Source organism: Delphinapterus leucas, chromosome 18 (assembly GCF_059928025.1).
Source record: "Delphinapterus leucas isolate spDelLeu-1000000601 "Yukka" chromosome 18, BTC_Dleu_Yukka2, whole genome shotgun sequence".
Classification (NCBI taxonomy): Eukaryota; Metazoa; Chordata; class Mammalia; order Artiodactyla; family Monodontidae; genus Delphinapterus; species Delphinapterus leucas.
The window spans coordinates 63,948,785-64,092,963 of record NC_143146.1 but is presented as its reverse complement, the minus strand read 5'-3'; the positions used below and the strand labels follow the sequence as shown (position 1 = coordinate 64,092,963).

At 43.2% G+C, this 144,179-nt stretch overlaps 1 protein-coding gene across 1 annotated transcript; it reads right to left on the bottom strand.

Annotated features, from left to right (window-relative positions):
* Window positions 1–35,134: 35,134 nt before the first annotated feature.
* Window positions 35,135–127,107, bottom strand: FOXO1 (forkhead box O1). Its single transcript, XM_022574721.3, has 3 exons — window positions 125,991–127,107; window positions 38,965–40,320; window positions 35,135–38,491 (listed from the first exon to the last, which is right to left on the bottom strand). Exons 1-2 carry the CDS (start codon window positions 126,636–126,638, stop codon window positions 38,983–38,985), a joined length of 1,986 nt encoding a protein of 661 aa, XP_022430429.2. The 5' UTR covers window positions 126,639–127,107; the 3' UTR covers window positions 35,135–38,491; window positions 38,965–38,982.
* Window positions 127,108–144,179: the final 17,072 nt, after the last annotated feature.

Sequence of the window (144,179 nt, the reverse complement as noted above, 5' to 3'; positions counted from 1 at the left end):
CGAAATTAATTCTTGTTGGTTGAATTAAATGCTACTGCACAGCGATTGTTAGTTACACAAGCCCAATTTCTGTGCGTCAATGCTATTTCCTTGGTTTACGAAGCAGGAGAGATATATATTAGACCCTGGACCTGGATGTCTAACTGGTTATTCTCCGGGCCATTATTCTTTATATGCACATTCCTATTGCTTCACAGGAGTCTCCTGTGAAAACACATCAAGGCATTTCATTCTTCTAGGTCAGAGTCTGTGGCAGACTGTATTTTCCAAAGATGACCGCATTATTATGTTCCATCCTTACAATGTGATGTCGACGCTTCCCCATTAAAAGGTGGGGTCTATGTTCCATCTCCTTGAACCTGAGTGGACCTTTGTAACTCTTCTACCAGTGGAGTACAGCTAATGGACTTCTAAGGCTAGGTTGTAAAAGGCAATGCAGCTTCCCTCTGGCTCTCCTTCTCTTGGGATGCACACGTTGGGAATCATGAGCCGCCCTATAAGAAGTTTAGCCCTCGGAAGCTGCAGAGGGTGCTGCCCAAGGAGCCCCAGCTGTTCTAACCTTCAACTGTCTCAGTCTTTCCAGCCCAGGTACCAGAGTGTGAACGAGTGAGTCTCCGGACGATTCCAGCCCCCAGGCTTCAAATCGCCCCGCTGAACACAGAGTGGAACAGAAATGAGCTATCCCTGCCCAGACTGAAGATTTGTGAGCAAAATTAATGTTGTTGTCGTTTTTAAACCAGCAAGTTCTCTTTACGGAGCTTCCTGGCACAGAATGTACTATGGTGCCTGCCCCTCAGTTACCACCAGGCAGAAGCTGCTCTGCAGGGCAGGGATAGAACAGAGAGAAGGTTAAGCTAGCTCCTCAGAAATGCCTTCCAGGGGCGGGGCGGGGGGGCGTCCAAGGAATTAGACTTCTCCCTTCCTGGAAGTCTCCAGTCGGAAGTGCCTTCTGCGCACAATATGGAAATGTCCAAATAGCACCCATATTGGGATTGACACATATACACGACCAATACTATGTATAAAATAGATAACAACTAATGAGAACATAACTGTAGAGCACAGGGAACTCTACTCCGTGCTCTGTGGTGACCTGAACGGGAAGGAAGGCCAAAAGGGAGGGGATATATGTATATGTATGGCTGAATCATTTTGCTGTACAGTAGAAACTGACCCAACATTGTAAAGCAACTCTACTCCAATAAAAAAGTAATTTAAAAAAAACAAATAGCACTCATCACCTTTCCCATTTCTTTTAAAGGCATAATCTATTATATAATCTATTATATATGCTATTATATGTATTATATATTATATAATCTATGATGTAATCTACTATATAAAAATATAATAGAGAGAAACAGTACATAAGTATGATACCACTTTTATAAAGCTCAAAACCAACAAAACAAAATAACATTTTAGAGATACAAACAGATAAGGTAAAATTATAAGAAAAATGCAAGAAAATGGTCAAACACAAAATTAATGGTAGAACCAGGGATGAGATCAGGCACACAGGTGTGATTGTGAGTGGTAGGTAAGTGGTAGGTTCAAGGGTACTTATTTGAATGTTACACTTTATAACTTACATATACATTACCTATATTCCGCTCTGTATGATATACTGCATAATTTAAAAAATGATTAAAAAATGAATGTTAGGGCTTCCCTGGTGGTGCAGTGGTTGAGAATCTGCCTGCCAATGCGGGGGACACGGGTTCGAGCCCTGGTCTGGGAGGATCCCACATGCCACGGAGCAGCTGGGCCCATGCACCACAACTACTGAGCCTGTGTGTCTAGAGCCTGTGCTCCGCAACGGGAGAGGCCACGACAATGAGAGGCCCAAGCAAAAAAAAAAAAAAAAGAATGTCAGGTTAATAAATGTTTCCAACTTATAAAAGCAAAGCACAACACTTGGTATCGTGCCCAATGAGTGGCCCAGTCCTGGCCTCACTACATATTCTGTCTCATGTTGATTTACCCATGTTCTTGCCCCGTTCACATGGACTCTGTCCAGTTCCCAGCCCCGGTCCCCTCTCCGCAGGACCCTTGCTGAGTCCTCACAACTGGATCCCAGTCCACGTCTCCCTCCCTCAAACCCACTGCAGTCCAGTGAGCCTTCTTGAAGCAGAACTAAACCTGCCTTTCACAGCTCAGTAACCCTCAGTGACCCCTCGTGGCCCTGGCATTAAAATCTAGAGCCTGACTTTCTTAGCCTGCCATTCAAGGCCTCCACAATCCAGCTGCTTCATGCTCTTTAAGCTCCAGCCAAACCAGGCCATTTCCCACTCATGCCTCAGACCTCCCACCTCGGTGCCTTCGTCCTATGGCTCCCCTCGCCTCTCTCCTACTTCTCCACGTTTCTGTCCCTGAAATCCCACTTCAAACACCTCCACTGACATGAGGCGTTTCCCGACCCACCACCCGGGTTAACACGCACAGGTGTTCCCACCTCTCAACTCGGGTAAGACTCTCTGTTATCGAGTGGGACTGTTACCCCTTTCAGAGCCTCGCTATTGGGTAAGTCAGGTCTGTTCACCTCCCCTGTGAGACCACAGGTTCCTTTAGGGTGGAGGTCATATCTGATTCATTTTTTTGTCCTCACACTTCCTTACACATACCAACTATTCAATCTTTTTAGAATGAATGTATCACACAATGAATGGATTCCACACCAAGATCTACCCTCAGCAAAACTACAAAGTGAAGAAAACTTGTCCTTGGTATCTCCAATTGCCCTTCCCTGTGAGGAGCTTAAGCCCTCCCTACCCAGCTACCCAGTACTTCAGACCTATGCCCAGACAGAACCTGCTTTGGGGAAAAGATCTGATAAATTCATTCATACCACTGTATAAACTACTGAGAAGGCTTCTGATGGAACTGCCCTTTCCTGAGAAGTACTTATTTTGTTAGCGGAAGCCAAAGTCAAAGAATATATCTGTACTGGGTTGAATAGTATCCCCCTGAAATTCATGTCCCCCCCCGCCCCCGCTCACAGAACCTCAAATTGTGACCTTATTTGGAAAAAAGGTCTTTCTAGATGTAATTGTTAAATTAAGGTGAGGTAATACTGGATTAGGGTGGGCCCTAAATCCAACAACCAGTGTCCTTATTAGAAGCCCATGAAAGACACAGACACAGAGGGAAGATAGTCACGTGAAGAAGCAGAAATTGGAGTGAAGCAGCTACAAGCCAAGGAATACCAGGGATTTCCAGAAACCACCAGAAGCTAGAAAGAGGCAAGGAAGGATTCTTCCCTAGAGCCTTCAGAGGGATCATGGTCCTGCCAACACCTTGATTTTGGAACTCTGGACTCCAGAACTATGAGAGAACACATTTCTGTTGATTTAATTCACTGAGATTGTGTAGGTGTTTGGTTACAGCAGCCCAGAAAACCATCTGAAATGCTGGATTACCAGGCACCAGTGAACCTGTGGGAGAGATATATTGGGAGAAGATCCTAAGTGCCCTAGGAGAGACCTACCCCACCTGTTCTACCCGCCCCCAACCACGGGGCTTGGCAGGTGAGAGGAAAAAGTAAGACTGAGACTTGGGTGAACTCTCAATCATCACTACTGACACCTTGCAAAATGTCAATGGATGAACAGTCACCTCTTTTTGCGGTGGGTTTGTTCAGCTGCCTGCTGGGCAGGCTGAGACCAAAGTCAGGATCAGGGCTAGGAATACACGGACTAATACAGTGGCTACTAAACTCTTGGTGTCATTAATCCCTCTGAGAACACGGTATGAACTAAGGACACTCCCAAGAAATACGTGCACATATCCCCTCAAATTTGCATAGATTTCCAGCAGTTTCACAGGCCCCCTGAAGCCCCTCCATGGGGTAAGAGGATTTGATTGTCTAATACAACAATGATATGGCTAAACTGAAACTTATGGAAGATGTACACTTCCTGCAATGATGAGTAGCTTTGTTTCTGTATATGAGCACTAAGTACAGGCGAGGAGGACACCAAGTCCTTGGCATTAGATAGATCTGGAGTCAAATCCCGGCACTCCTTTTCACTAATAAATTTATTTAAACTCTCTCAGCATCAGCTGTCTTGTCTGAAAAAGGAGGAATAGCAATACCTACCTCCTACAGCTATGTGAGAATAAAACAGAAGTAAAGTCACTTACACACTCCCGACGTGCCCTGGCCTCCCCCTGCATAGGGCTTTGCTCTCTTGTAATCATTCAAATAGCAGTTGTTCAGTGGCTGTCGTCCCCAGTGGATCATAAGCTTCTGGAGAGCTTTATTCACAACTATATTCCCGGGGGCTCTATAATTGTTGACAGAATGTTTTGCTCAGCACCGTGCCTGGTGCACGGTATGGGCTTGATAAATGATAGCTCTTATTAACATCCAGCTCAAACTGATAAAAACAGGGACACATTGCTAGTCAGCAAAAGGCTATCTGCTGAGACCTTTGACCTCAGTATTGAGAAAGTAAGTGGACTCCATGAAAAAGGAACGAGTATTGTATCCTCTGTTGCCACCTCCAAGCAGAGAAGCAGGGGATTCAGAGGCGCAAAGTCTACCACCCACACAGTTCACCGGGAAATGAACTTCTGCCCCCAGTTCTGGTCCACACAGCAGCTCTTGAACCTCAGCCTGATCTGTGTGTCCAAATGAACAAGACACCTACCGATGAGTGGGAGGCTGTATCATCTCCTGCAAGAGACCGAGCCCTTTCCCAACTAGGTGTTACTTTTGATTTCCTTCAAGTACGATCAAGGTGGGTGAAGTGGGGGGGGCTGCTAGAAGGCTGTGAGGTGTGGGCTGGCTGAGTCAGTACTGGTCACATTCCCCTTGGGAAATTCCCAGGGGGAGGGGAGCAGAGGGCAGTTGTCAGCTGGGAAATTAACCAGGCATGACTTCCAGAGCAATGGGTGGGTTATAATCCGGGTCTAATGAATGGATAGAATCCTGGGGTGGAAGTGAGATCTGTGTTTGGAATGAAGTCCTTCACCTTGACCCTCTCTGTCTCCAAATGATAGTATTTCCCAACTCTCTAGTTCCCAGGAATGTCATTAGTATAAATAAGATGGAATGATCAATACATATTTTTAAAAACGGAAAAAGTACTTATGAAGTAGACAAATGAAATATAAGAGAACTGGGTGGATTTTCACGTTGTGTTACTTTTATAAGCAAAAAGAAATTGTAAAAAAAATACTATTGAAAAATCTTTATGCATGGTATTACGAATATTATTATACTAGCCTCCACTTTGCACCAAGGAACAGGTTCCCTCATTCTAGGAGATGGAGCCCCAGCCAAGGAATTAAGGTCCTTGGGTACTTTTTATTTGATTAGCTGCCCAAAGGAGCAAAAATATACATGGCCAACCAAACAATTAAAAAAATGTGTTAGAGACATTTTAAGCTTCCTCCCATATCCTCATGTTTTAAATAAACATGTATTTCAAATTCTTAAAGACAGACTGGTAAATAAACTTTCATAAAAGGATTACAGGGTAGAAGTTCAGGGCGCTGAGGGGCTTCATGAAAGAACTCTAGTGATAAGGACCCTTTCCTCCCAAAGATAAGCTCCCAGGGAAAACTTCTCCCACAACATGGATCTGGCTTTCTTGGGTGAGTGACTTCTGTGACACAAGACAAAGGACTATTCCCTAGGACAGGAGAACGAACAGGCTTTTCATTAATAATGATTTTCATTTTATCAGACATCAACTATGCGTTACATACTTTCTGTGCATTACTGCCGACCCTCAAAACAACCCTCAAAACAAGCCACTTTCTGTGCATTACTGCCAACCCTCAAAACAAGTCTCAGTTTATAAATGAGGTTGAGAGGGCACAAGAGACATATGAGAGCATTATATTTATGTTTATTATACTAGCCTTAGGAAAGATCATTGTACTATGGAAGGTGGCCCAGGTTTTGAACCCAGGCCCCTGTGCTCTGTCAGCTCAACCTTCCTTCTGCCACGCTTAAGGTCGTTCCCAGTGAAACCCACAGCGGGTGGCACTGCTCGCCTTGGAGGGTGAACATAATCACATGGGGTCCAGCTGGGCATTTCTGCGGGCTGGGCTATGCCTCTTCTCTAAACTAGGACACATACTGCCAGAAATCCAACACTGAGCTAGACAACCCCTTATTTTAGCTTCTACCCAGTAAAATGAAAATTTAAAAACCAGACATGAAAAAATATTTTTAACATTTTATTACAGAAAATTTCAAACACACACAAAAGTGAAGAAAGTGGTAAAAATTAACCCCCCTGTACCCTGACCCGGCTCCAACTACCATCAACAGTTTACCATTCTTACTTCATCTATTCCTCTTATTTTCTGGAATATTTTAAGCCAGTCCCAGGCCTCATATTATATGACCTGGAAATTTCAGTACTGATCATCATCCATAAAGACTTAAATTTAACATGACGACAGATCCATTATAGCTCCCAAGAAAAGTAGTAATAATTACTTAATATTATTTCTTTTCTTAATTTTTATTGGGGTATAGTTGTTTTACAATGTTGTGTTAGCTTCTACTGTACAGCGAAGTGGAGCTCCCTGTGCTATACAACAGGTTCTCATTAGTTATCTATTTTATACATATTAGTTAGTGTATATATTTCCTAATGTATTCGATTTTCCCCCAATTGTCTCCGAAATGTCTTCTTACAGTCGTGGTTTTTTTGTTTTGTTTTGTTTCCAGCCTCCCTGCGCAGCTTGCAGGATCTTAGTTCCCCGACCGGGGATTGAACTCGGGCCCGCGGCAGTGAACGCTCGGAGTCCTAACCACTGGACCACCAGGGAATTCCCCATAGTTGGTTTATTGAATTCAGTCCACACCTTACAAAATATGGTTGTTTTGGTCCTATCCGATTTCTTTTTTTAGGGAAAAATACTTCACAAACAAGGGAATCTTACTGCTGGGTGGTCAAAGATGTTCCTTTCACAGTGAGCTCAGGAAGACAGAACCACCCAAGCAAACGACATTATCTGAGCAGTGTCCTTCCCGTTGGTTGAAATTATCTCAATGTTATGAATCGATTCCTGTCACAGCTGTGGGCACAGACTGTATTTTTATTGTAATGAATAATGTGTGGACCAATGAAGGAAACAGAATGTGTATAGCACGGGTGAGAAGTGAACTTGGTGATCGCCTGAATAACCAATGCGGTTGTCCGGAAGTAAAAGAACTTTTTCTTCAAAATAAATAAATATATAAATGCAGCACTAACAATCATTGCAAACTATCCTTTGAAATACAGAAATACTTTTTAAAATTAAGAATAAGTTTTACACTCTCCCTCCTTTAGAAACTAAGGCCTCGCTGTTGAAGTCATGTTTGCGTTTTCTAATTCACATAAAAGAAAATGAGGAACGGATAAACGACATGAGCACTCCCTTTGGGCCTCAGCTTCTTTAGCTTCACAACGGCGGCGTCTAGGAGGGAGATGATGATCTTCAAAAGGTGCTTCCAGGGGCTTCCCTGGTGGCGCAGTGGTTGAGAGTCCGCCTGCCAATGCAGGGGACAACGGGTTCGTGCCCCGGTCCGGGAAGATCCCACATGCCGCGGAGCGGCTGGGCCCGTGAGCCATGGCCGCTGAGCCTGCGCGTGGGAGAGGCCACAGCAGTGAGACGCCCGCGTACCGCAAAAAAAAAAAAAAGTGCTTCCAGTTAACCAGCTGGGGTGGAGACCGGCCCCCCCTTCAACACTGGGACACTCGATCCCCAGGTTGCCTGGCATCTTGGCTGCCGGGGGCTCACAGATGAGTCCCTCCACAGAAACTATTTTTGGCCCAAGTTCACATTCCCTTTCTAGGCGCTACGCACGGCCATGGATGTGGAAGGTATGAAGACCCAGGACCAAGCCTCAACTGAGAAGACTCTGAAGGGCCTTCCTCTTTTAAGGAAGGCCAAGAGTTCTGTGGCAAATGCTTCACAATCCAGCATCTCTTTCTGCCCAGTTCGGCTCCCCTACCCCTAACAGGTAATGTCCTCAAGAACACTCCCCAATAAACATTCCCCGCACCAGCCTGAGCATCAGGGTCCGTGTCCTGGGCACCAACCTACAAGAGTATCTGTGATTCCACGAGCTGCAGGTCATCAGCTAGGACCCTAGTGAGCTTCTCTGCCTCTCAAATCCCAACATTTATGGTTCAAGTACAATGGTGTGGCAGCCAGAAAGGAGGTGGCTCCCTTTTGAATACAAGTGTTCCAAGGCCACAGGGCTGAGAAAGCCACACTCAGAGCGAGCTGGCAGCCCAAACTCCTCCAAGGTCAGCTTATTTGCACAGTCACACGCAATTACAACTGTCATCCTCAGTTGTGAACGCAGAAAGAGTTGTAAACAAAACTGCCCAGAAATGACAAAGACAACAATATTTCTATGTAATAATTGACACAGCAGCCAGGTTGGGCCTTTTAAAACAAAAATCAGGTCATGTCACCCCCAAGCTCAAAACCCTCCAAAGGAGAGCCACTCTTCCCATCTTACTCAGAATAGAATCCCACATTCCTACCTTGGACTCTAAGGTCTAACATGATGCAGATTGCCTCTCTGGCCTCATATCCTACCACCCTCTCCCTTATTCACTCTGCAACAATGAACACTGGCCTTCTTGCTATTTCCAGAACATTCCAAGACCACTCCTACCTCAAGGCCTTTGCCTGTGTGGTTCCTTCCGAAGTGCTCTTCCCCTGGATGGCTACATGGTTCCACCCTCACTTCCTTCAGGTCTCTTATCAAATGCCACATTATTAAGGATGCCTTCCTGCCTTTTCCATAGGAGGATCCTCAAAATAGGGTACGTGCCTCCAGATATACAAAATCTTCCCAAGGAACACCTAGGCACTCATATAGTTTTAAGAGAAATACCTTTTGGAGCCTCAAGTTCTACCTTCATTCTTTCCTAAACTGTTTGACTTGACTAGGGTCAAGTATCTTACAAGTTCCCTCTTCTTACTTCCTCTTTCAAAACAGATCCTTCTCTCACTTTACAAAAGAAATATTTACCTCTTCCTCATCCCAGATCTTACAATGATGGCTTGTCCATGTAAAACCTCCAGGTTGCCAGGCAAAGTTTTACTTGGAAGGTTGAGGTTGCATCTGAGAAAGTGTACAACACTAACGAGTAAATAAAATATTTTCTTGCAGCTCAAGTAGTTTCTAATTCATTGTTTTTAACAAAATGCAAGAAGTTCCTAATAGATTTATTCACCATATTCATCTAAAAATAATTTTTGATGAAAGATCCCCAAGTGATTTGGGCATTTAAATCAGAAGGAGTTCAGAGAATTGGATGACACTGCTCTAAGAGAATCTTTCCACTCCTATCTACTTACGTATGCAGACAAGATTTCTTAGCACTTACATCTCTAAAAGTCAAAAATAGTTACAGAATTGATATCAAATCTTGTATCATTCAAACAACATTATATTCAGCCAAGGATATTTGAATTTAAGTTATATTCTTTACAACTACTAATGATAAAATTTAGAAGTTCATTTAAAAATGGGGAGAATCAACACTACTGATCCCATAGACATTAAAAGGAATAAAGGAATATTATATAAAATTCTATGGCCACAAGTTTGATAACTTAGATGAAAAGGACCAATTCCTTGGAACACACAAAATAACAAAATTCACACAAGGAGAAATAGATAATCTAAATAGACCTATATCTATAAGAGAAATTGAATAAGTAATTAGTAACTTTCCTAAAAAGAAAGCACCAGGCCCAAATGGTGTCACTGATGAGCATTAACCAAACTTTTGTGGAACAAATTATACCAATTTTCTACAATCTCTTCCAGAAAATAGAAGCAGAAGAAATACTTCCTAACTCATTCTATGCAGCCAGGATTACCCTAATACCAAGACCAGATAAAGATATTACAAGAAAAGAAAACTACAGACCAATGCCTCTCATGAACATAGTCACAAAAATCCCAACAAAATATTAGCGAGTCAAATCAAACAATGTATAAAAAGAATTACCACAACCAAGTGGGATTTCTGAACTGAAAATTTGTGCTCTTTTACCAGCCTCTCCCTATTTCCCCCATCCCCAGCTGCTGGCAACCACTTTTCTACTTTGTTTCTGTGATTTTGACTTTTCTCCCCCTAGACTCCACATGTACGTGACACCATTGTTTTTCTGTGTCTGGCTTATTTCACCCAGCTTGATCCATATTGTCACAAATGGCAGAATTTCCTTCTTTTTTTATTTTTTATTTATTTTTTGCGGTACACGGGCCTCTCACTGTTGTGGCCTCTCCCGTTGCGGAACACAGGCTCCGGACGCGCAGGCTCAGCGGCCACGGCTCACAGGGCCCAGCTGCTCCGCGGCATGTGGGATCTTCCCAGACCGGGGCACGAACCCGTGTCCCCTGCATCGGCAGGCGGACTCTCAACCACTGTGCCACCAGGGAAGCCTCCTTCTTTTTTAAGGCTGAATAACATTCCAGTGTGTATACATATCTATATCACTTTTCCTTTATCCATTTAGCAATTGACAGACACTTAAGTTGTTTCCATACATTGGCTAATGTGAATAGTGCTGCAATTAGTATGGGAATACAGATAGCTCTTCAAGATAATGAATTCATTGCCCTTGGATATATAGCCAGAAGTGGGATTGCTGGATCATATGGTAGGTCCACTTCTAATTTCTTGAGGAGCCTCTATAATGTTTTCCCTAGTGGCTATAATTCCAGTTTTCATTCTCACCAACAGAACACAAGAGTTCCTTTTTCTCCACATCCTCACCAGCATTTGTTATATCTCATCTTTTTGATAATAGATATCCTAACAGGTATGAGGCAATATCTCATTATAATTTTTATTTGCATTTCCCTGATGATTAGCAATGTTGAGCACATTTTCATGTATGTGTTGGCCATTTGCATATCTTTTTTTGGGGGGGAAAATGTCTATTTAGGTAGCTTGCCCATTTTTTACTTAGGTTATTATTATTATTATGCTCTTGAGTTGTATGAATTTCTTGTATATTTTGGATATTAACCCCTAATCAGATATGTGGTTTATAAATATTTTCTCCTATTCCCTGGGTTGCCTTTTCATTTTGTTGATAGTCTCCTTTGCTGTGTAGCAGCTTTTTATTGTCATAGTCCCATTTGTTTACTTTTCCTTTTGTTGCCTTTGTTTTTGATGTCAAATCTAAAAAAATCATTGCTAAGATCAATATCAAGGAGCTTACCCTCTATATTTTCTTCTAGGAGTTTTATGGTTTCAGGTCTTATGTTCAAGTTTTGAATCTATTTTGAGTCCATTTTTCTCTATGGTGTAAGGGAGTGGTACAGTTTCATTCTTTTGCATGTGGCTATCCAATTTTCCCAATACCATTTATTGAAGAAACTACCTTTTCCCCATTGTGTATTCCTGGTTCCTTTGTCATAATTAATTAACTGTATATGCATGGGTTTATTTCTGGGATCTCTATTCTGTTCCATTGATCTCTGTGCCTCTTTTTATGCCAATACCATACTGTTTTGATTACTCTAGCTTGTTAATATAGTTTGAAATCAGGAAGTGTGATGCCTCCAGCTTTGTTCTTTCTCAAGATTGTTTCAGCTATTCAGAGTCTTTTTTAGTTCCATACAAATTTTAGGACTGTTCTATTTCTGTGAAAAATGCCATTGGAATTTTGACAGGGATTGCATTGAATCTGTAGATCACTTTTGGTAGTATGAGCATTTTAACAATTAATTCTTCCAACTCATGAACACAGAATATCTTTCCATTTATTTGTGTCTTCTTGACTTTCATCAACATCTTATAGTTTTCAGTGAACAGATCTTTCACCTCCTCAGTTAAAATTATTCCAAAGTATTTTATTATTTTTTTGGTAATAATTGTAAATGGGATATATTCTTCATTTCTCTTTCTGATAGTTCCTTGTTGGTGTACAGAAATGCAACTGATTTTTGTATATTGATTCTGTTTCCTACAACCTTAGTGAATTCATTGTTAGTTCTAACAGTTTTTCGGTGGAATATTTAGGGTTTTCTACATATAAAATTATGTCGTCTACAAATAAAGACAACTTTATTTCTTGCTTTCCAATTTGGATGCCTTCTATTTCTTTTTCTTGTCTAATTTTGCTCTGGCTAGGACTTCAAATACTATGCTGAATAAAAATGGTGAGAGTGGGAATCCTTGTCTTGCTTCTGATCTTAGAGGAAAAGCTTTCAGCTTTCCACCATTGAGTATGATGTTGCCTTGGGTTTGTCTCATATAGCTTTTATTCTGTTGAGGTACATTCCCTCTATACCCAGTTTGTTGAGAGTCTCAATCATGAAACATGTTGAATTTTGTCAAATGCTTTTTCTGCACCTATTGAGACGATGATGATGATTTTGATCCTTCATTTTGTTAACGTGGCATATCACATTTATTGATTTGTGGATGTTGAACCATCCTTGCATCCCTGAAATAAATGCCACTTGATTATGGTGTACAATCCTTTTAATGAAATGTTTAATTCAATTTGTTAATATTTTGTAGAGGAATTTGTATCTGTGTTCATCAGGGATATTGGCCTATAATTTTTTTTTCTTGTGGTGTCTTTCTCTGGCTTTGGTATCAGAGTAATGCAGGCCTCATAAAATGAGTTTGAAAATGCTCCCACCTCTCCTGTTTTTTGGAAGAATTTGAGATGCATTGGTATTAATTATTCTTTAAATGTTTGGTAGAATTCGCCATTGATGCCATCTGGTCCTGGACCTTTCTTTGTTGAAAAGTTTTTGATTACTGATTCCATCCCCTTACCAGTAATTGGTCTGTTCAAGCATTCTATTTCTTCATGATTCAGTCTTGGTAGGTTATATGTTTCTAGGAATTTATCCATTTCTTCTAGCTTGTCCAGTTTGTTAGTGTATAATGTTCATAGTAGTCTCTTATGATCCTTTGTATTTCTGTGGTATCGGTTGTAATGTCTCCTCTTTCACTTCTAATTATATTTATTTAAGTCTTCTCCCTTTTTTTCTTGGCAAGTCTACCTAAAGGTTTGTTTCTTTTGTTTATTTTTTCAAAAAAACAGCTCTTAGTTTCATTGATCTTTTCTATTTTCATTTTATTTTCTATTTCATTTATTTGCTCTCTGATCTTTATTTCCTTCTAACCTCGTTTAGTTTGTTGGGCTTTGTTAGGGCTTAATTTGTTCTTCTTTCTCTAGTTCCTTGAGGTGTGAAGGTGGGTTGTTTCTTTGAGTTCTTTCTTTTTTCTTAATGAAAGTATTTACCACTATAAACTGCCCTCTCAGAAGTGCTTTTGCTGCATCCCATACATTTTGGCATCTTGTGTTTCCATCTTCATTTGTCTCAAGATTTCTTAAATTTCCTTTGATCTTTCATTGACCAATTGGTTGTTCAGGGGCATGTTGTTTAATTTCAACATATTTGTGAATTTTCCACATTTATCCTTGTAATTGCTTTTGAGTTTCATATCTTTGTGACCAGAAAAGATGATTGATATGATTTTAATCTTCTTCAATTTATTAAGACTAGTTTTGTGGCCCAACATATGATCTATTCCAGAGGATGTTCCATGTGCACTTGAGAAGAATGATTTAATGCAAACCCAAGCAAAAAAATCCCAGCAGATGATTTTGCAGAAAACAATGAGCTGATCCTAAAATTTATATGGAAATGTGAAATGCCTAGAGTAGCCAAAACAATATATAAAAAGAAGAACAAAATTGAAGACTTGCATCTCCTCATCTCAATACTTACTATAATATAGCTATATAGCTAAGTGTGGCTCTACTGCAAACAGTGTGGTACTATTGTAAAGACAGGCATATAGATGAATGAAGGAGAATTAAGAGTCAAGGATAAATCCTTATTTTTACAGTCAATTGATTTTCAACAAAAATTCCAAGACAATTCAACTGGGAAAAGATAAGTTTTTTCAACAAATGATGCTGGGACAACTGGATACTGACAAGTAAAAAAGATTAATTTAGACCCTTACCACACACCATACACAAAAATCAACTCAAAAATGGATCTAAGGGACTTCCCTGGCAGTCCAGTGGTTAAGACTCTGCGCTTCCACTGCAGAGGACAAGGGTTCGATCCCTGGTCAGGAAACTAAGATCCCGCATGCTGCGTAGTGCAGCCAAAATAAATAAATAAATATCAATCAATCAGTCAATAAATGCTTTTAAAAAATGCCTCTAAGACCTAACTATAAGTGCCAAAACTTAAAAAAAAAAAAAAAAAAAAAGAGCTAAAACCTTAAAACTTCTGGAAAAAAATATGAAAGAAAATCTACATGATCCTGGGGTGGGCAAAGACTTAAAAATCACACCAAAAGTATGGTCCATAAAGTAATTATTATATTTGACTTTAAACCTTTAAAACCTTTTGTTCTTCGAAAGACACCATTAAGAAAACAAAAAGCCAAACCCCAACCTGGGAGAAAACATTTGCAAATCCTATATCTGACAGAGGATTTGCATCCAGAATATATAAAGAACTTATGCAACTCAATAATAAGACAAAAACAATTTCTAAAATTAGGCAAATGATTTAAATAGACATTTCACCAAAGAAAATATGCAAATGGCCAATAAGAACTTGAAAAGATGTTCAACATTAGAGAAATGCAAATTAAAACCAAAATGAGAAAGCACTTTACGCCCACTAAAATGGTTATAATCAGAAAGATAGGCTGGGAACAGGGCAAAGCAAGCATTGGCAAGGATGTGGAGAAACTGGAACCTGCATACATTGCTGGTGGGAGTGTGAAATGGTACAACCATTTTGGAAAACAGTTTCCACACCTAGGTATCTGCCTAAGATAAATTAAAACATATGTTTGGATGAAACTATTTTCATAGCAGCATTATTTATAACGGCCAAAATCTGAAAACAATCCAAATGTCTATCAGCTGGTAAATGGATACACGAAATGTGTTATATTGTACAATGAAATACCGTTCAGAAATTAAAAGGAACAAACGACTGATAGAGAGGAGGAAGGAAATATAATTGTACAATGAATTAGGTTAAAAAACTTTATGCTCTTGAGTTTGAATTGGAAGTAACAGCATGAATTAAGATGTATTTTATCTTAAACAGTATGAATTAAGATGTATTTTACCTTAAACACTTTTTTCTAGCTTTGCCCACTAAAAATCCTAGTGAAAAATAACCTACCCAGTATTAATGAGCCTCCTAGCGCCCAGACTATGGTCTCTGAATACAGTTTTCCACCAAAAAGAACAAGTACTCCTTGAAGAAACGATTGACTCCAGATCTGTGGCACAAAATGTACCAGATGAGCCTGGAAATTTCTGTCATACCACCAAAAAAAAAAAAGAAGAAGCTACCAACAACTACAAGGGTCATGTCCAAAAGAATGGAGATGCCAAGTTGATCAGATTCCAATCTGCACAAAATGGAACAACCAAGCATCAAAGAGGACAATTACCACAATAAATCGAAACACTTCCAGTAAGTCTGAATCTCTGACTTTATAATGACAGTAAAAATCAAAACAAAATTCAATGGTTGTCTTTGGACGATGCTAGGGAATCAACTCATTATTTTGAAAAATAATAAAGCAAAAGAATTAAGCATCTATCTTGCCGTTCATATTCAAATTCATCCTTAGGAGACCAAATGGTTTAAGAGGACAAGTTTATCTTACAGAAGTAATAAAGGCAGAAGTAGAAAACCACCATTTTGCAATCCTAATGAAATAATAGACTTAGGCAATAATTATCGAAGGTTGCTAACATCAAGAAAAGAGATAAATCACACACCATGACACTCTGTTGGAAGTACACTACACCATTCATGATGTAATCATGCCAAATAAAAGAACTGAACTTGAATGAGTCTCTAAACCCAACTTACAGGAAATACAGGGGGAGAGAAACATGTTAAATAATATCTCAACGATGCAGTTGACAAAATCTAGACTTCAGGAAATTCTAAAGGCAAAGACCTATTTCTTCACTTAAAAAAAAAAAAAAAACTGTTATAGAGGGCAAACCTATACATTAAAAGAGACTTAGAAGACATCACCCAATCACAGTATAAGGGCCCTAATAAAATCATGATGTAAACAAACCATTAAAAATGTTTAAGTGTTTTAGGACTGGATTGTGGTGATGTTTACACAACTGTATAAATTTACTAAAAATCAAGCTGTACATTTACAATGGGTGAAGTTTATAGTTTGTAAATTATACCTCAATAAAACTGAAAAAAAAGTGTGTCAGACTATCAGGGAAATGTGAACACCAATGGATAATAAAGAATTATTATTAATTGTTGATTTTTTAAGGCATGATAATCATATTGTGGTTTTAAATAAAGAGTCCTTATCTTTTAAAGATTAATGTTGAAGTATTTGCAGATACAGAGAATTTGAAGCATTTGAATTCAAAGCTCTCTGGTGTGGGGTGAATGAGGGCTAGAGGTGTCAAATCTGGATAACAATACTATTCTACATTTGTGTTCTATAATAAAAAGAGTGAGGTATAAAAAGATGATTGAGAAACAAAAAGGAAAAAAGAAAAAGTGAGGAAGAGAAAGTCTTTTAATAAATTAGTTCTCTCTTCCTTAATTATTTAGTTCTTATCTTTCCACCTTTGATGTTAATGCAAATGCCTTGTGGGAATGAATGGCATATAAATAATAACACTGTAAACCAGATGCTGTATCTTCATAACTATACAATGCATGGAACTACTGCCTCTCACCCCAGGGATGTTGCAAGGAAACTGGAAACCAACCACGTACGTGGACTTGACCCACAAATGATGGGCAATGATCAGAGTATGTTTTAGTCATGGTTTACACACGTCCCAATGCCGCATACAGACTTCATATGATTTACTATAGTCAGGCTGATGAAGTAAGATCCCCAGATCCATTCAACAGCTTTTTATAAAGTAAAATACTTCACACTTCAAGGAAGTCAGAGCTTACATATACATGAGTAACGTTATAGCAGGAAGATTCTGAGTAAGAGGTGAGCTTTCCCCACAAAATTTGGTAAAATAGCCCTGCAGAGTATAAAGGCCTCACAATAGCTTTGCGTAATGGTTCATATTGGTTTACACAGTTTATTTCATTCTAACTCCACCACCTCTTTTTTTCCCTTGAATCCTAGATTATTTGTTCCAGAATCATCAGTTCCAGGAGCTGGTTTGGGGGATGTCATTCAACCCATAACAGTGTTAGTATGTTAAACCATCTTTACCTCCCAGGGGCTGCTTGAAGTGTGGCCTGTGTTGGGTCACACCTGTCAGGTGTGTAACGTGGTTTTCCATATTTGAACATCACTTGCCCTGGACACTCAGCTACAGAAAACGACTGACATTTCTTCTGGATTCATCTGAGTTAGGTGGTAAAGAACACGGCCTTCGGAGTTAGACAGATGGGCTCTTTTTCAACAGGATGGAGCTAATTCTTCCATTTTCTAATCCTCACACTCTTCATCAGGGAAATGGGAATAAAAACACCTTCCTCTCAAGGTCGATGCAGGGGATAAAATGAGACAATGCAGGGAACGCTTTTAGCGCCACGCCTGACACGTAAGACATGTTAACCAAAAGCAGTTGCTGTGATGGTTCCTAACACCCAGACTTGCGGAAGATGAAGCCGGAGGTGGACCTTGCAGCCTGTTTCACTGGCAAAAAATAAAAATAAAAAAATAAAGCGCCTGGTCTGCTGGACGACCTGGCAGGGCACATGTCTGATGAACAGATTTTTCCAGGCATGATTCGGCAAATGGCAAAGACGCTTGAAAGAGCTTCAAAGGTCGGCGCCGGCCTCTCGGGGCCCACACACCCTGTTGACCTCCGGAGGGAGCCTGGTGTGACGGAAAGAGCGTGGACTGGGGCGTCTGCATCCTTGGCCAAGCTGCTTCACCTCGGCCTCCTCCCTTGAAAATGAAGCTGGGAACATCTACCTCGTTAAGGAGGTTAAAAGAAGGAAGGGTGGGAGCTCACGCTGCCCGGGACTAGACTCTGTACAAGGAGTTCACGGTCACTGTTATTTATTGAAGCCTCACAACAACCCGGAAAAGAACGCATCGTTATCTCATTTTATCAGGGAGGAAAGAAAGGCCCGGCTGGGAGAAGGCACGGGCCCAAGGTTACATACCTGTGTGTGGAGGCGCCGGGACTCGACACTGAGTCTGAGAACAGATCCCAACCCTCCAACCGCTCCTCCCTACCGCCTGCCACTCAGCTTCCCGCTCTGGACACAGAAAGGCCCGGGACTGCACTCGTGCCGGGACTGCACTCGTGCCGGGACGCGGTGTTTTTAGGTCTACACTAATCCCCGTGATTTCGTGACTCCTTATCACAGTGACACGAAGGAAGGGGTGGCAGAGGCCCGTCTAATCTCCCTCCCTAGTTTTGCTACCAACTCTCCATGAAGGAGTTAGTTCTAGTGTCTACAGTGGGCCCAAGTCAAAACACTAGGTTCCCGGAAGGTAAAGGGATATTTATTTGGCATCTAGAGGTCAGCTCCTGGAAGGAGACAAATGGTAATTCATCTCTTCAGAAAATTAATTAATGGAAGGGCTGCTGTCAACAGAGCCTCCAGAACTGAATATGCAGAGAGCTTAAGAGTTTGCTTTTCTCAGTACGTGCTGTCTCATTGCTTGAATTCTTCAAAGCTGCAGCTCTAGTCTCAAGACCCCAGGGTTAACCTAAGTCCAAAAGTCCTGCAGTACCTGATCAACCTCACAGCTGCTAAGCTTTATAGCTGTCGTCAGACCGTTCAAACACAAGCAGAGCCAAACATCCTCCCAGCCAGCACGGCCCTGCTCCAGAGAGCCGTGTGTTATGGTTTCCATCACGCCCAGCCATAAAGTCCCACTTGAGCTTGTCATCCCTGGGAGCCAAGTGACTGCTGGCACCTACCTGGGTGACCCCTGCCTCTTCCCTTGAGACAGGGCTTCTCAGCAGAATGGCCACAGTCACTGGCTATGATGAGTCACAAGTTCCCCAAATCTCCTGACACCGTCGGGAGCAAAAGGAAAGGGACAGCAAACAGGCCCAGCGGGGGGCTGTCTAGCCATGACATAAGAATCCAGCACATTTCTTCAGAGGAACATTCATGCCCAAATCCACCCCCACTTTGCGGGGAAAGGTGTAGGGGGAAGCTCCAGAGACAGCGTTTCCACTGGGAGTGAGAGGAACGAGGCCAAGCCCCACACATCCCCTCTAGACATTCAGCGTACCCACAGAACCTTCCCGACACCCCTGGACCCAGTGACCCTGTCAGGCCAACGAGCTGACTCCCAGAACGTGAAAGAGCCTGACAAGGAGATGATTCTCTCTCTGAGCGGGCAAGGTTCCACGTCACAGCAGCAATCCCTGGTACTATGAGAGAGTCACGGAGCAGACAGTAGCCAAGGACAAAGACCTGGGGCCAGACCTGCTTCCCAAGTGACCCAGCGTTCACGGAACAGACCCCCCTGTGCAATGGGAATCTCACCCGCCTCTCTGCACACACTGGTCTCCTGGTCATTCCCCCACTGCGGCCTCAACCTCCACAAAGGCCTTTAAAATACACCATCCGTTCCCTCATCACACCTTTAGTTGCTCTCAAGGCAATGGGGACAGGTTCAGACTGTGTCCCTGATCCCTTCAGTGGGTGAAGTCTCCCCATGCTCGGCCAAGGAGTGCTCTCAACAGCCTCGGCCTGGCTTCTGGCCCTCCACCTGCTGCCACGAGGGGCCTGGCCTCCGCCATTCCTCTTCGAGGCTGTTGACCTCCAGCCAAAGCTACCCACTCACCCTTTTCCTGCCCTCTCCCACCCTGTGCTTTGGCCCAGACTTTTAAAACACCATCCACCTTAGAAGCCTCACCTGCCCAGCCCAAACATGCATATCGAAATTCTCCCAGCCTTTAAGGACCAGCCAAACACTCCCTGCCCAGGAAGGCAGCCTGATTCCCCATCCACGTCCTCCACCCAGGTCCATACCTCCCACCTGACGGCAGGTAATTCCATCCCTCCACCCCAGGGGGGATGAACTGTTTCTCCTTAAACGCTGGCCCTCTAATTTACTATTCATCAGTGGATCTTCCTACAATAATGACTAGGACAATATTCTTCTTTTTTTTTTTTTTTTTTTTTTTGCGGTACGCGGGCCTCTCACTGTTGTGGCCTCTCCCACTGCGGAGCACAGGCTCCGGACGCTCAGGCTCAGCGGCCATGCCTCACGGGCCCAGCCGCTCCGCGGCATGTGGGATCTTCCCGGACCGGGGCACGAACCCGTGTCCCCTGCATCGGCAGGCGGACTCTCAACCACTGCGCCACCAGGGAAGCCCCACTGTGACGATATTCTATCAGTAATCTTTATTTCCCTCATTCCTTCCACATTTATTCACTAGGATTTTTCTGTAAAGAAGAGTTGTCCCTCCTCCTCACATATTTATTTATTTCAGTCACTTATATTTTACTTATCAGTATCAACTCAAGGATGCTTACTTTATATAAAGTTAATATTAAATATAATTGTGCTATATATTACATTATGGAATATATGATTATATTAAATTACAGTCATTATAGATTATGTATAATGTATTGTCTATAGATTATATTAAATTATATTAAATATAAATACTATCATGATTTATTTTGTTGCTCAAATTGTTCTAGCTTTGGTCAGGGCGAGCTCGTCTGGATTGCTATAATTTGCTTTACTAGATTATAAGCTTTTTGAAGATAAGAATCATGTCTTACTGGTCTTTTTGTTCCCACAGTCCCAAACACATCATGAATATAGTTGATTCTCAATAATAATACTTAATATTTATATACATTTCAGTTTTTCAAATGTTTTCAGGTCAATTATCTTGATTCTTACATTGTTGGAAGAATGTATAAATGAATAAGGACCAGACTAATTCATGAATGATTTTTGTGTACATCCCAAAAAGTTACCTAAATTGAACTCACTTAGGAGCTCAACTTTTATCTGTCTTTCTTTGTTTGAGTCTAGAGCCGCTATTAGGCAAAACACTTGATTATTTTAGCTGTGTCCAGCTGTGTCCACTTCTGACTCAGACCAACTCTGTATAGGGCTCTTATGAGTAGATCTTAGGTTGTTTTTGCTTGCATGCTTGTGTTTCAAATCAAGCTGAATTTCCCCTGCCTCTCTGCTCATCTGGACGATGCTAATTTGCTATGGTACACAGGTAGAGAGTACTGAGATACCCGTCTGAAGTGGACAGCATCCCCAGCCATCACACCCTCTTAATATTGTTCTCGATTGTTGGGCAAAAGCTTCTGGAGTGTTATACCCAGCCGTGAACATCTGGCCTCATTTTGTAAGACGGCAACTCAGATCCATGTGGACAGCCTTACGTGGAGCATGTTCGTTGCTATCTTCTTGCTAAACTGGCTTGAAATATGCTGCCTCATGGTTGACTTGAAGTGGCTTCAGATGAAAAACATGTTTCCTAGTTACCAAAAGTAACAAGTCTAAAGAAGAATAAGGTGGCATTCTCAGTCTCATTGACCGTATCAGAGGAACAGTCATGAAACACTAGTGATTCTTTTATTCAAGAAGAGCCAGGAGGTCTTTTGTTCAACCTGTTGACTCTAATCTTCATTCCCCCAGGGCTCACTTCCACCATTTCATGGCTGGGCCTAAAGAAAAGTAATGGGTGACTAGCGAGTACAGGTAACGTGCCCACATGATGTTCATCTACACCAAGACACTTTTTGAAAGGGAAAGAGGATACTATCAATAATCACAACTGGGTGACAATCATAAGTTGAGGCTATCTTGGAGGAACTGGGGTGTATCCTCATTCTATGTAAAACAGAATCCCACCCTTAAAGCAACGGAGACTGGTAAACTTTTACTAAACATATCTGTATCTTCAGGAAAGCCAACAGCAATCCTCAGTGAAGTTTTCAGGGAGAACAGATTGTCTTATAATGGAGTTAAATGTGCAAAGGGATAGAAACTGCTGGGTATGTGGAGGATATTTTTGTGGAAGGGACTCAAAGGCAAGGAAACAGAAGGAGGCACAAGCAGCTGAACACACAAGACATAATCCTGTTCCTCAGATCAAGAAAGAGAATGCAAACCTCTCTGCCTATGAACCAGCTGAAAGGTACATCCCAGCAGAACGGACTGCTATGTAGCATAAACTCATTAGTCTTTCAAACCTTAAACACTTTCTTCTTTCAAGTCAAACCCAATTTTAAGTATTCTGTTTAATAATTTCCTTCAAACATCTAGTCACTTAGATCATTTCCTCTTAAAAGACACGAAGCTATAAAGAAGGAAAAATGGGGGCTCTCACCAGGGAAGGTGTGTTCTCTGGAATGTTTTTCTATATTCATTTGGGAGCAGTTACAGACCTCACCACCTACCCAAGCTGTCTCCAGTTGGTCTCTAGTAGGAAACACCTCTTTGGCAGCAAGTCATGACCCAGTATTATTTTTTCCCATTCTACCAAGGAGGAAATGGAGCCTTTGTAAGGGGCAAATGATGTGTTTAAATTTCTGGCTTGAATCAGTAAGCAGCCAGATTTGGGATTACTCATGCTGTAGCCACGGCCCTTCTCTTTCAACTTTAATGGGAATAGTCAACATCCTATTATGTGACTGTTTGTCCCGAGTTCATATTTTTTCACACAGGGAAAGGCATTTAATGATATAAATCTTTTCAAACCTATAAAGTTAAAGGAGGAGGGAAGTCTTCCACATAGCCATAGTGGAGACAGTGGCCTGGAAGATTGGAGATCATTGGATAAGTCTGCTATCATCTTACGGTAGAAGCCATGAGGATCTATGAGTAATAATTTCCAACTCAGAATATCTGGTGAGTGAAATGCACTGAGTGCTTAGGTTAGAACCTGTCCCCAAGGCGCTCAGCATGTAGTCATTATTATTGCTGTTGTTGTAACTATCAATAAGCAACAACTTCAGCCTAATGCCTGGCAGAAAATTTAAATCTAGTGATACAAAGCAGATTGATAACTCTAGAAGCACTGGCATTCCCAGAACTACTCAAGATAAAGTCCACAGGACATCCATATCATTACTTCAGGGGAGTCTCTTCATTGGAAGTTTCAGCTAGTGAATTTAGAAGAAATGATGGAATATCACCATTTTATGACCCTAATGAAATAATCACAATAACAACGATTGTCAATGGCTGCTAACATCATACAAAAGAGAGAGAATCAAACACCATATACTTCCAGCCCTATGTATTCACAGAATACTATGAAGTATTCTTGACAAAAATTGAGCCTAAATATGACCACGCCTTTAGATCTATTAGTTTTCAGGATACACAGGGGATGAGAAATATAATAAACGACCCCATGAAGATGCAATCTGCAAAATCCAAGCTGTGGGACACTCTACAAGTGACCCAGTTTCTTCAACAGAGTGCAAAAAAAGTGTGTGGGGGGGAGATATATATAGCTTAAGAGAGATTCTTAGAAACATATAAAAATAGCAATATATGAATGTTATTTGCATTCTAATGTAAATGTCAAAAACTGTAAGGAAAAATTAGAAAATAATTGAGAAAATGTGAACATCATGCCGACTGGATACTTAACAATATTAAGAACTTTTTTATTCTTTATGTGTAATAATGGTACTGTGGTTATGTTTTTGTTATTGTTTTAGTTCTTGATCCCATATATAAAACAAAGTGATTAGAAGAAAACATAAGAGAATACAGGGGACTTTCCTGGTGGCGCAGTGGTTAAGAATCCGCCTGCTAATGCAGGGGATATGGATTCGAGCCCTGGCCTGGGAAGATCCCACACGCCGCGGAGCAACTAAGCCCGTGCGCCACAACTACTGAGCCTGAGCTCTTGAGCCCGTGAGCCACAACTACTGAGCCCGCATGCCACAACTACTGAAGCCCGTGCGCCTAGAGCCCAAGCTCTGCAACAAGAGAAGCCACCGCAATGCGAAGCCCGCGCACCGCAACGAGAGAAAGCTCACACGCAGCAACGCAGACCCAGTGCAGCCATTAAGTAAATAAATAAATTTATTTAAAAAAAGAAAAAAGAGAATACAGAAGTAGGTAAAGATTTCTTGGTGAACACACAGAAAGCACAAACCATAAAAGAGAAGATGAATATAAACTGAACTTAAAAGTACTATTCATCAAAAGACACTATCAAAAAAATAGGTAGCAGATTGGGAGAAAATACATGCAACACGTATATCTGGATGGATAGATACATACATAGATAGAACATCTATATCTTTTTTTTTAATAAGGTGTCTTTAAACAGTCACACACAAAACAAGGTTATGTAATTGATTGGTTGAAACACCTATATCTTGTATCCACAATACATAAAGACCTCCTATAACACAAAAATAAAAAGACAAACAACCCGATTAAAAAATGGGCAAAATACTTGAATGGACACCTCACAAAAGAAGACACACAAATGGCCAATAAGCACATGAAAAAGGTTTCACCATCACTAATCATCAGGGATATGAAAATTAAAATCGTAATGAGACACCACTACACACGCTAGCATAGCTAAAACTAAAAAGATGAAAAATACTATATGTTGGAAAGGATGTGGACCAATCAGAACTCTTCATATGTTGCTGGTGAGAATGTAAAATGGAGACAGTCACTCTGGAAAACCATTTGGCATTTCTTAAAAAGGAAAATAGAGAATCTGAGAGAGAATACATATATACACTTTGCCACACACCTGAAACTAACACAATATTGTAAATCAACTATACTGGAATAAAAAAAGAAAAAAAAACCCAAAACAACAAAAAAAGGAAAATATACCTATGACCCTGCAATTCCATTTCTAGATATTTACTCAACAGAAATGAAAATATATGTCCACGAAAAAAGCCCTGTACAAGAACATTTAGAGCAGCTTTATTCATGCTCGTCAAAAACTGGAAACAGTCCAGATGCCCATGAACAGAAGAACGGATCAACCAACTGGCGTATCTATACAATGAGACACTCCTCAAAAACAGAAGGGCTCAAGCCACTGATGCAAGCAACAACCTGCATGAATCTCAAAGTAACACACTGAATGCAAGAAGCCAGGAGCAGAAAAGTACAGTATATGAGCCCATTTCTATGAAATTCTAGAATAGGCAAAAAATAACCGGTAGCAACAGAAATCAGATCAATGGTTGCTTCTTCATGCAGGGCACTGACTGGGAAGGGGCACGAAGGGATGGGGTGATAGAAACATGCTGTTCCTTGATTTGCAGCTGTCCGACTGACTGAGCGGTACAGAAGTTCTAAGGATCTGAATGTATGTAAATTATGTGGCCAAACAATTTTTTTTAACTTAGAAGAATTCTTATCTATATAATTATATATCTATTTTTAAACAAGTGAAATTATATGATATATGGGGTTTTCTTCAAAATAATCCAGATTCAAGGGTGAGTATACATGAAACAAGTTTGGCCATGAGTTGATAACTATTCAACCTGGGTGATGAGTATGTGGAGATTCATGATACTTTTTATTCTTCCTACTTTTGTTTATGTTTGGAATTTTCCATAATAAAGAGTGAGTGAGAGAAAGAGAAGGGAAGGGGTGAGGGGATGAGGGAGAGAGATGGAGGGAGGGAACGAAGGAGGAAGGGTCCAACCATGAGATCTACCTCAAAGCACTGAGGATGAAGCCAAGCAGGACCCTGTGGGGCTCCTGGGCATGAAGAAAGCCTTTCTGTGTCCCCCATTTCTTGCTTGTAGGGAATAGACTCCAGCTTCCATGACCTTCCCTGAGTTCCAGAGGGCAGATTCAAACAATTGCTAATCAGGGAAGGGAGGGGATGCAGGGACAAGGGAGGGGCAGTCAAGAAACAATAGTGCAGCCTTGGGGCAGGGTCCTGGTTCCGCCTCAAGGAATACACATAAAAACGATATCTTTGCGCTCTTCTACAGAACTAAAACCCCCAAGAAATGGAAGATGCTAGCGTTCTTCATTCCACAGAAGATCACAATTTGATAACCTTGAGAAGCTCATCAGGACACCACCTGAAGCCAGATTAAAGGACTGCAGGCCCTGCGCCCTGATCCTTATCAGCCACCCTGCCCTTGAACCATTGCTATAAAACTCCTCACCAAATCCTCCCAGGTTGGGACACACAGTTTTGAGGGGCATGGGCCCGCTGTGCCCCGCTTTGCCTGGCAAAGCAATAAAGCTATTCTTTTCTACTTCACCCAAAACTCTTTCTCCAAAATTCAATTCAGCACCGGTGCACGGAGGCCAAGTTTCTGGCATCGAGGACACCTCCAGTCATCAACTTGGCTCAATCATAGACATGCCTGTGAAGACCCTGAACTGGTCAAGCTGAATTGGATATGGTTCTTTTTGCAAGAGAGACTTATGTCCTACTTTGGAGGATATTTTACAAACAAAATAGAAAAAATCCAGGCAACCACAGAGGCGGAGACTTCCAGTGATCTGGAACTATCCCCTTGTCTGGGGCAGAGCTCAGCCTGAGGACACCTCCCAAATGAAGGGTCAAGGTGCTATCATCACGGGGGCAACGGACCCTGCCCCAGGGCCGTGGCTGCTGTTCCTCACCAGGGTTTGGAAGAGAGGCTCTCCACCCTGGAGATCTCCACCCTGGAGCACTCTGCCCTGGAGCTGCGCAGGCTTGGCCCAGGGGCAAGGCAGTGTCGGCCCAGCCTCGCTCTCCAGCTCGGTATTGTAAGCTCATCTCAGCCGGGACATCTGGGTCCAGCTTACATTCCTTCGAAAATCTTGCAAGATGAGCTATTTCTCTCCTGCAGCTATTAAAAAATAAAATTAAATTGTTTTTTTTAAAAAAAAGCTTCATTCCCAATGGAAAACAGACCCTACCCAGACTGGGTTATTTTCCTCAGACCTGGATGCACTTCGCACTGCCCTTTGGTCAGTAGGGATCAAATTGGCTGTGTTTCCAGGTCTGCCTCTTGGCTGAAGCTACTTCAGTGCCACTCCACAGTGTTACTCAGGGATGGATCCTGGTGCTGGCTAGAGACCAGACCGGGCCTGGATTTGTTAGCGCCTCGAGGACAGAAGGCCAGTCTCCTCAACTAGCTTACTCAGTATGCCCTGCAGGTTAGGCAGGTAAAAGCCTTTGATGGATGTTGGAAATTTTAGAGTTTCGGAACCAGTTATCAGGCCAGTACTCTACCTGACCCCAGTAGCCTATTTTTAAAGAACACTTCATGAAGTCTTTCTGGTAAACCTCACTAGACATCTAAAGAGGGCAGGAAACGGAAAGCCTCATGAAGGCAGAGGACGGGTCTGTCCTGTGCACCACACGGGGCATCCCAGCACAGAGGGTCAGGTACACAGGTGCTCAGAAGACATTTAACTGCTGAATGAGTGAACGAATAGCAGTTAATGTCGCAGTATCTCCAGAGACTGGTGGTGGTTCTCAAATTTCAGTGTTCACAAGAATCACCTGGAATGATTAAAATGCAGATTTCTCAGCCATCATACCCCCGCTTCCCCCCATCCCAGATTCCTGAATCCACAGGTCTGAGGAGGAGCCCAGGAATTTGCATTTTTACAAATCTTCCCAAATTATTCTGTTGCCCGCAATTGGTAGTTTACACTTAGAGAAACACCGTGTCTTACTTCAGCCAGTTTCCTCGGGCTCTCTAGACATCTTCCCTAGTCTGTGATCCATACAGAGTGGGTTTCCTCTGCTCATTTTAATTCAAAGGGAGGCTGAGGAACTAACTTCACCAGATGCTAGGTATGGCCCATGCAAAATGCTACTAAGATCACAAAACCTTTGGAAGAAACAAACCTTTCCTAATAATCCACCCACTTTCCTTAATTATAGTTTTTCTTCCATAAGTCTTCGAACTGCCCTGGAAAATAACATTGGCTCATTTCTCAGAGAAGCACTCAATTCCAACACTTTTTTTGTGCTGGTCAGTGACCAGCCCTACAGCTTTCAAACACTCCGTATTTGGAACATTCACTCTCTGGAATCTAGAAGGTGGCAGGAGGCCTTCCCCTTTTCCCCACGTGGGCAGGCTCTCTGCAGTGGAAGCCGGCAGCTCCCTTCCCAGGTGGGGACATTTGAGACAGAGTCAGGCTTCATCTCAAGACGATTAGGTCAAAACAGCATCTTTGGGATCCAAAGCTGATACAAAACTTCTTTTTGCTGTCAAGAATATTAAGAAAGTCTAATCCCAGAGGGAGTATTATTGTCCATAATAAAGACTGAATTTTCATTCATTCAACTGATATCAGTTTCTCTGACACTCAGATCCAGCAGGGGGGACGATGGCTGGGTTTTGAGCCAACTCTTGGAGCAAAGTAAGGTAACTCAGACTCCAAAAGTATTACACAACTGAATGCCCAAGCCTGGAAACATTCCGAAACCTTTTTTTAGTTACCCAGAAATGACAAAGGACATTATTTACTCCAGGAAGGTTTGCAGATTGGTGTGGCTAAGGGATCCAAGAATGCATTTTTTTTTTACATCTTCCTCCCTATTCCTACTCCTGCCAGTAACCAAGTGACAACAGAATTATTGCTAGCCATCTATTTTTTTAATCATGTGATTTTCTTACAAAAGACAAGGACAATTGTTTCCAAAGAAAGGCACGTGATAGTTACATGAGATTCCATACAGCTGTTAAATGCCTCCAGCCAGTCCAATCCAGGCTTTTGAAAATTATTCATGCTTTTAATGCAATATCAATCAAGACAAAGAAAAAAAAGGAGTCAAAAGGGAACTGGAACATTAAAGATAATACTAATCTAAAATACAGCCCATAGGGCTCTAACAACTGTTGAGATCTCATAAGACACTTTCTTAAGAATAAATGAAATGTTCTATTCAGGGTGTGTTTTATCACAACTTCACACGTACTTTCAAACAGAATTGCCTGACTTCAGGAAATGTCTCCTTTTTACCAAGTCATTGTTTTGGTACATGTGGTGAATTGAGGTAGGAAAAACTGTTATCTTGTAAAGGAGAATGATTACGTTCCTTTCAGAATAACATTGTATTTCAAAAAATATTTGAAAATTTCAAATTAATTTCAAAATATTATTTTATAATCAGAATGCAAAACCCACCTATTTTGTCTAATTCCTTTCTGTAGGGGAAAAGTGGAGACAATCCAATGACACAACACCAAGGCAAAAATTACAAATGACAGTGTCTTTCTCCGGCCAGGTTCTGTGAAAACAAGTCAGCAACTATCTCAGGGTGACCAGCTGTGCCTTTTTTTTTAAGTGGAGAGCCTAGGACTGTTCCAGGATTGACACAACCTAGCCATTTCTATAGACGTACAACCCTCCGGAGGGTAAGCAGATAAACTGGCATTTCAGTCTTGTTATTGGCAATTTTGGAGGTGGGAACTAAGCAAAGGGGACTGACCCTGGTCCCTGAGCCCGGAGAAGAGGTATACGGAAAGGGAGGATTCAGCAGCCTATGGGGACGGCTGGCTGGAAGGAAAGCCAATGATCCCATTTCATCATTGGTCACATCCCCTCTCTTGCCTCTGAACTTTCCTTGGTTGAAGAAAGTGAATAGCAGCTCCAGACTTGTCCAAATACCTTGGGCTTCTTGGTCTGCTTTTAACTTGTTGGAATGTAGGCAGACGCAGACTGGCTCACCCCAGAGGAATGCCTTTGGCTGTGTCCAGTGGCAAGCACTGACCAGTTGCTTTAGCCTCACTGGGAGCCTGGTGATGACCCAAGTCAGTCAGGCTGGGCTCTGAATTTCTCAGCAGGGGCTAGAGGGCTGCCTAGGGAGGACTATTGAGGATTATGACGATGGAGCCAGAGCTAAACAAAGACACGTGCCTGCATTTGGAAAAGGAGTCCTGAGAACCATCTAGCCCACCTATGCAAGGAACGACTCTGATATGAGGGCCTTGAAGGGTAGGAGGAAGCTTTGAGCTGTACCTTGTTGACAAGGAAAGGAGGAGAAAGGCATTCCAGACAAAATCTTCCAGCATGTGAAACAGCTGGAAGCATAAAAGGGAATGGCTGTCGGGTGTGACTGGTACATTGGGTGGAAGAGATGAGAATGCGGAAGAAGGTAGGGAAAGACCTTGTACGCCTTAGATTAACCTATGCTATTCATAAGACACCGGGCTAACATTCCTTTAGAAGAAAAGCCCTCCAGCCAGAGACCGCTTCTTCCAGGGGGACTCTTGGTATGTCCACTGTGAAGTGAGGGTTCTAGGAAGTAATTAACTGGAAAACAGTCATTTGCTGATAGGTCAAACATATAACTAACCACCCAAACACTTGACAAGAACAGCTAATAATAATCGTGCTGGGCACAATTAGCCCAAGCCTGTCTTGGCCAAACCAGAATGTCTGGTCACCGCTATTTTGTGAGCCCTTTCTATGTGCCAGGCACTGTGATAGGGTCTTAACTCGGGTCATTTGTTTCCCTCAGTAACTCCGGTTGAGCAGCTGTGATTATTTCCATTTGGCAAACCATCATGAGTCCCCAAAGCAGAACTGACATCCTTTTGTATTCCTTTCCCGGCTCCAGAACCTTCCCCTTCCACCCTCCTGTTTCAAAAACTTCTGTTGGGGAATTCCCTGTCCGTCCAGTGGTTAGGACTCCGCACTTTCACTACCGAGGGCCCGGGTTCGATCCCTGGTCGGAAAACTAAGATCCCGAAAGCCATGCGGCATGGCAAATAACAATAATAAATAATAATAAAAAATTTTAAAAATTAAAAACCTCTGTCGATGCTTAGGGCATTCAGCTACTCCCCCGTGTACCTTTCCTAGCCACTGACATCTACCTGCCACTTGGTTCCTCCCCCAGATTAAAGGCTTGGGCACTTGAAGTTGAGACTTCCTCTCCACCCCGGCCCTGCAGTCTCTTTTGTTGGCTCTGAAGTCTAATTTGCATGCCCCATGCAATCTTCAGGCTTCCTCTTCCCCGACCTCTTCCACTCTAGGGCCCCATCCTCACTGCCTGTCAATCACCGACTGGCGTGACCACACCCTGGACCTTGAGACAACTTCCTGTTCTCTCCCTCTCTCACTGCCATTCCACCTGTTCTCCTGTGTCATCCAAACCGCGAGTCCTTTAATGCCTTCGTTACACCCGTCCGTGGTGCACTGGTCAATGTTTAACCTGCTCTGTGGAGGCAGCACGGAGCTGCATATATAACATATGCCTGCGCATATGTATATGTTTATTATGAATTTACTGATATAAAGAATATGCAACACACACTCTATAAATAACAAAATACACAACAGCCTTTACTGTAAACTCTATCAGGCCAATTGATTTTTGGCGAACTCTTTCATCTGCAGCTAACATATGGCAGTGAAGGCAATTCAGCCAGGATTTGACAAAGGGACTTGCATCCCAATCCACTAACTCTTTTCTTAATAAATTTGTTTTCTCAATAAATTTAACTGACGTGGGGCTTCCCTGGCGGTCCAGTGGTAAGACTCCGTACTCTCACTGCCGAGGGCCCAGGTTCGATCTCTGGTCGGGGAACTAAGATCCCACGAGCTGTGCAGCACGGCCCCCCACCAAAAAAAAAAAAAAAAAAAAAAACAACTGATATGATTTATTGTTAAGCCATTTCCCACCCTCCTTCAAACTATATTCATTAAACTGAAACTTTGCTCAGCTTCAGCACCAGCAGTGGGAGCATCCCCATTCTAAGATATAACCAGGGCAAATATTTACTTCCAGAGCAGACAAGAGCCACATGTAGTTCACGAGGACATGATGAGTTTTGAGTATTTACTGCCTTTGTTTTTAAATGTAACTTCGTAAGTTTGTCTAAGTTAATTGCAAATAATGGTGCTACCTGAAATCGGCTCACAAAATTCCTGCACACTTAAGCATCGGCTCCTGTGAAATGGGCGATCGGGCTCCAGCACACCACAAGGCCCCCTCAACATCAGCCTGGCCCTCCCCTCTCCTCATTCCCTATCTTACAGGTTAGCCTATAAGGGCACATGGAGCTGACGTCCTCCACAGCCTCTGGGTGAACATGAGTAGGGTGACGTCGAGGTCAAATGGTCTACAAACGTCTCTCAATTTTCTTAATATAGGTCCACTTGTTCTTGGGAAACAAGTATCTCGACTAGTTTGTATTGGGCACATAATGGGTTTACAACTTAATAAGTGCTTCTAGAGTTACCAAGGAGAGGTTATGGACTCTCCTGGAGTTTGGGTCTGGTAAAATGTCTACCCACTCCCCTGTGTAAGACATGGAGGCCTGCAAATGGGAATGCGGAAAAACCACGGATATGAGCCAAGCAGCTCTTCCACTTACCCTGCAGGGAAATGCTGACTGTCCAGAAGCCCCACTAAGGAAACGAATCTCCAAGGCCTACCATTACCTATGCTGACACCAACTCCTCAGTTGAGGCTTCTCCCCTGACAGGGGAAGTCATCTGCAGACATTACCTCACCCTCCAATCCTTACATCAAACCGGTGAGGCACGTAGAAGGTATCCTCAACTTACCTCATCTGTGGGGAAATCACTGCCCACGCATCAGGGAAGCTCACTGCTCTGCAAACACTCCGAGTGTCCCTGCCACCAGCACAGACTAAGCAGTGGGCATCTCTGGTTTGTTCTCGAACCAGTTTGCAACCAAAGTGCAAAGCGGACCGTCCTCTACCCCAATTCACCAGAGAGAGAAATCTGCGCTAAAATGGCCCACTGTGAGCTCTGTTCTAAGCAGCTAAGATCACCTCACTGGAGCAGCAATTTTAGTAACGTCACAATCCCCAGAGTGGGTTCAGAGAAACTCCAGCAAGTGGGTTACCATCTTAGGCAATTTTAAGTTTTATGGGAACTCTGAAAGTTGCTTGTCGGGGATTGGAGCTCGCGGAAGGAAATGTAAAGAATGACTAACAAGCCCCCAAAAAGTTGCCCTCTTTCTTCCTGGAGGATGTAAATCTCTACTTTCCACCAGTGGCTGCCAGTGTAAACAAGACTTTCACTTTTCGAAGACATGAACGTGATAAAAGTACTAATGCCAAGAAGTTTCAACTTTGCCTTTGAGTTCATGGGCAGTAGGGTTGAAAACAGTATCCTGCTACCAGTCAAGCAGAGAAAAGATGGCCTAAGAAAGTTGGCCTCCATCTCCTTTTCTCCTTAACAGGTGAATGCCTTCTCAAGTATGCAGCTTCTCCCTCTCACAGCCATGTTGGCGAAGCCTGGGATCTGCATAGAAAGCCTCCTCTCCCAGCCACCTGCAAAACTAGAAGTTCTCTCTTGAACTTCTAGATGCCCATGCCACTCTGCAGCTTCCTCTGGTCAAAGGATCCAAAGGCCTGCCCTTCACCTGCAGCTCATACCTCGGCTGTCTGCATCTCACATCCGGATTACCCACCACCACCCAGGACTACCTGCCTTCCTCATTCTTTTGTTTGTTTGTTTTTGGGGTACGCGGGCCTCTCACTGTTGTGGCCTCTCCTGTTGCGGAGAACAGGCTCTGGACGCGCAGGCTCAGCGGCCATGGCTCACGGGCCCAGCCGCTCCGCGGCATGTGGGATCTTCCCGGACCGGGGCACGAACCCGTGTCCCCTGCATCTGCAGGCTGACTCTCAACCACTGCGCCACCAGGGAAGCCCCTTCCTCATTCTTTCATGCCAGCACAGACCTCCCTTTCCATTCCACACTAACTTCACTCATTTTCCAGTTACTTAAACTGGAAAACATCCTAGAGACCATGTATCCGTGTGATCACCAGGGTAATTTTCTACACGAAATAATAAATGAGAATAAGGAAACCTAACATGAACACACTGTCATTTTAGAGGTCACGGCCCAGCCTGGCTGCAGGCTCATGACCCGTGAGGAACACTAACAGATGATACAAGGTTCAATGTCTACGTGACAGTGACTACTGCCAAGACTGCCACTTAGTGCAATACGTCTCTTGGAACAGCCTGCCACCTGCCTAACCACACCAACGGGTATAAGTTTAACCAGCACCATCACTGTTACAGTAGGTCAGCTCCAACGTGGAGAACAAGAGCCAAGGCAGAGTCCTTCAGTGTGGCAGGTACACAGGTCAAGAGACAATCCGTCAGTCTCTGGTCACAGCAGGGGCCTAGATACTGTCCGAGGAAGGAAGTTTCTCCCTCCATGTTAACCATAGAGCTCCAACCATGGGATCTGTCGCTTCCCACTGTGTTGCTTCCTCTTATCAACTGATGTTAAAACGTGGGAACTGGTCTTAATGAATGACATCAGGTGCGTGATTTTATGTATATGTACAGAGGGTTTTGAAAGGAGCCTGCTGGTTTGAGTTCTGGTGGTGCAATCAAGGCGTTTTTCTGCATTTGGACTAGATCACTTTTCAAAGTGATCTATGCACAAGACCCAGGTCTGGGGGTAGATGCTCTTATCTGTTCCACACTCTGGACTTCTGACTATCGTGTCTTTTAAAGCAAGGGTTCTATTGCTGAAAGGAAGTAAGGAAAAAACGAAAACTCTGAAAGCTGGACTGATCTTCCACTGTCTACACAGACAAACATTAGAATGACCTATTTCCTTTTTCCTACTCCAACTCATTTGGATGTCCCCTTGCCTAGCAAAAGAGTCAGAAGCATGGAGAGACGGGACTTAATCCTGGTTTTAATCCTGGATTTAGTAACATCATTAATCTAATCCCAGCTCATTCCTCGGGCATTTTCTGAAAAAAAAAGCAAACAAAGAAACCTCAACCTGCAGCCACTGAGTGGAAGGCACAACGCCCCCTTCATGTGGCCTTGGGAAGCCACTGCTTCCACCACACCACCCATCCCTGCTCGCTGACCTCCTAGCCAGGGCCCTCCCCAGCCTGCCCTTCAGGTGTTTCTACCTTCAGCCCCACCTATTCCAGCACGAGATCTCATATGCCTGGTCATTTCTGTGCCAGATGTAGTGTCAGGCGCTCCACAGATGAAGTGCTTCAGGGTGGTTTGTTACCAGGGAGTCTACTTGCTCTTCAGTTCCTGGGGATGACAGTTTGGTCCCAGAGGGACTGTTTCCACCACCCCCCCAAAGAAATACCAGATTTGAATAAACCGTGGCACCGTGGCTGACAAGGTTTGCACTCACGTGAGAGCAAAACATGAAAAAAAACCCCATAAACCTAATAAAGAGCTTATTCTGCACAACTAGAAAAGAATGACACCAAACCATTTAAACGTAATTTATGTACATTTATGGCTTTATACAGTAACAGCAAAGATTGTTCTTGTGTCTGTAAGTACGTCAGCATCATCAGGCACTTCTCAGAGAGTATGGGAACGGGAACGGGAACCTGGTACTAAACTCCAGTAGTGAAATGTGGGCGGGAGTGACTGCGTCCCGACGGGATAGACGTGGCCGCACCTGGCCACGCTGCCAGGCTGTCAGCCCCCCGCCCCCGTCAGGGAGGAGGCCAAGAGTAATGCTAGGCTGTTCTGTTTGCATAAACCACACTGCAACTTTTACTGAATGGTTACTCCCAAACTAAAACCACAAGAGAAACTTCTTGTTTAAAAGTCAGTTATAAATTAAGAACTCTTAGGAGCTGAATGTAAGAATTTCCAGTTGGGGGTTGGGGAATGGTGGGTGGGAGGGGAGGACTGATAACATATATCCAGCAGCTGAACGGGTCCGAATCATATATTTGGGGGGAACTGTTTCCATTTTAAGTGTCTCTTCTCCTCTTTTGGGGATGATGTTTCACTGATTTACTGCTCACTGGGGTACAACATTTGCTAATTAATTTAGACTTTGTCAGTTTGTCAAAGCAGAACTTTCCAAGTAACACATCTATGACCTAAATATATTCCATACGTCTATATTACGGAAACAATACTTTATATTTAAAATATCTGAATAGCTCTATAATACAATATGCTTTTAATAACAGTACAAACCAGAGGAAATAAATCAAACAAGGCTGCATAGGTGATATCATTTGCACATTTCACAAAGCAATCATGTACAATAACTGATATACTCATTACTCCAGAAAGTCAGTATTCTTACAGAAAAAGAATTACTAGAGGTCACATAATGTTTTGTTTTCAAAATAGACAAGGTGCCTTTCACTGGACTTCACTGTACCCCGGAGAGCTACCCAGGATTCCTGTTGGAATTTCAACACAAAGAAAAATTTGAAGGGAAAAAAAAAAAAAAGATATTTACACAGACTCAAGAGGAAGCAACATCTTTTTAAAAGTCACCCTACGAAGTAGTAAGATTTTAACAGTGATTTGTAGCTAGGTTGCCTCTTCAATGAACAGGGCGGTGGGGAGTCTCACCGCGTGATGCCTGGGAGGCGGGGAGTGGTGGCAGGTGGGCCCAGAGGGGAACACGAGTACTCTGGCTCCAGCGAGCTCTAGCACATGTGCAGGAGGCACTGCTCAGAAGAACTAGGGTTTCTATGACCAGACTTATTTTGGAGTGGCCAACAATGAAGACGGCTAGAGAGACGGCTGTTTAATGAATTTTCAGAAGCACAGAAGTCACTGTGGGAGCTTACAGTAGAGCCTGTCTCCTGGAGGAGACCGCCATCAGAACACCTGTGTTCCTGTTAAACACGGAGGAAAAACCAAGCCAACAGAGACGCAACTCACAGGCAAGACACAGCAAGTGTGAAGTGGGCTGGGTTCACAGAAATCAGAGCCTTCTCAAGAAGGCCAGAGGAACGTTTTTGTGCACCTGTTCCTTTTATTGTGCGGATTCTCAGCGTTCCACATGACTTGAACACACCGATGGATTAAATGGCACGCAAAGCCAATTAACTTGGTCTATCAGTACAGGTAATTGAAAAATATCAATATTACAACATAATGATCAGAATTATAATTGGCGTTGCTAAAGGCAGAAGAAACTCTCCAATTCTTAACTTACGCTAAGGCTTTTTAAAATAAATTCAAATATACCACTTACAGCTGGTTTGTTGGTTTTCAAATTCATTGCCCCGATTTTTAAGCAAGTTCTATTCCATTTGGTAGCCACCTGCACTCATGAACACAAAACATTCTAAAAATCACTTGAGTGCCACTTAAAAAATTCCCCGCTTCGACTTGGCCTTCCACAGGGTGCCAAGTAGCCCAAGGACAGAGGGAAAGAGGGATGAAGCATGAGTGTGGACCTGATTCTTCAAGGCAGAGCTACAGAACCAACCTCCACCTAGACCAGGAAGAACACAGTATTACAAGGGAAAACTTTTGCTGAAGCTCAACTCAAAACGGTTACGTTGATCAAAACCCCCAGCTTGAGAAAGGAGCACTGTTTTAGAGGTGGATCTCCCCTTCTGATCTACAAATATTACGAGGCCTCCCGCCAGGAGTATTTGCAACAAAGAGCATACAGGCATCCGTCAGCAGAGTCAATGCTGTGTGGTATGCTTAATTCACAGGATAGTAGAAGCGGATGGAATTTTTTAAAAACGCATACATAAAAACATATCAAGTTCTCCTAAACGTGAAACACAAAATGTTCATAACTATACATCACTCTCCTGCCAAGATAGGCCCAGAAATGTTGAGTGTGCAAGTACTAATTACAATGATTGAAAGATTAGTCAGAAACATCACCAAGTAGCATCCCAAAGTGTACAAACCAGTTAAGCACGTATAAAATTAGTACTAATCCAGTTAGAAATACAAAATGAAAATTACGGATGCTGCTTCAAATATCTGGGATTCCACAAATTTACAAGCAGACTATGTAACAAAGTAGACTCTAGTTTTAAGAAAACATTACAGTTCAATATCTATTCCAAAAATGATCTCAAGTCCCAACAATAACATCAAAAATCATTCATCTGGAAATTAGAACCATTTAAGTGTTTGTACAAATTTGCAAATAACAAAACAAACAAAAAAAATAGAAAAGACTTGTACAAGGCTGGCGTTTAACCTATTTTCTATTCTTTTTTTTTTTTCCAAAAGAGTTTTGATAAGTCCATTAATTCAGCAGACGGACAACAGGCTACTGGTTCTCCTGTGAATTATGTGGCAATGTGAACAGGTCCAGAGCTGTTCCATGGAGGTGCAGAATGGAGAGCTTGGTTCTTTGTCATTCATCAGTTCAGCAGAACACAGGTCGTACAAACAAAAGTTTAACTTATCAAGGACATGAGACCATCACAGTATTACAAAAAGAGTAGAAACTTTCCTTGGACCAAATGAATATTTAAAAAAACAAAAATGCACACAAATACAATTCTGTAGCTTCGGCTTATATACAAAACTTGAAAGCACACCAGGATCCAAGTCTTTTCTGCAATTATATGGTGTAGTGAGTTTGGCACTTCATTGTAATGAAATTTCCAATGGCACAGTCCTTATCTACAGCAGCACGTAACCTGCAAACATCGGGCAAACATCCTGTACAGGAAAAGTGTCTTCGCTGCCAAGTCTGACGAAAGGAAAAAAGAAACACTTTCTTTCTTTTTTTTTTTAATCAAGAAAACGAAAAGGTAGGGTGAAGGACATCTTTGGACTGCTTCTCTCAGTTCCTGCTGTCAGACAATCTGAAGTACTTTTAAGTGTAGCCTAGGAAAGAAAACACATACACACACACACTCATTGAATATACAGCCAAATTAAAATCAATTCAACTCAACATATCAGGGTGACAGACATGCTTGCAGGGGGGGCTGGACTTTCTCAAACAGCTCTGAAATCATTCGGTGGGAGAAAATTCCACTTTAAAAAACCCTTCAGCATTTGATTTGTATCAAATGTGTTCACTTATTGAAGAGTTGCTAAAAAGATGCAGCCATCTAGTCTGTCGAAAGAAACTCTCTAAAGCAGTTAGAGGAAAAGCTTCCTTACGTTTAAGCTCCAAAGGAAAATTTATAAGCTGCAAAAGGGGTGGAGAATGAATGATAAAAGGTGCCTCTCGGCAAGGGGCGGCCAGCTGCCATCCAAAAATCCCCAACCATGGAAGATACAAGGCAAGGTACTGGGTTCCTCTCTTCTAAGTCCTGTTTTCAGAAGGTCTTTTGATATCGGGGTGCTCTTACCTGCTCACTCGCTCGCTCTCAGCCTGACACCCAGCTGTGTGTTGTCGTCTTGACACTGTGTGGGAAGCTTTGGTTGGGCAACACATTGTCAAAGTTAAAATCCAACGTATCTCCATCCATGAGGTCATTCCGGATGATGGACTCCATGTCACAGTCCAAGCGCTCGATAAACATGCCGTCCAAGTCACTTGGGAGCTTCTCCTGGTGGAGAATGCCCACCCTGCCATAGCCATTGCAGCTGCTCACAGAGGAGTAGCCCCCCAGGGCATTCATCTGCATGGGGTGGGGCAGAGGCACTTGTAAAGCTGTCTTCACTGGGGCCAAGCGGCTCAGACCCGAGGTGTGGGGCATGGTGTTCACCGCGTGGGGCAAGGCACGCCCGTTAACCGCAGACGTCGACTGAGCATGTCCAGGGTGGCTGTGGGAGCTGGGGTTCATCATTTTGTTATGAGATGCCTGGCTGCCATAGGCTGGCATGACCGAATTAGGGCCCATCAACACATTCTGGCCAAGGACTCGGCTGCTGGGTTGAGCCACCCCAGGATCAACTGGTGTCATAATGTCATTATGGGGAGGAGAGTCGGAAGTAAGTAACTCCTTCAAGAGTCCCGGTGCACAGTTATACTGACTCATGCCTCCGTAACTCGATTTGCTGTCCTGAAGCGTTTGCATAGGCATCTGGGGCAAAGGGCTCATGCTGGACTGGCCGTACGTGTATTTTTGGTAGTTTGGGCTGGGTGAATTCAGACTGGTGTTTGGCGGCGCAAACGAGTAGCATGGCGTCGGCTGCATCATGGTGCCCGGTGAAGACTGGGTTGAAACAGTTAATGACGTTGGTGATGAGAGAAGGTTGAGATTATCCAAAAGGTTTTCCATGTTCTCAGGACTGCTTATCTCAGACAGACTGGGCAGGGTAGAAGCCATCTTTGCAGCAGACGGTGGGTACACCATAGAATGCACATCCCCGTCTCCAAGATCATCCTGTTCAGTCATAATGGGAGAAAGCCTCCCACTAATAGTACTAGCATTCGAGCTAGTTCGAGGGCGAAATGTACTCCAGTTATCAAAGTCATCATTGCTGTGAGAGCCAGGGCTTGCAGGCCACTTAGAAAACTGAGATCCTGGGCTGTCCCCGGCACCCTCTTGGCCAGATTGGAGGGATGCTTTTTTCTTGGCAGCTCGGCCTCGGCTCTTAGCAAATTTACTGTTGTTGTCCATGGAGGCGGCTCTTCTCCTGGGGGATTTCCCACTCTTGCCTCCCTCTGGATTAAGCATCCACCAGGAACTTTTTCCAGTTCCTTCATTCTGCACTCGAATAAACTTGCTGTGTAGGGACAGATTATGACGAATTGAATTCTGTAAAGCAAAACACCATGTTAGAAACACAATACTCCTCCAATTGGAAAACCCACCATTCGATACAGACACGTATCACATGGAAGACAAGTTTTGAAAGAGTTTACGGTATAGATTTCAACCTGTACAGTCACTACGTGAGAGCTCAAATCAGTAAAGGAAAAACAGTATCGTATCTTAAAAACAGTATCTGTGTCTTAATTTAACGACGGGACAAAGTTAAATGAGCATTATTATAAACACCTTCTTTTACATAGCTCTATTTTGCAGGGAAATTACAGGAACTGGTTTTTAAACCACTTGGATTTGCTATGCAAATACCACTCCACAACAAAGTGCTATCAAAACCCCTTTCCACTCTATCACGCCTAGAACTACTGCAAATTCTCTTCGGATGGCACATTTGCCACTTACACAAAGTGAGAAGTTTTATGTTATGGGGCCCACGTGGTCAAGGAAAGGAGAGAAAAGAAGCAGGATATATTCTTAGTCAAGAATTAAAAGCCTGAAAACTAGTAAGATGTAGATTCATTTACATCCTTAAAGTCCATTAGGCAGATATAGGTGAATATAAGGACAACTGGGCTGTTGTTGTTTAAGTTTAGAAAGTTGAACTGCCAAAAAAAACGAGAGAAAGGAAGGAAGAAAAGACAGAAAGAAAGAAAGAAGAAAAGAAAGAAAGAAAGAAAGAGAGAGGGAGAGAGGGAGGGAGGGAGGAAGAAAGAGAAGAAAAGAAAAGAAAAAAGAAAAGAAAAGAAAGTTTAAATTCAAACGTTGTTCACAACCCTCTCCTCCCAGCAATAACCAGTAGCACGCACCACCTAACTCAGCCCCTGACACCCGTCAGAGGTTACACTCTGGCCAAAAAGCCGGTCTGGGAGGGACAGAGTGGTGGAGAGGACAGAGAGCTGGTGGCTTTGATCCACTGAGTACGGCTCCACAACTAAATCGCATGCGCCCTAGGACAGTTAGTAAAGAAAATCAACTGTTTTTGGAGCACTTAGGTGGCTCTGCTGCTCACTGGCTACAAACCTTGGGTAACTGCTTGGCCCCCATGTACCTTATAGCCCCTTTGGGGCTGTTCTATGGATTCCACGAGATAAGGTAGGTCAAATGCTCAGTGGTGTGTGCAACATGGTAAGCGGTCACCAAGAGGAAGGTGTTAGATCCCAACTTGGTTGGGGGATGGGGAGGAGGGGCCCAAGGCACCGCCCATTCTGAGCCCATTTCCCCCCTCCTAGTCACTGGGGTGTCGGTAGGAGCTTACGGGTATCACAAACACAAACCCACCACTCCACTCGGAACACACTGCAACGGGTGCCAGAGACCGTCGCAAGCTCCAGCAGAAGCCGTGGAGCCAGGCGGTAAACAAGGAAGGCCGAATGCAATTCCCCTACTGGACACGCGGCGAGACTAACAGCATCTGGAGAGCCTCTGGGACATGCGGACAAGGAAAGGCGGGCTTCCGAGGAGGAGGGAGCTTCTCTGATAGATTTTTTTGCCCCAGCACAGGACAGGGCACGCAGCAGGCTCCATCATCAGGGCCCTGATCCCAAGTCCAGGGGCGGGGACCTGGGGACCTGGAGCAGGGCTGTGTGCGCTGTGTGCGTGGCCCCCAGACTTCCCTGGCTTCCTCTGCCGACTGAATGCAAGGCTCAGCCGACCGAGCCCCCCGAACCGCTGCGGCCCCCCTCCCTGACCACGGAAAGGCTCTGGCTGGATTTGTGGTCGCCCGGGATGCAGCCACGACACCCACACCCTCACGCCATCGCCGTGGGACGCAGATGCTTGAATGCCAATCACTGCGCCACAACAAAGCCTTGGCACACAGCAGGGTAGGCCGGGACTCAACACAGACTATGAGTTCACAATTTTCCTCATTAAAAGGAGGCAGAAAACAAAGGGAAAAAAATCTCACTTTCTAAAAGGAGATGCAAAAGTCAGAGTGAGGCCGGACAGTCAAGGCTGAGAAATCCACATTTCAAAACGCCCTCTGACCCTCTGTACTACATTCCACCCAAGGATTGCAACACAGCAGCTATGTGATGAGCCCTTCTGCCAGGCCCAGGCGAGTGTGGGTCAGCCCCGGCCCTGAATGGGGACTTCCAGGCTGGACGCTGGGCAGGTGTGTAAGTGCATGGCAGTGAGGGTTTTCTTCTGTTGCCAAGATTCTCCTCTTCCTTCTCACCTACAGATCTATCCCCAACTCAAGACCGGCTTTGAGGACTTTGTGGACATACAAGAACCCTCTACAAGAGGCCCAGCACTGCAATTCCCCAATGTCCTATTTCATCCCCATAAGATTCCCCAAACCCTATGGGAAGGTTTTACTTACGCGCACGCACGCGCACACACACGCACGCACGCATGCACGTACTGTGTGCTCCCAATATTCCATCATGACTATTTTGTTCTTTGAACACAACAGAAACACAGATAAGCGACGATGAAATCTCTGGAGGAAAGGAAGCTTGACTCCTGTCCCTGTCACATTTAGTAACTGATAAAGGGGGGGAGATCTTCCTAGATAGTGGCTTCCTGGCTGTCTGCACTGCCTGGGGGAGGGGGTGGCACAGCTCTATGATTCACATAATTAGATCAGATCATTTGCAATTGGGGGACATTTTTTTTTAATCTTATTTTTGCCTGGAAGCCATTCCTTTCTTTTTGTTTTTTGGGGTTTTTTTGGCTGCGTTGGGTCTTCGTTGCTGCGCACGGGCTTTCTCTAGTTGCGGTGAGCAGGGGCTCCTCTTCGTTGCGGTGCACAGGCCTCTCAATGTGGTGTCTTCTCTTGTTGTGGAGCACGGGCTCTAGGTGCGCGGGCTTCAGTAGTTGTGGCTCGCGGGCTCTAAAGTGCAGGCTCAGTAGTTGTGGCACATGGGCTCAGTAGTTGTGGCTCGTGAGCTCTAGAGCGCAGGCTCAGTAGTTGTGGGATGCAGGCTTCAGTAGTTGTGGCACATGGGCTCAGTAGTTGTGGCTCGCGGGCTCTAGAACACAGGCTCAGCAGTTGTGGCACACGGGCTTAGTTGCTCTGCGGCATGTGGGGTCTTCCCGGACCAGGGCTCGAACACGTGTCCCTGGCATTGGCAGGCGGATTCTTAACCACTGCACCACCAGGGACGTCCCTGGGGGACATTTCTAACAAGACTGCAGAATCTGTCATGATGAAATCTTTAAAAAGTTCAGGAAGCATTCACTAGCTCGGATGGGACATACGCTAACTTACCACTTAGATTTACCAAGAAAAAAGTGGGGGGAGGGCGGGGAGTGGATGTAGAACAATCCCTTACTTATCAAAACATTATGCTACATATTTTCCTAAGAGGACATTTCAGGTCGCTCTTTGAGCAACAGAGCTGTCTCCTAACTTTGCCAACAATTAAAAAATTTTTTTCCGAACAGGAAAAGGTTTGCTGCGCAGGGCTTGTTACATAAATTCCTGTTTTTCACACAGCCGGCAGGACATTAAAGAAGCCATGATTTCCAATGGGGAATATTGGAGTGGAGGGTGTTGAAGAGGTAAAGCTGTAAAAATACGTGTCGCTGTTAATGATGTTATGTCTGCAAATCTCTGCCGGATGCGGTGGACACAGCCGAGGCAGGGAAACTGCGGTTCCCCGTGACCTGTGCGGAGAGCCACACGCGGACAGCAGTGCTCTGACCACGCATAAATACCACGTGAGGAGAGAGGTAGGGTGAGAGGACAGGAGACTCGTGCACTGCAAACCACATACCTAAATCCCGAGGTTCTGCATGAGACCATCAGAGAAAAAGACCACTCAACAACTTTCCCCTCCACTAGCCGTAGTCTCCGCAGTCCGGGCTTGCCGCTCGCTGGTGCCCGGCTGGCTCTCCTCTGCACAAGCCCCTCGGCCGCCTGGCCCTTGACTCTCCCTCGCCTTCTGCGTGCCTGGCCACCCCGAGCAGGGCAGCGAGTTCTTGGGAAGCCTGACCCAATGGAAGTCCGTGGATCGTGTTGGGGGAAGGGGCAGCCTGCACCCGGTGTGCCCTGGCTTGCTCAACCTGCTCTGCCAGCTGTTTCAAATGCCCGGGTGTTCATTTTGTGCACTCTACAGACCAGATTCCAGGCTTCCTAAAGGGCAAGGGGCTGGAGTGTGTTTTTAGCTCCTAATCTCAAAGCCCCTAACGGATGCTCTATACACACGATACATTCAATGAACGTTTGTTGACTGACATCCCAAAAACATCACAGGGAAGGTGTAATGCCTTCCACATCTTTTCTCTATCCGTTCGTGCACCAATTCATGCCAAGTAACTTTTATTGGGACTGATTTATGCTGGGTGCAGTGAAGGACGTCAGAAGGAATTAGTCACAGAGTCTGCCCTCCGGGTGTTTTATGATCTACCTGGGAAAGGAACAAGTCCACCTAAATGGCCACTCAGGACAAAAAATGATGTACAAAGGACTGTCCAGGAGCCTCGACTTCTTCCTGCCAAAGGCCACCACCCCCCCCCCAACTTCTGTCTCAGCCCAAGTGTCCTTTCCTTCCGGAAGCATTTCCTGAGAAGCCCATCCCAGCCTGCAGCTAACACAGGACCTGATTTACTCACCACAAGCATGACTCTGCTATGTCTGGCTCCCCACTACCCTGTGAGCTGCATAAGCTCGGGGACCTGGGCTGTCCTCTTGTGCGCTATATCCTCACAGCTCCATCACCAAGTAGACACTCAAGTATCTGTTGAATGGATTAATAGGTCCTACATGTACGGGGTTGTCGTGAAGATTAAATGAGATAACAGATGTCCTTACCTCAATCGATAGGCCCGCTGTTATTATTAAGATAATGGCACCTATAAGATAACATGTCTGTGTTTTAGAGACTCACCCATATTACAAACATTGGTCTCGTTTCTTTATAATCGTACCTTGTACTGTTCCCACTAAGACGAGGCTTTTACATGTTAGTTACTGGGAAAATAGACCAGTTTTGAGGTAGTAGTTAAGATATTTTCTCTCTGCACTAGACAGTGTCTGCTGTGGGCAGGTGTTAATGAAGGAATTTAGATACTACAGCTGGTCTGTTAACGCGCTTGCCGGGCGCGTTCTCAGAATCCTCAAGGTGGCTGCCGAGCCTTGCGTGCGGGCTCCGCGCTCTGAGTTCAGCTGGCGTGTGACGGGGAAGCAGCGGCAGGTGTTAGGGCAGGGCGACTCCCAAGGCCACAGGCTGGTGTGTCTCCTCGGGGGACCGTTGTGACTGAGCTCTGCGGGCCCACCGCCCTCCTGGCTGCAAGAAGCCACGCTCCAAGGCTGGGCCCCAGAGACGCTGAAGACACAGGGCAGGAACTGCCCCTTCCCTGGACGCCCTTAGCCTGGATGTCTAAAGCAATAATCGGACAGCCATCGACATGCAAGAAGAAATCTTTACACTTTTCACCTATTTTACATTTTTATCTCATTTTTTAAAAAATGAGCATGGAGAAGTTGATTTGAGAGCTAAGTTCCGTTTCTCCATTCTTTAGCCATTGAATAGTTTGTCTGTTCCAGCCTCAAAAAAAATTAAGTAAATAAAAATGAGCAAATGCATTATACAATATATACAATATGTTGGTACAGTATAAATGAATAAATGTACCATCAAAAAGGGTGTGATTTTTACAAAAACATTTAGAGAGCACTAGTCTATTACAGTAAACTTCCAGTCTACTAGAAGCCCCAACAAAGAAAACCAAGGGGGCGGACAGAACTAGGCCTCCGTCAAGTCTAACGAACTCTTTCTTTGGTCCCGCAAGGCCTGGGCTGAAGAAATGGCCTGGGGTCCAACCCTCGGTTTGCTTCCCTCCTCCCCTGCCCTCCTGAATCCCACCTTCAGACCTGAGCTCCCACCCGGCTCCATCCAGCCCACCCACGAGTGTATGTGGAGACCACCACCTCTCAGCCACCACTCTACCCATCACTGCTGCATCCTACTTTCTGCTGGGCATTCTAAGACTACTCTGGTCTTTGTGTTTAACGAAGAATAAAACAAAAACCAGGAACTTAAGCTGAACACATCCTGCTCAGGATCCCCTGGCCTTCCTACTTTACACGTGGATCTTACCTTACAGTTTACAAACAGCTTTCAATACATCATGTCTCGTTCCATCCTTGCGAGAGCCCTATATAAGGCAGGTATTATTGGACCCATTTTAAAAATAGGAAAACTGAGGCTCAGAAAATGAACCTCATGCAAAATAACTCTGCACACAACACCACTGCCAGCTGGAGAAACCACTTTTTGGCTTCACCATCATGAAGAAGAATCAAAGGAACATACTTAAGACTGAGGTTACATGTATGCATCTTGAGGGAGCGGAAATAATTCTGTCTACAAACACTAGTTTAGAAAACTCGTGTTCTGCCTCAACGGGTAATAAATTTACAAAATATGGTTTGCTTTTAATTCTAATTGGTTACTCTTTGTGGAAGGAAAGCAGAGCAGCTCAAGTGTGAATTTCAAATGTGAGCACCGCCCAGGGAAAGCCTGTGCAAAGGGGCTGTGAGGACCCATGAGGGAAATGGAAAGGCCCTCAGAGGTCCCACAGCCTAGAACTGCCCGTCGTCCTGGGAGAGGGTGGGTGTGAGCTACAGTCACCAAGTCAAACAAAAAGAGCTCCAAGCTAAGGCGCTGGAACAAGTGAACTTGTTGTTCTAGAAATTCTAGAAATTCTTTCAAAACGCTAGACACACTAGGTTTTTCCAAAAGCATTTTATCTAATTTCTGTGAACTCTGTCAACGTGCGCTATGGTTTCGTAGGCTCCCAGCATGGACTCACCCCCTCCTCCTGCTTCCTCTGTTTTACACATCCCTTCCTGCAGTTCCAAGAATGAAAACAAACTAAGGAGAAAGCAGGAATAATCTCTGTTCAACAGAGTTCCCGTTAGAGGTGCTAATAAAACAACAACTTCGTAAAATAATGCATTTTGCTTGCAAACAGAAGGAAACATGTGACCTTTTGCCCATGCTTCTTTTATACAGGTGATGTCGAAAGATGTATGTTACCAACCGACAGCATAAAAATTCAACTTGAGAAAGTGCTGCAGTGGAAGATTTGCTGTGAAGAGCTTGATCTACATGCTTACACACTAGGCCCTGGCAGCCAGCTCTTCTGTAAAGCTGATTTCATTTCCCCGAAACCTGTCCTTCTTGCCTGCACATCAGTGACCCCCTAAAGGCCACTCTCACCCCCAGTCTGTACTAGGACTCAGGCTTCCCTGGGAACCCCTGTGGACAGAGGACTCGAAGCCTCATAAAACTTGTGAGCTGGAAAACCCTGGGAAGGTCATCTGGCCTAACACCCTCATTTTATATTAGGGAAAATAGAGTTCAGAAAGATTAAAATGCAGGTGAAAGGCTTATGGGTGTTCATTTACAAAAAAGCAGAATCACATGGGGCTTTAGTCCTAGAAGAACAAGTGTCAAGGACATGCAATGACCCTCCCCCGACCAAACCAATACTCAGCTACAGATTTCTCCAGCGGCTAGACAGACACACATTTGGCTCGAAGCAGCTCTATCTCTGACTCAAATCATTCCAAAGGAAGGAAAAGATGACTACATTAAATCGGCTTCTACTAAAAAAAGCACATCGGAGACTATGCTCTCATGTAAAACAGAACCAGAAAGACACATGTAAGATCTCATGCGAACCTTCGTGTTTTCAGGAGGCAGAGGGGAGGCGGATCCCAAGGTCAGACTGTGGGACCCCTGAGTCAGCTGGTCTCCCCAAGCCCCAGTCTTGATGTCTGTGACACAATACCAACTGTTACTTGGGATCGTTAGGGGCGGAACGGCATCATCTCCATGGAAAGTGCTCAGCGCATCACCTGGCACAAAGTGAGGGAACAGAGGTTGGCTATTTTGTGATGGGAAGTAAAGAGATGTATAAACAGGAATTTTTTAGCCATCATGAATGGTTACAACCTGATTAAAAAACCATTCATCACAAACTTCCTGTTCAACAGGCAGCCAGCCTTCCTGAGGCTGTTTCCATGTCCTCACAACTGAGCTACAAAACCCTTCTTTGACAGAGAAATTGTTCTCGCCCTTTAAGAGGATTTCAAAGGTAAAAGTCTGGATCGTTTGACTCCCGCGTTCCGTCAGCTGTGGGGGCGACCCCTGTCATAACCTGTGTCCACGAGCTTGTTCAAGGAGCGGGACTTACACCAGTCGGCCAGTGAAGAGCTGGTATCCAGGAAGGCAATTACGAGAACAACGCTCTTCGGCGTCTCTTCCCACACAGTGGCCACCCACCGCCGCCTGCTTCACAGACAGCAAACCCTGAAAGAGCCCCCGAGGGGTGGGGGGGATTTAGAGCAGACTGCAGGGCAGAGTGCTGGGTAAAGGGGTGGGTTACAAAGTGAACGGGACCGTGTTATCAGGAAACAAGGCGTGCAGACGGAAGCACCCCTGGCCTAGAAGGACGGCCAAGGAGGAAACCTCGTGATAGAGAAACAGACGATGCTCCACGGCTTGCCTGGTCTTTAATAAGCTCTCCTGTTGGCCAAAAGCCTCCATATTTCAGGGTAAATTTTCAGCCAACAACCTCAGACATTTAGGACTTAAGAAAAAATCTTCAGGGATGGAAGAGAAACTTTACTTAATGATATTAAAAGTATCCCAAGCTTTTGCTTCTCAGAAGGTGGTAATTAAAAAAGAAGCACCATGTTTCCCCACGCTGTGTCCCAAAGGAAAACCCTGTATCAGAGAAAGCTACATTTTATGAGAGGAAGGGGTAAGTCCTTAATTTTCAGATGTGAAAACCTATACCATTTCATGCCCTGTGTTTTACACACTATCAGAAACCAGGAACTCCGAAAGACAAAACCCAGAACAACCCAGGTGAGGCTGAAACCTTAGATGCAAGCATCTTCCCTTCTGTTCCAGATCATGAGGCATCTATCTGAATCACTGTCCTTGTACAATCTCCGTGAAAGTTGCTACTGTGGAGCCCTGCTTAGTAAAGTCTGGAAAACAGAAACTACCTCCCACGGCTATACACTTGGGCCTGATGTTGCCATATACTAGCCACAGAGCTAACTCTCAAGTGAATGTCATCAACCCTGGCTAGGAAGGTCCCCGTAATGGATATACAGAGACTAAATTTCACTTAGCCAAAATTCTTTTAAATGCCTTTTTTTTTTTTTTTTTTTTTTTAATAAAAAGGATGTGTCGGCTACTAAGGATTTCAAAGTGGAGCTTGTTTCTCCTGGGATTTAGTTCCAGCGCGGCAAGCAGGCATCCCTGGCCACCCTTTAACCCAGTCACTCCTTCCCCAGGGAGGCACGGAGACCGGCGGGCACTGCCAAGCCCACAGCAAGGAGCCACCACTCCCCACCCTGCCCATCAGCTGACCTGAAGGAGCCTATCCTTTGCGAAACTTCTTTTTCATTAACTGCCCAGAATACAGACTCTTTTGTGCTCTTGCCTAATGACTGCCTCAGACACAGAAGGCCCCACCAGCGCAGAATATTAAGAGGAAACTCATTTGTTGAAGTGATTCTGCCATTTTCCTAATGAAAATCTTTGTCTATTTTATAGGCCATACCATTTTTCGAATCTTCAGTGGCTTTAGAAACGCACCGCTTTACAATGCAATTAACTACCTTATGTATTTGGCTACCGGAATGAGGCAAAACAAAATAAAAGCCAAAAACAAAGAACACATTAGGATTTACTCTCTTCTGATGAAGAACTTAAATTAGGCATAAAATGAAACATAGCACATATCAATAGTTTGATCCATTTTAAAGTTTTCTAAAGAGAACTAAAGTGAATTTTAAAGTATTTTGTCAGAGTTAGTGATGAGCCCATTAAACCTGTTCGTGTTAAGTAAATGTTTATTCAAGGCTTGCAACCAAACTGCTTACAAGAGCCACAAAAAGCTTTACGAATGTAAAGGCAATAAGGCTGAAACTTGGACAGATTAGAACCTCTAGGATAAGATCCCACCCATAGGACGTACTATCTATAATTGCTTTTTATCCTAAATATGTTCACTGTCTGGAAAATCTAGGGAAAGATGAATCCACTGAATGCATAAGCTATTTACCAAAAACTGCTACTCATGGTCAACAGAATTAAAAAGTACAACGTCTCGGTTTATGTGGGTTTTTTTTTTTTTTTCTGTTTTGGAACCCAAGTATGATAAACCCAGATTACAACAACAAATTGCAATAAAATATAACACTCTGAATTACACATTATTTGCAATGTACGGTTTTCTTGGTTATACAGAATCTTGAAACCAGCCTTCTTGCCCATCATTCTGGCTAAGGAACCTAATGCAACAATGATTTGTCAAGTACACACTGTTTTAGGGCTACCCCCAAAAAAATTCTTCAGAGTTTGTCTCAAGTCAAATAGTTACAAATATTCACTGACTGACCCAATATTAGCAAAACCATTTGGGCCCATTTACTTCATGATAAAGCAAAGCGCCCCCCACCGTGGGAGACTGGGCCAGCCAGAGCTGTCCCCAAGCGTCCTGCAGATGGCAGGGATCCACCTCAGTGAACAGACCACAGACGCAGCAGGTCTGCTGCACAACAGCCCTACTCTCCACACCTTCCTTCCAAACAACAAAGGCTCCGTCAGTACCACCGGGACCCACGCCAGTTCAGGGACTCCAAAAGAACCCCCCAAAATGTTTCAGAAATGCAGCTTTATTAGGTTACCTAAAAGCCTACATATACATGTCTCTCAAGGCCTTTCAGAATGTGTCCACCTTAAAACCACACCTCCTCACCAGCACAGCCCCTGTCCTGCACACGAGGCCTGCACCTAACTTCTCAAGCAGTATTTGTCCACTGCGCTGTCACGACAACATGGTGCTGTGCTTGTTTGTAACCCATGCTATGAACAGCATTTTCACCCCTGAAAACTGCATCAACTGAACAAGGAAGGAGCCTGAGCACGTCCCCCTCACTCCTGCATAGTCACTGACGCTCCACCAGAAGTAACACATTTATAAAGTGATGCCCACAGGACCTGCAGCCTAAATCAGGTCTCAGGTCAAGATTAAGGCCAGCTGTGGGAGAATGTGCTTCGCCACGATCACTCCAGGGCTCAGGGGATGCTGGAAGGCTCCAAACTGAGTTTGCCCTGGAACCAGATTTAGACGACCTGGGGACATCTACTATGACTCCTGTGGGTTCCATTATTTTTGAGCTTAGCCCCAGGGTTAGGCTGGTCCACATTCCAGAGCGAAGAGAGGAAGAAAGCCAAGTAGGACAAAAAGGATCCTCAAATCACCTGAGGATCCCCAACTGAGCGATCAGCAAACCTCCCCATCTGGAAAGTTTTCCTTGTATTAAACTTTTTACTCTAATGCTGCAGTTTGAACCCATAACCTCTTTAGAAATATGAACAACATTGTCAATGCACCGGCTACACACAACACACATTCATTGTTCTGGGTTGAGAAAACGATGAGAGAGTTTTGTTAAGCTCTATTTTAAATACTAGAGGGAAACTAACAAAGAAAGAATGAATAAATAACTATATGAACCATTTCTTAGGATGATTCAAACCCATGGAGAATTAGAACTTCTCACCTGAGCCCACAGTCTGTGATGGTACACGTTAAACTCCTCTTTGCAACTTCACTGCTCACTGTTTTCAGTTTTGTCACTTTGAATTTTGTCCAAAATGGAACTGTGAATAGCAACCATTGTGGCTGGAATCTTGCACATGCTACAAATGTTTTGCATCTCTTCCGAGCTACTGCATTCAAGGATACTCTGAACCACTGCTACAGTTTCCGCCACAATATATTAGTATATACATTTGGGGTGCCTTTTCTCCACTTCCTTAAAATGATGCATTTGCCCAAATGGTTCAGTATTAAGGGTCTTCCCTGAAGAGTAAGGGCTTATTTAGATGACGCCCTGTGCCTCACCATCATATAACCCAAAGGAGCACGGTGAAAGCTAAGTGGGAGTGCGTTTGGAAACCACACAGCATGTTAAAAATGTGAAAGACACTAACAATTTCAATTTCTAGAAATCCTTGATATTCTAAAACAAAAGCAGGATTTTCTGGAAGAAGTTGTTAGCCCTATTACCACAGATACTCAAACAACTATGAGCAGTGAGATCAGTCTAATTTCAACTCCTCTCGCTTTGTTCTAAACAACAGGTAGTCTCTTCAGTATTAATTTATTTTCTTTCTTTTTTATTACTCGGAAAAGTGACTGGGACAAATTCTGACAACCTAAATAAGGTTGTAAGGGAGCATTCAGAATTGTTAGTGGGTGAACAAAGTTTCAAACAATCGTTCTTCACTACAGCTCTACCCCCAAAGGTAAGAAGTTGTACATTTTAACCATTTTTAAAGTCCATGATACAACTCTATCAAACAGCTGATGAAGACAGACACCAATATATTGTATAACTGTTTTAATCCTCAAAGTAACTATAAATTAAACTGGAGTAGCATGCAATTTTAGAACAAAATATTTTCTTTTGAAGCGTCTTCAAGGCTGGGTTATTTAGTTTTTTGTTTATTTAAATTATAAAGACACCCGACTGTTCCAAAAGGACCCCAGGGTCAGTCAGGGCTGGAGCAGAACATGTCCCATCAGCACTGCCCCAGCCAGCACCAGAGCACTGTTCTGTTCTTGGGGGATGGAGGGGGGCGGAGGTACCAAGGATCTCACAGAATCCTGAGTCAGTCATTTTTATTGGAAATACAAACAGAAGGTAAACTTTCACCCTCATTTCTATCATGGAAAAATCCATCCAAAATTAATCAAGAAATCAAGCAAAGCTTAGTTGAAGTGGGTCTAACGTAAACTATTTAAATCCAGACAATCTCAGAAATTAATTTATTTCCATTCACATTTCAATAACATAAATCAGGGTCTTTTAATGGAAAGCAATCAATGTCATTTTCATTCAACAGGTACTTATTGGGCCCCTACTGTATACTGGTACTGTTGAAACAACTAAGTAACATGAGGCTCTTTTCCTGCCTCCCAGGGTCATATACAGATGGCTGACAACACGAAAATGAAAGGTGGCACATGCTCAAAACAAGAAAGGAAAGACCCTAACCTAGAATTGAGGAAAGGCAAGATTCAGATCGCTGGATAAAAGGGAATTGTCGATGTGAGTGCAGAACACGAATAAAAGGTGATGGGTATACTACATAACATGTTCTAAAACCCAAGAGACCTGGATTCAAACCCAAACCTGAGTAATCCTGGGCAAGTGACTTACAATCTAACAGTACTTACCTTACTGAACCACAGTACTAAATGCTCAGTGTGTACAAAGTGACCAACAAATATTAGTATCGGTACATGCAAAAAAGTTTGTTAAAAGCACTAACAAGACGTGTCTGGAGAAGAAAGAAGGGGTAAGAGTGGCTGTATTTGAGTTCAGACGCAGAAAGAGGGGAAAATAAGGTGGGAGAGGACTTTTAAAAATGAGCTAGGAGCTTGTATTTTATCCGACACGCAACACTCAGGAGAGCGAGAAAAGATCAGAATAAAGTTACGACGTGGAACCTAGAGGAAAGGGCCAACCTGTCTTCCCACGAGACAGCAGGGAAAATGGAGAGACTGTGTCCTGCTCGGAAAGCAGATATTTTTGAAAATATTTCCAAAAATTTAAGTATGTGCGACGTCTGTGTTTTCATGTGCATATAAATGTTTGTTGATAAGCAAAAGCACCTCGGGGAGGTGCTGTCTTCAGTATGGTTCTTCCCCACCCTGAAAGGTGCCCTTTGTTCAAATCACTCCCCCAACAGGAGGCTGTCACAGCTCGTGTAGAGAGGCGGATGACAAGGGTCACCTTGAGGATCTCTCTGAAAATGATGGGGTTTTATATTAAAGCTGCTGCCGGGCTTTTGTCTCATGATTCAAATGCTACTTGGTTGTTTTGAAAGTCGTGGTATAATATCTGATTTTTTCATAGTCAGAGGAGGGCAGAAGACTGGGACCCGGACCATTTGTTTTGAAAACAAATTCTAAAATTCGTGAAGTCTGCTGTGTTTTCATACTTTTATCCATCGTTCACAACATTTGGCAAACAAATCCCGTTCTTACTTTTAGAAAGGTTTATTTTTGTTTCTTGAGGTCATTGTCTAGGCTCAACCATAACATCTTTCAGGTTGTTTTGAAAGGCTAAAGGGAAATTAAAGGAAATAATGCCCTACAATGTAACCATGGACTGTTCCACATAAACAAGGATAAAGCTACAACAAATCACTCAGTTATTCAGTACCTTAGTAGATGCGTATGAGATCCAGGGCCGAGACTGGCCCATGGCTGGACAGCAGTGGTATGAGGATAAACTGAGATGGCATTTTCTCCCCAGTAACCACCCACACACACAACACTCCCTCCAACCACATACACACTTCCATCATCCTGAAAGGCACCACACACACACACACACACACACACACACACACACACACACAGGAAAGAGGTCTAAATCTTGGGAACTTAATTTTTAACGGCTACTATCCCATCAGAATTTGATTATAAAAGCATGAGTGTGGGTGTAAACCCTACCCTCAGCAGATCCCATCGACCTTTCCTCTTCCACAGCCCAGGAGCCCTGGCCTCTATCTGCTTCCTTTCCTTTCTGCCCCCAAAATAAGTTAGTGCCGCGCAACTTACAACCAGGTTTAAAAGTCACAAAGTTACCAGTAAACAAACAATAGCAGGCAGTTCAAACATTTTGTAAAAGGAAGATCTCACAGTCCAATACTTGGTCTGATCACTTTTCTGGAGAAGCGCTGAGGAACACTTGCTGAGAGAAATACCACACCACAGGTTATTAACCTCCCATCTATTTCACAGTGCTTTCTCCCAACCATTGCTCCTACTAGGATCCTTCTGTTCTCCCCACCAAAGCAAACAAAACCAAACAAAAGCAGTTCCATTAATTCAGAGTTTGTATCTTCTGGATAGAAAATACTTTATGTGAACTTTTCACATACACTCAACTCCTGGAAAAGCTTAGCTTAGGTATGGAAGGAAGGGAGGGAGGAGAATAGAGAAGAGAAGAGAAGAGAAGAGAAGAGAAGAGAAGAGAAGAGAAGAGAAGAGAAGAGAACATCAAGTGCAATGCCCAAGATCAGTTCTGAGAAGCTGGATTTGCTTGCTGGAACAATTCACCTCAAAATAAAAGAGTTTTGTTAAGAGGTTCTGCTTCCCCCAAAGCAGAGGGCTGACTGATGAGCGGGATGCAGAACCTGCCGCTTGCACCTTCACCCTGCCCCGCTACCATAATCAAGCAATCTAATGAGAGCAACAAAAGCAGCAAAGCTCAATATTAAATATTAAACGAGAGCTGGGGGGAGGGGTGTTGACACAGACGGCCTCACTCGGGGAATGTGCCTGGTCCAACACCTGCCAAGAGGAAGCAGTGTGCTGTTCTGGGTCCAAATTTCTTAAGTCCATCCTTGCCAAACAGTGCAGCTGTCACTCAGGCTATAGTTCATGAATCTTTACCTAACAACTCTGACAACTGTTCCTAGAATGCTGATCCTGTTGATTGAGAACCTTCCTGCGTCCCGGTTAAAATCCTACTCCACAAAGCTCCTGCTGAACTGCCGACAATGACATGATGACAGGATTCCCCATGGCCAGCCTCCCACCCCACCCCCAGGGTAGTCTCTATCTCCAACCACTGCCCATATGGACTCGCCCTCCAGGTCGCCAAAGGTTAGATTTTCCTCTAACCACTGAGGGCTCCTGGAGCACCTCCAAAGTAAATCCAGGACAAGACGGTACATTATGGCCAAGGAGAGCATCTCCAACATGCGCTCCAAAGAATAATGGCTCCTCCTAGGGTGAAAGGAGTTCACTGAGGAAGTATGTTCGGGATATCTGGCCACACCGACTCAAACAGGACTCCCAACTGCAGGATTCTTGGAGCCTCTAATACACTAACTTCATGTTAATGTACAAAAGCAAAGCAAAGCAAAACACAACGCCCTTCACTAACTTAAGATGTTCCGTTCTGTTCTGTGGGTGTGATCCCATGCACCCACCACGTCTCTGACACTTCCTCACAGACCATACTGTGGAACCAACGTTTAGCAGCACACACTTTGGGAAATGCTGGTCTAATGGCAAGACAGTGGTCAAGAGAGTGAAGACCTAGGTCTGGCTCTATCTTTGTATGTACGACTTTGGACAAATTTTATATCCTGTGTATCTCCGCTTTCTTGCCTACAGAGTGGAAAAAATAACGCTTGTCCTAACTCCGCAGAGGAGCTGTAATGGATACGACCTCTTCAAAAAGCATAGAGTACTGTGCACTTGTGAGATTTCACGATTACGCCCAGGGTATAAGGGCAGGCTACCTGAAAGCTGCAGAGCTATCCACACTTCCTACAAAAGAACACACCTGTCCCAGGTACCCTGGAAAGCCCAGGCACTCTGCGAACCATGAACCATGCCCTCTCACTCTCTGAAGGACGAAGGAGACGCAGACTCTCCAAGCAGGTCAGGTTACTCAGGACGAAGCAGGTCGCGCACAGGCCTCTCGCCCGAGATCTCACAGTAAGAGCCAACATCAGTATCTTCAAAAATACGCAAGTCAGAGTTACCAGGGGAGAAGAATGGGCCCACTCTAATTTCATTTCCAAATCTCTCCCACCTCCCTTAATGCTTTTGGAGAGGAAGGAAGGCAAGCAAGGTACAGGAGGAAGAAGAAAAGGGGAGGAGAGAAGGTAGGAGAAGAGTGTGGTAGGTTGATTTGCTCAGACAGCGTAATGAAAAAAATGACTATGATTCCGGAGACAGCTCCCAGGTCAGGAAAATACTCCAGCTCTGGCCGTGACACCACACACTGTAAGAGCTGTGATGTGAGCAGGGAGACAGTTTTCTAGGGTCATGGAAACAGAGCCTGGAGGAGAGGAACCTGCACACAGGCGCTCCTCATTAGTACAACGTGTAGCAGAACTACTGTAGAACCAGATTGGGGAAAAACAGCAGCTAGGACTGGAAAGTTTACTTATAGACAACATTCGACAATGAATGTCAATTATCACATCCCCGAAACCTCTAGTGCATGCTATTTGTCGCTAACATAAACGGTGACCTTTATTACCAGTTACATGGGATCTATATGGTCAATTATTTCTTTTACAAGGCAACCTCAATGAATAATAACGATGATGTCTCTCGGTGGTGAAGGTAATGGGGATTTTTACTTTCTAGTTGTACGTTGTCCTTTTTGCTGTTGTTAAAAGAAAGAGCACGTATAACTTTTAAAATCAGAATAAAGCTACTTCCTTGGCGGGGGGACCCAAAAAGAAAAAAAAAATGATGCCTGTTCCCCTTTCATGTGTTCATTCAAAAAACTGATTTCCTACCAAGTGCCAGGACCTGTATCATATAATACACACACACACACACACACACACACACACACAAATATTTACATAATCAAATAAGATGAAGTTCACAAACTACATCCTGATTTTTTATTTTTTCAGGAAATAGCTCTTTCCTTAATCAGAAGTAGAAAAAACAATAGTTTTATGATAGTTTTACACAAAACCAGTAGAATATGGTGGCTGAGGAACATGAGCCTGTTGTCAGACAAGCCTGGAGTCTAACCCAGTCCTGGCATTTAGTGAATGTGACCTTGGCTGAGGCACTTCAACTCCCCATGCTTTAACTGCCTCATCTGCAAAATGGGGACAACAGTTGCCACTTTAAAGAGTTTTTATAAGGATTAAAATGAGATAATCACACAAGGCACTTAGGAACACAAAATGTCAAGCAAAAGTCTAGCCTCTGACTAAAGGCAAAGCAAACCTCATGTCGCCGCCCTGCACAGATTCAAAGAGAACCGAGTGCTGGTACCTTTTTTAGGCAAAACACATCCCTGGACACTGGGTCTTAATGTTTATCCAACCATTATTAGCAGTAGCAACAAAAGATGCTGTCACTTGAAGATGAAAGTCATCCAGGGCACGATCAAACAAAATAATTTCAGCCAGGAGCTCAAAGACACACCAGTTCAAGACCACGTCCAAAGCACTTCTGAGCCCTCATCTACACACAGACATACACAGGTGATGCAGTTAGGGAGATATGGGCACCAACATTCTAAAACCCAGCAGGAGAGGGTGTCGGAAGAAATAAGAAAAAAATACAGAATAAAATCAAATGCTTGGGCACGTCTTTGGAGAATACAGAAGGGAATTCGGGTTTTTCCAGGGTATAAAAAGGTGTCTGGAGTGGACAGAGCACCACTGATAAATCTCAGCTGTGTTTTGTGACTCCTTCCCTCATCGTGGATAAACCTGAAGAGAAACCGCTTAAAGGCAAAAAAGGTGAACAAAAATAGAGTGCAACAGCCTTCACACTTTGCTGAAACACATTCCTTCACCTCTGAAAGACAATCATAAGAACTTGCGGAGGGCTGTCTTCATACAGTAGTACAAATTGTGTTTAAATTGGGAAACCAGCTGTTCCTTGATCAGTCATCCTTTTATCATCAACAGAACTTTAATTAGCCCCCATCTGCTTCCTGTTTTATGCCACAAATCTTAACTTTCACCTGTCTGGAACCAAACTGCAATAACTACACCCACAGTAAATAAAAACAATGAACTTCTCATACAACGTGCAATTAATTCTTGTTAAGTTGATACTGGGCTATTCAAAACAGTGCCTGATTCAAATTAACGATTTTCCCATAAATGACAAAGTTCTATACTAAAAATTCAACAGAAACTCTCTCCCACCCACATCTTCTTGCACTTTTTCCATTAAGAAGGTTTTCAAGCTGTCTGGCTTCAATTTCCTGACTTTACGGTTAAGTATGGGGCCACATCAGGTCATGTAATAACAATGGCTAAAACTCAAAAACGCCATGCTGACTTTAAAACAGTCGCAGAATGATACCTACACTGACAACACTTACATAATCGTAAAGGGGTGGGGGGTGACTATATAGGACTTATGGACCCGCCTATATCAGCCCAGCTGGGGAGGGGGGGCAGGCTTCTCTAAGGAAAGGAGCCCCCAGCAGCCCACCTCTGAATCAGTGACTGCCTCTGGGGAGACAGGAAGGCTTCAAGCAAGATGGGTGACAATTGTTAAAACCGTGTGGTAGCATGTGCGTACCAACTGTAGTAGCCTCTGTGCACTTCTAGATGTTGGGACTAGTTCATAAAGCTGTAAGAGAAAGACAAGGGGGGGCAGGGCAGCAGCCAAGAGGGAAGGAGAATCAGCGCCCTAGACTTTCTGACCCCCACCCAGGCGCAGGCCCATCTGAGAGCTGGGGCAACACTGCACACAGCTTGGAAAAGCTCCCCCAAGTTGTCATGCCGCACCCCCAAGCTCATCCTTCGGGAAGGCTGAGTAGCAGTGCACACGCCTCGAGGGCAGGGATGCCACACTCACTCATCCCGAAACTGCCAGTGCTCACCTACCCAGTCAGGACCTGAGACATGAATATTCCTTGAGTGAGTCAATAGCTATCAGAAGAGGATTTCTTGCGCTGCTATCTCGTAGCCCAATAACCAAGCACACCCCGTCAATTTCCCTTTCCTGAAGGAGTCTGAAGAGATGGGTGGTTACCACTCCAGACTAATGATCGGCATCTTCTAGGAAGTGTGGTGAAAACTGAAACCCTAAAGCCCTTGGCTTGGAGGTTGGGATTCACAGCACATATGGAGTGTGGCCCAGGGTTCTATATTTTAAAAAGTCATAATACTACTGAGGGTCACCAGGTTTGGGAAACCTGGACTAGCTTCACATCCAACATTCCTTTCAGTTCTAATATTCTAAGAAAATAACTCAACTGTCTTATTCCATATTGAGTCTGACTCAACAGGAGGAGAGTGAAGTCCCAGAATATCCTTAACAAGTTATCTCACCTGACAGGTAAGTTTGAGAAACACTGTTAGTGGTACTTGGATGGGTCATTAACACCAAATAATATAAGGCAACTTGTTAGTATGATGTTACTTAACAAGTAGTTAAGAAAGGCTGTTTAAAAATATAATTATAAGGTTATGGATAAAAGCCAGTTTGTTCTGAGATCAAACTTTAAACCGTCATTGTTTTTCAGAAAGAAAAACAGAAGCATCGTTAGGGAAATGAGGACGTGTCAGCCTCACCTTTCAATTTCCTGGAATTCTCCTCCCCCGTTTTCCTCTTTAATATATAGTATTTCCTTTGGACACACACACAGCCAACTTCACAATGAAGTCTTTACAAGATCACTGCTCCAGATACCAACAGGCCAGCCAGGGACTCAGTGGGAGGAACACTATTGCAGCTTGACTGCACCCGCTTCCACTGCTCCTGCTTTGGCCAAGAAAGGATAATCATTTCTTATCAAACATTGATATCACCTAAAATTCCTTTACATTTCTGACAAGCCATCTGACTCCAGGGTGGAGGGAGACTTCACATCTGCTCTGGAAATTAACAGTGGAAAGTACTTTCATGGGATCAAAGGTTCTGAACACAGCTGACCATAGGTCAGGTGAGCCTGACCCAGGTTAATGCAGAAGGAAAGGAGAGCGAAACCCCAACCAGCAAAGTGGATCCAAGCAGCCGCCAGTTTTCAAGGGTCAAAAGCAGAATCTAAATGACAAAGATGTCCAGAAAAGTGCAAAATTATCCTGGCTAGTATGTCACATAAGGGCTCACATGGCATCAGACATCTTTGAGGGTGTTTAACTTCGTACATAATTTTAACAAGATCATGTTTGAGACAAGACCAATCCAAAAAGGGGCTACTTCCTTCAGTGTGTGCCCAAGGGAAGTGTGAAGCCCCTCCTTCCATTCCATGACTGAAGGCCAGTCTTCCATATATGGAGGCATCCACTTCTCCCCTAACTCCAAGGTTACTGTGACATGAAGCTCTTTTAAGAATAAATGTGGGAAAGAACCTCATGCTAAAAACTCTGGATCACAATCCATAAAGCAGTGAAATCAATCTAGAGGGTGGAGGCCAGCATTTTTTTTATTAACAAAATAGAAAGCTTTTCTATTTTGTAAAGCTCTTGTATCACGTCTGTGCACGTGTACACTGAGTCATACTGGAAAATGGATTTCTTACTGTGCATCAGGCTGGGGACAAAAACGAGAAAGCCACAGAAACAGAAAGAAACGTATTACTTCCTAGAGGACATGCTTTCCCTCTCTAGGAAAGACCTAACAACAAAGCCCAATGAAACGGAGCACAACTCCATCCCCAGGGTTTCCGGAGATACCCCAAAACCTTCAGGGAGCGCCCACTCTGTGCAGGCAACAGGGGGCCTTCTTCTCAGCGTCCTGTGAGGCAGATGTGACTCACTATGTGGGACAGGGAAGAATACAGGCTGGGAAAGGGTGGTGTACTATCCTGTTGGACAATTTTTTTTTAACCAGGTAACTTCTGGCCAAGTTACTTTCTCGTCAAGAGAAGAAACGTGGTATGCGAAACCTTCACATTTTAGAAGTGTGATTTTAAAGAACTATTACTTAAGTCTCCATCTCTCCTTTGGGTGGGTGCAGAGTCAGCACAACGAAACCATGGCTCGGGCAAGTGAGAAAGATGAATTTAGATTATGTTTACAAGCCAAGGGAAGGAGAAAAGAAGACACGCTGAACAAATCCTCTACTGGAAACATTGCTGAAGTGTTTTTAAACTGAAGATTATACCACCACTTAAGATATTTTTTCTCTACTATTTTGCCCAGCATATTACAAAACTGCATCTAGGACTGAAATAGCAGATTGCCTCAAGAGCAAATGACAATATTTGTACCAGAAATGTTGGCAACCAGCAGCACAGATGGGTTTCTGCACAGCAATCTTCAAAATGGGGCTCCAAGAATAACTCCACCTACTGCACCAATGCTAAATTGCTGAATCCAAAGTCAGAAGGGCTCATTACTGCATATTTTTCCCACCTCCTCCTTCCCAAATGCACGTGTACCTGCCTGACCTCCTCTGCCTGGGAAGCAGGGCTCAGAACAAAGAAGAAAAAGAGAGAGAGAGAGCAGACTAGAGTGAAAAGGTCCCCAGGCATCAACTGGTAGCCAATGGTCAATTATCCACAAGAGGCAGGAACACAGAAACAATGGAAAAGTCCAGATAAGCCCAACAGTTATTTACATGAATAGTTTTCATCTTCCCCTTCAAATACAAATTTTAAAGTATTTATCCAAATTTCATCTCTTCTCCAAGGCTGGTACGTACCTTGGTCGTTTTTGTTAAAAGAAAGACTCGAGAACTGAGGGGAAAAACTTGTACTAACCGTAGGAATTACTCTCCTGCACGTACAGCACAGCTCAAATCTCCCTCAAGAACTTGAAGAAAACAGCCACCTTTAAACAAAGGAGTTGGCACCTCCACGGCTGCTCTCACCACCGCCTGCCAACTACAACGTGCTGTTCTCCCTCCGTTCCTCTGCAATTTCTACCAAATGGTCTGGAAAAGCAAATTAAACAGAAGTCTTCACTTAAGGAGACATTAATTATGAAACCCATCCAATTAAAGTGCTGTCTTTGGCATTCACAGTATCCTTTCCCCGTCTTTGAAAATGGCCAGGGGGTTGGGTTGGCAGTGGAAATGGGTCTTTGCCTCTGTGCTATGTAGGCTGACCTCCAAGCAAACCATAGGGTCCTCCATACAAAAGAGAACAAACATACAAACTTTTTCAGGTTAGGACAGTGCTTTTCAAATTATATAATGCAGAGTACAGAATACTGCATCGTGTTCCATACCCCCACATGTCCTAAGGTACAGGTGGTGTAGGAGGCCTGGAATCTCACAAATTAAACTCAATTAACAAAAGGTTAGGAGTTCAGGCAAACCGAGGTCTACATTTAAATAATTGTTAATTTCATCCTAAAGAAACCAAGAATGGAGGATTAAGGGAGTGCTGCATCTCCCACGTTTCCTCCCCGAATGACTTGTGTGTTCCCAAGACAGGCTCTGGTGGTAATTCCCTGAGCTGTGCTTCTCAGCATGAAGGTCAGATGCATCTGGAGAAAGGACCTCTACGTTCATTATCACATCTTGATTCAGCTGAAGCTGGATAAGCCAAGCGATGCCATGGGTGAAACAAAGTTGTCTGCCTTCCTTTTCATTTTCCACTGAGTCATCTAAAATCCTAGTGAAAAAGAGGGTGTTAAACCCTCCACAGTCACCGCTAGCAAGAGCAAGCAATGTTCACAGAATCCCGAAGTCCAGAAAAAAATACTTTTAAGCTTTGGTATATATCTCCATCCTTATATATGAATGAGTGTATCAGGTTTGGAGGGGAATTTATTCCAAGTAGAAAGTCACCTAAAGAAGCACCCCCCCACGCCGACTAAAAAGGAGTCGGGAAGCAATATGCTTGTTTCCCCGTTATCCATCGAACCTCCTTACTGGTAGAAGGCACCAGCCTCATTAGAGCTGTCCTCAACCAAACCTTCTCTAGAGAATTCAGACTAAGCAACGAAGGAGCCTTCCTTGGTACAATAAAGGGCAGGTCCTTCACAGTCAACAAGACAGGGATTTAGAAATGCCGCTGATGCCAGCAGCCCATAGGACCGTCAGTCAGGGTAGATCATCACGAGATGACCGCAAGAGTATCCGACACTAAAAGAACCCTCAAACAGTCCCATCTATTCTCATTAATTCTAAACAAGAAGAGACTGGCATGAAATTTACATTTTCTTCCCAATCAAGACCTTCTCACCAACAACACAGAATTTAAAAAAAAAAAAAAAAAAAAATCACATAAGCACAGTCAGTATTATTTTTAGAAACAACTTTCATTTCCATTTCAATTTACTTAAAATTCAAAACTTGCTAATAATAGAAAGTATTTCAGTTGTCACTAAAACCGGAAGTTGCTGCAAAATAAAATATGGTATTTCAGACTCAAACTCAAGGATCCATGTTGTAAAATATTTGGTCTTTGTTACTCCCTCAGCATTCAATTTGTAAAAAGGAAACATGTTCTAGTCTGGTTAATTAACCAGTAACATAAGTCAAATAATGAACGCTGCTGCTTCCTAAGTAAATCAGAATAGATTAACAGAATCCTTTGAGTTTATTCCGTTTCAGAACACATTTCAAAGCCATCGCGGTGACTCTGCCTGGAAGTTAAGAAAGAAGGCATGTGCTTCTGTATGTCAGCAGCAGAGGTGCTCAGGAGTGCCACCGTTCCCGGGTGCTCAGAACAGCGCGGCTGTTCGGATTTGGCAGGAAGAGCCGCCAGACTTCTGGGGCTGATCACCAGGGCATGACTGGACAAGAGCAGAAGCAGCAGGTGTCTGAGGGGTGCCTGGAAACAACAAGGTGAAGACGCAGAGACCAGTAACTTGGAGAGTGACAGAGGTCTTACTCTCCGCCATAATTTGCAGTCAAGAAGTTTTAGCAAGAGTCTGCAATTTGGTCCTGTGGCAGTCTTCCTCTCCCTACTGCTCGTGGCCCCTGCCCAACTCTTCCCAGTAACAGTGGTGTTATTTTACAAGCCTACAGCAAGTCTGAAAATGTAACAGATTCGAAAGCCATCATTTGTCCCAGAATGACTACTCCAGGACAATGTCAGAGAAGAGGCTCTCTCGGATAAAGAGAAAACCTGTTTTCACAAAACAAGGGACTGGATTAGACTAGTAACATCTAATAACATCTAAGCCAAAGGATGCAAACAAAACACTATGAGAGGAATTTACACCAGAGCGTAAATGCCACAAATGGGGAAATCTGCTCCTTGCTGAGACTCCTGGGTCCCTTCTTACATAATAACTCCTGGCTGCTACTGTTACTAAAAGAGCTTTCTTTCCAAAATGACCATTATCCAAATACCCACCCCTTCCAGAATTAAAGTGACTCAAGTTTGAGAGAAGCACTTGTCTGTCAAGGGTGCAGAATGGAGACAGAGATTGCCTTCAGTCTACATACCTTCATTTAAAAATAATGCTGTTGGGAAAATGGTGCCAGTAGACTTGTTCAACAGAGGGTTGCCACAAACCTTCAACCGGTGAAAACATAGTATCTGTGAAGCTCAGTGTAAAACAAGGCACACCTGCATCCCAAGTAGGACCCTAACCAGAACTAAAATATAGATACTCAAAACCGGAACTAGAGAAATCTAAAGATGAACCCAAAAGAGCACAAACCCAGAAAATTCAGCAGATAAAGCTGAGTTTTCCATCTCCACAGCGTAGGTTAATCCCAACAGTCTAGATTTGTTACGTTGGCTCAGATTTGCTGTGAATGGAATTGCAATGAGAATGAGGAGACATGCTGAAATGCCAACCCTGTTTAAATAACACACCAAGAACTATATTAATGCCTTCCGTGAGGCTTTTTTTTTTTTTTTAAAGAAAATCAAATTACTTTTGAGGAGTGGAGTGGACTTAAATTTAACTAAACATTTTGCCTGGCACATGGCAGTTTTTCATTTAACATTCCACTTCACAAGTTGCCCAGCAAAACGCTCTTTTACTTAATGTCCACTCCCCTCTTCCTTTTATTCCCTTCTGGTTTTCAAGGTGGCAGGTATTGCTAAAAACACCATGCGTAGGTTCTAGAAGACCTCTGGGGGGCTGCAGCATGACTGATGGGTGCAGGATGAGCAGGGAGGCCAAGAGGACTACAGTCCCAGGCAGAGAGGATGGCCACTCAGGGAGTTCATCAGAAGTCCATCATTTCTGCTCTGCAAACCCACTGAGAATCAAAGAGGCCCTTCTGCCGACAAGTGAGGAGGACGGAGGGGGAGCAACGAGAAATCCAAGAGGGAACGCAGACTTTGGAAGAGGGCAAGTTGGCAGCCTGCTGCTGAGGGATGGCACTGATGTAGACAGTTTCCTAGTAGTTCCCACGTTCCGGACACGGAGCATTATGACTGGGTCAAGCCATGGTCCAGCAGACACTGGCTCATATGGAGAAGGCAAGCATCACAAAAAGAAGAAATCATCACCGGCACTGAGCTTCGGCCAAACTGGGCAGAACTACAAACTAGATGGAGGTAAAAGAATTTCGAGCAACTGAGCCAGAGACAGCCAGGAAGTGGAGGGAGTGATGAAGAGGTTAGTACTGCCAGCCAAAGGCCCAGAATAGGAAACCTCATCCTTCCCCAGCAGGCCCACCAGGTAGGGCACCCAGGATGGCTGGGTAGGACAGAGAGCAGAGTGGAGGAGGAGAGAGGAAACCCCCAAAGGGGCGTATAAATGAGAAAGTGTAAAACCATTAAAGGACAGTCACTTTATCGTTTTACTACTACTGTTTCCCTGTGATAAGTGTTATATTTGATTGAAAAACCGGATGAAAAAAAAAAAAACGAAGAAAGAGTTTCTTCTCCTTCCTTAGAGGGCAGAAAGAAAGGTACTTCCATCCAACTGTCCCTCCAGTCTCAAGGCCAGTCTGAAGAGATTCACAGTACCTGAGACCCCCACATGGGAAGGGGTCTCTAAGATGTCACAGGCTCTCCTCCTGATATTCAGGCCCTGTGTCATCTCCTCCCCTACAGGCACCCAGCTACACTGAGCCCAGGATTCCTCACCCACAGAAACTGTGAAATACGGGCTGTGTGTTATTTTAAACCCCCGAGTTTGGGAATACTTTGTTAATCAGCAACTGATAACAAAAACATCCTATCTCATTAAAACCTTCAATATAAAAATTGAGGCGGCTGAAACTAGCATCTCCTTAAGTACAAAGCCAATATTCAGTGACTTTTCCCACCTTTGGGTTCAAAGATTCCATTCGGGCCAGGATCATGAAAGAATGACATAGCATAGCCAAGAGTTGACACCATATATTCTTTTCCTGAGGATTTATTTCTAATATGGAAATATATGTATGCGGTACATATTTATTATGTACATACATATTTAATATATGTAGTATATGTATGCGGTACAAAATATATGTATGCGGTACAAAATTCAAAAGATCTGAAAGAAGACCTCACCATTTCAGGTGTCTGCGTAAGTGTTACCCTAGTAAGTCTACCCTGGAACTCAGGATCTGCCCTCTTCCCTTGCTTGGCTGTTTTCCAGAGCACTTAGCCCCATGACACACTTCTTTTGCTTTACTTATCTAATTACTAGTACCAATTATTGCAGTCTCTCCTGCTGGGGTTGTAAACACTGCATGGGCATGAATTTTGTGAGTATTGTCTACCGGTGGGTCTCCAGTCCCCAGGATGGTACCTGGCACGTATTAGATATTCAGTACACACTGACCAGGTGAATAATAAAGGGGAACAGTAAGAAAAGTCTCTGCATATCCTTGACATGGCTACTGTCATAGGAATTCATATACGAAACTGAATTTACAATACTTTTCCTCCTGGATTGGTTAACTTTTGATCTCTTCAAGATCTCCAAAAGAAACACGACTTGTACAGAAACACTGAATGCGGCCCTGCTGCATCTCAGGGTGAAAACAGCTGACACTGAAGGCTTTTTCATTCAGTGACTTTTGTGAAATTCTATTGATAAGAGGTTTCAATGCATACTTCACCTTAAGTCAGAATCAAGACAGATACATCAAGGTGTGACTGCATCATCTTCCCGATCACTTTATTGTTTAGCCACGTCTTTTAGGAAGAGACTTTAAATCTCCAATTAACAGGAGGCTGTGCACACCGTGGTGTTGCGGGCTGCCGGCTGTTTGTTATTTCCTGGGAGCAGCGCATAACTTAAAACTACAGCAAAGACTATTTGAAATTTTTGGTTGCTGTAGCTCGGTAAATAAGTTAAAACTTTGCAAGTAGATTAAGTGAAATAAATCATTAGGCTGAATTCTCACACATTGGCATCTTCACCCATCAACATTCCATAGCTACGTACGCTTCACTCTTCCCAGCTGAGTATATATCATAGTGTGCGATCCCCATCTCATTTCATCTTCATGCTACTTTCATCTCCGCTTCCAACGGCTCTCAGGTTACTAAGCTACGGACAAACTAATTTAAGAACCTGTGTACCTGCCCTCCATTAAAAAAAAAAAAATTATCAAAACTCAGGACACACGGCCAGTTGCTTCCTGCCCACTGCACAATTTGTTTTGTGAACTAAGCCTACAATGCCTTCCCGGGAATTATCTTAAATTTTTAAAAGCAGCAGATCAATTTGTATTTCAAAGATCCAGAACAAAGAACATTCTGTTTTTGAATAGCAGTGAAAGCAGGGAAGAAGCAAGACTAAAGCAGAAGAGTGCCCTGATTACTACATTCCTCGGGAACATTTTCTGAATAGCTCCAATTCTACAACTGGAAACGCAGCATCAGGTGACCCCTGCCTTGGATGTAAGCTCCCGAGGGACTAAAGCTCTGACTCTGTCTTTCTGCAGTGCTTAGCACAGTCAGGAAACAAGACTTCTAATAACTGAGAAGAATCCAAGTTACTCCCTCCTTCTTTCCAATTTCAATAATCGTAATTCCTATTTTCCAATTCCTTGTATTACTTTACTGCTTAACAGGGATGGCAGGCCCCTACCGTCTTGCCATGAAATATTAAATAAATATACTGGGGGCATTTCTGGGTCTCACATTATTAAACACAATAAAAAGGTACATGGCTTACGATATTACCAATCTAATAAGCAATCATTTCACCACCTACATAGCAGTTATGTTTATAAAACTTAACACTGATAAAATACCAACTATGCCTCAAGAATAGAAGGAGGCATTTTGAATGAGATCATTTAACATCTAAGGCTCGGAGAGGTACTGAACCACACTGTACTGTACTGGATCACACACATAATACAGTCATTAGAAAACAGTTCACTTCCGGGGTCTCAAGCCCCGGTGTACAATCATTCCGGGACGTTACTGTTTTCTACCTAGGTGATATGAAAAAGCTTAGCAAGATAATTATACATGCTGCAAAGAAAAGCTGTTACCACTGTACAGTGTGCTTTAAAAATATTTCAAGTTCAGATTTGAACTCTGGTAATAAATAATACAAACTAAACTACTGGACATCCCAACCTATAAGCTGGTTCTAACTTATACCACAGGTAAAGAAAAGTGAAGATATAGCTTTCTGTTGTTTGCTATTTTTTCAAACAGCAACTTATTATATAAAGAATCCTCTAGTTTCCAGTAAAATCTACCCCAATATAACAAAAATTCAGGACTTTGGATCCTTCTCTGACATCCTTCTTTGCTCCTTAATTAGATGTTTCATAGACTTTCAAGTGAAACCTAACAATTGGCTCTGAGATCATTTACATTTAGCGAGACATCGTAAGCCGCCCTGTCACCATCATAGAGCACTGCCTAATGAGATCCTCTTAGACAAAGGCTCACTTGACAACAACCCACAATTAGTTAATACTAAAGTGATCCAAGATTTCCTAATTCCTCTGAATTTGGAAAGGATTTAGGGAACCCTCTTCGCTAAAAATGGGGGAATAAAGAGATAGTATTTCATACAGGGGTGTCTTCTGTTTGAAGGGCCCCCAAGAGAGCTGCACCATTATCAAGTGAGCAGTAATATACATTCAAATACACTCACAAGTTCACCTCCGAGTCCTTGAGCAGTTAATGGACAGCGCACAAAAAGCCCACGCGGTCACCGCTACGCTCTTCTGGAGTTTAAGGAGGCCCATGAGGGCAGCAGGAGCCAAGCAGAAGGCAAGGCACTCAGCAGAAAGGAGGATGTCAGCAGTGCAGGGGCAGAAGCGGCCCCGGGTCATGAAGAGCTGGCTGCAGGCAGTGGAAATGGGCTGGTGAGGATCTCCGGGGTGTCAGGATCTAACGCCTTCATTTCGGGGCTGAGGAAACTGAGGCTGTGCGCACAAAGCCAGGAAGCGACAGGAATCAGGCCTGGGTTGCTAGTCCCACCGCTGAGAAGGCAGATGCGTGGACAATGAATGAAGAGGTTCAAACGGCTTGGTGTGGACCACCTTTCTACGTGTGTACCTCACACTCTCCCCTCCAAGGAAGAGCACAAGAAGAGGGCGGCAAGGGCTTCCCTGGTGGTGCAGTGGTTGAGAGTCCGCCTGCCGATGCAGGGGACACGGGTTCATGCTCCGGTCCGGGAAGATCCCACATGCCGCGGAGCAGCTGGGCCCGTAAGCCATGGCCGCTGAGCCTGCGGGTCCGGAGCCTGTGCTCCAGACAGCACACAACAGTGAGAGGCCCACGTACCACAAAAAAAAAAAAAGAAGAGGGCAGCAGAAGAGGTGTGCAGCAGGGGGAGGGGCCGTCTGGACCATACGGTTGGTTACGGGCTTCAATCTTCAGTGGTACCTATGTGAGAGATCTGTAACTGGGTTGTGGTTTTTATACTCTTAAGAAGCCAAGGTCAACTCCTCTCCCCAAATAAAGGAACACTAGCAACTCTGCATTACAAATGGAGAAAACTGAGATGGAGTGATTAAGAGGTTTAATAAATGTCAGACTTTGCTAGAAATGGCAAAATGCCCCTTTGGTGCTAAACAGCTATACTCGAGACTTCTGTTCTTTAGGGCCTGGCTCTAAAAATATAAGGTTATATTCTTGAAACAGGCTTTGTAGAAAAGGAAAAAAAAAACCTCTATTCAATAAGCTTAACCGTTAACTTAGGGCAGTGAGTACCATAAAATCCAGTGCTTCTGCTATTAAATTTGCACAGGAATCACCAGGCATCTTATCAAAATGCAGATTCTGATTCCAGATGCCTAGGGTCAGGCCTGAGATTCTAACAAGCTCCTGGGTGATGCTGATGCCACCAGGCCGGTTTATGGACCATACTTCAGGCAGCAAGGCCATAAAACAACATGAGGTATGAAAACCACATTTCAAGGCATGTTTATCTCACAACTTGGATCGCTGGCTATAAAACAGTGACATGTGAGTCTTTTTCCTTCTGGTGAGTGACAGGCTCTGCAGAAATGTCAACATAACTTTTTTTTTCTTGGGGGGCGGGTTCCAAGTCCAACAAGTAAACATAAAAGCATTCAGTACACGGCATTGTGATTATTTAATACAACAGAAGTGGCTCCGGGTTTGGGGGGAAAAAAACCATAGCCTGTATGTTTGTCAGGCAAGAAAGGGAGAGCAAAGGCCAGAGTTAATAGAACCTGATTTAAGTCCTCTTGGGTGGCCAAATGGACCATGTGTTCTTTTGCATGAAAGCTAATCTTCCCCATTTGCACTCAGAATGGGTCCTGTGTTATTTTCCAGGAGTCCTGAGGCTTCTGTTGTGACAACCCACGGGAAAGCCTGGGCTAAGACCGTGGAGCAGGGTTGCTCTAACCCAGGCATACAATCATTTCTCTAACACCTGACACCATTTCCTTCCACGGTCTCACATGCCTTAGTGGAAATGCAAGCTTTCTGAAGACTGTCTTATAGTCTTTGTGGGCTATTCCACATTTGAGGAATCAAATTTTTAAAACTAGGCTTAGGAAGCAATGTGGCTTTGGAGATCTTGGCTCAAAACCCTGACAGTCACTAGTACTTAAGCCTTCTAAATCTTTTCCTCAACTATAAAATGAGGACAAGAGCCACCGAGTGAGGTTCCCGCGAGCTCAGGTACTCTGAGCTCCCAGCAGCTCGGCAGTCGGCCCAGAGAGGCTCAACAGCAGAAGTATCACCCGTACCATCACGGCCACCTTCTCCAGCTGAGCCGAGCAACCCCAATCCACGCTCTACTAAACATACATGTCACTGGCAGCCTCTGTTCTCAGCGAGCTTACGTTCTCAGCAAGCAACACGTATAGTCACACCAATTTTTTAAACATCACTGATAATTCCTGATTTCTATGTACTCACCTACGCACTGCGGTACACAGAGGAGAAAGACCGTCCCCAATGCCATCTCGTCATTAAACCTCCCTGCTTCCCACCACATCCCCTCACCCTCATTCTGTCTGAAGACAGCACAGCACCCCAAAGAGGAGGAAGAGAGCCTGTCCCCTCACCCCATCTCCCCACTATGTGTCCTTCCTGAGCCAACAGCAACTGGTCTCCCCAGCAGCATGTGAGAAAGACTAGACCGCCTTTCCCTGCGAGTTCAGCACTGATCACACAGGAAGGCTACTTACCAAAGCAAAACCCTGGAAGACCACTGTTTACAAATAAGTGCGTGTGATTACTGTTTTAAAGTCCATAGTCTTTCCACATACATTATCTCACTCAATCCCAACAATAACCCTGTGAAGTATTCAGGACTGCTATTTTTATTACCATCATTACAGATAAAGGCTTACAAAGTCAGATAAACGAGACAAGTTCATGGCCACCTAGCCTTTGTACCTTCTCTCATTCTCTAAGACAGAGAGATCTCCCCAGGAAGACGGTGGTGAGGACATTCCAGAACCACCTACGTAATTCAGTTACACACATCTTTCTGACGGAGACCACTGGAGCCCATTTTATCAGCCTGAGCTGCGCCCGCTCTAAGTTATCAGGATCTGTAAACCACAGCCCACCATCTGTGGGCCCTTAATCATAGCCTAAACAAGGTCTCCTGTGTTGGAATGTAAATGGCAACGCTGAGTCAAGGTTGAAGCCGAAACCCTACATTTTCCCTCGGTGAGGGAAGGGCCCTGCCCTATGAAGAACCTTCCATCGAGCTTGGGAAAGTCTCTTCTGCCGAATCAGAGCTGAAAAGAAACAGCCAGCCTCGGCACGTTCACAGGCATCCCGAGCACCGTCTGAGGGCCTGTTCACCAGTGTGAAAGCTGCTCTTTCCCTCCATCTGCCCACACACCCTTTCTCTGGCTGAAAGGGCCTTTTCAAAGGCATCAGAGGTGCTACAAAATCTCCGCTAAGTAATTTAATAATGAGCGTCTGGTACTTCAGTCCCAAACAGAAAGGAATGTGCCCGGGAGCCAGCAGGCAGAGCCACATTCCTCCTGTCACCCTGCTACGGCGGGCGGGCGGGCGGGCGGACAGACAGGGCTGGAGCAGCGCTGGGGACAAGTATTCTGACAGCACCGCTTTCCCAACATCAAAGGGTCAGGTCGCGTCTTCAATTTGTAACTTGGATTTTTCTCCGTTTCAAATCACAGGCTGACAGAGGTTGAAGACTTGACAGGGTATAAAATCATTGTGTAGTGAGTCAAGAATATGACCAGCAAAAGCAAACAATAGGATAAAAGAGGCCCCCGCCGTTCAGAGAAGGAGACGGAAATCTACCACACAAGTGGCAGAGTATGAAGTAGTGAAGCTGGCTCTTCAAATGGTACAGGGCACAGCAGTGGTGATCCCGCCAAGTACTGTGCGTGGAGCAGAGTCACAAACAGGCAAGGGCTGTGGCCTGTGGTGATACTTTTCTAGTTTGTCTGTTTTTTTTGTTTTTAAGGAAGGGAACTCACAAATGATTCCGAGTTATTTCTCAATTTCTTCGCCTAAAAATTCTGGTTGAATTCACAACCATTTCCACTGATACAACATTATTTGCAAGAGGGAACAAAAACAAACTAATGAAATCAACCAGTCTTGCCCACTAGCACGAAAAAACAAAAATCCTGTAACACCAAAACTTTAAAAGAAAGAGTCAATACTTTCTTGAATGGATTCTTTCAGGAATATTTTTACACAAACGTGGCTCACGTGACCACTAACCACCCAAATTTGAGGAGTGGTTTTTATGGGCTAAGCTGTTCTTATTTTGCCCTTAAAAATGTCACATCTCTAAACCTGAATATACCCCTGACTCTGTGCTATTCGAAGTGTGGTTTGGAGACCAGCAGCATCGTCTAGGCACTGGTTACAAATGCAGGACCTCAGGCTTCACCCCAGACCCACTGAGTCAGAACCTATGTCTGTATAAGATCCCCAGGTATGTAAGATTCATACACATATTGAAGTTTGCTAACCACCATCTCAGAAGATGGTTTCTTATTTAAAAATCATTTAAACCCATTTTAACAGCTCTGCTAAAAACTCTTCCTTATACTGACTTGTAATATGCCCTCCCATAAGCCCATTTATGGATGCTTCCCTGGTAACTAGAATACTCAGGGAAAGAACTCCAATCTTAAGCCTGTTGTGTGAAATACTTTCAAAATAAACTCAAAGTTCTTTTTAACTGTGTGCAATGTTTGAGGGGAAAAAAGAAAATCTCTAAATTCACCATAAGCTTTCCATGACACACCGTACTGTCACTATTTCTACTGATGATCAAGAATGTACACAATAAACAAAAATAAAAGCAGGTATCCACACGATATCAACAATATCAACTGAGCAATAAACATGGCAATTCAAGTGAAGAAGGTACAAAACATGTCTCCAAGACAAAACTACTTGCCAAATGAGTCTTGCTGGGGAATATTTGCTATACAATTCAGAGTGAGAATGACAACTTTCTTCTCACTGAAAGAAATGGGATTTTCCCCACATGCCAGACTCTGTCCTCAGCATTTTCAATACGGTATTGAATTTAAGCCGTACTGCAGCCTTGTAAGGTGGGTATGTTTTAGCCTACATTTTATTGATGTTCAACTTACACGTAGCCAAACACTGAAATCTGCTGCGTACAGCTCAGTGAATTTTTACATTTGTACACCCCCGTGTAACCACCCACCACGGTGGTCATGGTCATGGCCAGCACCCCAGCAGGAGGCTCCCGTGCCCCACCAAGTCAGCAGCCCCTTCCCCACAGGTTAACCACTATTCTGACTTCTGGGAGATATACTAGTTTTGCTTGTTTACTGAAATTCATATAAATGAAACTGTGCAGAATGTAGTTCTAGAAGGATCTATCTAGTGTGGATAGGGAAAGGGAATGCCCTGCTGGGGGAACAGAATGAGGGAGGAGAATGCCCTAGAACATGGAAGGGGGAGCTGCTAGAGGAGTTCATAGGAAAGGAAGTTGGAAAGATGGTGGGTGGCCTTGAATGCCAATAGAGTGTGTGAAGGTGCTTAAAGGGATGAATGATATAATGATATAATTAAAGTGACATGTCAAGGAATTTGATGTCTCAGCTCACCCAGAGGAGAGTGAAGGAGGAGGAAACTGGAAGCAACAAGCCCAGTGTAGTGATCCAGGTACGAGATGGTAAGGACCACAGGGAAGGGAAGGGAAGGGAGGAGAAACTCCAAAGGGAGCGAGCCTGCACTTGCCACTCCACTGTAGGGGCTGCCGCTGATGGGAGGAGTCTTCTCCACAGCTCCAGGACGAGACTACTGAAAGAAGAGTGGTAGGCGCTACTCTAAAAATAAATTAGTCAGGAGGGGAAACCAGTTTTAAGAGAGGAAAATAAGTTAAGTTTAAGGCCATTTGGTCACCAGCTGGTTGACAAATGAGACTAAAGCTCAGCAAAAAAAGATGCGAAGATGTCGCGTGGGAGATGAAGAACAGGACAGCAAGAGCTAAACGGTGTCCGGAAACCCATGTCTTTGAATCAAGGCAGCTGAAGCCAGTGAGAAGAGAGGAGACCAAGAAACAGCAGGAGGTACAGGACTGTACCTTGGGGGATACTCACAGGAAAGAAGAAAAAAGAGTATGCAAAACAAGGACAGGAATAGGGCAGGAGTAGGATAAAAACCTAAAGATGGTAGAATACGTTTAGCAGCAATTCCTGCAACAGGCACTCAATTTAAAGATCTTTTTCTCAAGTATAACCATTGTAAATGCTGAAATTAGATTCTCCAAGGAAGTGCAAGGTACTTCAGAAGCTTCATTAACTCTTTCTAGCATCTTCAAGGTATTACTTTGCAAATTACTGTCTGGGTATGCTAAACTTAGTAAATTATTGTTTGGGTGAACTAAATAGTAGCTTAGTGCTCTGAAAGAGTTAACGGGGCTTTCAAACTGTCTAATTTACTCCTAAGGTGCTCATCATATGCGAAACTCTAACTCGATTCACGTATCACCAATGATGATTTAAAGGCAATCCACTAAAAAATAAATAAATAAATAAAGGCAATCCACTAAACTGGGCATTCACATTTCTGTCCAAATTGAAGCTAATAGATTTTTATTTAGACTTCCTAGTCATCATGACAACCAATGTTTAGATGATTAACAACCAATCAACAGTGGTCTTTCATGAAGAAATCTACTACAAATAAAAGCTGAAAAGAGACAGAAAAACAGAAAAGCTGAAATCAATGTCTGCAGGGTAATGGTGCTTGTAAGCATGAGCCTGAGGTGGGTCTAGTCGAGGTATAAAATTATCCCACAGGCATGGGTCACAGCTCAATCCCCCGTCTTCCTTCTCTGCATTCATCTTCCCCCTTCACCAGATGACAGCTGGTAAATTTGTTTGTTAAAGCCCAGTCTTCAGGAGATATTAAGAGAGAATTCCTAAGGTAAGGTATGTTTCTTTTCTCTAAACGATGACAACAGATAATATGAAAGGAGGAATTTAGCTTTTGATTTAAAGCTAATTTTTAGGGGGCTTTTCCTGGTGGTCCAGTGGTAAAGAATCCACCTTCCAATGCAGGGGATGCGGGTTCGATCCCTGGTGGGGGAACTAAGATCCCACATGCCGCGGGGCAACTAAGGCCGCGCGCCTCAATGAGAGAGCCCACGCACCACAACTAGAGAGAAGCCCGTGCGCCACAACAAAGATCCCGTGTGTCACAACAAAGATCCCGTGTGTCGCAACTGAGACCCAACAAGCAAGCAAGCAATAAATAAATAAAATACATAAAAATGTTTTTTAAAAAAACAGTACTGGGAGTAAAAGATTTTTTTAAAAAAGCTGATTTTTATCTGCTCAAGTCACTTCCAGTTACGCTGCCAATGATCGTATTTTACATTATTCCCTGATTAAACTTACTTTATTAATCAAAAGCAAGTTGGCAAGCTTATACATAGCATTAAGCAGTGATTTTTAAGATACTGCATAGAAAAGGGGAACACTGCTAAAACATTGTTTTCTTTCATTAAAGAAATATGGCAAAAAAAAAAGAAATATGGCTCTTTTCCCTATTTTTCAAGTTTTCTTTTATGATTATGTTTTTTTTTATGATTATGTTTTTTAAATTATAAATACAAATTTAAAGTCAAATTACCTCTCATCAAGTCTCCTAGCAAATCTGAACAAATCACTCTTCTGAACTGCCCAACACACTAAACATTGACACTTCAGTAAAATATGATTTTGAAATTCCCATTAAAATTCTCAGTGGCTGCATGGCTTTTTTGTCAGACTTTCACTTTTTGGCACATGTTTTCAAACATGTTAAGAATAACACCTTTGCTTTGCTATATACAGAGCAACAACCAGGCGTATCTTTGTACAAGTACAGCTTAATCATTAATATCTTCATTTGAAAAATACTTTGAAATAGAAGTATCATCAAAGATCCTCAGTTCAGACCTGTTATGTAATCTAAAATTAGTACCAGTAGAAGATCTAACTACATTTTCAAATATTAGAGATTAAAAAGTAAGGTAATTGGAACCCTACAGAGGTACATATATTATTACTAATAATGAAATTATACACACACACACACACACACACACACACATATAGCTTTCAGAGCACACAGAAAAACTCACATAGACATTTGCAAAAAGACAGGCATTCTGGTTTTCTTTTTAGTTAATTTTTAGTTCCATCATGGCAGGAACAAATTACATACAGTTTCTGTCAAAATTCTTTTTTAACTAAGTGCAAATTAAATGACCAACCTATGCCTTAAGTGTAGGCAGGTTGTGCTTCCCCTCCCTAACTCTGAAGATGAATCTGAGCAAAGGAACGCGGACATGACCGACCAAGGGACAGTGAATCTGCACATACTCTCTGGCATTTAAATTGGTCATGTGCAAAAACCTAAGGCTGCTGTACACAGAGAAATTTTCAAAAGGAATAGGTATGTGAGATAAATAAAAGCTTTCAAAGGAAATTTGAAAAGCCTTCCTTCTCTTTCTCCCCAGTCTCACTTTTGAGGACAAGAAGCAATTTTTAAGTTCAAAGCATAAAACTCATTAATACAGATCCCTTAGGGATTAAATGTGGAGGATGGGGGAAGATGCATAACCAATGCACATGTTATAAATATAAGAGAATAAAATCCATACAAGCGATATAAAAGATTATTTCAAACACCAATGGAGAGATACTTACCTTCAATTGCTAATAGAGCTTCCCCCACCCCCCACCCCGCACGCGGGCCTCTCACTGTTGTGGCCTCTCCCGTTGCGGAGCACAGGCTCCGGACGCGCAGGCTCAGCGGCCATGGCTCACGGGCCCAGCCGCTCCGCGGCATGTGGGATCTTACCGGACGGCACGAACCCGTGTCCCCTGCCATCGGCAGGCGGACTCTCAACCACTGCGCCACCAGGGAAGCCCTAACAGAGCTTTTTTAATGCTCATGTTTTTCCACACAAAATCATTTGAATTGGGGGGGGGGGGGAACTGTTGTTTTAATTTCATCCCAACACAGAGCATTCTATCTAGCAGGCATGGTTTACATAGCCCCTAACACACCACACCTTTGGCTACTAATTGGCAATCATTTTAAGGCTTTTCCAGGATTTGTGAGTAGATTAACAATCTATCCTTTTTAGTTGACAGAAGTAAAGATGGTCCCAAATGCAAAACAAAGCCCAAAACCGCACTACCAAACTCATCTACTTCATAAGCAAAATCTTCTGCACCTCACTCACACTACCATAAAACTGATACAGAGTTCAAGGTCCCAGTGGAGAGGCAATTTTGTGCAGGATGAGTAAGGGATGAATGTGAACACCCACCCGCAAGTACACACCACACACGCTCACCCACTCACTGCCTCAGTCACTCAGCAGCTACACCACTGTTAGGGCCATTTCCCCAGTTTTACCTTAAGGCATTGGCAATAATCCTTCTAGCCTCTGAACTTCTTACTATGCCTATGCCTTTTATTTGCATTTCAGACTTTCCCAGCACGTTCTTGAGGTAATCTGTCACTCCAACACAAGGTAATGAAGAGAAACAAGACATATCCCAAACAGATGTGGCTTTTGGCGGTCGAAGTTTTTAATGCCACTGACCATTAGGCTAAAAAACTATTTGTTACCCAGTACAATCCAAACCAGATCAAAACCCTAGCTGGCCAATTAATTTTAAAAAAGGGAAAGTTAAAGTACAGAGTTTTTAAAAATTGATATACAGGGCTTAAACATTAAAACTTAAAATAAATACATGTACATGTGCTTGAGATAGAGAGACAAGGTCCAGTCTTTCTTATAAACCCACAATGCATCGTCACTGAAGATTTACAACGTTGATTTCTTTAAAGTACAGGAATTTACCCAACCACTGCACGCAGCAATCCCAACTACAGAATTCTTCATGCTTTCCCCCTAATTTTTTACAGGGTCTGACCACACCTAATTTATCAGCAATTTAAGTCTTTCCAAAGTATTCAACTTAGTTTTCCTAAAGATAATTATTTCACATTCACTTGAATGGATTCATTTAACATTTAATTAATTTTTTATTAATTGGGAAAGCACTACAACTGCACAAACATGTCTGAAAAAACACAAATGAGTTCCAAGAAAAACACAACTAAGCCTGTGTACTGGAGGGTAGCATAAGCAGCCAGAGAGGCATTCCACCAGGAAGGGTATTTCACGGAGGGAATGGAGAGCCTGTGTTCACGTGTGCTGGTGAAGCGCCGGTCAACCAGGAGAGCTGCTCCCGCGGATGCTGGTGCCACCACCAAAGTGTACCCTAAACGTTTATCTGCCAGATAGGGGTAAAGACAGGGAAGACTACAGGATTTTTTTTTTTTTAACACTTGATTTCTGTTAAATGCGACTGAATTAACTTGAAATGTTTCACTTCCTTAAAAAAAACAAAAAAACCTGCCACCCAAGAAGTACTAATATTAACACATTAAATGTGTTAAGAGTTGAATGTTACTTGTTCCTACAAGTCCACCTTCTGGAAAATCTGAATAATGATATTGTATATGTATGTGCGTGTACGTACATGCTAATTAACGTGCACATATGACCGCGTGTAACCCAATTATCTCATAATTAGCTGGGTGCCAGATAATTTTTTTTAACTCTCCTCGGCTTTGGAATACATGGTATGGTCTTTACGGAGTTCTCTTAGCACAGTTCTTTTCCTTTGTGCTCTCTATATTAGAACTGATTCAGAGGCCTTTAGCCCAGTGTCATACTGGTAGTAGGCAAGGACACCAAGACGCCAGTGTGGATGAAAAGGCGACAGACACACAGTCTATACTGCAGATACTGAAAGGTAACGCTACTTAATCACCACCAGCCTTTCTCTGCTGGAAACTTTCTTCTTTAGAAATGTCGTAACAGGCAATGTGGCTCTAAACCAGACAGCTCTGTATTTGCTCACATACTTGCAAATATTACCGTCATCCCTAAAAACTGTCCTATATAGAACAAAAAGCCACATCCTACTAGGTTAAGATGTTATTTTTTTTGCAGACAGAAACCTAAAGTGTATTTACTTAACATAATAGAGAGCAAAACAGCTATATGTTAACGCCTTCCTTCTAAAATCCAGCTGGTTCCTATTTGACACAAACTCTTTCTCCTGGTTCTTAAACTGCTTCAGGAATGCAGTTTTTGCTATGAATAATCACATTTATTAAACACCATAGAGACCTGAAGTCTTTGTTTCCAAAATTTAAAAATTGGTATGTATTTCTTGATTTATTAAAAAACAAATAAAACTGGGTAGTAATGTTCTTTGTCATTTGCTCAAAAAAGCGTGATTTTTTAAAAATGAGATTTGACATTTTTGTAAAACTTTGAAATGTGCACTCTGAGTTTGTAATAGTAAAGGAACTGGCGTCCCCAGGAAAAGTAATTACGCTCAGTTATGTCAAAGTCCTTTTAACATGCTTAGGTAGGCAAAATTGGTAACTCAAAATTTCCAGCGTGATAATTAATATACATATTGCTTGATAAACTGTAATCCAGTCCTCATTTTTAGTGAGCAAAACGACATACTGTAGAAAAAAAGATACTAAAAGTCAGTCACCAGTACATGACTACAGGAGTAAATGACTAAATAGAAAAATAAAACTCTTAAAATTCACTGCGTGATCATATCATTTTATTCCCTGACCAGGGAATAAGCGGGTATTTCCAAGATAATTCCAATCTGTTCGCAGATGCTCAGTCACAAATCCAAGCAGTCCAGGTTACCATAATTGGCAATTAAAAAATTAATTAACAGCATCATTGTTAGCAATACACATATGAAAAATTCCCTTCTCAATAGCTCCCAGCTCTCAATTACAAATGATGGGGACAAGGTCCCCACTCCAGCATTATCTCCAGTAATCCATCTCCAACTACACTACACTTCTCAATTACCTTAACATGCCGACCCTCTCCCACCAACATCCCTGTGTTCAGGCTGCTTCCACCCTGAATCTCCTCCCTGACTGGCCCAAAAGTAGTGTCAGCCCGCTGAAATTCTACCCACACTTCTGCACGCATCTTAAGCGTGGGCCATGCTTCTCCTGGTGCTTCCAACCCGATGTGAACTTTCTAGCCCCTGAAACCCCAGTACTCCCTTTTACATTTCTCTCCCGTCACTTGCCCTTAATATCTGTGTACCAGCAGCTATCTAAGCCCTGACTAGTTGTTAGCCTCTTAAGGCAGAAGCTGTATCATCACCGGCTGCACAAGGCGAAGGAATAATACCACTGGTGATCAATGGAGATGCAGGCTGGCAAAAACAACCAACTAGTGTGTGGAAGGATGCCACAAATTACACCAACAGTGGCGCCAACACTAACCGCTAAGAGATGCCTCTTAATATCAGCTGACGAGTGTTTAAAGCTAGTAAGTATGAACCTAATAATCTAGAAGATGTACATGGACCGAGCAATAAAAATATCAACAAATCTGGGACCAACATAAAAGATATTCTGACACAATGACGTGGTGGAATTTACTGTAAGCCATGTTCTACCTAACCAAAATATTGCAAAAAACATTTTTTTCCAAATGTTAGATAGCAAGATGAAGCAAATGTAAAAACTGAAGATCAAAATAACAGCCGTACTTTGGTGACCAAGGTGGTTTTCAAACACCCCAAGTTGACGTTTTACCAAACTGAGGTTATATCATCCTTCAACACTGAGACCACACCACACCCATCCTGTCACCTGAAGCTATCTAGTCTAAAACAGACGATTTCAAGGCCTAGCAACACTTCAGAAGCAGTACAGCAGCTTCTGTCAGTGAAAGAAAAGGTTTTAAAATGACTGCAAGGCTTCCCTGGTGGCACAGTGGTTGAGAGTCCGCCTGCCGATGCAGGGGACCCGGGTTCGTGCCCCGGTCCGGGAAGATCCCACATCCGCGGAGTGGCTGGGCCCGTGAGCCATGGCCGCTGAGCCTGCGCGTCCGGAGCCTGTGCTCCGCAGCGGGAGAGGCCACAACAGTGAGAGGCCCGCATACCGCAAAAAAAAAAAAAAAAAAAAAAGACTGCACATCATGCTCTCTATTTTTTGGAAGGGCGGGGAGAGAGGCAGGGTGCCAACAGGGACTGAGGAAGGCTATGGAAGTGGAAGTCTGCCCCTGGGAGACTCTACTTGGCAGGTGTCCCCTGTTCCTTCATCATCCCCAAGCCACCTGAGGGTCCTGCATCCCTGACAATGCAATTTCCTCGCAGCCACTCCTATTCCCCACTTTCTAAAAAAGCACATCTGATCGCATCCCTGACCCTGCTTAAAACTGGCTTCCTCTTTCCATCAGGTAAAGATCAAGTTCATGTAACACTCTCAGATCTGACCCTGCCTGCCTTTGCAGCCTTACTCCACCCTGCCCTCTCCCTTCAAACTCCCTTTGTACTTGGGCTCCCAAAATGTGTTGTGTCATTTCATGCTTCCCAGAGGCTCTCCATAAAGCCCTCAAGTTTCTCCCAAGAGCTCCCTGTCCCTCCTTCAGGAGATGCAGTGCCTTTATTAACCTAGTAGTTAATAGTAGTTAATAAACATCTTAATAGTAGTTAATAAACATCTTAACCTAGTAGTATGTGGCTTTTTGTTCTATATAGGACTGTTTTTAGGGATGACGGTAACATCTGCAAGTATGTGAGCAAATACAGAGCTCTCTGGTTTAGAGCCACATTGCACTGCTGCCTCCTGCACATCTCCCCTGCGCCATGTCCAGGCTTCTGTTACAGAAGGAGGCACGTGGTGCTGCAACTCCAGAAAAACCGGAAGACACTGACTATGTTGCTTTGTCCTGCACCCTGAGTGCCTAGTAAAATGCCAGGGACAGAGCAAGGAGTCTGAGAGTATATGACGTCTCAGCAATGGTGCAATCCTCGGACTCCTGTAACATTCCAAATGCCCTGAGGTGAACATCTGTCCATCCTAGTTACTACATGTGAGTGCAGAAAACCCACATTCTTCTTGGAGACACTTTTAGGCTACGCCTTCACTAATTTCCCATTTGAGGCTTCTTTACTTCATCCATTTGTTCCAAATGTGCTCTACTACATGTCAGGCACTGTACTAGGCACTACAAATGAATGAATGGATGAGAGAGAGAGAATGGGAGGGAGGGAGGGAGGAAGATAGATTAGGCATTGTCTCCACTCTCAGGGAATTGAGAGCCTACTGGGGGAGTCTATAACCGCCCAATACAGCATTCAGTAACTAGTCCACATTTTTTAGTACAATACACATAGATAGTAAGTAACTACACATTCGGTGCCTTTATTCTCATCCAGTATTTAACCTCCTTTGGCTACTTAAAGTCATTCTGTTGCCCTTGGGTGTTTCCCAAGTTTTATACCCTTATGACACATGGCAACATAAAGGTGCACTCACTGGTGGTGCCAATAAATGAAACGTGCAGTTACAGACAGGGAACGAAATCTCAATTCTAGTCATGTTAGTAACTACAGAGACAGACTAGCCCAACAACTTCATTTTACAGAACAAAGCAGCCCAAGACAAATTACATCAACTGCCTGGGGTCTTCCAACAGGTTACAGCTAAACCTGACTTAGCATCGAGATCTCCTGTCTCAGCTCCATTCTCTTCCTCTGTCTTGCCCTCACCTGACAGTAACGTGTCCCCTGTGATGTGTTAAATTCAGATCACGGTCATATGAAAAGCTGAACTGGTGTTTCTTGGGGGCACAGGGAAGAACAAAAGCCAAAGGCAACAAAATAGCACCACATAATCTCACAACCAAATGCTTCCTCCAGCTGCCAGCATTTTTCGAATTTGTGGTAAATAGAATTGTTGGTCCCAATTGTTCCGGTGTGGTTATTTCCATGGCCCCTTGCTAAAGTGCACTTCTCTCCTCCCTGATTTCAGGCTTGCCCATATGGCTTATTTTGGCCAACAGAGGCTGGAAGTGAACTTGCGCAGTAAGGCTCCCCTTCTTGTGCATCTGACATCATCCTGAGAAGAACGTATCCCTTCCAGCCTGGGCCTCAGAGTGAGAAAGAGTGAGCTGCCCTAGGCAACTTCATACATGTGAGCAAGATGTATAAGCATACATGCTTATACGTGTATGGCACTGAGACGTCGAGGTGATTTGTTATGCAGCAAAGCTGGCTGACACAATGTCTCATCTATCCTTCAAGCCAAGAATGCATACTTATGGTTATCTGTCAATACTGCATCTCCTCAGAGTATCTGCCTAAGCAGAAAATATTAGCATAAGTAGAAACTGACTTATTCTCTTTTACTTCCATTTTGCTAATTTCTTGAGGCCATCTCTTATTTGAATTATCTTCAGAAAAGAACCTGTCTCCAAATTAAAGTGTCATCTCCAAGTGCTTCACTAATTCTTATGGTAGATATAAGTGAGAGAAAAATGTATCCTTTCAGTATAATCTCATGAAATGCCCCCTTCTCCCTTCAAAGCAGTAAGATTTGTCACCATCACCATTAATTTAGTAAAGATAATTTTCAGCTCATGTGATAGATCCTACAGATAGATGGGAAGGGAATACATGTATCTTTCAGGGCAGGTACTAAAAATGTTTTAAAGGCTGCTTTAAAGCCGTCAGCTGGAATAAATGTTAAAAACACTGATTTTTTTCTTAATACTTTTAAAGGCCCTCCAAATCAGGGTAACATTAAACAATGGCACTCAACGTAAACGTCCTTTAATTTAGGCACTTGCTTATTCCAGCACATACCCCGACATTGTTATTGTTTTTTTGTTTTTGTTATTTATTTGTTTGTTTGTTTTTGGCTGCATTGGGTCTTCATTGCCGTGCACAGGCTTTCTCTAGTTGTGGCGAGCGGGGGCTACTCTTCGTTGTGGTGCGCGGACTTCTCATTGCAGTGGCTTCTCTTGTTGCGGAGCACAGGTTGTAGGTGCGCAGGCCTCAGTAGTTGTGGCACGAGGGCTCAGTAGTTGTGGCTCACAGGCACTAGAGTACAGGCTCAGCAGCTGTGGTGCACGGGCTTACTCCCATGCATGCATAGTTACTCCATGGCATGTGGGATCTTCCCAGACCAGGGATGGAACCCGTGTCCCCTGCACTGGCAGGTGGATTCTTAACCACTGTGCCACCAGGGAAGTCCCCCCGATGTTGTTAAAACTACTCCAATTTAATTAATTATCATTATCATTTGTAATTTTTAAAGCTCAGTAGACTTGAAATAAAATTATGTTTGGATGACAAAACACATCACGCAACAGAGTCATCTGGAGGGTAGAATACCAAACTGAGAATCTACTGCTTATTTTTCCTTCTGCTTGCCATGACAAGGTTAATTTGTTTCCTTTCTATATTCTTCTTTCTGTCTTATAAAATGAAAAGGATATACTTCCTTTTGAAAGGATGTAATTTCCACTTTATAAATATATATGTGTATTTAAAAAATCCCTCAAGGCCAAGGGTTCTTAACCTGAAGCCTATGTATAGAACTCAAGGGATTTAAGAAACTTAGATTGGGGGGGGAGGGGGGGGGACATACATTTTGATATTTACTAACCAATCATTGAAATCTAGCATTTCTTTCAATTATGAAAACAGGCAGCGCAACACAGTATTAGCAGTACCTGTGACTTTGACACCAATGGAAATGGATCTGTCAAAATTCAAAAGATTTTTTTACTTGCGATGAGTAATCACCTCAAAATTACGGTGACTTGCCACTAAATCCTGTTATTTTAATGTATTGATAAAGAAGCACACGTCTTACCAAGTGACAATTTTGATAGCTGTATTAGCTGTAACTGGTTTGCTTTGCAATCACATGCACTGCATCCACCTACCTCACTCCCCAGTCCTTGTGAACGAAGGAGCCCACGGCAGGGAGGAAGACACGCATGCTGGGGAGGGGAGAGGAGATAACAACCTATATATGTGTCTATAGCAGTGAAATTAAAAAATGGTAATTACGATGAGGCATCTGTCTATCTGGCACCATCTAAAACCAGCAAGCAGTAATTGTACAACAAGGGGGTGTTTAGTGTGTGAGGTGTAGGACACTGCACCAGAAAACCTAAAGCATCCAAGTTGTAAAGCACTGCAATAAGCAGGTAATCCTAGGCCCAGCGCCCAAGTTTCTGCCCTAACCTGTTCCTTATGATTACAATTTTTAAAACATCACAGTGTCAGCAGGTTCACTGTGAGTCAGACCTGAAATAATAAATGGCTTATTTTCCATCCTGATGGAGGAAATACATCACGGCTCATTGTGGCTCACTTAACTGAGGCTGTTTTTACAGGAAAATATAAAAAGTCATTCTGCCTGACCATTTTTATTTTAATTTTTTTTTATTAACAGAGCTCTTTACTACATCCACTTTAAAAAGAAAAGGCATGTTTTCAATATAAGCTATAAAAACAATGCCCCACAAACATCTAGAAAGAAAAATAACATAAATATCCAGAAAGAAAATTAAGTTTTTGACCAACAAATACCCTGGTGGGCCAAGATAACCAATTAAATGCATTCACTTCATCAAGATAAAGTGCTGCTTATTTAAACTGTCAACCATGTGGTAATGCTGTTAAATGACAGACAAAACCTTTCACCGCCATTTGCTACGGTTGCCAGGTTTCATAAAATACATCTATTTAGACACAAATACAGACATACATTCCAGAACCCAAAGTCTTAGCTACTACACCCGCTCAGCTAGAAGTTAAGGGAAAGGTAACATCTTCACCAAAGGTGAATGCTTCTTCAATGACATCTATAATGCATACAGACTGTAAAACCCATCTTGTCTGTGGATAAAATAACTACAATGAGTGAGCAGTATATTCTAGGAACAATGAGTTTGTTCTGTTCTGCCATTTCAACACGTTCTACATGACCTTATGGGGTTCTAGAGATCAATGATGCCACCACTTCAGAATGTAATCTTGCTTGTTACCCAAAATTGTGCTAGAGTAGGTTCAGTATATTAAAAAAAAAAAAAATTAACAAGATGACACTGCTGCAGCCAATATTAGGTACATACAGTGTGTATTTCAGGATTTGACCAATAAATTGAGAATTCCATATAAAGTACTCAGTGTATATAATACATTTGAAGACAAACGAATTCATAGCTCTGCTGACTTATGACATGAAGAGAGAGAGTTAAGCCATCACAGTTCCATTCCATCTCCTTGAAATGGTGCTGAGAGGTAGAAAAACCTGCTAGGAGTTCCCATTGACTTACCTGCCCATTCCCTTGTCACCTGTGGCCCTGAACACGGATGGGGAAATGGGGAAAGGAGACATAAAGGCAAACAGCAGAAGCTGCTTGTGTGTTGTTCTTCTCATTTTCAAATATGAATTTTAAAAGGCAGAAACTCTACATACAGTCTGTCACAAGCCCTACTGTCGCTCTCCTCCCATCACAACTGTAGTGTTATCTACAGTTTAAAAAAAAAAAAAACCTAAGAACCAGGGGTCTAGCTTTCACCCTGCATCCTGCAGGGATTACCAAGGACAGGATCCACAGGTTGGTAGAGGGCTGGTGGAAAAAAGGCACTGCACTTGGGCACTCCAATTCTCCCTCTTCTATTTATTAGTTGTCACACCATGGAGACTGACAAAATCTGGCTTCACCACCTCTCCCACTGGGTCCCATAAAGCTCAAATGGGATAGAGCATGGCAGGCACACAGCACATCACAGACACTCAAATATTAAGAGATCGTGCCGTTTATGAGGGGAAAAAGTGTTACAGGGGTTCCATGAACCTGTAAAACTAAGTATCGGGATGATACCTCAGGTTTTCAACGTTAAAGAAAAAAAACAAAAAAACAAAAGGGATTCTTTTATTTTATTTTATTTTTTTTTGCTGCACCACACAGCTTGTGGGATCTTAGTGCCCCGAGCAGGGATCAAACCCCGGCCCACGGCAGTGAAAGCGTCCTAACCACTGGACTGCCAGGGAACCCCCAGAAGGGATTCCTGACATATGTGTTTGCGTATGTTACTCATACATACACACACACAAATACCAGCGCACACATACACAAGCACAAACGTACCTAACAAGATTTCTTTCAAAAAGAAAGCTGACCCTATGATTTCTGTGGCCAAGAAATCTTAAACTCCCAGGCACAAAATTTCTTGGTTTTGTGGTTGCTGTTTTTTTTTTAAGTCAATTCCATGACTGGTATATCAATCGATCTAGAATTTTAATGGCAACTTTCTAAAGAGGAAATGACCCACAAACTCTGCTTTCCCTTTCCCCATATTTCTTTCATCAGCAACATAGAGGCAAAGAACCAAACGTTTACCAGCCACAATTTTAAGAAACCTACTAAACGATCCCAAGTATTTCAACCTTGAATCTTGGCTAAGAAGAGTACCTAGCGTACATAAACTCTTATTTCCCCATCAGGATTACCACTAGGTCAATGAAACACAGCCAAGTGTAAGAGTCCTCTTCTGTGGCGGGTTGTGGGGTGGTATGTGTGTTGGGGGCAGGGTAGGGGCGGGGAACGGCTGTGAGTACAAAGAGAGAGTGAAAAGGTCAGGGGTCTGTCATCTCTCACTTCCTGAGGCATTTAAGGATGTGACACAGTGACATGTGGTTTGCAAGAGGTCTCCTTCCTTTATGATCTGCTTCTCCACCCCATCCCCAATCTAAATCAATTTTTATTTTCAGTTCGGTGTTTAAACAAAGAGAAAAAGTTACCACACACAGAGGGACTTTAAGTCTGAGACTTTAATCACATCAGAGTCTGGAACTTCAAAGTTGCAGTTCCCCCAGCAGCAGCAACTCGGCTCCCATGTGCAATGTGAGTGTTACTGTACACGCTAGCATCTCTGACTGAAGACCCTGATGTGTGTGTGGGCAGCGTGGCCAAATCACAGACACTGTGAATTTGAATCTCCTGACTCTTCCTTGGTTGAATTTAAGCGGGTGATTATGGGGTGTTAGCATGTGCATTTAAAACAGGTCCCCAAAGAGGAAGCACATTCAGGTCACTTGAACAAACATGCCACACCAGAACCATCTGCCTGCCTGCTTGGCAGCCCCGCCTCTTCAGCTGTACAGTCTTCCATCCGGGTCCCATGACCAGGACTGATGGGACAGCTCTCACAGGATTTCAAGTTGGACCCTCATGGCTGGTACCATTAAATGGCTCATTTTTCTAAGAGCCCAAGAAGAGCCTTAACAGACAAAAGGGACAGTAAATCAAGCCCCTCTTTAAAAAGAAAAAATCAGACGGAATAAAAAAAAAACTAGCATGTGACCCAGCATCTGAACTTCTGGCAGTTACCTTTCCTCTACCAAGCAGCAGAGCGGCTTCCAAAGGTATGTTCCAGCAGTTCTAGTTCCTGACTTCAGTAGCCACTCTGTTTCAGGAATACGAACAAAATTCAATACAGAGACGAATGTTGGAAAAGTCCCAGAGAACTGACTTGGTGCCAGTGGTTATGTGCAAGTTCACCCAGCCATGCCAGGATGCTTCCCAAAGCCTAAGTGTTTGCTATAGGCTTGATCCCCACTGTCCCCATCTCCTTCAGTGGCTGGAAATTTTGAGGCTAGATACATTTAACTCCCAGGATATGATATGAGCTAAATCTGCTTTAGGAAGGCAAGAGCACTGCCGGGAATATGACTCTCTGTTTCAAAGCATGATCCTGCAAAATGATGGCACCACACTTGATTCATCTGAAAATGATACCCAGAAAGTAGCCTACGTGAGTCACGGTCACTGGAATTGTCAAAGACCTGAAAATACAGTCAGTCCACCTCATTTTGCAGACAGAACACTAAGGAACAGAGGGGACAAATCTTCATGTAGAGGGTTTTGTTACTGAGAATGATGCTAGAAGAATTTTGGTGTTACACAGGCCTGGACCCTGCAGAGGAAAAAGAACAAATACAGCAATACGTCTCATATCTGGTGGTCAGCCTTCCAAAAACCTCAACCATTCAGAAAGCATTTAGACTCTGTGAACAAACATGAACCAGAAAGTCAGGTCAGAAAGAAAATGATGAAAGCAGAGTACTAATCCACAGAGCACAGAGACCCTCTGAGACCCTCCAGCGCCTGCTGGATCTAAACTTCGTATAAAATAAGGTCAGTTACTTAACATATTATGCAGGTTGTCCTGAGATCTTCATTCCTTCCTAGCTAGAAGACCTTTTTTTTTTTTTTTTTTTTTTGCGGTACGCGGGCCTCTCACTCTTGTGGCCTCTCCCATTGCGGAGCACAGGCTCCAGACATGCAGGCTCAGCGGCCATGGCTCACAGGCCCAGCCGCTCCGTGGCATGTGGGGATCTTCCCGGACCGGGGCACGAACCCGTGTCCCCTGCATCGGCAGGCTGACTCTCAACCACTGCGCCACCAGGGAAGCCCTAGAAGACCATTTTTAAGTAGCTGAGAGACCAGTCAATGCACAGTCGAGAAGAGATGCTTCAATAGCCCCAGAAGACATGATGACACAGGTGGGAAGTGGAAAAGGAGATATTCCCAAGGATCACCCCAAGTCACGAAGTAAGGTAGAGAGCATACAGTGAAATCAGAGGTACAGGAAAAGCGCATTCGTGCAACAAACAGTTGCTGGGCATCTACATGTCCTGGGTTCAAAGGAAGGAACAAACAAAACACACAGAAACACACAGAAAATGCTTGTCCAAGAGGAGGCAAAGGATGGTGCCAAGGCCCTGAGGCAGGAGGATGCTTGGCCTGCAGGGAGGTCAATGTGACCAGAAGGACATGAAGAAGGAAATGAGTTCAGGGAAATGGCTAGGGGTCAGGCAGGGGGAGGAACCACTGGAAGAACCTTGGCTTTTACACTGAGGGAGCCAGGCAGCCGGGGGAAGGCTGTGAGCAGAGGATCACTCTGGGGCTGCTGGGAAAGGGCTGAAGGGAAGCAAAGGCAGAGCAGGAAACCAGTGAGGAGACCCAGCAAGCAACCAGGTGAGAAATTACACAACTTGGAACAAGAGGATAGCATTAGAGGAGGTGAGAAGTGGAAGAAAATCTGGATATATTTTGAAAGTAGAGATGACCAAAATTGCTGCACCACACGGCTTGTGAGATCGTAGCTCCCCAACCAGGGATTGAACACCCCTGCAGTGGAAGCGCAGAGCGCTAACCGCTGGACCGCCAGGGAATTCCAGGAGATGGCCAAATTTGCTGACAAATTGCATGTGGGGTGGGTTGGGATGGGAAAGGAAAAAGGTCTTCTGAATTCAAAGGTGCTTTAAAGTCACTTGAAATATTTACTTAAACGGAACACAGATATCTTCAGCAGACCACGCTGAGACAAGAAAACTGCACACGCAACATATAATGAAGTCAGAGAGCTCTACAGGGGGCCTAATGTTTGAAGAAACGTCTGAAGGAAGGAAATGGAAGAACCAAACAGGTACTTCTAGAAAGTTCTGCAGAGGAGATGAGTCTTGAGGATGAGACAATGTAGGTTTAATGAGGCGGTTGGGAAAAAGAATTTCAAACGAAGGCTCAGCAGACGGCAAAACGCACGTGGGCAAGGACAAGAAGTCAGTCTATCAGTAAAATCACGGGTTAGAGCAGCAGAAAGGGCACTTGGTAACGGGAGTCACCGAGTGGGAATTCAGTTCCAGCCAATGGAGACACGGAGCCACAGTACACAAGCCTCGGCAGGCCAGCACCCCTGCTGTCCTAACTTATATTTGGGTGAAGGAACAAGAGAAACACTATCAAATGAGTTGCTCGGCTGGGGGGGAGCGGGGGGAGGGGGGCAGGGACCATGATCTTTCAAATAGGAGAAAAAGAGTCAGGTAACAACGCTGAAGAACAACTAAGAAAGCAAAAACAGAAGCAGTATTTAATTTTTACTTCAGAGTTTCCTACGCAATTAAAACATGGGTATTCTGTGCCATACATGGACACAATAAATGAGAAGCATTCCATGTGAAATTCTCTGGAGAGAATGAAAAGCTCTAGAGGGTAAGTTAAGATTACAATGAACAAGAAATGAAGTCTAGTCCTCACACACGCTTGAGGCCACTGAACAAAAAACAACCACTTCAGCCTCATTCTTTCACTGACAAAATAGAAACCAACAGGTGACATGTCTGTCAAAATTACATTATCTGGGGCTTCCCTGGTGCGCGCGCAGTGGTTGAGAATCTGCCTGCCAACGCAGGGGACACAGGATCGATCCCTGGTCCAGGAAGATCCCACATGCCGCGGAGCAACTAAGCCCGTGCACCACAATTACTGAGCCTGCGCTCTAGAGCCAGCGAGCCACAACTACTGAGCCCACATGACACAACTACTGAAGCCCACATGCGTAGAGCCCGTGCTCTGCAACAAGAGAAGTCACCACAATGAGAAGCCCACTCACCGCAACGAAGACCCAACGCAGCCAAAAATAAATAAATAAATTTATATATTAAAAAAAATTACATTATCTGCATTTCTAGATATTCCTTCCAGAGTAGTTCAAGATTTAAGAACCTTCAATGTACATGTACAAATACCAATTCATAATAAAATAAACACTCTTCACACTTCCAATCTCCCAAGAGCTGTGTTCCATGTTACAGGATTAGATTCTGATGGGTGATTTTGCTAATAAACTGGTCGATGAAGCAGAGTGACTATCATTTTATTGAAGAGCTGAGTGACAAAACTGAGAAAAGGGCAAGAGTTAAAACTAAGAGCCGTGGAGACAGACAGACCTGGATTTGATTCCAGATTGTCCTTTTCATTAACTATGTCACCTACCTAAAATAGCTAAGCCTCACTTTCCACTTGGAAGAAGGGGAACAGCAACATTATCTACCTTATATGGATGGAATTAAGAATTAGAATCGCGCATAAGATACGTAGTACTCAGAAAAAGGCAGCTATCTTATTAGCTGGTCTCCAACTTAAGCTTGATTTTTATTTCTACGGCCATTCCAGAAGTAGAAAGCTGTACGAAAATGGAGTTCTTCTTACTCCTTAAAATCCTGAAAAAGAGACTGGCGGGTATCTACATATGTCCGAGCTCCTCAAAAGATATTACTCCTCAAAAGATTACTATTACTCTTCAGCATTATAAAAATTATTTGCATAAAGCATTATATATGATTTGTATAAGTTCTCCTAATTAATGAGCTTGACATTTCTCTTACGTAATGGCCTATATTCCATTACTTATCCTTCATTTTAAAATAAAAATCTCAAACATCACAACTATGGAAAGAGCTAGACTTACAAATGGGGAGGTGTTTGTTTAAAACAAAACAAAACCTTTGACTGAACTGGCTGAGTCTCAACATGACACCCTGAGATATCACTCCTTGGGGTGCCTGGTCACCTATGGAGTTTCTTTTCTGGCAGAAGGCAAACATGCCTTTCCCAAGTCAAAGATATCTAAACAAAAAATATCCAAACCTTTTGCCAATTCCACATAATTCCACTGTTCCCTGCGCCCATTTCTTCAACTATGGAACAGGGTTACATAGCAGGTAGTTACTTCAGGACTGTTGTGATGATTAAAGAAGATAATACACGCAAAGTGTATGCCTGGCAGACAGAGTGACGGAAAACAAAAAGTTAGCTCTTTGTTGTTATTATTAATATTAATGAAAAATTCTAATCCTGTGAGAATTATTTTCCAGTTTACGCCTATTTTTGCCCATTCCCCAAGAACTCCTAGAGGTAAAAGTTAGCATGGAGGAGGAAGGGTGCTACGTGTCCCGATAGGAGACTGCTCAGGGCACTATCTGCCCAGAGGGTTAGAGTCACAGATCTAAGCCTACGCCAATCATTTCTTATGGCTTCAGTATGCTGATGGTTGACACATTTATACAGCCAAATCCTCACCTGAGAGTACCACTAAATCAAAACAAAATAACCTAATTTGCACTGATTCACCTTTCCTCTAGTCCTCCAATGGGAGAGTTAAAAAACAATGAACTACAGGTAAAGGGCAAGAGGAACACTGGAAACAGGAAACTGGCTTCTGAAAAGTAGCACAACCATTATATTGAAATACATTTTTCCAACTATCAAAAATCTGACCATAAAACATTAATCCACTGGAAGGCCACTCTACAAACACAGGCTTTTTAAAGCGGCACTGGGAATCATGTGGGACATTAGTTCTTACTGGTGCCGACTTATTAATAAAGCTCTTTTTACTCTGTATGCATATCTGTGTATCACATGATAACCCAGAAGGCAGACCAGCAAACTTGCCAATGACAAGCAGCAAAATGAGATAAGCAAGAAAATCAACAACAGAATTAAACTACACTGACAGGTTAGAATGCCGAGTTAAAAATCAAGATAAAATTGAGAGTTCAACAGAGATGTAAAAAAAAAGATGTGAGATATGATATCACTTACATGTGGAATCTAAAAAAAATGGTACAAATGAACTTACTTACAAAACACCAAAAAAAAATAAATTAAAATAAAAGGGAATTCCCTGGCGGTCCAGTGGTTGGGACTCCACACTTTCACTGCCGAGGGCGCAGGTTCAATTCCTGTTAGGGGAACTAAGATCCCACAAGACACGTGGTGCGGCCAAAAAAATTTTTTTTAATAAAAAAAGACTGAGTCACAGATGTAAAAAACAAACGTATGGTTACCAGGGGGGAAAGGGATAAACTGGGCGATTGGGACTGACATATACACACTACCATATACAAAACAGGTAACTATTAAGGACCTACTGCATAGCACAGGGAACTCTACTCAATACTCTATAATGACCTATTCGGGAAAAGAATCTAAAAGGGAATGGATATATGTATATGTATAACTGATTCACTTTGCTGTAGAGCAGAAACTTAACACAACATTGTAAATCAACTATACTCCAATAAAAATTTTTTTTAAAAGGATGTGAGAAATTGGAGGAAATGTGTTTGGAGGTAGTCAGAGATATGTTTGCTGACTGCAGGCTTCAGCCGAACTATCAGAGTGATGCAGATCCTGAATAAGCTGTTAAGATACAGGCTGCAGAACCAAAGTGTAGTTTCCAGATCACAGGAAATTAAAGTCCCATGTGCTCGGAGGAGGCCACGTAATAGCTAGAGGATAGGTGAGCTCTTTATTATCACACTTTAAGAAGCACACTGATAAATGACAGCACATCCCAAAAGGAGAATGGAAGCCAGTTCTGCAAACTTGGGTCAATGAAGTCCCTACCCCTGGAGAAAAACAGGGACTAGGTGACCCTCTGCAGGAGATGCTGAGAGGGGATGTGACCTAGTCTCAACTGTAAAATTTCAAGCACCTGGGAACTGTTGCCATATCACAGCCTGATAGCACCATCAACAAAAAAAACAGATCAATAATGTGATCAAAGCTGTCAGCAATGAATATTGCTGCAAAAGCAGACCACTCATGAAGCTCCTAAGACCGTACAGAAATAATGAACTACAGGAGCTTCCCCAAAACTTACCAGAACCCACAGCAATGCTCTACTTCCTAACATCTAAAACTTGTACCAGAAAGGAACAACAGCCAAATCTCAGTTAGCGGGTATTGCCCACCCTACCCTACCACCTATAAAATTCTAGCACTGATTCATGCTGTATTATGAGGGTGGTACTCTGACTAAAGGAGGGGGGGTGGGGAATCACAGTCCCCAGCAACCGTCTCATCGTAAATTAAACGGGGGTTGGCCGGACAAATGGCAGGAGGACACTGTGTATGAGTTTAATACTTTTTGAAGCTTATCAACTCCACTCTAAATTATTTTTCAGAAAATTTTAAAGTGTATGGAATTACCCACTCTCCAAATCTTTTTGTAAACATGAAAAGGAACATATGATTAAAACTTTCAGTGAGACTGTTTCAATAATGGAAATAACTATCTCACTGAGTATGCATAATAGTTTTTCATGTATATAGCAAAGAATATTTCTGGCAATCCATTAGGTAGAAAATTTAATAATACCGGTTTCAGCAGTAAAGATTTGTGTGTATATTCTAGGGTCCTTTGCCAACCAATTATAAAACATGGTTTTAAATGCTATTGGAAAAGTAACAAAAAGTCTAGTAATAGATGAAGTTTTCATTGGAAAAATTTAAGTCAGCAGAATTCAGGAAAGCAGTATTTACTGTGATAAGGTCAATTGTTAGTAAAGACAAAACTGATTAAAGCTTTAACGCAACAGAATTACCACAGTGAACTAAAAGAAACACAAAATGCAGTAAATTAATCTGGATCCAAGCAAACAAAGGTCGGGGTGGGGAGATAACAGCATTGCCGGGACTACCATAAATGCGGCATGTTGATAAACTGTTTATTATGACCTAGAACTAATTTGACATAGCACAAATGCACTCATGATTAAGTATAAAATGTGTCACCCGAAAACTCTCACTCAAGGGGTCTCCTTCCTACTTAAAATAAAATAAATATGGTGTCAGCAATTTATACTGCTTATAGTCTCCAATGCTAATGGATTACTTTTCCAACAAATCCAGCGAATTCTGACTATTACTCAATAAGTACCCACAATTTCCCACCATTAACACTTAGGGGGCTTCCATGGTGGCACAGTGGTTAAGAATCCACCTGCCAATGCAGGGGACAAGGGTTCAAGCCCTGGCCTGGGAAGACCCCACATACCGTGGAGCAACTAAGGCCGTGCAACACAACTACTGAGCCTGCGCTCTAGAGCCCACGAGCCACAACTACTGAAGCCCGCGTGCCTAGAGCCCATGCTCTGCAACAAGAGAAGCCACCGCAATGAGAAGCCCATGCACCGCAATGAAGAGTAGCCCCCGCTCACCACCGCAACTAGAGAAAGCCCGTGTGCAGCAACTAAGACCCAATGCAGCCAAAAATTAATTAATTAATTAATTAGAATAAGAAAACTTAGGACGGAAGAGCAGAAATCCAAATGTAGTAGCCTAATAGAAAATTCTCTAAAACAGAGTTTGTAATACTTAAATTTCCATTAACTCAGACTCAGTTAAAAAGTCTAATTTTCCACACAGAAGGAGAACGTAGTTATATGATCTTGTGATAATTCTACACAAGGCAACTGCCTCTTTAAAATATTTTAGGTGCAAATTAAAGGAAAACATGGCTCACGATAAGTACATTGTATGGATACCAACCTTCCCCCTACCATCTGAAGACACATCTTCGCATGCACACTGTCAAAACCAATCCAGGACAGAAGAGATTATCATCTCTATTTTAGAGATGTTGAAACTGAAACACAAGAGTTTAAATGATAAACCTGACCAGGGATCAGGGACCTGGGGGAAAAGTCTTTTCCATCTTTACTACTCTTTTAAAACCTAAGACTATTTTAGAAAATACCTGGTTCTATGATATGTTCTAAGGAGACAGAATAATAGAAAAATCCCAGCCAGCAGATATTCTGATTAATAGGATGTATTTTAAACTAATCCCACCCTTAAATCATTGTAAAAACTCCGAATACAGTATTCCCAAGTCTTCCAACAAAGGAGCCAAGTAAGATCACTGATTTTAGGTAGTTATGATCGTTTAAGATAAGTGACAAAACATTTTACGAAATGGAAAACCTAACACTGTTTCTAAAGCTGTCCTATCAGTGAGAGATCTCCTGCCCCACACCCGGCAATGTTCTTTGCGTCACAAGGGTTATAAAAATAATTCCTGGGCTTCCCTGGTGGCACAGTGGTTGAGAGTCCGCCTGCCGATGCAGGGGACACGGGTTCGCGGCCCCGTCTGGGAGGATCCCACACGCCACGGAGCAGCTGGGCCCATGAGCCATGGCCACTGAGCCTGCGCTCCGCGGCGGGAGAGGCCACAGCAGTGAGGCCCGCGTACCGCAAAAAAATAATAATAATAATTCCTTGTCAGTTAAGATTCCCAAATTTTCCTGGCCCTACTATATAGAAAGTCCAGAGGTAACTCCTTGCACTTAGTGGACTGTTATACACCCACAGAAATGGTAACTACACTACGTAGGCTACCTAACAAAATTGTAAACTCTACCCATACCTCTCCCCCTTCAAAGCCTGTCCTCAAGGTGACGCTCTCCGTGTGGTCTCAGCTGGGGAAAGATGCCTAGTTTCACTTGCAGGGCCTGTGAGCTTCCCTAAAACTTGGTACACCAGACTCAGCCTAAGATGACACCAGCCTTGACTCCTTCAAGAGGACAAACTTCCCTCCATTTAAGGCTAAAGGGCTACCAGCTGCCAAGGTGCGCCCAAGGGTGACTTCACTGGCATGGGCCCTTCATGCAAAGAACTTCAATCTGGCCACAGGATCCAAAACTTCTAAGATTTCACAACCTCTTTCTAAACCAGAGGTGTCACGGTGTCCAGCAAATATTCAGAAATGTATATATACAATTCAGGGACATAAAAATGCCTTCCCAATTTTTCTTTACTCCTCTTTCATTATTTCTTTAATTTTCCAGATCAAAAGCTTTACTAGGACCCTGCAATGAGCTCTGCTCTTGTCCAGTGCCATCTACAGCCAAGCAATTTTATCAGTACTTCCTCCACCCACCTGGCCTCTCGAAACCAAGCAACAAGGCCACTGCCCATGACACTCTCCACCTTCCCTGTCCATTTCACACCTATCTTCCCAAAGCCCAGAGGATCATATTCACCCACCTGCTCAAAACCCTTTGACACTCTATAAAATAGCTGTATTCTTCCAAATTGTCAATTGCATGGAAGATGAAAACTGAGGAACTGTTCAAATCAAAGGAGGCTACAGAATGTAATGCTTAAATGCATGTGTGATTCTGCATTGGATCCCATACCACGAGAAAAAGAAAGCTGCTATTGATGACATTACTGGGAAGCTGACAAAACTGGAACATGGGGGGGGGGCGGAAAAAGGATAAAAAAGGCTGTATTAATGGTAAATTTCCTGAATGTGATAGCTGTACGACAGATACACAAGAGGTTACACTTGTTCTTTGAAAGTACACACTGAAACATTAAGGAATAAAGCAACACCGCTTATATAAGCTACTCTTTTTTTAAAAATTAATTGTTTTTATTGGCGTATAGTTGATTTACAATGTTGTGTTAGTTTCTGCTGTACAGCAAAGTGAGTCAGCTATACATATACATATATCCACTCTTTATATATGCTACTCTTGAACTGGGGGGAAAATGAATGTATGTCTACACAAATTTACACACACCCATGCATATACACATAAGAATGCAAGCAAATGTGGCAGATGTTAAAAATTGGTAAATCTGGGTAAAGGGTGTGCAGAAGTTCTTTATTCTTTAAGCTTATCTTTTGAGGGGACACGAGGAAACTTCACAGTGATGGCTATGTTCATTATCTTGACTGTGGTGAAGTTCCACAAGTGCATATGTGTGTCAAAACTCATCGAATGGCACGCTACATACATGCAGTCAATGAATGTTAGTTATGCCTCAATAAAGCAGTTTTTTAAAAATACACATTCACAGCTCTTTGAGCGTTTCAGTCTTCGTGGGCTCTCTCACAAAAGCATCTCAACACACCCTGTGCCCGTGGCCCTCTCGTCCCTTTTCTGCACTTTTCATCCTTCCTTGCCACAGTCCTGAAAAACTCACTGTGCTGTCTGAGTTTGTCTTTCTTCCTCTTTTTTGTTCTTTCTACTACGACTTCCTGGAAAAGGGACAGTGGAATTCGGACTCACAAGACCTAGCCTCAAATCTCAGCTGTATCCAGTCACATGCTCGGTTGGCAGCCCAGCTCCTCACCTGTGAAGTGGGGATTATGACCACCTACAGTCTAGATGCAGATGCAACCAGGCCTGGTGGCTGAGGTTCAAGTTGAGTGAGGTGGGAAGTGTGAGAGTGCTCTGTAAGCTGAAATAATACAGAACAGTGTTAAGTGTCATTACCTCCACACACCTAAAGCCTGCAGGCTCAACCTTCTTCCCCAAGTTTTCTCCCAGGCGCCTTCCCTGAAACAGACTCACCTCTCCCCTGAATTCACACAGTACTAATAGAGACCACCTACGGTCCACCAGGCTCATCACAGTGTACCCTGTGAATGAGGTAAACCTATCTCAACTCCCCAAGTGTAACAGCCTCATCTTGACGTGTCCTCCTTGCACATCCTAAGAGCTCAATATCTGAATTCAATAACATACTGAACTACGATGATTAGATCCTAATCACTGAAGGGGTCCAACCAATAAATGGCGCTGAGCAGTCACAACAGTAAGTTCTGAACTGCCTACGACTTCATTCACAACCTGCAGATGTATGAAGTGGCCGGACGTGGGGCGCACCCACCCGTGGCCCTCTTTTTACATACTGAGTTGTGAGCCTTGGCTAAAACCTCAGAGGAGACCACAGATCTAGTTTCCCTACGGCCATCTGGTTCCACATGGCCCTTCTGGGGTACTGAGTTCTGTAGGAGGAAGTTACAGATGACGGGACTCAGGATGATTAAACAAGCACTAGTGGAGTGAGCACGCTTCATTCTGAAACCAGGGGACCTAGAAGGCAGATGGGAACTGGTGGTCAGGAAGCCTCCAGAAAGAACAAGTAGCCGGGCTCAGGCCTCTCTCAAGCTCCGCATTCATGGAGCTCATCAACACATGGAGTGACAAGAACTTTTAATCAGTCACATTTAGGATTTTTAACTTACTAATGCCCACGACTTTAAAAACGTTGATAATATCATCTACCTTTCTATCTCCAAAAAATGAGGGAGGGAGGTTTAAAATGTAATTCGCTAAACCAGGAACCCCAGACCTGACAAAATGCTAGGCATTTTGTTCTAGGAATTCAAGTACTATTCATTTCAACAGCAAGAGGAACCAAAACCCCACGAATCTGATTATATAGAAAATCTGCATGTAGTCAGGGGAATCCTTCACAACAGCCTGGGCCAGTTTTACCTTTGTTCCTACTGAAGAACAAAAATTATTTGTCAACACTAGAAAAACCAAGAAAGGCCTGCCATTTAATGGTTGGTCTGGTAAACAAGAAAAGGGCCTAAAACGATCTATTTATCCCCTCGAAGTATTGTGAAGGCTACCCCCTTTGGCAACACCACTCAGTCATTTTCTTTGTTTAAATCTTCTACGTTTATTAAATGGGAGGGAAGTTGCCTTGAGATATGACACCAAGATTCCCTCCTGGCACCACTCTGCTGGAACGTGGTTCAGAAGGAGAACAGAAGAACGGAAGAGGCAGTACCTCCAACACAGGTGTGACTTCCGACTCCCAAAGAGGCCTGCTCAAGTAAGGGGGAATTTTCTGCCTGACATAAATATGTTGTAGGGGTGGATAAGCGAGAAAGAATGAATCCATGATGAGGAATACAGAAAAATGAAGAGGATACAAAAATAACTACTGCCTAAGTCTTTGCTCCAGAGTTCACAATCCCGCGGGGCTGAGAGGCCGGGCTGGGGGTCTTGCTGGAGGTGGGCGTGGCAGCACTGCGGTGGAGAAGGGCTATCACGCTCCAGCTTTGCAGCAGAACCAAAGTAGACCTAACAACTGGAAGATAAGTTTAGAGCCCCCATTCCCTAAAATATGAATGTGACCTCACACTATATACCAAAATTCACTCAAAAGGATCAAAGACCGGGCTTCCCTGGTGGTGCAGTGGTTGAGAGTCCGCCTGCCGATGCAGGGGACACGGGTTCGTGCCCCAGTCCGGGAAGATCCCACATGCCGCGGAGCGGGTGGGCCCGTGAGCCATGGCCACTGAGCCTGCGCTCCGCAATGGGAGAGGCCACAACAGTGAGAGGCCCGCGTACCGCCCCCCCAAAAAAAAAAAAAAAAGGTATCAAAGACCTACAAGTAAGAACTAATGCTATTAAACTCTTGGAAAGCAATGTGAGCGTAAATCTTTGTGACCTTGGACTAGGTAATGGATTCTAGACATGACAACAAAAGCACAAGCAACAAAAGAAAATCATAGATAAATTGGACTTCATCAAAATTAAAAACTTGTGTACTTCAAAGAACACTACCGCCATTTCTACATCCACGTTCACAGCAGCATTATTCGCAATAACCAGAAGCAATTCAAGTGTCCACTGGCGGATAAATTGTACGTATGTGGTACATACATAGAAGGGAATATCAGTCAGCCTCAAAAGGGAAGGAAATTCTGTTCTATATAACCATATCTGTTTGAAAACGTTATGCTAAGTGGAAAAACGCCAGTCACAAACAGACAAATATTGTATGAGATGGATGGTGGTGATGGGCGCACAATATGACAGTACTTAAAGCCACTGCACTAGATACTTAAAAATGATTAGGATGGTAAATTTATGTGGCTTTACCACAATTTTAAAAAGAAAAAAAATATCACACCACCACCAAGAAAGTGAAAAGGCAACCCACAGAATGGGAGAGATTATCTGCAAATCATATATATGATAAGGGGTTTGTATCTAGCATATATAAAGAACTCTTAAATCTCAATTTAAAAATACATAAATAACACAATTTGTAAATGGGTAAAGAACCCAGGGAGCTCCCCGGTGGTCTAGTGATTAGGATTCGGCGCTTTCGCTGTCGTGACCTGGGTTCAATCCCTGGTCGGGGACTGAGATCCCACAAGCCATGTGGCGAGGCCAAAATAAAAACAAAAACAAAAACCTTTTTAAAAAAATAATAAATAAAATGGGTAAAGAATCTGAATAGATATTTCTCCAGAGAAGATATGCAAATGGCCATTAAGATGCTCAACGTCATTAGCCATCAGAAAAATGGAAAACAAAGCCACAATGAGGTACCACTTCCTATCCACTGGGATGGTTAAAATAAAAGACAGTAACAAGCATTGCCAAGGATATGGAGAAATTAGAATCCTCATACCCTCCTAGTAGAAATATGAAATGATGCAGCCACTTTAGAAAAGTCTGGCAGTTCTTCAAAGGCTAAACACAGAGTTACCACGTGGCCCACCTATTTCACTCCTAGGTATATATCCAAGCCAAGAGAAATAAAAAGTTATGTCCACACACCAAAAAAATTATACATGAATGATCAGAGCAACATTATTCATAATAGTCAAAAGGTGGAAACAACCTAAATGTCCATCAACTGATAAAACGTAGTATAGTCATACACAACGGAATACTATTTGGCAATAAAAAGGAATGAAGTACGTATGTACAACATGGACGAACCTTGAAAATGTTATGCTAAGTGAAAGCCAGTCACAAAAGATTGCATATTATATGAATCCATTTATATGAAATGCCCAGAATGGGCAAATCCATAAAGACAGAAGCAGATGAACGGTTAGGAGCCTAGGGTTGGAAGGTAGGGGGCAATGGGGAGTGACTAGCCACGGTTACCCATTTCTTTGGGAGTGATGAAAATGTTCCAAAATTGATTGTGGTGATGGCTGCACAATTCTGTGGATATACTAAAAACACTGAATTATACTGTTTAAATAGGTTAATTGTATGGTATGTAAATTATATCTCAATAAAGCTATTATGAAAAAATATCAGTGTGAACGTCTATCCATTCCTTACCTAAAAGATACTGACACACAGTAACTCTCTGAATGGCAAAGGAAAGAATTCACAGTCTCCTTATAATCAGTTATAGGAACTCAAACTACCTCAGCAGCCCCCTGGGTAACACTGGCCCGGGCACACATCCTCAGTAGAAATACCTGTTGTATGTATTAAGCCAAGCAACCAGGGTGATAAAAACAAAGTTACAAAGCACTATACCGAGTAAAGCACTTAACTATTAAGACTGGAAGCTCTTGAACATCAAAGTGTTTGCCCATGCGACAGACAGGTATGACAGGATACCAAGGTTTGATATTCCATAGCTATGTGATTTTACAGCAAAAGATAAAGAAGCCTCACTTTTCTAATAAAACTGCCCATGACAAAGTCACCTTAGAGTTTTCCCAATGACACCACAAAATCTTGCTTTGTGTTGGGGAAATCTTCAGAAGACTCAGCAATTTAACTGGTTCATGTCTACAAGAGTACATATTTAATTATCTTGCTATATAGGCAATAACAAATCTCACTTAGACATTAACAAAGAAGTCCCATGTTCAATAAACTGAATACAAACCTAAAAAGTTGTAGTAGAAAACATATAATTTTTAAGTCACTCTGAGTAATAATTACTAAGAAAAGTGACTTTGGTCTTAATTTTTTTAAAAATAAATGTACAATTGCAACATCATTTTAGCGTCATTCACTAAAATCTAGGCGTCTAAAACCTAACTCATGACATTTACAAGTCATAACCAACCTTATGGGGCATCTGGCATTGTTCTACATGCTTGAAATGAAATATTAGACATCCGAAATGCTTATTACCAGAAGAGCCTTTCAATCAAGAAATCTTAAGGCCTATTTCCACATTAACTAACCAAAAAAAAGTTTAGAAAAATATTGCTTCCCATTCATTCTGCTTCTTCAATTCTTCCTAGGAAGAAAGAAGATAAGGAGTCTGTAGCTTTACAGAACCATTACATTACAAGCTTCTCTTAATATTAAGAAAAAATTTTAATTGTTTCTAATAAAAAGGCTTTTAACACAGAAGGGCAACTTCTCAAGACTTAATTTACAGTTTAATACTGCGACACATCGGAATGAGGAGGAGGCACTTTATACGTTGCCAAGGTTGTTTAAAAAGAAAAAAAGAAATTACCATGGTCAGTTTTGTTTTTACTCAGCTTCGTAATTTGCTTGTCAGACACCAGTGAAATTTTTGTTAATCAGGTTTATAATCCTTAAACGAATACCCTGTTAAGACTATAATGAAAATACTTTTACAACAATCCTGGCAGAGAATTTGTGTATGAGAAATGTAGAAGATGTCATGTCTGGGCAATTCCTTGGACTAGATTTCTCACCTCTAACCACTGCCCTCTACAACTGGGCAGGGCTGGTCCCTTCTGCAGGAAGGGCCTCTGGCGGTCAGGAACACCCTGATGAGTGTGATGGCTTCACCGAGTCCTTTGCCTTCCACTGGGGGCCCACCCTGCCCAATCTCAGGGGCTTGAGAGTGGCCCTGGCCTCTGGGATGCGCTGCAGTCTAGCTGGGGGACCCAATACATGCATTTCACAGTCCCACAGTAGTACAGGTCTGTGGGACAAGCTGTGGGGTCAGTTATACCTCTGCCACAACAAATTACACAATCTTGGGCGAGTTCTTCTAACTCTAGGGGTCTCCTGAGGATAATACTTACCTTGAAAGGTTGGTCTGAGAACCAAATAACATCTCACAACAAGCCAAGCACAGTCCCTGCCACCAGGTACAAGCTGAATAAATGACAGTGATTATAAACTGGGACATTTCTTGAACGATGACTGTGCCAGGCACTGTTCTTTAAGCACTTCACACATATTAACTCATACAGTTCTCAAAACAACCCTCAGTCATTATTACCCTGATTTACAGATGAGAAAAATGAGGCAAAGAGGTTATGAATTTCACTCACCCGTCAGGAAGTCTGGATTCAGAAATCAGACAGGAAGATTCCCAATTCGACAGCCATCAGCCCTTCTAGCAGTGGCAGGTGTATGCAACGGCTACTGATCCTAGTGTAAAAGCTTACAACAGGTCCACGTGGGGATTTCACCCTTGACCCAGGTGTTCCTATCTGTCACATTTTAACCAACTCAAAAAATGTCAGTCTCATCTTTCTTGCCTTCTATATATACTCTGTTCCATGCTAAAGTAGTAATAGCCACCGTTTATAAAGCAACACTTCCTACATCCCAAACACCGCCCTAGAGTAGTTCATACTTTCCTGAATTCTCACAACAACTTACAAGAGAGTTACTATTTACATTTTTCAGATGAGAAAACTAAAGCACAGTGAGGCCCAAGTGACAAAGTTGCTAAGTGCTAAGGGCAGGAGTCAACCCAGGCATGTGACTAGCAAACCCGAGTTCTCATCACTTTAGAATATGGACTTCCTCAGCAACAATTACCTTTATAAGAATAACTGTCACATCTATAGTTCAGATAACCAACTACAGAATTTCAGGAAAATTGTATGTTTAATGTGTAAATTAACTACAGATGAGAATAACATGTTTGAAGCACCACACTTCAGGATCACTTCAAGTTGCAATACACATTTTTACCAACAGTCTATTACTTAGTTAACAGTGACATGGCTGCCCACTTTTGTGTCTATTTTTTTAATTCTTGGAATTTCTTTTTCTGCCAGCATAGTTCAGCGGCAGAGAAGACTGGAATACTGTGGAGGATTCCATTCCTTCCTAAATTTAGGAACAGCATGGACTGGTTTAGGTTAGGTTAGTACAATGACAGTGAACCAGATAATTTAAGGACCCAGTAATTTAAAAAGCTGCTCTAGAAAAACACGTCAAGCCAGATGAGAACCTCTGGCATCACCATCATCTAACTTACAGAGGAATATTAAAGTGACGCACGAAAATGTAATATGAAAGAATAAAATAAATTGTTTTTCTGTCCTCATCAAGAATAATGTAATGTATTATTTTCTAAATGTCTGTTTCATATCCATTTATGTGGGAGGAACTATACTTAGGTGTTTCCAGGAACCGAGAAAGAGAAGGGAAGAATTCTGCCCTAAAGAGCTTGCAGCCCATGGAGAGACAGAAAGCAAGAGACAAATCCATGAGAAAGCATACCCATCACAGGAATCAAAGGAAAGAGAGAGATCCCATTCAACTGGGGAGGAATCAGGAAAAGCTTCCTAAAGGAGGTGGGCAAAAGAGGCAGCAGGGGAGGAAGGGAGTCCTGCAGAAGGAGTGGGGCACGACCAATGCCCACCCCATAAGCGTGCAAGGACCAGCCTTTGCCATCACACACCCCGGGGGACCTAGGATTTCAGAAGGCAGCAACCGTCCTAAGAAAAGAACTGAAGCAAACTTTATATTCACACCAGGCAGAGGGCAGAAGTTTTGAAGTCACTTAGTAAACAATAAATAACGAAATTCTAGTGCAGGAAAAAGAATAATAGAGGGTAATTTTGCATAGAGCAAGGCTTCTCAACCTCAGCAGTACTGACATCTGAGGCCCAACCACGCTTTGTTGGAGGGCTGTGCTGGGCACTGCTGGGTGTTCAGCAGCAGTCCTGGTCTTTCCCCTCTAGGTGCTAGCAGCAGCCCTACCCCCATCCCCAATTCTGACAACCAAACATCTTTCCCAAATGTCCCCTGGGGGACAAAATCCCTCCCGGTTGAGAACCACTGGCCTAGTCTTTTGTAGGGAATGTAGAAATGCAGGCATACCTCGGAGATGTTGCGGGTTCCACTCCAGACCACCGCGATAAAGCACATACGCAATAAAGTGAGTCGCACACATTTTTTGGTTTCCCAGTGCATATAAAAGTTATCTTTACACTATGCTGTAGTCTATTAAGTGTGTAATCGAATTATGTCTAAAAAAGCCATACGTACCTTCATTAAAAAATGCTAACCATCATCTGAGCCTTCAGTGAGTTGTAATCTTGTTGCAATAGTAACATCCGAGATCACAGATCACCGTAACAAATGTAATAATGAAAACATTTGAAATATTGCAAGAATTACCAAAATTACAAAGAGACACAAAGGGAGCACATGCTGTTGGAAAAATGGCATCAATAGACTTGCTCCACGCATGGTTGCCACAAACTTTCAATTAAAAAAAAAAAAAAGCAGTATCTGCAAAACACAATAAAAGGAAGTGCAATAAAATGAGGTACGTCTGGAGAATTTTTTCCTTTCTCTCTTCTATCTGAAAAATCTCTCCAGATAAAATGGATCGAGGACAGAGGAGACAATCACCTTCGCCTTCTTATGTGGCAACCCCAATCTCTTAGCCCTCACAAAAATCCCAGGATGTATTATTCTCATTTTACCGATGAGGAAACCTATACTTAATGTTAACTTGTCCAAAGTTCTGCTAAGTTCAACAAGCTTGAATGGATTGGTGACAGTACTCCAGGTTCTAAACACTACTTCTCCAAAAAGGAGCCCTTTTACTTAGGGAAACAGAAATTCCATTATCTAAATAAAATAAATATTAATAACCCTCTACAAAACCCCACACTAAATAAAATGGCACAAATCCTGTCCATCTATCAGGAACTACCTATTCAGGAAAAATCTAACATGCCACCACTTCACACAAGAAACATACACAAAAGTAGTTGGAAGAAATAATCACTGTAGGTTGACGTGATTTTTAAAGGCTGTATGGGAAAGGTAGGGAGGAGGAACAGTATTTGGAAGCAGGACCCAAAGCCAAGCAGTATTTATCTCTGAAGCCCGGGCTATCATTTCCTCCAAACCACAATACTCTCGCCAAGCAACTTCCAAAGCAAAACCAAAGACTTTCTCTCAACAAGGGGAATCCGGGATGATACAGACCGATGAACTATCTAGTAAGGTCCCATCCGGGCAACGGAAACACGGCCAAATGGTAAAGAAGACTGACCAGCACTTAGTAAAGTTTGGGTGACAGCTTAGCTAAGAATTTCACCTCATCTTTGTCCCTTAAATGAGGGCTTAGTAGCCTTCCTGAAGCGTAAGTTCACCCCAAACAAAGTCTTTTCTGTCCAAATGGGTCAGTATTTGTTCTTTCTATTTGTCAACCCCAGAGCATCAACAGGCCAAGTCCATCTCCCTGTGACAGGAAGTACTTTTCCTCCTCCTAAGCAGTGTGTGGACATAGTGACAGAGCTCACAGAACACTCTAGCACTCACTCTCCATCTGGTGAGGAAAACATGGGGCAAAAACTCCTTTTTGCCACACTGTGAGCCACGACTGGGTCACTGGGTCACTTCTCCCAACCTCTCATTAATCATCACCATAGATGCACTCCTTCCTCTCCTCAGAGGACAAGAAAATTCACTACCCCAAAGGCTCACTATACCAATGTACTTTTTCATCTTTAAGAGTCTAGTTAACTAACTGGACAGGTCAGCAAAATTTCTGTCTTCGGATTGTCGGTATGTGCATTAATTGTTTAGATTCTGTTAATTAACTGATTATCTACCTGTTAATTTCACCTTCATATTTCCAACTTTAAATTTAAGTCCTAGTTGTTCCTCCAAGATTCCAAAGAAAATCATTCTCTCTGATGTAGCAAAGTGAAGTGCTTAAGAGTCTGAGATCTACAATAAAAACCCATGGCTTCTTGGTTCCATCACTTACTGTGTGACACTGGGCTGTTTAACTTTATGCCTCAGTTTCCTTGTCTAAAAAATGGGGATAGTAATGATAGCTATCTTACATGCTTATGCAATCACTTGCTTGAATCCAATATTCTCTCTCTCGAGGAGGAGGAGGGATGGAAAACTCCAAACTGCATTTTCATTTCAAACACTTAATACTTCTAATACAAGTGTTTGTTGCTTAAAATATAAAAAGGCCACAGGGAGATCAGCTCAGTGCTTTGTGACCACCTAGAGGGGTGGGATAAGGAGGGTGGGAGGGAGACACAAGAGGGAAGAGATATGGGAACATATGTATATGTATAACTGATTCACTTTGTTATAAAGCAGAAACTAACACACCATTGTAAAGCAATTCTACTCCAATAAAGATGTTTTAAAAAAATGTAAAAAGGCAAAATATAAAGAAAAAATAAATTATCCATATTTATACAATCCAAATACAACCCACCAGCTCTTTTCCCGTACTATCCGAAGTTCTTCCAAAACACAAAACGAGTCTCCAGAGCACCCTCCTCAAACTTGCTACAGAAGTACTAGGAAAGTTCAGGAAAGAAAGACCTAGTTAGGAGTTTTAGCTTTCTTTGGTTCTATTCTGTTTTTTACCTAAACGTATTTTATATAATCAAGAAGCCCAGAAACAAAAAATGAAAGCCCCAGACTCTCAGCTACTCTGAATTTTAAGCCCAAGTATCTTGGCTAATACTAAAATGTACAACGCGGCCTAACTACACAGCTCCCTACTCTGAGCGCCCCAACCTGCTCTACAGGCACTCCCCAGTGGTATCATTAACCCCATTTTACAGATAAAGAAGCTAACACAGCAGTGATGTGACTTGTCTAAATATGAATTATCAGGTTACCAATCTAGAAAGAAAATCCAGGACCCCTAATATTTACTGAAAAATCACAGATCTGGGCTAGGCTCATGAGGGCATTACAAAAAGCAAATGCTAGAGGGAATTCTTATAGCTCTGAAATGACCCCAACATCGATTCTCAAACACCCTGGTGATCTAAGGTCATCCTCCCAGGCGTGTGAGAAAAGATATCTAACCATGGATCTAAGCATGTTTTGCAGACACTGGCACCGGCTAGCCAATTATTCCCAACAATCTGTGATTAAAACAGGACTAGTGTTCCTCTCCCACCTTGGCTGACCCCAAGTGGAGCCAGGTAAGCAATGTTTCCATTCGGACTGACAAGGAAGGAGTGGGAACTCTGCTGCCTTGAACAGAAAAGGAAAAGTTACTGGGAGGACCAATGAGAAGGCAGTAATAAGGGTGAGCATCAAATCCAATGGACCCAGAGAACTCATGATGTAAAAAGATCTGTAACGTGAGGGATGTACCAGGTCACACATACAGTATTGGCTCAGGTGCTTCCTAAGTGGTTTACAGGAACTTCGCATCCTTAGTATTGCAGACCCCAACCCCATAAAGCCTGGTTTGACTGGGTCAAATCTCTGTAATCAATAGATAAAAGGTCTATCTATGGAATTACTCACCCAAAACGCAGGGGCGGCATTCTCTCTCCTCATTAAAGCACAAAAACCAAACAACCCTGAGATTTTAATTGCTTTTACTAATGCACAGACTTCTCCAGCCTATGGCCTCATATTCTCTAGGCCAGAAATTAAAATTTAAAACTTCAGAATGTGAAATCAACCAACACCACCCATCTCAATATTAGTAATTTCCACATTTAACACAGATGGAGCAGGAAGGTTGCAGACTTTGCTAATCCAGACTATGGCTAAAGACAAAGTTCAAGATGCACCACTGAAAAGCTCGAAGACACACTTCAGCTCAAAAAGAAGAGCTGGTGACAATACACACCTAGCGTAACACCGATATGCCTATGATTACTCACATCTTGCACCTTGGTGTGGTTCTCTCGTCCCAAAAGTCAAATATAGGTTAACTACACATCACTGAATGGGATGGATTTGGTAGTGCAGATTCAGTGGAAATTTACATCTATACATTTGGACTATCCCACATCCAAAAAGCTGTTTCCTTCCTTTCAAAACCCTGCCTACTTACCAGTACAAACTGAAGTTTAAAAAAAAACACAAAACTTTCAAGACAGGCAAACACATACTAACATATATTTAGCTTAAAAGGCTAAAATACACTGAGTTCTTCCATTCAGCTTATTCCCCTCAGTTACTCTCCTCCTCGAGGACTTTCTCTTTATGTGCCTTGCTTATTGTGGGACTTCTAGCTTGTTCACCTGAATCACAGGACCACCAACCTAACCAAACACTGACAAGAATCCACACAGGCCTCTTGGCCCTGTTCTTTTACCTCTCTTCTATGTCAAAGGGTGACACAGCATCCAAAAGCTAGCACAGGCTTTCTCAAGCCACCCTACCAGAAGCATGCTGTCCCTGGACAAGGGCACTACCAGCCCCGCCGTGTACTCCACTGGTCATTCCCCATCCACAGACAACTGGGTTTGGGGTTCTGTGTTTTGACAACGTACAGAAATCTTAAGTCCCTGGAAGGGTTTATTAAGGAGTTAGGACTGGTTAGCTGGGAAAAGAATAATTATGGGAATTGGCTTCAGGTACTTGAAGGGGAAATTAATTAAGCTAAGTCAATGTAGCTCCAAAATCCAGAAGCAAGCCGGGGGCAGGGAGGAAGGGAATTACACGTGAACACACAGGCTCGATATAGAAATAAACTTTTCAGCAGCGTGCGAGGTAGTGATTCTCAGAATCTCCAAGTGGCCAAGCGGAGGCTCCTACACCAAGCAGTTTTAAAATTTGTTCAACTAAAAACTTCATGATTCCTCATACCTTCTCTTACACACAGTTCAGTAAGTTTTAAAGGCCTCGAGCCAAAACCCAACGACTAGGAGATAAATGGGAATGCCAACAATTTAACATAACTCCTATACAGACAACTTGTCAGATAGAAATCTCCTTGTAAATACTTCTTAATGGGATCAGATCTATTAATAATTTAATGACCATTTCCAATGGCAGTCGAAAATACAATGGGGTAGCTGTAATGAAGTAAAACACACCAGTAACCAGCAACAACCTTTAAAGAAAGATCTCACCTAATTTACATTAATAAGTTGGAGAAATGTATTCAAAGCAAATAAATGAGGGGGCTGAAAATGAGAAGGAAAGCAAAAAGGAGATGAAAAAGTAGGGAGCGGGGGTAGGAGATAATCAAAAAGAAGTGCCCTTTTAATACAGGCATTTGGATGTGTGCCCTCAAAAGCTCAGAAGGCTGCACGGGTTATTCTTCATTTACTGGATAATTGAGAACAGAACAGATCGACTCCCCCTACAGTGTACACTGCTAACTAACCTACCCCGGATATTAACCTTAGATGGGAAATGAGAAAATTAACACAAAAGCAAGCCTATTAATGGGTTATTGGGAGGCAGGGGACACGGATTATGATCTTCTGTTTAAAGCACTTAAAGCAAAAGGTGACTTTTGCAACTTTTAAAAGGAAAACATTGTAAAACTCTGGCTTCAACTTTTCTCTCCACTTCATCAAATTTTAGATACTAAAATTTCATGACAATTCAAAGGGGATAATTTTTGACGGTTTTGACTACATTCAGGAAACAGAATCACACATGTAAACTTTTAGTCAGTAGCAGCAAAACACTCCCCCCTCAGAGAGGGGTGCAAATATGTTCCCCCTCTGCAGTTTTCTTTGCAGTTGATGGCATACTTAGGACTGGTAAAGACATCACAAAAACGTAAGAATTTTAGTTCTTTTTACCAAGTGTACTTAAATGAAAAACAGCTCAAAGACCCTAAAATGTCAAACCAGTGATAAATTTAAATCCAGATCAGAGAAAATAAAACTAGGGATGAGTATAGCATTTTCCGAGTATTCTGCATTAACTACTTTTGTAGGCTCAGACTCCTGATAAAAAGCATGCCAAGTGAACCACGCCCAGCAGAAAAAATTAATACCCTCCTTTGTGCGTTCCAATTCTACTTTTTTCCTGTCTTCCTCCACTTCTCTTGAAAAAGCCAAAATGTGTATTCCCCACACTATCACAGGAAACAAAGCAAGGGAATTCCATCTAAATTGAAGGATGTCAAATTCCCAAGCACAGCCAAGCAGGATGGCAAAGGTCATGCCTCAGATCTGGCCAAACAAAAATACTACTAATATAATTACAGCCAGGATGAGTAACTATAAATCCCAAAGCTATAACCTGATGAAAGACAGAAGGGACATTAAATTCAAACGTTTTTAAGCTTACAGGGGTATGCTGTCCTAGTGACATTCAAGTTCATCTGCACAGTAAATGTGGTCTAACAAGTCATTATGCTCTTATTGGTGGGCCGTGAGGTGGTGATGTGCCGTTGTGCAGGTCTGCAGAAAGCCGGCTGCTACCTTGTTTCAGGCCTGAGTAACAAGACAGCAGCCCAGGGGAGCAAGGATAGCTCACCAGGAGAGGTGAGCTTTTGTGCAAAAGGCAGGTGGTGGACTTGAACGCGTGCTTAATAAAATTCAATGTCATTGTTTTAAGCGAGTCCCTGAAACAGTCTCAGCAAGCCACCCAGAAACGAGCTGAATGGGGCACGTGATTAAAGGGAGGGGGGTGTCTCCATTTCCAATCCCAGGGGTGTATTCACACAGTTAAGGATCACAAAGAATTTAGTCATGAAAGGAATCCCTCTGAAATGTTTTAAGTTTTCATGTTATCCTCTGACTTCATTAATTCTTCCTTCCAGGACTCTTTTAAGAGAGTTATTTGAAACACAAATGGAGGTGGGGAGTGTAAATGAGGCTTAATTGCAGGCCCTGAGTTGTCAATCGCAGTGGAATCGATCTCAGCTCAAGACTTCCAGGACTGAACGTGTTTTCCCTTTTCTCTTCTTGGCTTTTAAATATAAATACAGGCAGAAATTATGGTTAGTCTAAGAACATAGCCATCAACAGCTTGTCTTTGATTAAAATGTCTCCATAATTTCATCACAGAAGAAATTTAAGCAGAAATTCCTTCTAGGAATACATTCAGCATTTGATATAACCCAAGATCATTTACATTATTCAACGGGAGCACACAGCACAATAATCAGTATTTTTAATTTTTTTCTTAGAAATACAATTTATAAGGCATGCAATCAAAAGGTAAATTCTGAAACTGACTGACTTCAAACATGCACCCTCCCATTGTTCGTGGAGAAAAAACACTCAGCGTAAATATGGGTTGTATCAGTATCAATATTCTCTCCATTTTATTCTCTACCCACCCTTTAGCTCAAAATAAAGCAGTCACACTAAGGAATGCAATGGCACAAACTTTAATATTCAAGCTACTCACTAAATGGCTTGTAACAACTAGGCTGAACAGATTACTTTAAGAATATTTACTTCTGAGTTAGACACCACAGTGAGAAATTCAGGCTAAAAAAATCATGAAGAAGGGCAGTCTCTGAAAGGATCTCTGAAACGATGGTGACTGGTGACAGACGGGGGGGGGGGGGGGGGGGCCGGGGGCACTAGTCCTCCAACTCAAGGACCCGCCTAAACACTGAAGTGTGGGGAGAGTAATTCTTGAAGCTTTTGACAATCATCTTACAAAATTTTAATGTGACTTCTGCTTTTTCAAAATATGTTCTCAGTATAATTATCAAAGGCGTCAAAATGGCATTTCAAGAAATATAAAGCACCTTAAGGAAGCACCTCAGAAATACTGGAATATAATAATACAGGACTGCTACAAAGCAATGTGGTCACAGCTGGGGAAGTATCCACTACAGAAGCAAAAAAGAGGATGTAAATCGCATCAAAACATGCCTAATTATAGGAATTTTTAACCCTAAAAAAATTTCTTTAGCATTAATTTTTTAATTATCCCACGTATTTCAGAAGATAATAAAAACAGCAATAAAAACCATTATGGTGACCTCTTCTAAAATGTAAAGCCATCAAATACTATGTTTAAAATCAGTGTTAGATCACAATCTGAAAGGCTGCACGTTAATGCAAATGTATATAGTAAATATAAATCCAGGCCCTACATAAGTAATTCTATTTCATGAATTCTAAAGGGGTCAAGAAACCCTCTGGGCACACAGGTAACGGAAGAGTGAGTGTATAGGAGGAATTTTTCACATTCAATGTATGCAAATGTCATAATGGGCCACTAAAGAGAAAGTTAAATTCCAAAAGGCTGAAGGAGAGAGACCAATACAGTCACACAGATTACAAAAAGGTCTCTCAGTAGGATGGTCCACAGGAAGCTTTCACATTCATTGCATGTAAATTTCATGATGGCATGCATATCTACCCATCCAGAGAAAAAACATTTCCATTCAAGTTTAGAGAGATGCAACCAAACCAGTGAGGTACCAGGTACACAAACAACCTCCGTTGATATTTACAAGTTCAACAAGTTCCCCTCTGCAACTATGTCCCCTCCGACCCCTTCAGAGCTGGCCCTGCAGAACAGACAGGTGATGTAACGCCTGCCTTAAGGTAGCTGGGTTTCTCCAGTATTCAAATCACAGTTTGGCGGGCTGAAACTTGACAAGGAACACTCACTGGTGTGACAAATTGATGATTCCGCAAATCAAGCATCACAGAATAAAGACGCTATAACATCTCGAATGCACCTATCTTGATGCAACCCTACACTTAACAAGTGAAAAAATTCATGTCAAAATAGGAGTGCAGTAAAATACACTGCCTCGAGAATCTGCCAAAATAAGAGCCTCTAGCTAAACCATATGCAAACCATTTCCTTTGACCTAGCTTCCAAACAACCAAGCTGTCTGAGGTATGATATATTTACTTATATAGACCATTTCCAGATATTTATGTGGTTATTTTGTTTTCAAGCTTTGAAGGATACACAATATTTACAAATCTAGGAATTATGTAATTCAATCATAATTTATCTCTCCAAATTGGACTTGAAATTCAAATGCATTTCTTTTCAGACAGACCCTTTTCACTCTTACCCTCAAACACCACTGCAAAGATACCGCCCCCGCCCCCAGTTCTGTGTGCAGGCATTTTCAACTCGGACAAGATGGGTCTTCCCTCAAGCCACCTGCATGGTGGGCTTCTGAGACATGATACTAGTGGAGGAAAAGCACTAATTTTCCAACTAAAATAGAAAAACTGATTTGGGGGTGGGGGGCAGTGCTAGAAGGCGCTAAGTGCCTCCAGACCTTCCCACAAAACCCAAACTGGTTCTCCTCTCCCTCCTTCCTTCACTAGGCCTCTCTCTTGGCTTGAGTCCAAATAAGACTGAGGGGGCTAATCATGCTCTTTCAGACTTTTTTACTGCAGGTACAGAATGCAACCACTGAGGTCCCCTCCCCCTTCCTGAAGCCAGGTTCCTTTAGCTACTTTCAAAGTTTTAACTCAGCAAACCAGGCCCCTCACTAGCAATGCAAAGGCAGCTGTGTAACAACTTCGGGATCATGGCTGTAAACAGAAAAACATTTTTTCTCAACCCTGATTCTTAGCAAATCTCTAATATAACAAAAGGAGAGATTCACAAAACCATGACCCATTTTCTAGATTTGGGAGGAATGGCAACTGAGAAATATCTGTTTGACTTAAACAGAGGAAAAACAAATGGACACAGGCCACTGGCTCTTGCCACCCTGTCTCTCGTTACAGTTTTGCTTTTAATCAGCTGTTTGCTTTTAAACAGCATCTCCAGAGCTGTTAAGGTCATGGAGTTTAGTATTAGGATCAGCTCTGTAACTTAAGCCACACAAAGAATGACACTGTAATTAACACAAATATCATCTAGGGGGAAAATTAATCAAGGCAGAAAAAGATTTTCTTTTTAGGTCAAAGATCTACACAGAGATTTTCAGAACCAAGTCACACTCAAAAAAGGTGGCAGCCTCGGGATTTCCACGCATGTGGCTAGCAGGGGTGTAAATAAGAGGCGCAGGGCTTGTTGCAGGTAAAAGCACAGCCCAGGTCACAGGCGCACAGTACAGACCAGTGGGCCACATGCTTCAGAGGTGACATTCTCTTCTCAAAAGACGGTAGTGCCACCCACGATCACTGAGAGTTAAAGAACTCATATGACTTAGTGTCAGCAGGAATGGGGCTACCTTGGAAGAAATGACCTATCCTCCCACAGATCTCTACACTGCTTCTGACTCTCCTCCCAGAGGGAGGTAAAACCCCTCACGTTGAAGAATGAAGATGTTTCACATCTCCCTCTACTTATGGAATGAAAAGACCAAAGACACAGCCTGCAATTTTGACCCTCACTCAATCTACAAACATTAATAGCGGGAAAAAATTAGATTGGCCAATTCCATATTGTTTCCTACCTGCGTTTGACTAGTTTACCCTGACATCATTAGCAGCCACGCAACTGTGATGGCCTGGCGTGCTTTGAAAGCTGTTTCATCCATGTGGAAGGTAACTTGCTCATTTAACAAAACCTCACAGTGGTGAGTTTTGCAGTCTATTTTTGCTTCACTGTCCCCCTCCCCACAGCAGGGTATCTTTTGAATAAAGTGCTACCTGCTACTATTTACACTAGTAAAATAGTTTCCTACATTTCTTCAACACCTGTCATTCCTGAAATGGCTAATAAGTTTTAATAAATCTGTATTTCTGCCTTTTGATGTGCCACAGTAGAGTTTTTATCGTTTAAAGCTTTTAGTTCACCGAAAGCTAATCCGACTCATTCCAAGTATTCTGAATACATGCAGTTATGTCTATCTGCTTGGCATCAATTTTGGGTTTAGCCTATCCAAATTTAACCTCCTCTGGATCTGCTGAGACATCTCATTATAACCTTCTTCATCCTGTACTTGGGTTAGTGTGTAAAGATATAATACAATGAGAAAGCTATCAAGGATATCTAATATTTAGCTAATACAATATGAGAACTGACATTTAAATTGTAAAGTATCTTTTCAAGTCAATATAACTTTCACTCATAATTGCCCTAAGTATATTTAAAGGTTGCTAACTTCAACTTCAAGATGTCTCACTTAAAATAAACCAGTAAGAATTACGATCAATAGTGATCTTTCTTTGTTTGAATCACTTTGCCCCCAGGACACCCGGCGTGAAAGTTGATTTTAAAGAACAAACCAAGCAAAAATCTAAACATTTTATACATGTCTACTATGACAATGTCGCATTGTCAATTACGCAATCTGTTCCCTGCATTACCAAATTCTGTATATCAGTTTTAAATCAAATGCAGCACATTGTCTTTACACTGCATTCCATGCTCTATATTTACACATGAACACGTTTCTGAGAAATTGCATTTAAAAAACTAAAAATATAATCCTATTTTCATAATTTCTTATATTACAAAAACAAACATACAGTCTCACAGAATTATTTTCATAATGTATATAAAGTCCAAGTTCAGTCTGACAATAGAAACTCTCCTTCCTACACTTTTCAAACCTTCTCTGTGTGTTGCATACATCCATCACTCAGAGAAACTGTTTCCCCTATTTTCATGCCTTTATGAATGCCAGTCCATCATTCCAAAAATAAATTTTAAAAACTAAGAGGGATTGATGGGAAGATGGACGTGCCAATGGATAAATATATGATAAAGCAAGTATAATAAAATGGCAGAAGTAGAAACTAAGTGGTAGGTATATGGGTGTTCAGGGGAGAATTCTTCCAACTCTGCTGAATGTTTGAAATATTTTATAATGAAATCTTGGGAGAATAACATCCCATTTTCAAGGCCCACCTAAATGGCCAACCCAGAACTCCATTTTTCTCGAAGACACTTAACCATGCTACCATGTATCATAGTTATTATGTGTCACATCTAATCTCCCTACAGGATCCACACTTGAATCATTTTTCTATCATTCAAATGCATCTAATACAACTTATACACAATAATCATTCAACAAATGGGAAAGAAATACTTTGACTATAGACTGAAAATAATCACTGTTCTTTAGTAATACTACTAATAAAATTATCCTCAAGTATTACAGAATGTGATCTTTTTTACTGAAGTATAATTGATGTACAATATCATGTAAGTTATAACCTACAGGCATACAATACAGTGATTCACAATTCTTAAAGGTTATACTCCATTTATACTTATTATAAAATATTGGCTATATTCCCTATGTCAGAATGTAAGCATCTTGAACACAGAGGAAGCTGAAACATAAAAGATCCGTGTTTCAAGAAAAAATTTTTTCCACCCATGTATTTACAATATAACTGAGCTACCAAAAACATGCAGATGTTAAAGTTAAATTAAAATACGCAGGGCTTCCCTGGTGACGCAGTGGTTGAGAGTCCGCCTGCCGATGCAGGGGACACGGGTTCGTGCCCCGGTCCGGGAAGATCCCACATGCCACGGAGTGGCTGGGCCCGTGAGCCATGGCCGCTGAGCCTGCGCGTCCGGAGCCTGTGCTCCGCAACAGGAGAGGCCGCAGCAGTGAGAGGCCCGCGTACAGCAAAAAAAAAAAAAAAACGCAGCAGCAGGAATTAAGCGGTTACCAGGCATTCACTCAGAGAATCGAAAATGCCTTCAGACACAAGCCAAGGTTGAAAGTTGATGGAACTGACTTGAACCTTGCAGACTAAGCAAAATTTATGGAAGCTCCAGTAGGCGCACAGGATGCTCCAAGCACTGGTGATAGGATGGACTGGGCCTGATATAAGAGTTAACCCGGGGAGTGGTTAGAAGCTGGGAAGTGAAAGTCTCAAGAGACCCTGAGAAAGAAGAGCTAACAGACTTGGGGACACTAACACCATGAGAAGAAAGTGCTGAAGGGCACATCCAGGAGTGAAAATGGGGGAAAGGGCTAAAGACCATTAACCAAATCAGGGAACTCAAGATGGGAACCTCATCTGAGAGGAATAAGAAATATAGTATGCTTGGGTTTAGACATGTCGAATTGGAGGTGAAAGTGGGACATCTACAGCCTTAAGGTAACTGGAGACTTGGACAATAAAGGGGTAAGTTATCCAGGAAAGAATCAAAATAAGTCTACACCTAGTCCTAGGCATACTTACAATTGAGCATAGAAGGAAAAATGAACCAACTGGAGGAGAAGCCAGAATGCGGGCAAGGATCAGGACAATGTAACTGAGCCCAAGGTAAGAAAGGATTTCTACTGAGAGGTCAAGGGAAAACTGAGAAAAGGGAAGAACTTAGACCATGAAGAGTGCAGCTTCGGCAATCATCAGAAACCCAGACTTGGGGGCTACAGAAGCTCATCACGCAGCTCTGTCATTTTTCTTTTCTATAAGGAATATGGCCTGAAAAAAAGGACACAAGTTGAATTTATGTCCTTATTTAAGTAATGCATTAAGGTGAAAATTCACTAAATAAACTGAAAAACGGTTGCAGATCTAGCTTTTCAATTTTATGTGGCCCAATATCAAAACTAGCTTGCTTTTCTTTTCTTTTGGTTATATAAAGCTATATGAGGATGGACAAAAGAGCCGGGGGGAGGGGGAAGGAAGGCAAGATTCATTGTTTGCACTGCTCAACCCACAAGTCAATAAACCATAGGCAGGCTGAGTGGAGTAAACTGGGATGCCAGTGAAAAAAAAGTTCTCCTTAAAGGTTGAACCATATGAAATCAATAATGTTCAATTATTCATTTGCATGTTTCTTATGTTCTATAGAAGACCCCAATAAAAAAAAAGCAGTAATACTCCACAAAGAAGTTCTGTGCCACTGACTTGAGTGTTGTTGGTCCTTATCAAGAATTAGCAAAAAGGGGGACTCCTTCTACACCTTACTGTGCATTGTATACACTGTACATTCGTATACAGCATATCCGTTGGAATACAAGCCTTTACCCCTCAGACAGCAAAATAAACACTTTCAAGTTCATCTGGTCTTCTCTGGTTCACAACCGAGGAACAACTGCATCAACTTCAGAATATTGTGTGCACCAACAAAAGGTGGTCATCTGACCCAAGGGGCGGGGGCAAGTCTCTGCAACTTGTTACTATGAAGGCCAAGGCAAGTCCTGAGGTGCAGAGAGGCAGGGCTGAACCCACTCTGCTCATTCCATGCAGAGTACAAGCGCAAACTCCTTTGCTCTCTCGCATCACCATGGGGTTTACACTGCCTTGCTAAGAGGATTCCAGGAAGCCCCAAAGTGATGGCACACGAAGACAAAAAAAACTGGCAGAGTCAATTCCCATGATGCCAGGGTACTGGGTAGTTTCCAAGGGCAGAGCGTTCCAGAAAAATGCAAATAGTCAGGGCTTCCCAAAGAAATTCCAGGCCAATACGGACAGATGTTCTCTTAGGAAGTCACACAGAATTGCAGTTTAGAAGCTTGGATGAAGAGGTTAGAGCGCAAGGGCGAGCAAAAAGTTGGCACCCTGTTAGGGATTCTAACCAACCACTGAGTATTCGCTCCTCCCTCTCCATTTCATACATCCACTTCAAAGACCCCTGTGCAGCTCATGATAGCTGGCGATGTTTGTGTCCATTGCCAACGTGATGGCCTTTCAGTAATGGGGGGAAGGGGGTGCCTCAACAAACTTTAACCTTTTTTGAAGTTTACGTGAGAATTAAAAATGCCTTCTTTCCAGTATTCAAATGTCTGCCACTTTAAAAAAGAAAAACAAAGCTGAGTATCATTCAAAAATAGAAGCCACCCCTCCTGCCACATCTCCCCAAGGATGTGCCACAAGACCAAAAGTAAAATCAAAATAAAGTTCTTATGAGGAGCAATTAAGGTATTCATATTTGACAACTATTGGGGAATTTCTGAACAAAATATCTCAGCCGTGAGACATGGTCACGTCAGTCCCGCATAACTTTCAGCCTTAGAGCATACTTCGCTGTATTATGCCCTTTCCCAATTCTCTTTCCTCATGCTCCTTTCCCCAAATACATATATTGAGATTTTCACCCAACTGTAAGAAAGGCTTTAAGTAAGGTGATTTCAGTAATCCTCACCAGGATTCTGTCAAACGTGACAGTGCAGCAAGAAAGCAGCCATCATCCCTGCCATGGAACCTCTGTGGCTAAATTACTCACCTGCAGGTTGCAAACCCTAATAATAGAATAGATATGAATTTTTAAATACGAGGAAATGCACTCTCAGTTCACAGACCAAATTAAAGAAACCTTATTCCAAAATAAAGAATATCTGTGATATCTCATAATAAAACAATTTAAAATTTTAACAAGTGTTAAGTTCTACTGTTGAAGCATTCTTTTAATCTACATTGTGTTCCAAATAATTTCAAAGCAAAACACAAGAATCAGCTCAAAACAACTATTAAAAAAACAAAAACACAAAACACAGAGCCAGAGCTCACAATATTACTTCCCAAGCTCTAGAAAGCTTTCTATATAGGAGGGGAAAAAAATAACAGGTCACGGAAATGAAGTTTCACTATGTATAAATACTGTACATGCTTTAAAAGATCCCGGGATTTCCAAAAGTCTCAACTTCCACTTTGTGTGTAACCTTATGACAGTTCTAGCCAACTGCAAAGCAGATTTAACATACCATTCCTACAAATACAAAATGCATACCCCACAAATACTACCAGTGTTGAAGGAACTAAAAGGTTTTGAACTTTTCAACAGCTTTCAAACCATTTTGTCCCATGCAAATGACTTCCAAATTCTCAGGCAGGCCCCAGAAAGTAAAGCACAAGAAACTATATTTACTTAAAGATTCAGTCTAATTCCCTGTAGTAAACCACAGGAAATAATTTATTTCCAAAGCAGCCTCTCCTCAGTCCTCAAACAGTTAAGTTTTGGTCGATTTGCATTTTAGAACTGAATTTTTTTAAGCTAAAAGTCATAGTAAAATTTCTCCTTTTTATGAATGTTTAAAACAAGCAAGTTTTTCAGATCTGAGAGTGAAACTTAGTTTTAACAAGTAACTCATTTTTATGAAAACTCCAACCAGAAGACTAGCTATGAGTTAGAAACACTTCAGGTTGTTTCTTTTCTTCTTAAAATACCCTTTTGCTCAAAGTGAAAATGCGCTTGCTGTAATCTGACTTCCACCAACTGACTCTGATTGCACCTGAAACATTTCCTCACTTGAGAATGGCAGCCTGCTCTCTCCCAAAGCTCCACTAGGTTTCCACTGGGAGCTGCTACCTGGCCTCCAATTCTGGACAGACAATTCTCACTAACATTTAACAGATCTTCTAGCTCTGACCAGTAAATTTTTTTTAAAAACTTACAATTGCATTTGGGGAAAAAATTAGAACAAGTAAAGAACCTAATAAAAATGGCCAGGGGGGGGTGATTTGGCCTTAGAATCTATTTTTATAAAAAGCACTAAAGCTTCAACGTTTAAGTTATAGTCCTACAATAGTTTAAGAATACCTTGACTTAAGGCCATTTGAGAGGCAAAACTAAAAATAATCCCCAAACTCTGCCTTTCCCTATCTTTAAAGAAAGCCACTCCAGCAAGCTGAAGCAGGCTGTATCCATTTCCAAGGACATGAGAAAAGGTGTAAGTACATACTGTACTTTGAATGCCCAACAACAACAACAAAAAATGTTTTTTTTAACAGCAAATGCTTTGTAACAGCTCAAGTAGAACTGATAAATAAACCAGTCAAATACTTAAATTCAAATGTTAAAGTAAAATTGGATTTGGCAGGCAACCCCGATTTTCTGACTTAAAAGTATACCTAGCTTAAAGTAAGGAGGCACTTTACGTTTTTGAAGCACTTGGTAAAATTGCATGTAATGCCTAGTAATGAGGTTATAAGTGATGCCTTTACTCTAAAATACGCTTTGGAAAAAATAAGATCCTGACTCCTTCTCCAGGAACTTTAATACGATGTGATTAACTTAACCTTTTTTACACACATTAACCACAAAGATAACAGTGTATGTAAAACCACCTTGGTGTAACAAGTGCTTACCAAAGGAAAATCTGTATTAAGCTGTACGGTCCGGATGAGGGGTAAGGAAGGAGTTTAGCTCAACTAGAGAAGCTTCGCATCGATCCTTCCACCTGTGACACAGTGAGAAACTGGCAGCTTCTGGCAGCCGCAGGGCGAACGCACGGCCGGTAAGCCTCTGCACCGCCAGCCCCGAGCCTGACCTCCCGAGGGCCCCAGGGCCTTCTCCACCTCGGGGTAGGGACGTGCCTGCCCACACAGAGTCTCTCCTCGGGTCTGTCTGCCTGTCTCTCTCAGAAAGGGAAAAAGTGCGAGGCACCTCCTCTACAGGCCTCCATGCAGGCAGAAGTTCCCTACGGTTCCCTAGATTCGAACCTCCACTCCAACTCCCCCAAAACACTAGTGTCAAAGCCCCCCGCCTTGCCCCTCGGATCCGTAGCTCCGTGCTCGAAGGCACTGAGGTGGCAAAGCAAGAGATTATACACGCCCCCGGCCCTGGTCATCCGGGGGAGCCTCTCCTCGCCTAATTAAAGGCCTTGAACCTTGGGCGAGGCCAAGTTTGGGGGTACCTCCCGGCGCAGATAAGAGCTGGCCGCGCGGCGCCGAGGCCGGGCCCGGAGGCACGCAAGGCCAGGGCGCGCTGGCCCTTTAAAGGCACTCGCTTCCTGCGCCCGCGGCCCCTCCCTCGCCGTCGCCAGCTCCCGCCCCCGCCGAGGGTCACACTTGAACTTTAGCTCGCCCCGTGCGGTCGGGCGCCGGCGCTCCGCAGGCGATGGCCGCCCCTTCGCACGTGTCGGAGGCGCTACCTCGGGCTGGGCGCTCCCGGCCCCCCGCACTCGAGGCCACTTCGAATAAAATCGAAACAAAACAAAATGCACACCGGCCTCCAAAATCTGCGTGGCCATCCCCGACGGGCCTCCCGGCTCGCGCCCTGCCTGTTCCCTCCACCTGCAGCCCGGTCCCCTGGCGGCGGGGCTCTGAGGCCCCTCGCCGCGCTCTCCCCAGCCCAGAGCGGCGGAAACGGCTCCGCGGGGCGTCCCGGGGCTAGGAGGACGCGCGCCGCGGGGGCGGAGGGGAGCCGCCCTCACCCCCGAGGTCCTGGAGGAAAAGCAGCAGCTGCACGAGTCCGCGCGGGCCGTGGCGGAGCAGCTCCCAATGAACCCCCCTTTCCTTCCACTGGCGAACTTTTCTGCCCGCTCGGAGGTCCACTTCTTGGCGTACTTTTTTCACTCCCTTAGGTCTCAACGAGCCCATTCCCCGTCCCGCTCCAACTCTCACTAGAGCGCACGCAGAGACACTTATTCCGGTCCCCCGACGAGTCCGGGGCAAGCCCACAACCCACCCCTGCCGCTTCTCGCCCGCTCCCTTCACGCGCTGCCCGCGTGCTCTGCACTTTCAGGCCAAGCAAACTTGCCCAGCCGCCCCCTCATCTGCCCCACCGCGACCTCAGGAGGAGGCAGGCAGGCTGCCCGAGCCCCCCTCCCGCTCCGGCCGTTAGCCCCGAGGCCACTCACCTTCCAGCCAGCCGAGCTGTTGCTGTCGCCCTTATCCTTGAAGTAGGGAACGCTCTTGACCATCCACTCGTAGATCTGCGACAGCGTGAGCCGCTTCTCGGCCGAGCTCTCGATGGCCTTAGTGATGAGGTCGGCGTAGGACAGGTTGCCCCACGCGTTGCGGCGGGACGAGCTGCTCTTGCGCGGCTGCCCCGCTAGCGGCCCGGCGGCGGCGGCGGCGGGGGGCACGGGCGGGTGCTGCGACAGCGGCCCGGGCGGCGGGGGCTGCGGCGGCGCCGGGTGCAGGCAGCCCGCCTCCGGGCCCTGGAAGTCCCCGCACAGCCCCCCGGTGGCGGCAGCTGCGGCCGCCGCCGCCGCCACCGCCGCCGCCGCCGCCGCCGCCGCCACGGAGCCGGGCGCCTGCTGGAAGTCCCCGCTCTCCTCCAGCAGGCTCAGGTTGCTCATGAAGTCGGCGCTGACAGCGGAGGCCGAGGGCAGGCCCGCGGCGGCGTCGGGGTTCGCGGCCGCGCCGCCCGACGGCGCCGGGCTGGAGGTGGCCGAGTTGGACTGGCTAAACTCCGGCCTGGGTAGCGGCCAGGTGCACGAGCGCGGCCGGGGCAGCGGCTCGAAGTCCGGGTCGATCTCCACCACCTGGGGCGCTTCGGCCATGGTGACCCCGGCCCCTCCCCCAGCCGCGGGACTGCCAAGAAGTGAGAGAGTGCAGCACCGGGGGCCGAGGGGAGAGAGCGAGAAGAGCCGGTCCGAGATTTGCCGGGGCCGGGCGCGGGGGGCGGGGGGGGGTTGATGTCGGTGCCACGAGCGGACGGAAACCGGGAGGAAGGCGCAGCGGCAGAGTGGAAGCGCGAGCCCAGAACTTAACTTCACAGGTCCATCAACATCTAGGCTCCTCCGGGTTCGCTGCACGGACGGGACGGCAGGCCAGAGTCACCGGGCCCCGGCAGCGCCGGCGTCGCGCTCCTGCTGACACGGCCCGCGGAACGAAGGACGGACAGACGCCGCGGACCGTTCACTCTCCCGGGCTGCGCGACCGTGTCGCTGCTGCCTGTTGAATGTGGCGGCGACAGCGGCAGCTGCAGCAACTACGCTGCCGCCCGACTTACTGGATCTGCCGCCGTCCCCCGCCCGCGGCGACGCGCGCGCCGGCCCGCCCCTGACTGACAGCCCGAGAGACCAGTGAGCGCGCGGCGGCTCCGCCCAGGCAGCCAGTGGACGCCGGCCTGGGCGGGGCCCGGTTTTCCACAGGGAGGCCGCAGTGGGTTGGTGGGGGGTAGTGGGGTGTTTTTCTCTCCCACACACACACACGCACACACACTCTCGCTCTCTCACTCTTTTTTTTAAGCTCTCTGTTATTATTTTCTGGTAATTCTCGAGTGTTTCTGTGAGTCTCTCGCCCTCCCAGTGTTTTGATTGCTAGGAGGAAAACCAACGTGGAGGCGACGGCGACACTTTGTTTACTACTGAGGAGCAGAGAGTACTCGGGAAGCCCGAGTGGAACGAGTCGCTCGCTTCGCCTCGACCTCCGCTAGGGGCCCAAAGCCGGGCCGGGCGGGGGCCGGGGACGCTCAGCGCTCCGGGGGCGCTGGGTGGGCGGGCGGGCGGAGGCGGCCTCGCTGCATTCTGCTCAATCGCCCCCTCTCGACTCTGCCCACGATTTCTTTGCAGAGAAACGTGGGGAAGTCGGTGGGTTTTGTTTTGTTTTCCCTGCGACGTGTCGAGTCCTCCGGCCCCGGCGCGAGCCGCACACGCCCCCCGGGGCAGGGGCTCTGACGGTCAAGTCCGCGCGGACGACGCAGTCGCTGCAGCTTCCGCGCCGGGAACCCACCTGTCCGCAGCCGCCGGCTGAGCCTCTGCGGTTGGATGTAGACGGGGGCCAGTTGTCCAGCCCAGCAGCCACCAGCCGGGTTCACTACATTCTTGACTTAACTAGAAATGAGGGAAGGGGGCTCGGCGTGGGCCGAATATGGTCCTACCTCACACGCACCCTCGGGCCCAAAGGCATCCTCATCCTCGTGCCCTCTTCCCTTGGGCGGGAATCTCAGACTCTCCACTGAGTCAGTCCGGGGCGACGGGGAAGGGGTCAGAGGAGAGCATTTAGTGAGAGCCTTGTCACTTTATTATTACCCTAATTAAGTTTAACTGTTTGCTTGCCATTTCTTTGCTATTTAGAATGGAAGTGCTGAGGTGTTGAGAAGTGAAAATGGAAGAAGGGAGAGGACCAAAGCCTTGGGGTGCAGCCCTGCCCCACTCCCAGATGTTCCTTTAGGCCGCTTGCCCCGTGCGTCCATCAACCCACCCCACCTTTCCCCATCTGGGCTCCAGGTCCAGGACGTCCTGCCGAGATCAGTGGGGCAAAAGGTAGGAAGACAATGGCCCTTGTGTCTCAGGGAGCAGAAGAAACAGTCGTCAAGTTTTGTTTTCTTTTGCATTTTTTTTTTTTAGGAGGAATATGGAAGGCATTTCCTTTCAGAGGGATGGGATCACTTAAGATGGAAGATTGAATTGACCGTAGGGTTTTAAATATCTTGTCCAAAGTGACAGCTCCCAATTCCAAAAAAAAAAAAAAAAAAATCCCTGTTTCTGACAGGTGGTTCTTCAGTTGAAAAAGTGGCATCTAAAGAAAATGAGGCCTCGTTTACAAAAGTTTGAAAAGACTGAAAGATTTATTCCTCCTTGACATTCTCACTCGTCCAAACTACTATTTCTTCATAATCCGCTTATCACAACAGCTTCCCAGTGATAAGGGGGCTGGGTGGAGGTTGTGAGCCTGATAGATGGAAGCTAGGGTTGGTTCCCACCCTCGTTTTGCGGTCTCTGCGTTTACTATCAAATTTGGACTGTTCGGGCCTCGTCTGCCCGCCGCTAGGGGACCTCAGTAACCCAGACGAGCTGAAAGGAAGGCCGTAATGTAGAACTACTGCTTCCCTCAAACTTTGCCACTGCACTCTGCAGGGGCAGCCCCCATTCGGACGGCCGCACCCTGCGAATAGGCGGTGCCCTAGTGGGTCATTCTTGGCAAAGGAAGCCAGCTGGCAAATTTGGCCTTGCCTCCATTTCAATTCCGGTTTTTCAGGGCCTCAGTTGGAGGAAAGTATTTGGTTAAGAGGGTTTTCTTACAAACTTTCTCCCCAGATCCTTGAAGTCTTCTGAGCTATCCTGCCTAATTGTTTCTGTAAGAGACATATTTGCTTTTGTTTGGTCTTTTTTAAAAATTTGACTTGAAGCAGGCCCAGAGTACCTACAAGCACCAATGTCCCTGACACGTGGTTCCAAAAAATTAAAAATATATATTTAAAGGTTCTTATAGCTGCCTAAAATACCGTGGTATGTATCAATCTACTCACACAAGCTGGTGGACATTTGGCTTGTTTCTACTCTTTAGCGGTCACAAACCCTTCTTCTGTAGTGAATAACCTTATATAACTCATTTTGCGTATGTGCAAGTATGTCTATAGGAGGAATTTCCAGAAAAGAGATGACTGGGTCAGCAGTTAAATGCATTTGTAATTTTGAGACACTGCCGAATTGCGCTCCCTAAGGGTTGTATGTATCAAGCTGAACTTTCTTTTCAGCTAGACCTAGAGAATGATAAAGTTGAAAGTAAACCTGGAGATCATCCTGGTGGTCCCTTTAATTTATAGGTAAGGAAAACGAGGCACAGAGAAGCTAACCGATTTGCCCGAGTTTACACAAATAACAGTGGTGCTGTTAGAACTAGAGCTTCAATTTCTTGCTTTCCCATCCATAATCTTCTCAACACACAGATAGAAAATTATAAATACCCTGTAATCCTAATATGCGATAACCACGATAAAACTGTGGTGTATTTCTCTCCAGCCAATCCCACAGATTTTAGTAATTTTACTTAGATTAACTCCACTGAGCTGGAAGTTTTGATTTAAAAGATTTTTAAAAAGCAGACACACAGAAAAATGATAGTGATAGTAAGATAATAAAAAAGATTACAAAAGAAGTGGTTTGGGGTTTTTTTAGTCAAAAAATGTAAACGTTTTCTTTGAAGGATGGCAAAGGATTTAGGTTGGCACTAGTTCTGCTTAAGAGAAAAAGGTTTATTTCTTTTCTCCTTCAGTATTTTTTTTTGTGGTAGCTGTTTGCTTAGAAGGGTTTTTCTAATGATTCTCACTGATGAGTAAGTAAGTGTGAATCATTATCATGGGTTCATGTGGCCAAATTGGGAAGAAAAATGTTTCATGTCAGGTAAGCACAATTAAAATGAAAAAGGAAGTTTATCCTCACAAAGCCCATCTCACAAACCTATGTGGTATTCTTTCCTCTGCCTCTTTTCAGGGTAATTATTACGTCATCCTTGACAGGAAGACTGAGGGATGGTTCCCTTTGATCAATTCCCAGGTAGAAATTTCTATATTTACCCCTCACCACCAACACACTGATCTCTGGTTTAAATTCTTATCAAAAAATAGGTAATTTAAGTCCAAGTTAATGAGTAAAAAGCCTAGATGCTTATTCTTCAGTCACAGCACTTAACTTCATACTTCACCTTCCCTTCCCCAGAACTGCCCATTTCCAATATTTTGTCTAAATCATTAGGAGGTATTGCTATCAACTTAAAACAGGCTTTCTTCAATTTGCCCATAGAAAATAATGATATGAAACAACACAGCTTCAGCTTCGTAAACCAGTGTCCTGAAACCTGGCCTATTAAGTGGTAGTTATAGCAATATCAGAAGTAGCCATTTATTTTTCTCGAGGGGTAATTTCCTTCGGATTTTGTCATTCATTCAGCAAATACTTGTAGAGCACCTCCTATGTACAGGCCAGGTGCCATGCATCACACGGTACATTGGTTTTTCTTTTTTCTTTTCTTTTTTTCAGAGTACATTGTTTTGATGGCAAATTCCTTGAGGTCATAAATAGTTTATTTTCCTTTATATGATATTTGATGTCAGAATTAAGACTGTGTCACTCTTTAAATAATCAGGAATGCATACTGACAATATTTATTTGAAGGAATTACACACAAAAAAGTATTTGATAGATACAAGGAATGCTAAGTCAGAAAAGAATTGATGTATTATCATAGTCACCATTTTGAAGAAAAATAATAAGATGAGGTAGAAAAGCTGAATAAATGAACATCCGTAGGTGTTGGGAGTATGAGCTCTGGCCACCAGGCTTTGGGATTGGGAGGATCTTGCTCCAAATGGACAAAAGACACAGGATATGTCAGATTATTTGTCTGTCACAAATAAAGATGATGCTTACTAATCTGTAACTGGAGAGAAGCATTGGGCAAATCATAAACCAGAGATCCAACATTTTCTATTGTGCTATGAAGATGTGTGTCAGCTTCTATAAACTCTATTCCTTTGCTTTAAGTGTTAGTGAGAGACTACCTGTGGGTCCCTACAACAGTACTAAAAATGTATTTGGAGATAATCTAAATGACCAACAATAGAGAATGGTTAAATGCCTGTAAGGTAGAATCATATATAGTCATTTAAAATAAAGTGGACCAAGCATACCTAATGGCATTGCGACAATGCTGGTGATACAATATTTGAAAGGTTGGAGGTACCACTGTGGGCTAAAAAATTTTGGCAGTGGTTATATCTGGGTGGTGGATTTATAGGTGATCGTTACAGGTCTCACACAAACCCCTCTTTTTACAGGTAAGAAAACAGACAATGAGACGTTAAGTGATTTGCCCGAGGCCGCACAGTTAGTGAAGAGCTGGGCCAGGATTCAGACCTCCTAGCATTCAGGCCAAAACTCTTTCTTGTATAGCATTGCTTTTCACTTTACCTTTCTAACTGGAGGTTTTCAGACTATTTAATGAAATTCAGCCTATTTTAAACACTAGGTCTTTAACTAACTTTGAGACAATAAAATTACTCTCCCAAACTCCAAACAGCCTGCACATTACAATTAAAATTTTTTCTAACATTAAGGACTGAGAGTTGCCATAAAAATTAATGGATGGCACATGAAATCCCAAATTCTTTGAATATCACAAATCTGAATTTTGCACTCATGCTTGAAACACAATGTGTTTTCACTATTTTATTTCTGTTTCATGTCATATTAAAGCTCTTAACATGCTTCCCAAAAAAGGGGGGACATATGTATTAAATAAGGAAAAGCTGCCATGTAGATCACAGATGGTAGCACATTTTTGGCAGAAAGGAAGTTTAACAAGGCGTTCTACTTATTTACTTGGAAAACTAACATGTATGAATGTTCAAGTTAAGTGGTAAGAATTAATTGCTGTTTTACTATAATCAGTTTTTTTCCAATCAAATTGCCCTATTTCCATAACATTACAGAAGAGAAAGGGCGTCAAATGTGATTGTAACCCCCTGGGAGTCCACGACAGTAATGAAAGAACGAAGGAAGAAGAAACAGCATTTTATAGTAACTAACCATGTTGCTTGTCGTTTGTTGATAAAAATCAATAACAAGAGGTAATGACTGTATAGTCAGAGTACACGTGTTTTTAATATGACATGTATAGTCACTGACTGTCAGTTATGGTGTAAAAACAGGAGGTAAGAGTTTATCAAATTTCAGATTTGGCTGACTCAACACAGCCCACCCATATGCAAGGTCTGCTATGCCAGAGAGTAAACATAGATGAATAGTGAGTATTTCTCTGGAATACCAGGTTTTTATTTTGTGGTAAATAGAGCCTTTAAAACACATTGAAGTATTCTATATTCTAAGGTTTAACATTTTAAAATGGAACTTCCAATTAGCTGATCACTGATATCATGCTGGAGGAAAAAACTGATTTGTCTCATATGATGCCGTTATATACTTTAAATAATTTTGTGTTTGAACAACAAACTGAAAACAGAACATTTGACAGCTACATTGCATGCCTGCACTCCAGAAGATTACAACCTGGAAAAACTCTTCCCACGATCCGAGGCTAGGCTTGGTGAGATCAGGCCCTCCTATGTTTCAGATTTATATATCATCTGAAACAAGATGATATGTAAATTGATAAATATAAATATATACCTCTCGTTTCAAAATGTTTTCATTTCTAAGCCATAAATCACTTTTTACTCCGAAGCAGAATATACACATTTTCTTTAGGCCCCAGTGTTAATAAAAACTACCATTTTTCAACAGTAGTTTTGGACTAAGCACTATATAGCTATTATCTGAATCAGTCCTCAAAGCCAACCAATAATGTAGGAATTATCATGATTCATATTTTACAGAAATTGAAACTGAGGTACAGAGAGCTAAGAAACTTACTTAATGTTGTACTTTAGGAGCTTATCTAATTGTAATCAGACTTGACCCTACTGTTATCAATATACAGAGCTCATCTCCTGGTTAACAGACCTTCTGCCTCCGTAAAATGTTGGGATTTTTCTAGAGCCCTAGAAATTAACCAGAGGTTAATTTGATGATTCAGTTTTTTTCCAGAAAATTGACGTTGGAACATTTTGGGAGGTGGAGGGATCTTTGTCAGCAATCAGCTCTGCCTGAAACCAGTTTCGTTTATGTTAATGAAGGAAGCCTAGAGATAGAATATAAATGACAATAATAATGCTGACGTTTGCATTTGTATAACACAAATGATGTCGGGGATTTCAAGCCATTAGCACTTGCTTATCTGAACAGACAGCCTCAGACCATCTACAGTAAGAGCAACCTGCCCTTCCGGAAAGGTTGGCTCATCTGGAACTCTTTCCGAAGCTCTCCTTATCTTCAATAAAGCACATCAAACCAAGTTCACCAGCTCTACTGAGCTCTGTCCCCACCAGAGAAAGTGGTTAGCTTCGGATCTGTATCTAAAAGCCATCCGTCCTATGAGTTTCAGAAGCTCAGATTTAGCTTAGAACTAGTGAACATATATTTTACAATTCAAATGAGGGACCTTACGTTATTCCAATACTACTTGAATCCAGCTCTGTTGCTGAACGTGCTGGGGACTGATCCAAGCCATAAGGTTTACTTTCATGAGACAGTAAGCAAAATTAAGAGCGAAACAAACAAAACCCTCGTGTTCCTCTCCACCTCAAAGTGACTTGGAAAGTGTCCTCTCCACCACCAGGTGAGCATAAAATATCAGGAATATTTGTAAAGCACCTTTAGAAACACTTACTTTGGGAAGGGGATGGGATCCTATCTTAATGCCCCCAGTTTTCATAAAAAGCATGAATAAAACACCCTTCAGCTAAGAGTTTAGGCTGTGTTCTCCTATCTTCAGCTTCCCATCACAGAGACATATTGGCAGCCTCTACGACCCACAGACTACAGTCAGAAGACCCACAGACTATTAGTCAGAAGAGCTTATCTGTGGCTACCTTCCTTTCAGTCAGTTTAAATCGCCAATGAATCACGAAAGGAAAATCACCCCTCCATGCTTTCCCATCCTCAGGAGATGTCCTAGTTTTAATTAGCCAGTGCATCCAGCTGTGAGAGTCAGCAGATAATCATAATTTTGTATGATAAGTAAAATCAGTATAATAATCCAAATATATTATCTCTTTTCTTCAATAGTTGTATATTTGATACTTGATTTGATGTTTTACTTTTTATTGTAGACACAGACCGACAAGGCCTGGGGAAGTAGGGTGGAGAAAGGAGCAGAATGCCTCCACCTGGATAGGAAAGCAAATCACGTGTGTCCCTCGCTCATCTCCAGCCAAGGCTATAGTGTGAGTAGAAAGCTCTGGAAACACAGTGGCTCTCTTATAGATCACAGCAGCTGTTTTATCAAGTATGCTGTGATGTTGGCCCTACCTGCAAAATATGATAAAATGAAATCACCAATGGCTCTTCCAAGAAAAGCAGAAAATCAACAAAGCACTACCAACTGAAGTTCTTTTATTCCCTAGGTAGTGTTCAATTTATTCTGCATTTTGAAATTTTATCTTGCTATTACTTGCCACCTACATACCTCAAAGAGGTATTGTAAGGATTAAAATAATGTCTTAAAGTGCTTTGAAACAGGGATGAAATGTTTGTTCTTTGACATCGGTACAACCTCGTGGGTAGGTCTTTGTTACTGTACGAATGACTTCAGCTTAGGTAAACACATGATTTCTAAATCACTGATATTTATTCTAAATCCTGCTATGGCTCCTTCGTGTTCACATGTTTTGCACATCGGTTGCCCAAATCCAACTGATTCTTTGTGGATTCAGAGATAGTATGTATAACATCCATGGTATGTCATAGCAAGAATTTAGGAAAAGTCTCCACTCTCAGGGATTTTTATTACTTATCCATGCCCTACAGCTGAGTTTTAAAAGGAAAATTTCATGGAAATGACTTGAGAATCCTGAACCATTGATGCACCTTTTTATAGGGGCTGATATACCAAAACATTGCTATAAAGGCTTTAAAAATCCTCTTACATTATGCTTGATAGTCTCAGCAGGCAATTAAAAAGCGGTTAACAATAAAGTTAGCTGTGACTCATTTTAGTAGTTTAGCTGATGAAGATTCTGGCAGCTTCATTTAACAGATAATGTTTTCATAGAAAGCAGCACAACTTTAACAATAGAGCAAATTTCTCTAAAACAATTGCAGAAGAGAATTGATACAGTGTATTCTTTGGTTTTCTGTGGCTCTTTTGGGGGGGGGCAAAATTCTTAAAAATCTAAACCCACTCAAACACCACAGCATGTTTTGTAAGAGTTAGATGTCTCCAAGAAACATAACAACTGGAGACAAGTGACTTCCTCATGAAAACAGAATAGTCCTACAACATTAGCGCTCTCAAAAAAAAAGGAGAAGAAAGAAAACAAAAACATACAGAACAGAAACCAGAAAAAGTATTCTACTTAAAGGGAATTGGAATATAATGGCTTCTGGGTCCCAAATTTTTTTTTCTAGGTCTGATTTTTTTTTTAAGACTATTGAAATATTTATTTAGAAACTAGCTTCTAAATGCTTGATTAACTACCTGTTAAGACAATTGATTAAGGTTAGCTTCAGTAATTTTAAAGCATTCTTTTAGATAAACTACCTTTCAAACTTGAACCATGAACTATTTTTATTTAGGAAGTCATGTGAAGCGTAATTCATGATGTTTTTTCCAATCTTCTCTGGTTTAATGCCTTATGTATGAGAGAGAATAAAGTGATTTTGATAGTTAAAAAAAAAAAGAAATATTTAGGAATAAGGCAGTAGCTTAATTTTAATGTTCACTTTTATAATTAAAAAGAATTCATGTCTGTTCACGTAGACAAATTATTTTAACAAGAAACACCACCTGTATTATCAGATTCTGCAGTTATTCCTATATTAGTTATTCTTGGCAACGGTACTGTAAAACTGTGTCACTGTGTGTGTGTGTGTGTGCACGCGCACGTGCAAGCCTGAGGGCGTACACGCTCACGTTCCTATGTGTACACACCAGGATTCTATTAAAAGATCGTAAATGCCACCTTATTTTCACAATCCAATTAAAACATACAACAAATTTAGTCACTGATAAACAAAAATTGATGAGAACCATGGAAACCTCTTAAATTAGGAATCAGGAAGACCTGAAATTAAGAAACAAAAGAAGTTGCTAAAATTACGCAGTCAAAGTAAGAATTTGTAATGTAAATGTTACCCCCAAACACTTAAAGGTGTGAAAGGTTTTTCATTAGGAAGGACCTTCATAGCTGCATTTGCTGATCAATTCTTAAACTGGTCATAATGGAAATATTATTTTTAAATGGGTCGTGATGTAGAAATTATTAACGTGGTCATAATGGATAAAGTACTCTCTCTTGTTTCCCAGAGAGATTCAAAGGCCTTTCCTGAGTTGGACCCAGGTGAGGGGACATCTGTGTTCCTTAGTCCACACTCACTTCCACCTGCTGCCCTGCACCGCGTTCTTCTCTTAGGCAGCTGAGAACGACAGCAGGAGAGGAGAGCTAGGGGAAATTTTTAAATCGTGATATCCTGTGCAATTTAAAATCCTAAGTGTGCTGTGATACCCATACATGGCACTCCCACTGGTATCTACCAGTCATCACACTGCTTCCAAGCTCACAACTTTTCCCTTTAAATAGTACCTGTTGCAATCTTAGATTGAAGTTAGTGCATCTAGATTTTGGGGGTTTGAAGAACCTGACTGTTATGGGCTACATTGCATCCACCCCTCCAAATTCATACTTTTAAGCCCCCAGAACCTCAGAATGTGAGTGCGTTTGGAGAAAAGGCCTTTAAAGAGGTGATTAAGTTAAAATGAGGCCATTAGGGTGGTCCCTAATCCCATCTGACTAGTGTCCTTATAAAAAGGGGAAATGTGAACGCACAGAGAAACACTAGGGGTGTGTGAACACACACAGAGGAGAGATGATGTGAGGACATAGCAAAGAAGGAGGCTGCCTGCCAGCCAAGGAGAGAGGCCTCAGGAGAAACCAATCCTGCTGACACCTTAATCTTGGACTTCTAGCCTCCAAAACTATGAGAAAATTAATTTCTGTTGTTTAAGCCAACCGGTCTGTGGTATTTTGTCACGGCAGCCCTAGAAAACTAATCCACTGGCTAAAGGATCAGTTACGTTTTTCCAAAGGTTAGGGTAGATTTTTAACATTCCACTGAGGGACTAAAGGGCCCTAACCCAAAAATGTAGTTAAGCAAATAAAGCACTAACTTGAGAGCAAAGTCTCAACAAAATCCATGCTGCTAATGTATGGTTTATGAACAAGAAGCATGGTCAGCATTAGAGGAAAACATGCATCTAGAACTTACTATGTTCCAAGCACTGTACCATATAAACTCATTGCATCTTCACAAACCCTGTGGGGGAGGCGCTCTTTGACAGAAGAGGGAATGGGGGCCCGTAGAGGTTGAGCAACTTGCACAAGGTCACCTAGCTAACAAGGATACCTACCCAACAGTCTGCTCCAGAGTCTTTGCTCTTAAACAGTAATCCATGTGGCTTCTTTAGTAAGTAGATCTAATACTTGTTACCCCTCCGTCACCAACCCAACAGAGGGCAGTGAAATGTGGTGAGAGGATCACTAGCCTGGAAGGTTGAAGGACCTAAATTCAGATTCAAACTCTTACTCCTTATTCCTCCAGGCAGTTTCCTTATCTGAATAACGGGAATGATAATACTTCCTGCTGTGAGGCTCCACTGAGATATATGAAAGTGCCTGGCAGGTGGGATTAGCCCCAGGCATCGCAGACTCGTTTACAAGGTCTGAGATTCCTTTTAAAGATAATTCAGAGGGGCTCTCTGCTGAGTGGCAACCCACCATCCACCATGGCTTTTCCGTTCCATCAAAGGCTTACTTCCGCTTCCAGTTAGTCTTAACATCTGTAGTGTATGAGGGCTCAACCATCCCCACACACGCTTGCATTCCTCTCAGCTCACATTACTGTACAGGTCCACTACCCCTTGCCCTCAGTAAACCATCATGTGGACAAGTAAGAATGGCAGGGAAACGATGGCCTCACTCTCCCTTCCCTACCCTGGACGTCTTCTCTCCCACCTTCACTAGGCTTCTGGAGAGCCCTTAGAAATACCACATTTAGGAAAAACAGCCTTTGGATGAAAGGCATTTTTGTGTGCAGCTCGTTGAATGGGAATAAGGCGAGGGTAGACCTCTGGTGGTCCCCTCAGGAGCCTACAGAACCCGCATGAGGTCCCACCCTCCCACACCCAGCTACCCAAAGTGCATTCAAGCTCCCACCACCACCCCACAACCCCTCCAGGCCCATGTGGCTGAAGGCACCCTAATGCCAGACCAGCCTTTCCTGAGACGAGCCTCAGATGTCGCGATTGGATCCGGTCCACCCAGGTTGTAAATACTGGCCATCCAGATAACCTCTGTGGCTCCCTTGCAGGCCTTCCGCAGCCTGGGCCTTTTGGAATCACAACTGATAATGTGAGTTATCAGTCGGTGGTCACCCCCATCTCTCAGACTTGGTCTCATGCGCATCGTCCATGCCTCTGCCGTCCACCTGTTTGGGCTGATGACAACATTTCATTATTTCCCTTCCTAGTCATAAGGTTAGTCTGGGCCTCTCGATGGGGAGGGAAACACTCTTCGGAGAACCTGCTTTTGAAATCGACACTCCCCACACACGCTTGCGTTCCTCTCAGCTCACATTACGGCAGCTGCTCCCATGTCTGGATCTAAACCCTCATCTCGTGCCCCGCGCAGCTGAATTACCTTGCCCAGGGAGCTTTTAACATCTTGGCAGGGACAGAGCATAAGCCTACCCCACTGGAGACTAGCTGGGCTGGGCCCTGTATTCGATAGCCATCTCAACATATTCAGAGCCATAGGAATTTTTTCCCCCTCTGCTGCTGGTTTCTTTCCATACTACTAAACTTTGCAAACTAAATGACAAGATGCCGCAGGCTAGGCTAAATTCCGTGCACAATCTCTAGCTGTGCAGCATAGCCAAAGGGACATGCACGGGCTTGCTTTTCCCTCTCATGGAAATAAACAATCCAAGAAGCAGAGCACTCACTTTTTAAAAAAAATTTAATTAATTAATTTATTTATTTATTTTTGGCTGCGTTGGGTCTTCGCTGCTGCTCGCGGGCTTTCTCTAGTTGCAGCGAGTGGGGGCTACTCTCCGTTGCAGTGCACGGGCTTCTCTTTGCGGTGGCTTCTCTTGTTGTGGAGCACGGGCTCTAGGCACGCGGGCTTCAGTAGTTGGAGCACACAGGCTCAGTCGCTGTAGTTCAAGGGCTCTAGAGCACAGGCTCAGTAGTTGTGGCGCACGGGCTTAGTTGCTCTGTGGCACGTGGGATCTTCCTGGACCAGGGATCGAACCCGGATTCTTAACCACTGCGCCACCAGGAAGCCCCAGAGCACTCACTTTTTTTAGGACCAGATGTTCATTCACCTCATGACGTGGGTTGTCCCTGCCAGTAAAGCGCAGGGAGCCCAGTGGTCCAGACTGACCAGATCAGTGTGGCACCCGACACCCGAGAATGTCATCTAGCTGTTCCCCACGGTATATTCTTGCCACACCTCAAGTGAATGGCCAAAGGGTCCAAGCCCAAACTACCATCTAACTGGAAGCTATTACAATCTAGTGTTTTAAAGTTACATATGCTAGACCATCACAAGGTGTAGTAGACCACATGAAGTTGAGTTTTGCCATTTCTTTCCATTTGAGGGATCCCCATACGTCATTGTCCACAGTTGTTATGGGGCATCAGAGAGCCAGCATGAAGTCTTGTGTCCAGAAGTTCACTGATTCCAAACATATTACACAACTGTCACGTTAGTTTTTACACAGAAAATGATTCTCTGCAAACTTAGCCAAGATGACTTATTAGCTTTGATCTTCTAATTGAACTGTGTTTCTCTCCCTTGCCATCTTCCTCCATCATTTTCCAATTAACCTGATGGGGCAAAAGATAAGTTGCCAAAAAACCCGTTTTCACTCTGATAAAAGTGTTTTTTAATAACGTTTAACAGCAATGTTTTAGTGCCCCCTACTGGTATGTGACATTAGTGGTCCATTTGCAAAAAAGGTTCACTTAACCTTTTAGAGAAAAGATAATAAAAGAGAACTCAGATAAGAAAAAAGAGTCTTTTATGAGCCTTTAAAATTTGTCTAATTTTTATACTATATAAATACTTAAGAGTAATAGATACTCCACCATTTTTATTGTTCATTGTATAGGCATATTTTAAGATTAAACATCTTGATTAATTTATATCTTTCACTCTATCCAGTATTTAGTTGGGGTGAAAAAAACTTTATCAGTTTCATTTTGGGAACCGGATCATTTTTATTTAATAAGTAAATATACTCGTTAAGAGAGAATTTCCATTAGATCTTCACACCCTCTCTGAGGTTGCTTATTAGTCTAAAATAGAACCTTTGTTTCACTTCAGAAAAAGGGAGGAAGTAGGCTTTGGGAATGGATCCATCTTTAAAGGAAATTTATGCTTTGGATTTTCATGAACAATGGATAATAATTATGGAGGCAGATTGCTGAATAGCCGTTATGATAAAATCCAAAATCCCAGTAAGGAGAAAGGACAAACACTCCATGCCATAAGAGATCAGGAGATGGAAGAACTACTAGACGGGACAGGAAGTAAGGCAAAGAGGTGGGGAGGGTGGGTAAGAGTTGGAACTGGAGTGATGATTAATTAAATGTGGAGAAAGGTTTTTGTCCCTGATAAAGCAAGCCCTGTTTTAGATAGTAAAATAATTTTGGAACAACGATTTGCACTTAGAAACCATTTTTTTCTCATTGTATTTGGGTAGAATGTGCAGCCAACTAGGGCAAAGGGAGCCCATATGGCCTAGAGCTCTCTGTCTACTCCTAGCCAACACTAAAGGGGAGAAAATGTAAGTGGGCGTCCAAGAGCGTTCCACAGCCAACTGGAGCCTGGTCTGTGCTGAAAGGTCCCAAGGGCCCAAGAGGGGAAGATACGCAGTGATTCGGGGTTTCCACTTCAGTCAGTGATGGGCGAGCCTGTTTTTGAAAGCCAGAGGGAAACTAGAGATAGCTTCATGTCAAATATGGGCCAAGTGAAACCTTTTCACTCATAATCTTGTACCAGGTTTGAAAGATTAGCCCTGACAGTGAAAACCACTCTCAAAGTATTAGATCCTCACAAAGAGCAAAGCTTCGCAGGAAATTTAAATTTCCCGAAATACTCTCCTCAAGGATTTTCTAAGCTGTTTTCAATCCTTTAGACTTGACCTTCTACTCAGACTTTTTTCCCTTATCCTACTTTTCATTTTAAAATTCATTGGAGGAGCATTTAAGATACATTTGTCATATAACTTTTACTTCTGTCACTTATTTCCACCTCTTGCTTTTAAAATCTGTTAAGTGAGAAGTGAACATTTCATCAAGGCATATACTTAAAATGTCCAAAACCATGGAATGCCTCAGTATGTTCTGCCAAAATCTTAATTCTAGGTATTTTAGCTTCAATTTTAATACCTGCCATTATTAGTCATACTGTAGGGGAAGAAAAGCTGCCTTAACTGACAGTTCTTCTAAAACCAAACCTACCCGTTATAATTTCGCAGGAACTAGACAACTTGAAAGCTGTCTCCAGGGCCTATTTCTCATAAGGTCAGAAGCACATTATAAATTTAACTCAGCTTTACGTCTCAGCTCGCACTCTAGGGGAAGGGAAGGGACAGGACAGATTTTTATTGTTTTAATAACCAAGCCTATTAAAATACAGATCGTTATTATGAAAGAGCTCATATTCACCTCCATTCCATAGCTAGACTAAAATACCTAGCCCAAAAAAAGAATAAAAACAGACGGTCACCTACAAACACATTATGGCTTATCCAGTCTTGAATGGGGATGTGGGGCTTCTTGTTTTGAAATCACAACCCCTACAGGTAGGTAAAGTTGGAAACCCTGATATAAAAAGCAGTTGCCCTGATTTTCTTTATGCTGAGTTCTTACCACTAACTTAGAGAAAACCTAGGATTGCATAGTTTTTCAACAAGATACTCACTGATGCTTCCTTACACAATGTTTATGAATAAGAACTAACCTTTAGTTTCTGCTAATTATGTGTCTCAGGCGCTGTGTTAAGCACTATATTGTACAACATAGCACAACCCTATAGGCTAGGAACTGAGTTTTACAATCGCTGTCAGATGGGGAAACTGAGGCACAGGCAGTAAGTAATTGACGCACAGTGGCACAGCTGGTCATGGAGCCAGGCTACCCGTGTCAGTGATCTAAGCGTTGTTTGCTGCACGGACACTGGGCCACACTGCCCCGTGGGAGCAAGCGGGGAGTCCGGGGCTTGCGCTGCAGCGAGTGCCTGGGAGGAGGCCTCCCAGCAGCCAAGTGCTGAGTTGTGTCTTTCAGGGATGGTAAGGAGTTTCCTAATCAGAGAAGGGGGTGTGGTGCTCTAAACAGGGAGAAGAGCAAATGGAAAGGTACAAAGGGGTAAAGTTTGCCGTTTAATCGGTGCAGGGCTATGGAGGGCTTTTTTGGGGTAGGGAGAGGCTTTTTAAAAAGAAGATGATCGGGCTTCCCTGGTGGCGCAGTGGTTGAGAGTCCGCCTGCCGTTGCAGGGGACACGCATTCGTGCCCCGGTCCGGGAAGATCCCACATGCCGCGGAGCCGGTGGGCCCGTGAGCCTGTGCGTCCGGAGCCTGTGCTCCGCAACGGGAGAGGCCACAACAGTGAGAGGCCCGCGTATCGCAAAAAAAAAAAAAAAAAAAGAAAAGAAAAAAGATGATGATCATTATCAACACTGTGTTTTAAAACAAGATCACCCTGGAAAAATTGTGTGATCTACTTTTAGCTCTTTTAATCATGCCCATAGAAGCGAATGCAACCCCATTGTTCTTGGGGAAGACAGGAAAGTGATGCTTCAGAAGATGCAAAGTGCTCCACTATTATCTTCTCATAAGACTGTTCCGTATATTATGTTTTCATTAGCGGAACACCTCCTCCCCGAATCTGGATTTAGCCCACTCTATGCTTATACATTATAAAATGATCTTACAAATGTGCTGAGCAGATGTTTGCAAGGATGGTGGAACTGAGGGAGAGATCTGGGGGTTTGATCCCTTCTCCACCTGTAACTGGATGGAGAGCGGGAAAGGGGACTGGGCGGCTCAGCATGGATGAGGCTGAGCTCTCTGTCCCTCAAGTGAGGGGAATCAAGAAAACTGACCTGAGCTTGGGGAGATCTTTAGGACAAGAAAGTAGGTTTTCATATATTGGGATAGTTTAAGAAAACCTTGTCATTCTGTTATATTTTCATCAAACATTTATTGAATTTCAACTCTGCCAGCTAGCATGCTAAACCTTGTTCACTGAAAATGAACAAGGCACATTTTGGGAACTTTGGCAACTTTGCTTAAAAAAAAAAAAAAAAAGCAACCTCTTAGCTCTATTCTTCATGCCACTGATTTGGTAGTTAGGGTAAGGCCAAGAAGCATCCTAAATATTGCTTATTGAAAACCACCACAATAGGTGATGGGTTGGGGAAATGCCCTGACTGTCCAGTGGTTAGGACTCGGGGTTTTCTCTGCTGTGGGCCCAGGGTTCGATCCCTGGTTGGGGAACTAAGATCCCACAAGCTGCATGGTACAGCCAAAAAAAAAAAAAAAAAAAAAAGTGGGAATCCCAAAGAATTTAAGAATTAAAAACAAATGATGAGGGCTTCCCTGGTGGCGCAGTGGTTGAGAATCTGCCTGCCAATGCGGGGGACACAGGTTCGAGCCCTGGTCTGGGAGGATCCCACATGCCGCGGAGCCACTGGACCC

Coding starts and splice junctions, on each gene's coding strand:
- FOXO1 (XM_022574721.3), bottom strand. CDS start 126,638: ATGGCCGAAGCGCCCCAGGTGGTGGAGATCGACCCGGACTTCGAGCCG. Junction 40,321..125,990: donor ACAGCTCGGCTGGCTGGAAG/GTGAGTGGCCTC, acceptor TTTGCTTTACAG/AATTCAATTCGTCATAATCT.